The sequence below is a fragment of the Vidua macroura genome, chromosome 5 (assembly GCF_024509145.1).
Source record: "Vidua macroura isolate BioBank_ID:100142 chromosome 5, ASM2450914v1, whole genome shotgun sequence".
Taxonomy (NCBI): domain Eukaryota; kingdom Metazoa; phylum Chordata; class Aves; order Passeriformes; family Viduidae; genus Vidua; species Vidua macroura.
The window spans coordinates 48,950,418-49,094,596 of record NC_071575.1 but is presented as its reverse complement, the minus strand read 5'-3'; the positions used below and the strand labels follow the sequence as shown (position 1 = coordinate 49,094,596).

At 36.8% G+C, this 144,179-nt stretch overlaps 1 protein-coding gene and 1 long non-coding RNA gene across 2 annotated transcripts; both read left to right on the top strand.

The window, feature by feature from the left end:
* Positions 1-27,557: 27,557 nt before the first annotated feature.
* TFEC (transcription factor EC) lies at positions 27,558-117,911 on the top strand. Its single transcript, XM_053977665.1, has 8 exons — positions 27,558-27,758; positions 83,903-84,154; positions 86,119-86,214; positions 103,434-103,548; positions 104,398-104,454; positions 108,292-108,367; positions 116,348-116,495; positions 117,422-117,911. The coding sequence occupies exons 1-8, from the start codon at positions 27,558-27,560 to the stop codon at positions 117,800-117,802; spliced, it is 1,326 nt and encodes a 441-aa protein (XP_053833640.1). The 3' UTR covers positions 117,803-117,911.
* A 17,805-nt stretch (positions 117,912-135,716) lies between these two features.
* LOC128807590 (uncharacterized) lies at positions 135,717-144,021 on the top strand. The gene is made up of 4 exons (XR_008437204.1): positions 135,717-135,822; positions 137,638-137,777; positions 138,884-139,017; positions 141,665-144,021. It is a non-coding gene; the product is annotated as an uncharacterized LOC128807590 (long non-coding RNA).
* Positions 144,022-144,179: the final 158 nt, after the last annotated feature.

The window sequence follows — 144,179 nt, the reverse complement described above, 5'->3', positions numbered from 1 at the left end:
CTTTGTTGTTTTTCTCCATGAAGAGAAAGAAAACAACAGAAAGTTTTGAAAATACTTCTCTCCATTCTCTTTTACCCTACTTTTTACTGCTTGGTGTTTGCTTCTCTGAGTCTTGTAATACTGTTGTTTCACGATCTCTTGTTTTGGGAAAGTACTGATCATCAGGGCTACAGAGAAAAAAACTTTGAGAGGAACCACCCGCAAACTAGGCTCTTAATTGTCTTTCTTTCCAAAATCAAACCCTACACAAACACTGCAAGATTTCTGTCATAAAAAAAGAAAAAAAAAAGCCTCTCAGCAGCCTTCTCAGCCAACTCACCTTTAAGACTCCCATTTTTCCACTGTAAGATTTTTTTTCAAACCTTTTACACAAAAGAAAAAACAAAAAACCCCAAAGTCCCCTGGTAGCAAAGATTATTTGACTTGAGTTCTGAAAGTAACAATGTTACCTAACTAACTGTAACAAATGGATAGCAACAAGAGCACTGGGTTTTGTTTCACTGTTTTTTACATCTATTCATTGTTTGTATTGGCAAAATTATGCCTTTTATTGTCACTGTGAATCCCAGTGGCTCTGCTGATGAAACCACGGGAAGGTTTGGGCCCCTAGTCAGTGTTTATCATAATTCCTGGGAATGAGTGAGTTGCAGAGTACTTGCTTTGGGGTTTTTCTTTCTCTCTGGTACAGAAGCTGCTTTTGTAGACAGCACTAACATTTCAGCTGATCCCCTGAGAGTCAGAAACATGCTGCTAAATGGTTCTAGTTTAAGACCCCCTGTTGCCTTTTACAAATCCTTATTGCATCCCTCAAAATGAGAGGCACATCAGTCCTCTGCAGTGCTCTGCTGTAGCCGTGCTAACAGCTGAGGGGTTGCAAAGCCCGAAAGCCTTGCAGAGCTCGCTGCACGTCACAAAAGGCAAAATTAGTTCTAGCTCAGTTTACCTGTCTAAAAAGTCTAATATGAAAGTATTGTTTCCAACCTGCTAAATTTTGGGGAGGTGGGAAAGGCTTGAAATGATATTTATAGTCATTCCAGATTTTAGTCTCATTTTACTTTAAAGATCCATTAAAACTCAAATTAAGCAAGACTCCTGCTGTTAGCTCAGTCAGCTGTGAAGGGTTCTGCAAAACTCTGACACATCCTTTGAAAGTAACTGAGTAAGAGGGGAAAAAACCTGCTAAGGCTTCCCTTTTGATATAGAAGGATTTGTACAAGGATTTTAATTTGTTTTAAGACTTTGATTACTTAAATATTTTCAGAGAAGAAAGCATACATGATTCTTAATTTCTTCCTAAATTGGGAAACTGCTATATCTTAAGCAGAGAATTAAATTGTTGTGTTCTTCTTAAGGATCTGTGTCTTGCTAATCTTCCAGATAAAATGAACTCTAGAGTAAAAGTCATTAATCATGATATCTTAATAATATGCACTTCAAAGGAAATAGCTACCCTTTCAGATTACGAATATCCGATCAGTGGAAACGAACTGTACTGTGACTGGCTGGGGACATCTAGTGGAGAAAAAGTAAAATACTAAAAATGCTGTTGCCCTAAAATCAAAATCAGGACTTTCATGACTGAACAGAAACTCACTCTCTTTAAACCCTAAATTAAAAATTTCCGGACAAAATAAAATTGTTTCCTATTTGTAGAAGATTCAGTTGTGTCTTCGTAGTTGTCTTTAAATAATATGTTATAATTAATTTAATTTCATTGTGGATGTAGGAGTTTTTTTCCCCCCTATTGTTTAATTTATCCGGCAAGTAAATTACTTACATTTATTTCAGATTCCTTGCCTAACATAAAACAAAGATAATGTTTGCCAAATAATTGCCAGCTATTGTTGCCAACTATTTTATTAATTTTGAGATGCTGGGAGGGAAGATGTTATATGAAGTATGTACAGGTAGCTCAAACATTCCTTTCTTAAAATAGAATAATAGAATTTAGGCTTTTTAGAATTAAAGCATTCTATTAAGTGGATTTGTACTACTCATACCACCAATGTTATTACATTTCATCTTTGACATTTTTTATATGACATTACAACTCAACTTGGTTTTGGAACTGTACTGCCATACTAGCAAGAAAAATGCTTACTTCTACTACTTCAAACATAGATTCAGAATCCTGAGTCTTTCTCAGAGCAATTTTAAATCTCCAGGGGATATTGACTTGCAAAGTGGGATATTGACTTGCAAAGACATCAATGACAGCGGTGTTCCCTGAGACTGGCCAATTGAAGGAGCCTGCAGATTTTAGAAGCTACTTGGGAGTAGCATCAAAACAATTAGTGACATGCCATTATGATTATGGACAGGCCAAATAATATTTAAGAAACACAACAACCATACTCCCATCTATCTCACTACACTTATATACTCAATTCACTTAGAAAGAAACCCACACAGGTGTGTACAGATAGGCTTGTAATATGCTAAGTCACTTCTTATGGAAGCAGTCTGAGACTGATTTCAGGAGCCAAAGCCAAGGAAATCACCTAGTTCCAAGCAAAGTTTCAGACTAGAATATATGGGAGGGCAGGTGTTATGGTATGATCTTAGAATTCTGGAATAGCTTGGGTTGCAAGGGACCTTTAATGATCAGTTCCAACTCCCCTGCCATGTAGAAAACCACAATATGGGATGCAGCTAAACTGAGCCATACCAAGGACGTGTAGGGAAGTAGTACACCATCAGTATGTGTTGATTTACATTTCTGTTGGTGAAAGAGAGTTATATTTTTGGCCAATAGCAGCAGTAGTTTCAGACAGGGACACTTAGTAATGCCTCTGTAAAGAAGCATGGAAACACAGCTTGTGTAGCAACCACCTCAAGGAAGAACTGGGCTACTCTGAGTCTGAAATCTGAGAGAATCAGGAAACAGCAGCTCCTCAGAGGTAACATTCAAGCTATTCTACTCAGTCTATACTGTATTATTCTCAGTGCATCAAAAGATCTTTGGATAAAGGGAAAGATGCCACAGATTTTTAGTTTAACATAGAGTTTTTGAGGTCATTCTTCAGAATGGCAAAATTCTGAAGAGGAAAAGTCAAATAAATGTACATGAACCCTGAGCCTTAGCCATTGGGAGTTATCCTAAAAAGCAGTCTCTGAGAAGGCAGGTCGATTGAGGGAGTCCATAAGCAGGAGTAAAATTTACTCCCTTAGAATTAATTGTAGAAGAGTGTCCTTCCACTCTCCCACAAATTGAGTTACACTAACAAGGTTCTCAACAGTCCTGACTACTGTTTTCCAGAGACTAGTGAGAACTGTGTGTGGTCAGGCACTATTACTATGGAATTCTACTGTAAGATCAGTAAAAGAAGAGACTCAAATTTTTATGTATTGGAATCTATGGAATTGTGATGAATTGTTTCTTTATCTGCTATTTGTTTACAGGAATTGTTTTCTGCAATCTTTCCTTCTGCATTCTTCAGGTCCTGGGCGAATAGTAAAAGCCTCTTTGGAGGAAGAATCTGTACTGAAGGTCTAACAGTTATTTAAATTAGATTTTAAGACTAAGAGAAATGTAAGATTTGCCAAGATTCTGCATCATATAGCTAAATCATACACTACTGAAGTCCAACTCTTACTCCAGTGAGAACCAGTCCATTGGCATCACTAAGTAGCTAAATACTATGTTTTGGGCGTGTTTTTTTTTTGGATGTTTCACACTGAAAGAGTTTAATTTATAGCTTTGATGAAACTACATTTGAACCAGAAATAGTTTGGGCACGTGTGTGAGTGGATTAGAAAAGAAAAAATTCATCCTCCGTTAGACAAAATTGCACCAGAGATTTTTTCCTGGCTGTAAGCACAGTCCCTCTTGGATCAGTTGACCTCTTTAATAGAAGAGTCTGTCCTTCCATTAAATCAAAGGGAACAGAAGTCAGTCCTGTAAGCAGGTGGTTGTCTCTGGGTGATGTCCAAGGTCAGACTTGCTAACTCTTGTCTGAGTTACTGGGGAAACTGCCCATGAAATTGGAGACATTGTGAAGGTAGAGGCTAAACAAGCTGTTCACTCCCCTGCTAGTGTTACGGGGACACAAGACTAACGTGTCTTTGTGAAAACAGAAAGGCTTAAATTCTCACTCTCAGACTGATGAGATTTTAGACAAGCTGCACAGTGCATTCTTCCTTATGGAAAAAAGTTAATTAAGTGCTGCTGCCTTCTAGACTCAGTTTCAGCATTGGGTGAACCAGCTCATTGCAGAGAATGAAGGTATTTGCTCAATGATGCATCATCAGCATCTTATTTCTAGCAAGCAAAATAAAAATGTATTCCCTGGAGTAAGGGTGGCTTGGATCACATTCAAGATCAGGTGCTGATTGCAAAAGCTGAAAAACATTAAGTGAGGTTTTTTTGGACTGGTTTATTGAAGTGGCACACAATGATTCAAAGCCACACGTAGGATAGGTGGGATTTACTGAGGTGAGGTGCTTATCCCAGGGACGTGCCTATCCCCTTTTAAAACATTGAAATTGTACAGGAGATCTGTGCCCTTTTTAAAAATGGCTGGCTTAGAAAATAAAAAAAGACAACATTTTCTGAACTCGTTATTTTGAAAAGTTTTTACATGAAAATTAGAGTAGCAAATCATAAAAATCCAGGTGTTCTAAATTCAGATTTTGACTAAATTTCAAGATATTTCTCAGTCACAGATTTGTTGAAGTACTGTGCTGTGGCAGAGTGCTGTGAGGCAAAGGAGATAATCAATTGTGTAGTTGGAAAAATAAGAAAAATCTTGCTTGACAAGGAAGTTACTTGCAATTGTTGAAAAGAGGGCTCTGCAATTTTTAATTCTTAAAATATGGAAAGCCTGACTATATTTTTTTACCCTGTTCTGTTTAAAAGACTCACTTCTAGTATTCTAGCTAATTGGTCTGAAAAATCTGAGCATCGTTACTACAAATTTCTTCATGTTCCTCATGTCACAAAGTGTTTTTGGAGATGCTGCATAGATTTTTTTCAAGAATAAATGAAACAGCAGTCTAGTGAAATCTTGCTGTAATAAATCAAGGTAGAGTAATCAGTATAGGACAGTAGTGGGAAAACCAACCAGATAGTGTACTGGGGATTTTTCGACTCTGTCATTCTCTTTATCAAACCTACTCCTTAACTCCTCAAATTAATGTTTCCAAGTAGCCTGTTCAAATACTTGACCATCTTAAAATTTAAAATGTTCTTATTGAGAGCTAATCTTTTTAGCTTTTATCAAATCTGCAGAGGGCAAAAAGGACAGTAGGTTCCATACTAACTCTAAAGCCCTTTCACATACTGAAAGAATATTTCCATTTCCTCTAATTTTTATTTTTTAAAATAAAACAGAATATTTCTTTTAACAGATTAAAATATCACGTTCTTGGCTTAAATAAAATGTCTGATTCTTGGAGGTAATATTTTCTGTCTTTTATATTATTCCATTGGCCTGGTTCCCAAAGGAGAAGTAATCTCTGTATTACATTACAGTACCCAAAAATGAGCACTCCACTTAACTCCTTTTAACTTAATAATTTAACCATATAAAACAACTAAATCTCAAAAAAAATTTAAAAAAACATAATCCAAACATATTTTCTCCAAACCTCTATTATTTTAAGGTTCATCAACTATCACAAACCCTAAAATAACAATTCAGTATTATAGTACTTAATAATTATGTAATTTTGCATGTAATATTAATGATGTATTATCTAATTAGTTTTTAATTCTTAATAATTTCTTTACTATATACATTGTTTTACTCAATGTTTTCTCATATTTATAACAAAAATATTATCTTCCATTTCTTCATACAATTCTACAAAACAAATTAAAAAAACCCCCTCCAATCCCTATAAAAATTTAAACATATCCTAACCTTCTTCTTTTCTTCTTATCCTCCATATCTTACTATAATCATAACACTTTTCTATTAGTTTAAAATAAAAACACACTATCCAACATAAATATTAAATATTAATAATAAATTATAATCATAAAATACATAACTTTAAATATTAAAAAATAAACACTACCCAGAAAACCACACAAAATATTATAACCTCCTTACTAACCAAAACACAACAAATTAAAAAAAATATTAAAAAAAAACCCTTAAAAAAACAACTAAAAACATTCCAAAGTCCTTCTTCAACTACATTCAAACTAAAAAAACCAAAAACTCTTTTCAAATCTCTCTTTACTTAACACCGTCTAGGTGACGTCTCCTACACTAAACAATTCTTGTGTCTTGTATATGATGCTCATCAAAGTATGTCCTTTCCTTGAATATCTTTTTACAATGGTATCACATCCTTGGCTTAAATCAAATATCTGATTCACTGAAAGCCCAAAGCCTTTTTTCAGTATGGCTGAATAGTCAACTATTTCCCTATTGTATTTATCACTTGAATATTCCTTACTTAGCACTTTATTTAGCCATGAATTTTACCATGTTGATTTCAAGATGTGCCTTTTGTTTATTAACATTACCAAAAAAAAAAAAAAAAAAAAAAAAAAAAAAACCCAAGTTCTGCTGGACATTTGTAACCTGTTCTAGTTTGAACAGCTTTGCAAATGTGACAAGTATGTTGTCTAGTCAGTCGTCCAAGACAGTGAGGAAATCACTGAATGCAGTCTGCAATGGATGTCTGCAGCCTGTCACTTGATTTCTTCTCACAACTGAGCAGATAACTTTAATAGCTACTTTGTGAGTGCATTTTCTTGGGTAGTTACACACCTATTTACCAAAGTTTATCAATTTGTACTCTGTATTTCTGTATTTTGTGAGCAAGAATTGTATTTAAAACAGTGCCAATAGCATTACTAAGTGTACTGTCTACCAGTATCTGATCAAATCTCACCCTTTGTGAGTGCTGAAGCAAAGATTATATTAAATTTTCAGCCTTTACTATCTGCTGTTCTCTTTCTTTCCTTGTTAAGTACTAGGTGTTATTTTCTGTCTGTTCTCTCATTCCTAAACTGTTTTTCTTGTTGAATTTTATGTTTCTTGTTAGACGAAGTTCATGTTAATTTCATCTACACTGCATGTTATTCCTTTATAGTCTTTCATGTATGCTTGTAGGTCCTTGTTCCTGCTTGTGTATTTCTTATTATATTTTTGTTTCTATTTAGATTTTTTCCTTTCCTTTTTCTTTTCTAGTCTCTTAAAGAGCTTTTGATGGAGCCATATTGGTCTCTTACTGTGCTCCATGTTTCTTTTACATCATGAGAGTCTACCATTTTGTCTCTAATATAGTCCCTTTCAGTAACTGTGAACTCTGTTGCAGTCTTTTTTTTTCCCCCCTAGAATAACTTCCCAAGAGACCCCAAATTCCAGTTTCCTCAGTCTGATGAATTCTGTGTTGTTTTAATCTCCATTGTCCTTATTCAGCTGCTGTGATTCCTCCCTTTTTTAGATTTATGAACTCCCTAGTAACCAAGATTACTTTCTACCTCAAACTTCTCAACCAGATCCTCCCTACTAGTTAGAATCAGTTGTAAAACAGCTGCAAACTTGTTAGTACCTTCTTCCATCTTCCTAAAGGAGAGTTGTCCTCAATATGTTCTGAAAGCCTACTAGACTTTCCTCATCCCGACATTATTTTGCAGAACTTTTCTGTGTATGATTCAAGATTCCCCTAACAAGTAAGAGGGCACCCTTTTGATGCTTTTACTATTTGCAAAGAAAAAAAAAAGGCTAGCCCAAAAGTGTGGCTACCAAGCCACACTCTTCTAAGTCCTTCTGATTAGGTTATTTCTGGCATATCCCTATTTTTTTTCTCCACTTTAACCTTTCTCCTTAAGATGCTCAATGTACCTCTCACCTCTTCTGGCAGTTGAGGGAGGATCTACATTTTTGATGTACAGTGTGGCATCTACTTTTTTTTCCCTAGAGCCTGTCTTTCATAAACAAAGTGTACTCCTTTATCCCAGCAGTTAGAGGAAACAGCATGGAAACATAACCGTTACAGAGGAGTCACAGGCAGCTGCTTAGTCCAACTGGCACCATTTCTGTGTCACGTTCAATAGCTACCTCAAGAACTCTAGTAGTTCTAGTGAAAAAGAAGATTTCAGAAACTTCCTTGTGGCAAGCACATTTCTTTCTCTCTCAGGATTTTTTCATGGAGCAGCACAGAGGACAGAAAGAGAAAGCAATTTCTATTTCTGCTCCTTGTTTTTCTCATGTGGAATGTGTTTGGAGAATTGTTTACCTGGGGTGATGGCTTGATTGGATTCTGGTGAGGATTGTTTGAGCCTGATTGCCAATCAGATCCACCTGTGTCCAGACTCTTGCGAAGAGGGTCACGAGTTGTGAGTTATTTAGATATGGTAGATTGAACAAGTAGGTTTGTAGCTTTAGTATCTTCCTTTATATAGTATATTAATGTATTATAGTATAGTAATAATAAAGAAATCATTCAGCCTTCTGAACTAGAGTCAAGCATCATCATTCTTCCTACCGGGTTCACCTGCGTTTACAATACTTCCTCAGTTTTGTCATACACTTTTCCATGTTTTTTCATCAGAAGGAAAGGTTTCAACAAGCTTGAGGCTTAGTAAAGGTGTAAAATTAGTTTGTGGAGCAAAAAAACCCCTTTAATTATTTACACCATACACAATTGTGGTGAATATTCCATCCTTAAATCTAGACCTAACTGGTATGGATTTGGTCAAAAGATCTTATAATAAATGGGGATTGCATTATAAACACCAGATTTTAGGTGAGAAAGGCATGGGAATTTTCCAGCAGAGTGGGATTGATTTTTTCCTTTCAAAATTCCAGCCTGTATCTGCTGAAGTGTGCTCTCTTTAGCTGTGAGCAAATTTATTCCCAAAGCGACAGGAATCTTCAGAAATTTGGTGCATCTCTCTAACCTAGTAGGGGTTATTTGGATTGCTATGAACAAGCCACACCAATCCTGACATCATCCTTCCCAACACTGCAAGGGTTTTTTATAATTTTATGATGGAAAATACAACTTCTCCCTGTCTGGTAAATAGTTTTATTCCAAACAACTGGGGATGACAACTACAGAGCTTCCTTGGGATTATTGCATGATTATGGAAAAAAATTCAGAGCATTTATCACAGCGTCAGAAGTTGTTCATGGTATCTCTGCTTCACTTGCACTGAAAAAACACAGAATCACTGAATGGTTAATTTGAAGGACCTCTGGCAATCACCTAGTCCACCTTCCCTGCTCAGAGCAAGGTGAGCTAAAGCACACTGCCCATGGATATGTGCCCGTGGACTTTTGAATATCTCCAAGGATGGTCACTCCACAACCTCCTCAGGCAACCTGCTCCAGTGTTTGAACAGTAAAAAAAATGTTTTTTCTTATATTTAATTGGAATTTCCTATATTTTGATTTCTGCCTACTGTGTCTTGGGCCTGTCCCTGGGAAGTCTGGCTCTATTTTTTTACTTCCTGCCATCAGGGATTTAGACTTCTCTAGGCTGACTAGTCCCAGCCCTTTCAGTCTCTTCACCTATCTCATCATCTTCATGGTCTCCTGCCTTGCTACCTTCAGTAAGCCTGTGTATGTCTTGTTTTTCCCTGTGTCTTCCTTCTTGCCTCTTTGAGGTTGACATTTGCTTTCTTCTAGGAAAGATGATCAAGGGAGGCTTCACAAATTATGTGCTAAGTCACTTGCACCTATGTGTTTTAAATGTTCCCTAGTCTGATCCTCCTCCAACAAGGGCAAGTCTTGTTGCTCCAGAAAAATGCCATAAAAAGAGTATCCAGAGTGTGATGGGGAACCAGTCTTATGATATACAGCCCATTTTAGAGATGTGTTCACAAAACAGACTTTTTTGGCTAGGATTCACTTTAATGTAGGCCGTATTATTTATTTCAGCTTTACTTTTAAAAACCAAACAGAAATACCCCTTGATAAAATTCAGTCCAATGACATTTCTTTTATGAAAAAATAAGCCTATTCAAAGTAAAATGTATAAATTATATCCTCTAACAAAACATTATTGATATAAAGGTAGGAAAAGTCATATTATAATATGAAATTGTCTCGTGAGGAACATGCTAGAAAAACCTTAACTTTATTCAGAATAGTACTGAACAAAACATTATTCTTTCTGTAGAAATACTGGATAACATGTATCAGCAAGAGCATACTTGATGACAATTCACTGATCCATACATGCACACGGAATACATCCAAGTAAGTAGGGACATTGTAAATAAAACTCTGCCTACTTATTTGGACTTCTGAAAAATTTAATTGTTATTTGCTTGTCTGGTTCTCTTACAAAACAAGGTAGAAAGATTTCGTGTAAACTTCATATTATTTGGATTTGAAAAATTTACACCAAGGGTAACGCGAGAGTTGGCTGAGAACTGCTTTTGTTTGTTTTTGTTTGTTTTGTTAATGTGCCCTTTTGAGAAACTCCCTGCAGCCCAAGAAATCAAAATGAAATTCCAAAAATAATCTTTTAGATAAGAACATCGTCTCCTCAGAGCATGAATGTCCTTGCTTTGTAGAATACACAGCAGCAACCAGGAATGATTAGCTGGCTGTGGCTTCATTTTCTCCAGATGATGGAATGGTTCATACTTCAGGAAGATATCCAGTACAATATTAAATAAATGAGTGAAATACATGCTCATCCTCAGTTCTCCCACATGCTTCTGCAGGTGAATAGCCATGACTGGGAGCTATGGATACAGGGAGTGCTGCTTTGGTGTTATTACAATCTTTGCTATCATTCCCTAAAGCCCATGACTACCCTTAGTAGTTTGGACCACAAAGTTCTGGAATCAGATGGGATGGGAGAGCAAGAATGGTGATTTATGGTGGACTTTCCTCAAGAGGGGTGGATATCTTTCCAGATGCCAGGTTGCAGTCTCCAGCAGCAGCCTGCTGGCAGTCCCTGTGCACAGGGGGTCTGCTCAGGCATGGGGTGGGTCCTTGTGGACATCTGCCCACACAGGGCACCGGAGTGCAGGGGAAAGTTCTGGGCAAGGAATTTCCCATTTTGCAGCTATACCTGGGCTCATGAGTCAGAACACTGAGCTTTTCTGCCCTTAAAAGGCAAGATTTAGTACTTTCTCTCCAAGTGATTGCTGTCCTCTCTCCTTACTAAAAAACCTGAGAGGCTAAAAGCCTGTTTTCTTTATTTGAGCCAAAATCAAAGGAAGTAGAATGAGGCTCTCAGTGAGTTTAGATGGGTTTGGATTTACAAAAGACATACTTTGTACACCAAGTATACATTACTGATTAAAATGTACTGATTGAAAAGGAAATACAAGTAATAATTCCATAAGGTTTTATTCAGAAGCTGTCTGAAAAAACATCACTTGGTTGTAATGCAAATATGCCAACACATGCAGCCTTTCTTTCCAGGTATGTATTAAAAACTATTGCCCTTAGACACTCTAACAATTTGCATATACAGAATCCACTATGTAGAGCAAAAACGACTTGCATAATGAATTGCACATGCACAAAAAAGAAGGTGTGCAAAATAAACACATCAGCTAGCTGAATACTAATTACCTATATGCAAAATCTGGAGACACTCAATATGCAGAACCAATCAGTTATCACAGTGAACACCTATAACTAATTTCCTCCAGGAAGAAAATTTTCCATTAGCTTTAGTGAATTTATACCCATTATAGAAAGGTTGTAGCTAAATAAATATTATTTTAGTTTAATTGGATTAAAAATTAGAAATGCAAATTTGGGTGCACCATGTCTCTGAGTCCTTGTCTCCCTTTTTATGGTAATACCCTTCTAATGGTTTAAGCCTATGAAGAAAAAACACTGAAGATTTTAACTAGCAGCTTTGCAGGGGGGCAGAAAGGAGCAAAGAAGATTTAGTGGTGAAAAGAGCAAATAAATAGGTGCTCCAAGATTAAAAAGAGGGTAGAAGTGCATGCTGAGCTGTTGAAAGACCTCTCTGTGTTTAAAGAAAAATATTGTTTGGTTCTTTCACCAGTGCATGATCAAAATAAGAGGTACAAATTAGTTCATGGCTGCTGAAGCTACAAAACATCATGCAGAGAGCTGTCTTTGGGAACGTTTTAATGAGGAGAAGAGGTCATCAGACTGTGACATTGCTTTTCAGAATTCTTCAAGAACAACACAGACTTCCTGTTCCAAATGTGGTAAAGAATAAAACAACCTTAGTAGTAATCGTACAACTTTTGAACCGTGTTCCTTGGAAATACTGTACCGTGCTCATTTTGTAGCTTTAGTTAGCTATCTCAAAGGAACTCTTCCATATTTTCCATGTGCTCTTATTTCAAAAGTACAGTGAAATGATAGAGCTTCAACAAGGATTATATTTATAAAATAAAGTTTTATTCAGTCTTCTAAAGAGATTTTAATGTTTTCATTGCTCTAGGTGAAATGGTACACTGTGGCTCTGTTCATTAACATTTAGCATCAGTGCAAAAATCAAGGATTACCACATACAGTTTGAAAGGACATTCAAAATGACTTTGAAATTAAATTCACTACAATCTTAGTTTTGCAGCATTTTAAACATAATTTTAAAATGTATAAGTTAATGGCATTCCAGGTCAAATATTCCCAGGCCAATAATAAGTTCCACATAGAATGTAATTATTTAAATTTCTGGCATTCTGTATATGCTGACTGGGATTGAAGAAGTCCACTGTAAATTTAATAAATAAGATGTGTACTACCATGCATTTATTGTAAAAGAAGCTTCCTTAAGGATATTTAGAGAGACTGTTAGCAAAGAGAAGATACTGATAAATCAAATAATTATTCTAAGTTATGGGTATCTCACAACTGGAGGGGCCTCAAGATTGGCAATAACTATTGAAAAAAGGAAATAACTAGCAATTGACAAGAGTTTTTACTCCTGATAAACAATAAATGAAAAAGAATGTGAAAGAAATAGATATTAAAATAATGATTTCTAACCCTCCTTTTTAAAGGTTTCTAACGGTAAGAAAGCATACAAATACATATAAAATAAGGTTCATGAATCAGGTACTGTAGTTAATAATTTGGCTAAAAATTGACTTATCTATTCATTAAAACAGAAGAAGCTTTATGACAGGCCTTTCTATTTTTAGAATGATTGAAATAAAATTTCACTTGGAAAAGCATCAGCAACAATGATATAAGCTGGTGTGGATGGTATTGCATGTGGCATGGAAATTTTATTTTCATCCTTTTGTTGCAGGTCCTTTTAAATTATAGACACTATGGCAAGAGAGTTAAGGATAACATAAACCATAATGAACAACACCTGTCTTTTCTTTTCCCACTAAATAAAGGGGTAAAACAAATTTGGTAGCTGTCTTCTGTAGTCAGAAAAAAAAAAATTTCTATCATAGCAGATTCTCTCAGTTTTTTCCAGAGCACTTCTAAATGTCCACCACATGAAGTATGTCATTCTAATCTTCAGGTTAAAAGTCTAAAAAACCCCCATATATCTATTTGTTAACAAAGCTGTGCTGTCATTCAAAAATACATTTTAGTAATACATAATTATTTTTATGCCAATAATCTTAGAGCTTCAAATATTAATTATTGCCTACTCTGCACTCTGCAATATTCTCACATGAATCAGTTTTCTTAAGCATTGATTTTATATTCTGTGGTGTTGTTTCCTTGTCTTTTATGTGCGGGACTAAATAGGCAGCTGGAAATATTTTAGTTGTCCGTTTCATATCTAAAAAAATCCTGATGCAATTTTTCCCACAAAGGCTAACAAGTTTGTTGGTTTTCAGTTTAAACCTTTAATCCTGTTTGAATGGATTGATGTCTTTTTCCTTGATTTACCAGATACTTCTGTTAGTGATTAGGGCCTGGGAGTTTGGGTTAATCTGTGATTTCTCCTCTTTTTGTATGGTCATTCTAGTGCCCATTATTCTTGTATTTTTTTTTCCTTTCTAAGAATACCACTGTATTCTATTCAATAAGCATTGCTCATTGAAAGAAGATGTCTTAGATAGCCAATTAGCTGTTATGCATAGAGATTTTAACCAGCATGGTAGCAGTATTTGTTACAGGACTGTAAGCAAAGCATTGAAAAATAAATGTTTAAAAAGAGAGGGGAGGAAAAGGAGATTCTGAATTTCTGAATTCTGCTTTCAATTATCCCAAACTACATCTAGAGCAATAATGACAAGTGCAAGTTTTGCAAATCAACATGATAGGAGAAAAGACTCTTTGATTCAGTGAATAAGCTGTGATGTAGAAATCCTGCAGCAGTTTGACTAGTAAGTATGCTTTTATAATTAGAGTATCAATGATTCTCTGACTAAAGCAAAAGTGTTGTAGGGTTCTTTGACAGCAAATGTGGGCAGCTCTTGGAAACTTTCATATAACTGTCATAAAACAAGACTATTGAATGTTCCTAAACTGAATGGCATCAAATCCTATTATTAACTTCATTGACTGCAACAGATATCTAATGTCTTCTTGAGACATCAAGATGTAAGTTTTGAAAAAGCCCCCCACATTTAGAGAGAGTATAAAAATAAAGGGGTATAATCTAGGAAAAAATATAACTCTTACATATCTGTATATATCTTTTTTTTTGTAATCAGAGCTTAAACCACCAATCTTCTGTTAATATGGTTTGTCGGTAAAGAAAACAAGCCTTACATTTTTTTTTTGTTTACATAAAGTGATGTTCCTCATTAAATTGCAAATATATATCTTCAAAATGGAATTATCTGTAAGATTATAAAAGCATCATGGTATATATGAATAACATTATGTGACATTAGTTGAGTATTTATTTGTAGTTCTATTAGTGACTAAACATATAAGTTTATGGATTTCATGCATATATTTTATTGTTTTCATCAAAATGTATGAACAGTAGTTTGATTTGAGCATCTTCAAAGATATTTTATTTGCTTACATAAACATATTGTTTAAAAAACTTAGTAATATTTTATAAAATTAATATGTTTATATAATGTCTGAATATTTATCAAACATTAATTGTACAGAAAAAGAATTGATTGTTGTATCAAAATCATTTTTGTAACTTTATTTAATATAGTTTTGATTCTCAGTGTGAACTTTTTTTAGTAAACAATAGTCTGCAATATTTTTGAAGTGGACTTATGTGCTATTTTGGGCAAGGTACTACAGCAGATCTTGAAAAGGAGAGGTCAATCCCTATAAAACAGAAAAAGTTTCTCAGGACTTTTCTATTCTAGAACATGGTGTTTTAACACAGAATTTTCTATTAAGAAATTACTCTAAATGTCTACTGGTACTAAAGGAAATGTCTTTTGGTACTGAACTAGCTGCACCCACTTTTTAATATTTCTGGGTTAAATACAGTACATCTGAATGAACATTTTTCCTTAAAATGTTAATTCAGTGAAAACAGAACATTCTAGTGAGGTACACCTGATGGATCCTTGGCAAGAAGATGTATACATCTAGGTATCGTGCACTGCATTATTATGCTGTGTGTGCTTTGTGATCTCATCAGGACTGGAGAACTTTTTAAATGAGTGTGAGGCATACAGAGGGACAGTCTAGGTGCTGTACACCACTATGGAAATATTTAAATAAAACTATTAGCTGATTATGTAATAATGTACCTCTGTTGCCATAGGGAGCTGTGAGACATTTTACATTGCTGAGTTATTGTTTGAATGACAAAAACCCTAACATTGGGTTTCATTGCAATCACCACACATTCCATGATACTTTCAGCAGGATGAGGAATGCTGAACTATACCCTAACTGAATTCCAGATGAATTTGTTAGGTTCAACACATCCATGGGGTTTCTCACTCCATAACCTATTGCACAGTTCTGCTTTTATCTTTAAAAAGCTATCAGGTGTCACAGGTTGCAACCTTCTTAGAGGGGAATTCTTTGTACTTAAATGGGAGAGGCCATTTATGAATGTGTTTACGTGAAAAACACACTAGTAATGGGTACCTTGAGACAGTTGAACAGGGAGGATCCTAAGTCACTGGATTCTGAAAAAGGTAGCAGCTGTAATTAATATAGAAAAATCCTCAGGAACTCAGTAACTTATATTTCTTCCAGTGGTGTTTTTTATAAACATATATATATATATATGTTTTAACCCAGTTGTTTTTTTTTGTATGACAACAGTGTATATGTAATCAATCACTTAATTGGGTCAAAGGTTTCTAGAGTGCCAAGCCGGGAGCACTGATCTCTGGTTCTGTCAGCAGAGAATGGTTGGGATGGCATTTAGTCTTCCCTTGAGAGTAATTCTTCTTGTCCTCAGGGCCCTCCGTGCATTCCTTCCATGCAGCCCTACAGGTTCATGCTCAAAGACTGAAAGGTGAAAGAGGAGAGGAGAAAATCTTTCAGAAATTTCACAGAAGCAACCTAATAGACAGTCACAGTATAGTGAGGCAAGGGCAGCACATTGCTTGAGGGAGCCCTGATATGTGAAGGTAAATGGCCTTATCATTGAGATCCAGTAATTTAGGAGGCCAAACTTCCATTTCGTGGCAATCATGAGAAAAGAACTGTATCCCAGAAGAAGAACAAGAAGGGAACTGTCTGAGTAAAAAGTATTGGCCTGTTATCCCCACAAGTCCAGCACAGAAAAATATTACTCAGGGAGAATAAGTGAGAAGAGAGATACCCAGAGACAAAAAGAATGCACAAGAGTCTCATAACTGATATTATTAGCCTAATGCTGCCAATTTCTTACTCAAACTGTTAGCTTAAATGTAGTAACTATGCATCTGTGGTGGCATTTATTAAAGCTTAATTAAGGAGATTTAAAATCCTAATCTTAGGACTCAGGATCCATTTAAATATCATAACTATGGGTAGGCAGAAGCTTTGATCCTTTTCTGTAGCACTTTGGGTTTCACTTCATGATTGCTGATGAGTTGAGAGAAGTTCTACCATGTGCGTATCATATCAAATACCCAGTATGAGAAGTCAAGTGCCATTTGCTTATATTTCTTTCCAATCTACTGCAAGATATTTTTCCTACTTATATTATAAAAAAGGTTTCAGACACTTTTCTGTTTCTCTTTCTCTCAGACTTGCAGACACATATTCTAGTTTCACAATTGGGATATGTGCCTTGCATGTAAACTCTTGTTTTGAATATGAGTAATAAGAAATTATATGTGGAGTCCACAATCCCTTTCAGTTCCATGGAGATAGGCATTTCTATTCATATTCCATGAGTCTTCTGGAACTGAGAAGGCTAAAATAAAACCTGGCAAGGCAAAACTATCAGATTTTTCTCCCTCTAAAGCAGCTTTCTGTAGTTACAAAATGATAATTTATAATCTTGCCCAGGTTAAAGTTTGACAGTTTTTGCAGATATTATAACTATCTAGTGAGGAAGCTGCACAATGGCATATATAATTTTTACAACATCATAGATTGAAAGAGAATTATGAGAGATCAATTGTCCTGAGAAGTGAACTCTGAATGTAGGAAATATATATCAGCATTTACTTGATAACATAACTCAGCACTGAGACTATCCATCCGTGTTCCTCACCATACCAGCACCTACTATGAGGAGCAAGCCAGCAAGGCATAATAAGAAAATATATTTTTCAGTACAGGACACCCTGAAAGAGTGATGCTCAAAGACTGAAGTTACTGCATTAAGATGAAAATTATCTTGAAACCTGCAGGGGGGAATACTTGGGCTGCATTAAAAGATTTTTAAAAATATCTGTGTATTTTGGTGAACCTGACTGAAGTGTCTGTTGTTTAGACTGTCTAAACTTGTTAACCATATGATTGTTTCCGACCTATTGACTATTTTAGTTGAAATGTTCTCTTTCCTGGACACAGCCCGAGGCAAATTTTTGTGTGCATGTTTCTGTATAGAAAGCATGTCTGAGAGCAAGGTTATGGACAAAATACACCAGGCCAACATTCTTCAAAATACACCAGGCCAAAACTCTTCCAGTTTTCTATTGGAAAAACATTTGTACTACCATGAGGTAAAAAAAGGTACTTTACCTTTGCCCAGTAGGCTACTGAGGATCAGAAAAGGCTTATATATGTAAAACATAATAAAGATGATGATGATGATAGACATCATCATTATATCATATTATTAGATTCAATAGTTGTGGATTACATATAATTTCTTGGGATTAATTAAACTATAGCATCAAATCTCTTGTATTACTTTGAGCATTGCTGCAGCATATATTTGCATAGATTGAGAAAAAAATTTTGCACAGCTGATCTTTCGCCTGCTGAAGGTCACAAAAGGAAGGTCAGAGTGATGCTTCATCTTCATTTCCAGGACTCACCTTGGTACAGGGACAGGGAGATGGAGAAGAACACAAAAGCAGGAAAGTCTCCTATTGAAAAGTTGAGAAATATCAGGAACTTAAAACTGGCCAGCAGATATTCACACTCTCTGTGAGTACTTGTGTGTTCAGCCTGTTTGTGGAGGAATTTTTGTGCTCTTCATCTGATTTAATATGTAGCAACTGTGCTTCTGGTAACAGGCCTGCTGCACACATTTTTACAGACTTCTCAGAGAAAATGTAAGACTGACAGGATAATGCCTTGCTCTCAATTTGTGTGGGTGGCTGCTGCAAGGCTAGCCCAAGGTCTAGATCATGAAGACCTGGTATTTTTTTTCCTAAAGAAAGGTCACAGTTAATGTGTTTGAGTGCAAGCCTCCTTGGGACACCATGCCATAACTGTTCATGTCATAGGCAGCTTTTTTCAGCTGTATATAACCATTTATCAAATGTGTTTCTTTCTCTTCACTTCCTCCATCAATGCTTAGCTTAAAAAGTTTAATATATGGAGGAAAAACACAACCAGATGTATTCTTCTGATATGCAGCCCATAACAAGTAGTGTGATTGTTAGTGTGATCATACAATGAAGATATTTTTGTCAGTATTATGTGCTTTTTTCTTAATGTCTCACTCCCTCAAATTTTATGAATAAAATAGTGTCTCCTACATTGTGTCTTTCAAAAATAAAAGCTTCTGACTTTTCTGATACTAAAAAAAACCCTGAATAGTTAAGAAGCTTAAACCCAAGCAATGATTTTAAAAAAAATATTTCATGAAATAGCATGCTTTTTGTACATTATTGAACTCAATGGGTTCATAGCACTATTTTAGATGTACTTTGCATAAGGAGAGACTGTCAAACGTATCTGATCTGAATTTGCATTCCATACAGGATAGAATGTATTTTCATTAGAGGGTCCATGGAAATTGAATTTGTTCTTTGTTCATCTAAAAGACAAATATTCTATCAAAGGTCACAGAGAACATTGCGTTGTATTGCCTGGGAGGTACTATGGCTCTTAGTGGAGGGACACCAAAGGACTGCAGAAGGCCCAGTTTGGGTGAGGAAGCAGCCTGAGGTGGGTGCTGAAGTGTCTGGGTGGCAGTGGAAAGGAGTGTACCACAGTCATGCTTTTTGCCTGTAATGAGATGCCTCTGTGCTTGTGTCACTGTGCTGCCACATGCCTAGTTTTGATCAGGATGCCTGCAGACTGTCAGCAAAGTGGTGTACCTTGTGAGGTGAGCTCTGGGAATGAAGATGGACAGGGCTGTATGGAGTCTTCCACAGCATCTCTAGTCCATATACAGTCCAGGCATTTAATGTAAACTAATCCTGCTGCTTCACTGAGACAGGAACTTCACGATGTGATGGCACAAATGTGGTGTGACAGAGAGGTTACTTCCATCTATTTGGGGTGGACAGGATTCTTGTGTCTTGACAGTATAAAGTGTACCAATCAAAGGAGTTTGTGTTTATTTCTTTATTGCTGGTGGTGAAAAGTATTAATTTCTTTTATAGACTTACACAGTTCCTCAAGCATATATCCTTATAGGCTGTATTATAAATGTTCATGATTTTATCTTTTTTGAACACAATTAGTTGTATTGATTAGTGGGTCATCTAAATGGAACAAAACAACCCCACCTCAATTGCAAAGTTACATTGTTCATCTTGACTCCAGATTGCTGATGAAATTTGTTTCTCCCATCCATACATTAAGAGCCCTTTCCCCAGGGCCAAACTGCCCAGCACAGTGGGATCACCTGCTCCCAGAAGCCCTCACAAGGAAGAGTTGCCATTGTGCTGGTAATTATTACATCTGGTTTTGGCTCTGTGAGCTGGAAACCTATATCTCAGCATATAAACAGAGTTGTCCCAAGCTGAAAAATAACTTTTCAAATCAAACTACGCATTCTATGTCAGTATCCACACTGATCATTTATGGCAAATGTATTATTTTTAAAGAGATGCCTATACATAGTATTCATAGTCCCTAATGTTTTCATTAACAAAACTGACAGTACTAATCAGCATTTGAATATACTAATTGGCCACGTGCAGTTCTAATTTCCACTTTGAGTGCTGTAAGGCAATGTATTGCAGTCATGAACTGTGGATTGTTGCTAATCTGTAGGATGCCAGGGAGTAATTAATCAAATTATTGCAAAATTACCATACATGCAGATATACTACTGACAAAAAAATAGGAAAAAATAGCATTTTTTAGAAAAGAAAATATTGGCAATCTAATTTGTTTTTCAGGATAAGAAATTGAATGGTCTTTGATTCAAAAAACCAGAAAATACACCCTTTTTTTGGTAGTCTGGTGAATGGATTAATATTAAGGACCCTAGGACAAATACTGTAAGGAACACCTTCCAGACTGGAAAGTGCTGTGACAGCTGAGGGCATCTAGAGCTGATGATTCTAGGTTCTCTATTAATTGTATTATAGTATCTGATGTCTGTTATTGTGTTAAAATATTAATTTAATGAATTATTGGGATTTTATGTCCTGTATTCTTGAATCTGCCTTTGATGCTGAAGGCAGGAAGATGCACTGAAGAGGAATTTTCAAACCCCTTTGCTAACTGAAGAGCACGTGCCCTTCCAAAAGGCCACGGGACTTCTGTTACATAAACACTCCTTAGAATTACACCACAAGGATATATCAGCTAATAAAATTAGATTGTACATTGATGGTTGATGCATTGATGCTCTGATGCATTTTAGTTTAGGTAGAAAGTGTGCTCGTGCTTACATGAGTGTGCATGCACACATTCAAAAAAAATGCAGCCAAAAATTAAAACCAGTACTGTCATAGAATACAAGTGGGTACAGGCTATTTTTCATTAAGATAATGCTAAAATGGTGACAATATTTAGTTGTTATACATTGGAAAAGAGAAAAAGTAGGTGTTACCTTACAGAAGACTTTGTTACTTTATCCTATGTGGTCCTTTCCATGTTCTCTCCCCAGAGATGCTCCTCTCTGTTTCCTCATATGAATGCAATAAGTGACCTCAGATGAAGCTAACAGCAAATCACAGGGCTTTCTCTTCAGCTTCAGAAGGAGGCAAAATTGGGTGGCCACACGCACAGACACCCTCATTTCTGAGTGTCATTGGCTGGAGATTTACTGATGCTGCCCTTTCTCTGTCTTTTTACACTTGTGCACTAGGCTGGACACTCCTGCTGAAGTGGCACACAAGCCTTAATGGGGATGTAAGCAGTAATATTGAGCTGTCCCATTCACATGCTGTAAGCCAGACACCCAAGGCAGTTGAACACACTTCTGACCTAGAGTGGAGGTAGGAAGCCCTCAGGGAACTCCAGGGATGGTGCTCAGAGTCTGTGCTCACAACACACCCAGGCCACAACAGATCTTAATAACCAGTAGTTGCTATCGTGCGTCACCACCTCCACCTTTCATTACAAGAAACCCTAATTGTCACCAGGGCCATAAGGTTTTTCCTTAACATCCTCAAATGAAATAGCTTTCTTTGGTTCTAAGTTATTTCTCAAACATTATTTTTTAATACTTTTAAATGGTAAAGAAAAACTGGAAATAGCATAGATAGGCATCAATGAAACTATTGGTGGGAGCTTTTATTCAAAAACTTGTTTCTATGAGAATGGAAATCAGGAAAAAAAGTTTGTGCATGAAATCCTGCTACTTCCTTACCTTTGAGACTTGCATTTTCAAAAAGTTGATGGCAGGGGACTGCACATTTTCTTTGCTGCTACTCCACCTGTTCCCTCTGCATTTTGCTTTTTAATGTCTTAAAATTTAGTTTTCTGTGCAGTCATTCACACTGAACCCTGAAAAGGAGATACTTATATATTTATTACAATAAAAGAGAAAGAATTTCTTGACTTTTATAGGCTTCTGATATTTTATTAGCCAGTCTACCCTCACCCTCACCCTTACTGGTCTCCCTGTGGTAGCTCTAGCTCTGCTGATCTTGTAGACAAATGATGGAAGCATCTGACTTAGAGCCTTTTAGAATCAAAGAAGATTGAGAGGGAAAAGACCTGCTAGGTCATTTTGTCCATCCCCTGCCAATACAGGATCATGACCTACTGTACAATAACTTCACTAATGTTTTGCCAAGTCTCAATTTAAACAAATCAGGTGGTGGGGATTATATCACTTTTTTTTTTTCCTTGGGAACAATATATCCCTGTTTTTCCATATTTTCTATGAAGAATTGTTGTGATATTCTACTTAATATTCTTAATATCACTGTAATTACAAGAATAACTTATTTTCTTCTTGTAATAGTTGTTTCTTTCTCAACATGCATGTTTTGAAATATATATTTTAAAATATATAATATATATTATATATTTTATATATATATAATATTTTTTATTACATATCTAATATGTATGTTAAAAGCACATATATATGTTAGAATTATTTATTTTAATATATATGTTAGAAGTATTTATCATGTAATCATTTTCAGCTTTCTTCATAGGTCAGATCCTAAGTCCCTTATTAATACTTGCTCTTTACTTTCATTCAATTTCCATCCACTTCATTAATCTTTCTGGTATAGGCTGCTTAAAAAGTTATGTGTTGCTCATGAGATTATTCTAGGTGTGATTCTTAGGTGTTAGTGTTCTACGGCAGGGCTTTTGTCTGAGTCATAATGTGATGCATCAGGATTTGCATTTCCAAATCTCCCTAGAGTCCTCTCTTTTAACTTAATGCAGCTGTCTGACCAGTTCTCATTCCTGTCTTTTATTGCACCAATATGCCTTTTCCATATTTCTGAAATTCTGTTTTAGTGAATTATCTTTCCAATTCTCAAGAACACCAACTTCCTTATTATCTTCATCACTTAGTATTTGGACTCATCCTATTTATTTCCCTATGCCCTTTGTAGAGTGTAAAACTTCTTTTTTTCAGAATTTCTGCATCTTATATTTTACTCAAACTGGAAATTAAAAAAAAAACAAACTAGCAGCCAGACTTTGCATTATATAAAGTGTATTGTATTTTTAAGCATCGGTCTATTTTTACTGGAGTGGCAAGGACTAAACTGCTACCAACATAAATACGTGTTTATTGGTTACCATTGCTACAGATTGGAGTTAAGGATATAATGGATTATATTTGAATATTTCCAGACCAGTACATATTTACCTTGCACTTGAACCTTCATGCAAAATTCTGATTATACTTTTTACTTTGAAATAATTTATACATAGTTTTAATTTTAACAGAGCTTTCAATTTTTTTTTGTTTCAATTGGAATTCTCTGACTAGAAAATTTTGAAAGCCCAAAACTGTAAAAAATAAAAGAAAAAGATATTTCATGATTTAAAAAAAAAATTCCTGGTACTACTTAATTGCTTTTGAATAAAGCAAATTGTATTTGAAATTACTGTAGAAATTAATAGGATTTACTATTTACTTTGTGTGTCTACTTGTAAGATATTGTGCAAACCATGTAAGTTAGGTTGGATTTCAGTTTCAAAATATTATTTTAACTTCTAAAAATTTTTTTAAATTGTAAAATTGCTCAGATAAATACATATTTTATAAATGGAAGAATGTTTGAAGTTTCTGTATGTCTTTTATAATTAATGTTTGTAATGGTCCTCTTTCCCCAATAATGTAACTAAAAGATCATAAGTATGTATTCCTTAATAAACACATATTCCTTCACTGTCAAAAGTAGCTCCAGGCAAAAAGTAGGCAAGTAAAGAGTTAACAAAAAGGTCGATGAAATGTGAAGACGTCTGGTCCTCAATGTGTACAAAAATAATATTTGCGGCTTTTAGATGTCTTTTATGTTTCTATTGCACAAAAATAGATTTTTTTTTGATTGAACATTTTCAGCCTTCCATTGACTGAAATAGATGACTGCCTTAGGGCATTTTTGGAAGGGAAAACTAAAAGAAAAATTACTAAATTCCTTTGTTCAGAACTGCTGCTCTGCATAGCCAGTAAATTTTTTAATACAAAGACATATCAGTCAATGGGGACTTTAGTTTGCAAAAGGACTGCAGGATTAGGTTTTCAGTATGCAAGTGTGACCACCAAACAGGCATGATAAGACTGTGGTTACCAGGAAGGGGTAGGTACAGCCATCTTCTCATTTTTCATATTTCAGAACTTTACAGGTATTCCAGGTATTCACATTGAAGTAGTCTCTCCAAAATAGGAGAGAGGGCCAGGGAGGTAAGGAAGAGAAATGGTTCACATTGCAGAACAGATGGGAAGCAGCACCAGCTGGTCCCATGGTTAAGGGAGCCTGATGCTCTGACACAAGAGCAATGTGACTTTCTGGGCACATGTTGCTTTCTCTCAGGCTTCTGAAGGTCAGGGTGACCCCAAGAGATCATAAAGAGTCTGCTTCCCTAGCCCAAAGCCAAAGGAGGAGCCTGGAATGTGTCCAATTGCTTTTTCAAGGTTGTTTATTTCTTCTTATCTATAAACATTCTTTCTCTGACCTGCTGAGCTCTGGCTAGCAAGGAGGCCATGGCCATCTGCTCTCGAGCCTCAGGTGGCTCCCACCTTATATACTCAAAACTACGTGAACCATGTTTACAGTTCCCATACCAATACCTAAGGTCTATGTTGGACAGTGTGTCTCTACCTTAAGCCAACAGAAAAGTGTCAACATCACACCAAGACATGGAGGACAAGATGAAGGAGAAAAAGGCTAGGACATGCTGAAATTCCTCTATCTTGTACCCCCTTGAACCCCATCCTAAAAATCCCAAATTTCTACTTTTCCACCCTGTGTTAGTTCAAATATCACACTACTCAAACCCTTGTGGCTTGTAATTCCTCATACAAAATTGACAGCTTTTTCCACAGGCTAAAATCAAAGCCACAGATGTTTTTGACTTCATGCCAAGGTATCCGAGACCCCTGCCAGGGTCTCGAGACAGCCAGGGCAGCCAGAAGGATGTCCTGGACTCTGACAGGGACATAGGAAGTCTTCAGTTTTTGCTGAGCTTTAGTCTGGAGCTGACTATGCACATACCTGTAGAGCTGGTAGATAATACAGGCACAATGGATCAAAGCCTCTGTATGGCAGAACTATCTGTGGCCAAGGAATGACATCAGCCATTAGGAGACAGAGTACTTTATTTCATTTTATTTTTGAATCAGTACAGATGTGTTAGCTAGACAGTTCCTCAGCTTTTCCTCTTGCTTGTATCTATTAGAAGAGGCTGCTGTGAGAAGTGTTGCTGTAGTTTTTGTGATGTATGTAACATCAGAGCCTTAACTGAAGGTGCACTGAAAGACAAAGCCAGATCCTTGTTCTGTCTGTGGCTATCTGGGAAGCAGCTTTGCAGAGAAGGTCCTGGAGACTCTGGTGACCTATGAGCCCACAGCACATTCCTTCAACAGAAAGAAAGTCCAACAGCCTCTCCTTGCATGCATTAAGAAACCACACTGTATAACTGCATTTTTCCTCTCAGCAGTGGAGAGGCTACAGCTGGAGTGCTGGCTCCAGTTCTGAGCTGCCTAGTAGGAAAGGGACATGGATGTATTGGAGTCAGCAAGGGGCCACAAAGATGCTGAAGGGCTTGAAACTTGTGAGTTATGAGAGGCTAAGAGAGCTACCATTGTTCAGCCTGGAGAACAGAAGGCTCAGGATGACTTTCGTGTGTGTAAACACCTACTGGATGGGGAGCAAAAAGGTGGAGCTAAAAAAGGGTCTTAGTGGTGCTCGATGATAGGCCAAGAGGCAATACGCACAAACTGAAATGGGCGAAATTTCAATTCCCTAAGAAAATTAGTTTTTTAGTGTATACATGATCAAACACTGGAATACTTTGCTTGGAGAGGCTGTGTAATCTCTGTCCTTGATGATATTTGAAATTCAACACAGCCCTGAGCAACATACTGGCTGATCCTACTTTGAACAGGGCAGTCGGACTAGATGATCCCCAGAGGTCTTTCCAACCTCACCCATGAAGGGATTCTGTGGTTCATCATAATAAACTCTGCTGAGGTCATTAGAGATTTTAGAATACTTCTTAACTCCTTTTTTTTCTTTTTCTTTTCACCCCCAGGGAAAATCATGTCACCAATAAACAAAAGGCTGCTCACACTGTGGTGTACCACTTCCCTCATTTTTCTTTCTGTTTATCTAATAGTGCTTTCTGTCAGGGCCTGGGCCAAGGAAGATCTAATGTCTCATGCTGTTCATATTACGTAAAATGTTCACAGTGCAGTGAATTAGTGATTGTGTTCAAGTCTCATTGTGTTTCCTGGGGCAAAGGCAGTATATGCCACTATAAACGTGCTTTTATTTTGAAGAGTTGGAGGTTGATCCTACAATCACTTTCTAGTGTGAGCAATTCTGATATAAGGTTTTCTTCCCCAGAGCTACTCACTTTTGAAAGGGTGACTCTTTGCAGGAACCAACCGTTGTGTTGTATGTGGCAGTTTAAAACTGGACTGTGAAAATATTTCTTCTTCTAAACACACGATGATAATGTGGATGGTTGTTAGCAATGCAATTCCTCCAGCAAATGGGAATGGTTACTGCATACAAAATCAGTTTTTCTTTCATTATTTTTCAAGCAGTTACTTAAATATATATATAGTATCTGCTATAGAGCAAGTGGGAAACAGAATGGGGAAAAATGAAGGCTTCTCATTTCAATTGTGGTCCTTTTTTTTAACTGGCAGTTGTTCCTGTTTTCAAGTGTTTGTTTCTACTTTAATGAGGATACCAACTTTCATCCAGTGAGATGTGTGGGTCACTTTGTTAGCGCACTTGCACACACTAAGGCAACACACCAGCTGGAAATTTGGACTTTTAGCTGAATTATTTTTCTCTGGCAAATGGCTTTCCTTTTGACATATTTTAATGTACTTGCACACTGAGAGGAAGAGTGGGTGAACAGAAAACAGACTGTTTTATTAACCCAGCAGTCACCTTTGAGATTCATACGTGTCCACTTTTTTCTTGCCTTTGTACCTAATCCCAAGAGCCTGGTACCTGGCTTCCCTTGGAATAACAAAGTCAGTCACAAACCTCCAAACATGATTGTTAACTGAATGCCAACTGTTTCTTCTCATCTTTTTTTTTCCTTTTTTGTTTTTTTTTTTCTTTTTTTTTTTTCCAGTGCTATATTAGGGATTGTGTTCTTATGGGTGCCCCATAACCATAATATTAATTTGGATTTATACTGCAGTATTGTTTGTTTTGTTTTTTTTTTTTTAATAGTAGATGTACATTGTTCAAGGAATTAAATTGCTGCTTCTATTTTGTGTGTGTGTTTTATAGTGTTTTTTTTAGCTCTGCGAATAGTGGGAAGGGAAGAAATAAAGCAATGCTGCAGGCACTTACTGGACTACAGTTTCAGCTCAGAGGAAAGCTACAGGATCAAAAGTGGCCAGACAAGCACCCTCAAGAAGAAGCCCATGCACATTATTCACAGTGTCATATGCCAGTTTCACAGTATCCTGCGTTCAATGGATTTTTTCCAATGGGAACACACTTTTCAGCAAACAAAGCTCCAGCAATCTCAGAGGTACCTATATTACCAGTAGATATTTACAAAGCAGATTTCAGAATGCTATGTTATCTGCTGAAAGCTATTCTTAATTGTAACACATTTAGCTCATTTTGGAGTGCACCTAAATGAAATCAGGAGAGAGGTGAGGATGAAACTGCTGGAATTACAATGTTCTAAAAAATAAATAGGGCTCAAGCAAGCAAATACTAAGGTATTAAACTAAGTCTTGTCCCTGTGCTGGCTCAAATCACGTTCTTTAAATCATTAATCTTTGGATCAACTCTCTAATGGTCCAGGGCTGACAATTTGCACTCTATCTTCCTCTTGGATAGTGGAATGTCTCTGGAGTTTTCTTTCAATACCACAATGTATTTCCAGACAGCAGACAGGCTAAGATCCAGCCAGTGGGCAGTGAGAACAGAGTCCAGCAGCTCCATTTTTGCTTTCTTGCCCCTTGTCAGAGCAGGCAGCATCTCATGACAGAGGCAGAGAGGATGCGGCACCCTGGTAAATATGTGCCTGTCAGAAAAAGTTTTGGCACCAGGCATTTGGGAATGCACTTTCTACATGCGTTGTTGTTGACAGCCTGGGGCAGTTGTGGACAGTGGGCTGGTCCCTCATCTCCAAGAATGGGTGACGGGCAAGTGGTTTGGTACAGTGGCTACAGTGTCCACGACAATTTTGCACTGGCTATCTAATTCTTGGCCTTAGCAGAGTGTATGGAGGGGTGCAGAGCTGCTTCACAGCCACATCACCTCTTGTGAGCTGTGAGTTACCAAGTGGAGGCTAAAAACCTGGCACTGGACAGATTAGATGATGCCACCATATTTCTTTCTATTTTAAAGTAACTGTGGTATTTTAAATACCACATGGTGGCAGCTGTTGATAAAGGCTGGTACTAGTTTGTTTTTCATTTTTAAAACTGAGGAATTATAAATTTTCAGTAAATGGAGCAGCCAGGTTTCAGGCATTTCAGACATGTTACATCAGGAATGTTCTGATAACTTGGTATCTGATGCACCGAACCTTTCTTTCCTAGTTTGCAGTGGGACCGAAAATAAAAATATAAATAGAGATTCAAACTCTGAATCCAACAATGAATATTTTAAACCTTTCTTTGACTGCTAATAAACTTTCCTTCCAGTTCTCACCACTCCCTTTCTCTTCTGGGCTCTCTCCACTCTCCCGTTCCTCCCGTATTCTTCACTGTAGCCTGGGGAAAAGAAGTTTTAGAAAAATAATAAAGTTTTTATTTATTCCTTACAGCTTTTCTGCCCCTGTGGGCATTTGTCTGCCTGTCTGGCTAATGTGCTGTAATGAATCTGCTCTCTGCCATATACACACATATCATCCTATCAATCAGGGAGAGGAAATGCTGAGTATGGTGAGCACTAACAAGCACTCGAAGGGGTCAGTACACCAGTGCACTACAGTGGCATGCTACTTTCCCTACAGGCTGCTTTAATTGGGGGAACATGAATGAGGCAGCATGTGGCTGGCACCATATTTTCTTGCCAATCTCTCTGCTTTGGCAAACTGACCCTCTCTGCTTCACCTTTCAGGGCAACGCTAGCCCTCCTCTGGTTCCTGCTGCAGTGCAAGTCCCTCTCAACCTCATTGGACTCTCTGGGTTAACTGGAGCACTGGAACTGCTGGAGGAGCTTGCTTGCAGAGGCTAGAGGGTGATCAAAGGGTGCTGCAGAGCTTGTGAGGATAGCATTTCTTTGCAGGGAAATCATGATGCAAATAGAAGTGAGAAAAGATGGAGAAAAGGGGGCTGAGGAAATTTAAAGCAAGGGGGAATAGGAGAGAGAAATGGTGAAAGAAATAGAAGATAGGGAAACTGGAAGGGCTGAGGAAAAATGGTGAGAAAACAAATAAGAGGAGAGAAAAAGATAAAGAAGTAAAAGACAAAAAAGATGTGGAAAGTCATATATTACTGAAAGGCTCGAAGGAAAAAAAAATAGAAAACCAAAATATTCCGGTACCTAAATCAGGGCAGATAGGAAGCAACACCTCCAGAAGAACTCAAGATCAGGAAACCAGAGGTATTTTTCATGGCAGGTTTCAGGATTTAGACAAGAAATTGTGTCTAATCCATAATAAAGTAGTAGTGTTTTAAGTTATATACCTATAGATAGGTTGACTTCTAGACATGATTTCTTTTCACCTTTGTAGGATGCCAGCTCACTGTTAAGGACCCGCTGTCATTGCCTTGTAGCAAGACTTACTACTGAGTAAATTTTCTGCTGGAGGTTTCTCAGCAAAGTCTTTGTTGGCTATTTGGAAGGAGAAAGGGATTTGTTGAGATGAATGGAGGAGCTACAAATCTCTGCGGGGCAATAACACGTAAAGTGAGATCTTGGGGTTAACAGCATGTAAGGATGGAGACTTGTACCTTTTGGCAAGTCCGAAATTTTCTTTGCCCGGAAGTTCTTGTGTTCACAGATGTAGCATGTTTGCATGGCAGTCAGGTGATATCTTAAAGCAGTTTTTCATGGCCCAGAGTGAGCACTGATGGGGAATCCATTTTGAGTGATGATTTACTATAGAATGCCATTGAGAATGCTGTCTTTGTCATCAAGGGTTCGGGAAGTAGCAGGAAAGGGTGAGTTTGGTACTTTAAAAACAGTACCAAAGGCCCAAGAAAGAGTTTGAAGACTGAGACCTCTCTTTGTGACATAAAATCTTGAGTCAGATTAATTTCTGTGTTGATCAAGGGAAGTTACCTGTGTTCTCCAGGAAGCCAGGTTAACCTATAGAAATACCCAAGGAAGTAAAAGAGCCACCACATTTTCCCCTGCAATATTTGTAAGCTCTATAAAGTAAGAAGCTTTGGCTTTAGCAAACATCCTGATTGAAGATTTTGAAAAAAAATCCAGATGAAAGTAGGATGCCATTTGTAACTCAATAAGTGACTTCTGTTCTTGAACAAATGACTGATAAGGTGAAAAGCAATATGTTATGAGGAATGTCATGGCACTGGGCAAGGGTTTATACCCTGCTGCCTTTTCCTCAGGAGTGTTCCACTATGTTAGCGAAAGTTCACCTTAAATACTGAGTAGGACCACCCTTTGCAGGAAAATTTGTCTTCCCTAGGAGCAGTTTTTGTCCAAAATTAGTTTTGGTGGAACTTCTAGTATCTTTTTTTTCTTCAAGCAATCAGTTAAAACAAACTATCAAAAAAAACCCAATCAAATGGAATAGAATAGAACAGTTTAGGTTGGAAGAGACCTTTAAGAACATCAAGTCTACTGTTAACCTAACACTGCCAAGTCCACCACTAAACCCTGTGCCTAAGTGCCATACCTACACCTTTTCTACATACCTCTAGGAATGGTGACTTTGCCACTTCCCTGGGCAGTCTGTTCCAGTGCTTGACAGCACTTTCTGCAAAGAAAGTTGTCCTGATACACAATCTAAATCTCCCGCAGAGCAACTTTAGACCATTTCTTCTTGGGGTTCTTTATGCTGGAAACCTGTAACTGTCAAAGACATGAGTCAGAGACCTTGATCAATTGGAAACGATTAACATTGTAGCAAAATAATAAACAAAATTTCCATACAAAAATGTGTATAAATAAATAAATTAATTCAATTGGACTAGGAATATTGATTTAACTGTGTATTTGGGGCTGATCTGACCATTATTAGATGCTGTGTCAATTCATACCACAACAGATCCAGTAGGAAGCTGGTAGGAAGGTGTGGACTAGCCAGAGACCAGTAAATCATTAAAGTATAAAGAAGATCTAAATGAGCATGAAAGATTTTGGGAGCATTATCTGTTTAACTAGTGCAAAATGAAATTTAAAGGCAACCTGCAGAAAAATCCCTCAACAGCTAAGAGATACCAAAACATTGACAACATACTCTCCAATATACACAGCAAAGGTATGCTGCAGACAGAGATTGGAAGCTGATTTCAGGTACCTGAGTCATGAGTATAAACATAAGAGTAATGTTTTACTGCATATACTGGCAAAACTCCGCATAAGAGTCTGCCTGTTAACCACTCTACTATTATTTTCTCAGTGAGTGGCTAAGAAGGATAATATTGTTGCAGTGCCCTGGGGCACTAAGGAAGCCTGAAGACAAGCTTCTCACAAACATAACAACAAACACTGTCTATAAATGTCTATATTTATTTGGAAATAATTGTTTTAGGCAGCTGGGACTTAATTTTAATACTTTCTCTTTTGAAACCTTTCTGCTGGCCAATTTTATATTTAAAGACAGAACAGGTCCAGTCCAGACATTGCTAGGAGGGAAGTCATGGCTTTTTAAAAGTATTCTGAAAGTCACAAATATCTTTAATGTCCTGTGCTGCCTGTCTTATATCTCCCATGTAGGGAGTCTCATTTACCCAGTGTCTGCTACACTGGCATCTTTCCAGTTTCTTTTTTAGATGTGCTCTCTTGATTGCAGCAACTCCCACACTTCATACAATAATGCAAACCCTTTCTTAAGCTGGTATGTTTTTTTGGGGGATTGGCACATAATTGGAAGGATTTTTGACAGATTAGTAGACACTATGAAAGGGAGAACAGAACAGCAGTTTTTTACTTCTCCCACCAAAAATATCTAAAATTTAAAAGCCTGAAAATGCACTCTATGTCCAAGAAGAACCACTTCAGATCCATCTATATATCCTATCTGCCTCCACAGGCTCTCTAATACCATTATAGTGCTTTGCTCCAGGCCACAACTGCTGTGTAAATGACGTAGTAGCAGCACACAGAAACACAAGAATACTTAAAGTAGAATAGATCAACTGTCCATAAATCTTAATAATCTGTTTCAGAATACCTTCACTTGCCTATCTCTGAAACAGGTGTCTACATCTGAATTAGATGCCTTAGCAATCTTTGTAGCCAGTGGGGCAAATGGATCCATTTAAGATCCAATTTATCTGGCTTCTCTTAGGCATATACTTTGAAGTAAGATGGATTGTACCCTCCAAGTGATATTTTTCTCCCTGTTGACTGAAAAAAAATCTAGATAATCAGTAGGCATCTGCATTTTGTCATAAACACAGTCAAATACATTCCATGTCTATGTTTTTTTGCTTCAGAGAAAGTATAGAATTCTCAAAATTTCTTGATTCCACTTCAAATTAGCTTATGAGATGATGCTTGAGGGTTAAAATTTAATTTTATGTTAAATTACCACAGTATAGTAATTGAGGTTGTTATGTTTAAGTCTTCCTAGACTTTTTGCTGAAGCAGTTTGTAGCAGCAGGGCTGTCTGTCTCTGCAGATTGTTTCATGGCAGTCACTTAAATACTTTTTAGTTCTATGCACTATAATATTTTTTATTTTTTAAAATAATAGTTACATTTATTAAGAAAATACTTAGATTTTGCATTATTATTTCTATCATGAGAAGAAGTATATAGAAAAGAGGACGGGTGGAAAATTATGTGAAAGGGTTCATAAATAACAGGAGAAAAGCAATTGGGAAAAAGAGCAAAATACATTTTGGAAGATCTGGAAAGAGGAGGAGCATAATGGAGACTAAAAGAGATGAGTAAATGGGAAATAAATAGAGATCTGTGTAAGATCCTCAGGTTCACTCATTATTTTGTAGACTTTCATAATATCTCTTCTTTTTTTTCACACTTCACAGACTTCATCTTTTTAGCCTTACAGTGTCTAAAGTCCACAGTCTCTATTCTTTCTCCCATACACCTCATTTTTTTTTTCATTTTTTTCGATATTTTATTTTTGCTATGTCTATTCTTGCACACACCTCTACACATCTGAGCACAGCTGTTAACCTACTTTTGTGTGATAATTCCTGTGGTATGGAAATCACTGATGTCACTGCAGTTCAAAGAGTATGTTCAGCAGGTCCATTGCCTTTAGTAGTTGGAGAGAGCATTAATTCTGAATCAAAATTTGATTTTTGTCTCAAAATTAGAATTACAGGTAACAACCTTTTAAAGACTTGAAGCTGTCTGTTGTAAGGGTGGTTCTTTTTAAAGTCTGCTGTGATTCTTGATATGAAGGAGGCAAAGTGTGGAAGACAGATGTAAGAGAAGAACCAGTCATGGTTTAATCACAGGGTGTCCTGATTTCTTCCCATGTATACTCAGCTCAGAACCCCAAGCAGTAGTGAGCTGTCTAGCCACACTTGTACATTAACTATGTCTAGGACATGTCCAGGCAGTCCTACTGTTAGGAGAGTCCCTGGCACAATTTTAGCCTAAGAATGCTATGAATGCTGCCCCTCACTGAGGCTTGGAAGTTACATGGTCCTGGGACAATTCATAATCAGCATTTTGCAAACAGATATTCTTCTAGTTGCCAAAGGCTTTTATGACAGAAAATATGAACTCTTCTATGACTTCTGTCCACCACCATTCCTAAGTGTATCAATTTTATAAATGAAATTATAACTTGAAAGGGTACTGTAAAACTTTCCTTTTGACAGCCATGTGCTGCTCAGTGGGTGGTGCAAATAGGGGAGGAACCTATTTGCAAGAGATAAGCTTTTTTTCTTCTTTCCATGAAGAATATGAACAGGTCCCAAACAAAATTAACAAAGGCTTTGCAATTGTAAAGTAGAGAACAATGGAGCAAACACTGCTATCTCTACCTTGAGGTTGTTCAGACTTTTCCAGTGTTAATGAAAGGAGACTCAGTTTCTTGTCAGCTGCAGCAAAGAGAAGCTCCACAAACTTGCAAAGAGATCAGCATTTTTTGAAATGCTGGCCCAGATTAAAAGCATATCAGGATTCCCAGCTTCCTATTGATTTCAGTGGAAAGGTGAGGATCATGTTGGGAGTTAGGATTCCAATATAAACCTACACTTGACTTGACAGTCATACTATTCCTGAACTGACAAATGGCAGCCAAGGATGAAGTAGTCAAGCTGAAGGGTCACTAGGGAAAAAAAGGAGCTTTAAAAGAGCAGTGCTAGTCTCTATGACAAGAGCTATAGTAATTGAATTTTGAAGAGACCTGACTGAGATATTAAGTATTATACACTGCATTAGTAATTGCATAACAGATAATGATACTTGTATAAGTGTTTGTTAAACCAGTAATTCAGATTTAATGAATAACCCATGGCGTTTTTTATAAGAGGGAATCCCATGCTTAATTTCTGAGATTAATCTTATTTAAAGCAAAAATTCTCTGTCTGAATAACAGGTAGTGTTCAGCTTAAATTAGCATCTGCTGAAGTGAGTAGTTGAGCTTCATCTGACATTTATTAGGACCAGTGCATAAAAGCTGTACTGTGGCAATACTATTTAATTGTCAAGGCAATTAGTTGCCACTTTGGATATCAGAATTGTCACTGAGTTAAAAAATAAGGGAAGAAGACATGGCAGAAAAAGTTTTCTTTCTAACTGGAAATTGTGTCTGAATTTTATATTAGTCATAGAAGTGAGAACTGATGGTATAGATCAGACCTGGACATAACAGGGGAAAAGTTATAATTTTAACAACAGTTATAAAAAAATTATTAAAAATTATGTAAATTTATATTAAAAATTATAAAAAACTATGTAAATCACTGGATGCTAGGCTAAAATTCCCTGTAATGTATATGGTTCCCTTACCTCCCTAGAAAAATCAGGATTATTTGTTTTTTTTCCAAGAATATGAAGATATTTAAAATAAAAAAACCCTCATGCACTATTCTGTGAGCCTTACATTTACTCTGAAACATGTATAGATCTTCTTAAGCAAATTATATGTGTGTGACTCTTACCTTTTACTATAAGAGTTTTCTTAGTTTGAAAAGGATTCATATAGTTATATTCTTTCAATATATGCAAGTAAACTGGCCACTGGCCGCATGAGAGAGTCCTCTTCAACTGTGCTCATTGTTCTTTCTCAAATGCTTTCTAGAGAAATTTAAAGTCAGTTTTGCTTATCTGCCATGTAATGTTAACAGAGTAAAGCCAGAAAAATACAGTGTAGAAATGGGAGTTCATTTTGCTCAAGGCTCTGATCAAAAGTGCAGTGTCTGGAAGTCTATACCCTGGCAGCTTGTACATCGGCTGGCGTTTGGATTAATGTAGGAATGCAAAGCTACAAGTCCTTAATCTTCACGAAGAATGACAACCATCTCTAAATGGCTAGAGCCTGCATGTTCATCCCATCCTTCTCTGCTCCGTACCAAAGTGAAGTTTATTGGTTTCAATCCTGTCCAGATCAACTTCTACAGTCCATATTTTTCATATGTTGGCAATTTCTGTATTCTGGAGACATCAGAAAAAGTTATTAGGTGATTCTCTGCTTTATAAAGGGTAAATTAGGGAAATTTTAAATCAAACTCTAAGAAGAATTAAGTGAGATTGGCTATGCTGGATATCTCTGGGCTATGTTGTGATCCATCTGTGTAGAGGGATAGTTTTGCTTATCTCAGCTGCCATTAACTAGCCCTGCAACACTGGCAATGCATCTCATCTATTCTTTAAAGACTATTTCCGACCATCTCCCAAAGTTCAGTGTGTTTTTATCATGAGGCAGATGATCCTGTCTATTTTCTGAGAAGCACCAAATAATATTAGGTTAATTAATAGCTATATTATAATTGAATTGGCTTCCATAAATTATTTCTTTTTAAGCAAAAGTCTAGAACTTGTGGATATCAGCACTTCAAAACTTGGGAAAGTAATATTCTTTTTGAAGGCAGGATATTAAAAGTTTGAGTTACAAATTGAATCCTTGAAATATATAGAGCAATTGATTTTGGGTTAACTTTTTTTGTTGGCGTGAGAGACAAACATATTGAAATGAATGGAAGCTCCAGATAGCCTCTACAGGTAGTTGCAATCAAACTGAAATATGATATTATGATTTATCTGTGGTTACCGGCCAGTCCAGCAAAACAAGAGAGGCTGACACCAATAGGATTTAAGAGATCTCACACTTTTCCCATCATGGTGTTTCTCCTCCTTTTATTCTAAACACTTGTTGATTTCTGTTGTGATCTTGACTACAGTCTTTCCTCATAATATTTGCTGCTATATTGACTCCCAGGAAATTTTTTTCTTAGTTACCTTAAGTATGAAGCGAACCTCCTTGGTGATCAACATTACCCGGGAAGGTACTACTCTTACTTTTCTTTTTTTTTTTTTGTTATCAGTCATGATTCTAGGGCCAGACTTTTGAAATATGCAACAATTCATGCTCATTTCAAATCTCTGTAGCATCTTCCTGTACTATTTTGAAAAGGGGCCCTTAGTAATTCTCTGGTATTTCCTGAAGTGCATTTTTCCAGAAATGAAGTACATGGTTATTGTGAACAGAAACTTGTGGTCAACCTTGGTCTTGATTTCTCCACTTGTTGGAAGGAAACAAAAAACTAAACTTGTCACTTCCATCTGTCCTGACTCACAGCTTTGGTCTAGTTAGACTTCAGATGTTCTGCTGTATGAGCTTTGATCAGTAAAACATGATTAGGTATTGCATATTTTCCTCTGAGAAAAGAATATAAAGGGCTCTTTATAACTGACGTCAGCATTTTTTAATTAGACAGGGAATTTTAGGATATTACAATTTTTTTCAGAAGTCAAATGTACACCTTAAACCAGTAATTTTCAGTTTGGGCCATTGTATCATACAATGTAGAGGTAGTTACTCAAAATGCAGGGAGAATGAAGTCAATCATTGCCTATGAAATGCAAATACAAAGTAAACCACAAACAATTCAACATGAGTAAAGAAACCCAAAAATTATGTTCCGTAAATTCAGTTGCCTACTCTTCATTCTGTAGTATAGAAAAAACTTTTGTCCATCTAACACTCTTCACCTAATATTTTATCCTTTCTCAGGAGACAGCTATTTGAATGCAATAATTTCAATCTGTGAGGCTGCTTAAAACTCACAAAGCTGAGAACCATAAAAAGTGGTAATGGAGAAAAGTCTAATAAACAGAATTAGCTTTGGTGCTCTACAAAGGAGATTACCTGTTGTGAATTGCAGCAACTTTCTAGTGGCCATGAACATAAGGAAGAAAAGGTACTGTTATTTTACAGCCATGATAGTTTTCAAAGCAATGCTACCTGCAGAGGTTGTCAAGAGAGCAGAAAAACCACAATAACCTCCACATCTCTAGCATTCCACATTCCACTTATTTCACCCAAGGCTGCATATTTATTTTGAGATTAATTTGGTACATGTAGTGTACATTTGCCAAGTTTTTTTTTTTTTTTTTTGCTATTTAAATCTTCAATTCCAAAGCTATGTATTAATCCTATTACTGCTAATTGAGAGAAGTCTGCAGTCTTTTTGAGTTAGGTGAAGTTCAAGTTGTAATTGGTATTAAAGAAAAGCACAGAGTAAGAACTGAATATTAATATTTAACTCTTGCCATTTTATTATTTCCACTTGAAAATCACAGCAGTGGTTAAAAGACCTTTTTATGAGTTCATGAGGGTAGTGAATTGGAGACTATGGGATGAGATTTTTCATTCATGCAGCAAGATTGACAAAAATTGCTTTGTAAGAAATGTAAATGAAATATTATACTGGGGCCCAGTAGTACTGGTTATAGCCACAGGTTTCTCAGTATTCCCATTATGAAATTTTCCTTGTAGGTTAAGTACCTGAGCTGTAAAATTTTGCTCAAGGTTAATACAGCGTACAAGATTCTAACCCAGGAGCTATTTTGTTCCAAATCTTCCATTTGGCCTTTTACAGATAACTGTAGTTTTGGATGATGTTTTGAATTTGAGTACTTTTTAAATGACTGTGCTTTTAAGGCAGAACATTGCATAAGATATGCACACAATGGTGGATTAATTGCTTATGATGGAAAATAAGGACAAAGACCACCCAGGACAAAGATGATCCCTTTGATATCAGATACCTGATCAAGTACATTTATTTGTACATTTGTTCAAAGACACAAGTGGTGAATTTTTTCAAAGGTCAAAAAAATTAAAAGAAAAATGGCCATTAACTTGGTGGCTTTGGAAATAATTTCTACTCCTGACTAAACAGTATTTGGAACACCAGTTAACAAAGTATTTCTCCAAGTTTTATTTTGTCTATTTTTTGGAATTTTATAGATTGTGAATTACAGGCTCTGTCTTTAATCATCCCCATAGAGCATATTCACTATGATACCCTTGGGACTGCTATGATCAATCATTTGAGATCAAACTGGATGGAGACCAGAATGCAGGAATCACTTCAGAAGTGTATCTTGTTGAAATATCACAAAAACCATGGGAAAAGGTTTTAGAGAGGAAGAAAAAATGATAAGAGGTAATGTTGGAAGTCAGAGTAAATAAGCAAAGAGATCAAAACATGGAAAGAAAGCAAAAAAAGAGAATGAAAATTAGGGAGAACAACACCAAAAACAGCAGGGCAAAAAAGAGAAAAAGAAAAAAAACCTGGACACGGCTTGAAATACTGCATTTCTACCACTCACTTAACATTAGAGATGACAAATTGTGATAACAATTGATTATTTTCTGTTGAAAGTGTTTTCCATCATATGAATGTTGAAGATAGTCTAAACTGGTCATTTGACCAAAATGTATAAATAGCAAAGGTAGCAAATCTGGTTCCAAATTGAGGTACTTGATTCTAAACACTTGCTCTGTGTACTATGATTTCAGACAAATGCACAGATAATATTTTTTTTATTTATTTGCAAATTTTCTTTATTATTACTTTATATTAATTTACTTCAGAGTATGTTACATTCAAATACCTTGCAAGTTCAGACCAAAAGTGGCTCCATGAAGGCCTGGTAACTTTGTGAGGTGCCTTGACACAACTGTAGTTGCCATCAATTCTTTATGCAGAAGAAAGCTCAATTGCACTCTAAAGCAAACAAAAGGGGTGGGGGTTTTTTTGGTGTTTTGTTTTTTTTGGTGTTTTTTTTTTGTTTTTTTTTTTTTTTTTTTTTTTTTTTTTTGGTTTTTTGCTTTTTTGCTTTTTTTTTTTTTTCCCTCTGGCAAAAGATTATGAAACTAATACTGGATCAGAACTACATGATAAATATAAGCTTACAACTTTCATTAGTACTGTTACAAATCATAGATATATTTCTAAAGAACAAACTCAAATTTTTGTTTATATCTGGACCATTAATAATTGAACTGTGTCCTGCCTTTTAATATTGAAAGAGGCAGACTATAGTCACAGAATAAAGGGTGTGAATAATTAAAAAATAGATTGCATTATGTCTTGAGATAAGCTATGGTATCTAACACATAAAGAATGAAAAAAATATTACTACTACAACCTCCAACTGACTTAGTGAGTATTCTGCCTTGCAAAATTCAATGGAACTGAATACAAATAAGCAATGTCATCCACTCTGTACTACTGAAAATGTGGATTTGGTGGCTTAAGTGATAATATTGATAGTTAAAATATATTTCATACGTAGTGCTTGAAGAATCATCTAGTTCATTCAAACTCCAAGATTACTTCCCTCTCTAGATTTTTTCTTCAGTTAGTAAAAATGTCAACGAGATTTGAATACTAGCATTCAGTTCATACCTTTTGGGGGTTGGGGGTCTTTGATTCCAGTATCCTTTTCTATATATTTATGTTAAGAAATTTTCTGTCCTCCACTGACATTTTGACAATATCATATAAATTGTAATGTTTCACCCCACACAGTCCAACTGTGAGGAAGGTGTCCTATCATGCAGGTAAAAATTTAAGTTGCAGAGACACAAGTTCGTTTCCTCATAGTATAAGGTTTAGCTTCCATAAATGCCTACATGGATCCAGCTTTTTAGTCATGTAAATAGTAGGTATCCAATTAAAGTTCATTGCCCAAATCTCCTTCTGTGATGAACCATAAGAGAGAAGCATGTCCAGAGGAATGAAAAAAAAAAAAAAAAATTCCTGCTTTTATATGAAGTCTCCCAGGGGTATCTGAAAGTGATTCACTTTCTGGAGATCCTTTCTCTTGCTATCATCCAAAAGACAGACTTTTCATAATGTAGACTAGAAAAATGCCTCTTAGAGATGAATGTCACTTGTGCTCAAAATTATCCAGGGACTCAAGTTCAGGTAGGAAATTGCACCTGAGTCTTTAATGTCTTTGTGTAACAGGTAACCACAGAACTATTCTTCTTGCAACCCAGACGATCTTTCTCTAAAGACTGAGTCCGCTTCTCTTATAGCCAAGTGAAGCATGAAGTCTTTTCTCCCCTTCAAGTCACTAATGTGCATTTAATTCTTTCATGGCAGGATTACAGCAAATACTGCCCTACAAATGACTGTGAGATTCCAAAGCATCTTTTAGGATAGTGCTATAGACAGCTTTATGATCTGCCTGACAGTGCGCTCATCTTATACTGACCAGTGGTAGAAGTATGACAAGATGAATTGGTAATGTGATGTCTTCTGATATCAAACACAAAATATTTCATATTAGATGTTGTGTGTTAACTATCTGGAGTATCCACAACGTAAAAATTTTCTACAGTAGTTCTGCAGTAAAACAAATATCACTTCTCTGCAGGCTGGCTAAGGATTGCCACCTGTAACCTGAAATACCTAGGACCAATTTCAAAACCCACTGATGGCTTTTTGACTTTATTGAGCTTTACTTCCAGTCTACAAATGTCACCAGATGACACAAGGAAAAACAACGCACCACAGCTTTGGTCACGATGAAGAGACTAATTTATTTTTTCTGACTCCAATCTTTTATAGTTCTCAAAAGATGCCAGTGGATTGGAGGGTGAACGTGCCACCTCTCCAACGACACTGGACAAACTACCTGCACATCAAATTTCTCCGCCTCTGTGAAAGAATGCAAAACAATAGGTTGTTTACAGAAAGTTGTGTGGGAAAGTTTTCTACAAGAATGTAAACTCAGAAGGCTTTAGAAAACTCTTGATAATCAGGGCGACATCTCACCCTTTTCAGTTTAAACAAAAGAAAAAGGAAAAGAAAAATGAACAATGTTCAGCGTCCATTCATGGAGGACTCATCAGAGTGATCACTCGTGTTGTCTGCATCTGAGTCATCACTCAACGATTCACCCACTTGATGCCTTTCAGGTTGGTCACGGGCTCCATGTTGCCCTTCGGCCGGATTCTGTCTCTGCGGTTGCAGGTCAGGGCGAACACACTTCGAAGGTACCCAGCGTGTCCCAGTATCTGTGGACACACAAGCATACCCACGCCCCGAAGCGATAAGGTCATAGGGACCTTCCCACTGTTTGGTGACTAAATTTCGCACTCGAACCTTCGCTCGAGGCTGATGTGCCTCATCCGCAGCCTGCAACGAGAAACGATGATTCAAAATGACAGGGTTATTTGAGTTCTGCTGCACTGTAAGATGATTGATGGTGTACAAAGCCTTTTCCAACCGACTGTGTGGGGTTTCACCCTGCATTCCCCGTTTTTGTTTTTGAAGAACCCGCTTCAGAGTACCATGAGCACGTTCTACAATAGCTTGACATTTCGGGGAATGAGGGATACCAAACTTGCGTGACACACCCCACAGCTGCAGGAACTGCCGCACCTTTTGTGATGCGTAAGCAGAACCATTGTCGGTTTTCACGGCAGAAGGTACACCCAGAACGGCAAAGGCCTGCCTCCAGTGGGCAATGACATCGCGGGCCTTCTCTCCAGTGTAAGCAGAAGCCCACATCGCGGAGGAGAATGTGTCCACCATGACATGCACATACTTGAGCCGGCCAAACTCGGCAATCTGAGTGACATCGGTCTGCCAAAGCTCCAAGGCCCTAAGGCCTCTGGGGTTTACCCCTGCTGGTAAAGGTGGAGCAAGCGCGTGGCAGTCGTCGCAAGACTCGACAATGTCACGAGCCTCAGCTGGCGTCAGCTGAAACTGCTTCTGCAAAGTATGTGCGTTCTGATGGAAGAACCCATGTGATGCCTTGGCCTGTGTGAGTGTATCAGGCTGAGGTGCTACCCACGCCGGGTTAGCCAACCTGTCAGCCCTCGCGTTACCTTCTGCCACAAACCCTGGAAAATTGGTGTGGCTCCTCACATGCAAAATGTAAAATGAATGAACCCGGGCCTGAATGGCACACCACAAGGTCTTCAGTAAATGAAACAAGGCAAGATTACTGACCTCCTTCAAGACCGAATGACCCAATCGCTGTGCAATGTCAGCCACATAGGCGGAATCCGTGACCAAATTGAAAGGTTCCTGGGAAAATCTCTCAAATGCCATGACAGCAGCCCTCAATTCAACCAATTGGGCTGACCCATCCTGATGACCTTCCAGAACCTGCCTCTCAGATCCATCCTTCCAAGTAGCAATGGCCTTTCCTGTCTTCCCTGAACCATCAGTAAAGACGGTGGGCCTTTGCACGGGTTCCTGACTATTTTTGGGCTGCAAAGAAATTTGTGTGGATTTCGCCACCTGCAGTAGCTTGTGGCTGGGCAGATGATAAGTGATCTGCCCTGTGAAATTTTCCAGAGCACATTGCAGGGACACACTGTGTGCAAAGCTCCAGTCAAAATCCTCCCAGCATACCGGGAGTATGATCTTTGCGGGATCCACACCCATCAATTGCAAACACTGTTGCCGGCATTTGATTATCAAACGAGCAAGCAACTCAGCCAATTCAGTCGTCGTCTTCTGTGGCTGATGGGGCAGGAAAACCCATTCCAAGATGTGCAAGGGATCGGACCATTTGTCACTCCATTGGCCAATGATACCTGTGGGATGCGAATCTGGAGTGGTAATGAACACAGTGACATCAACGGAGAGGTCAATGCGATAAACTTGGTGGGCAGAAACAGCCTGCTGAACCTCCTCCAGCACCTGACGCGCCTCAGGGGTCAATGCGCGAGGCGACTTTAGATCAGAGTCTCCTTTCAACAAATCATACAGAGGAGACAGCTGTGCGTCGGTTAGTCCCAGGTACGGACGTAACCAAGTGATGACACCCATCAATTTCTGGGCATCATTCAGTGTCTTCACCAAATGCACAAATTGCACCTCCTGGTGTCGGATTGTCCGTTCCAGGATTTTGACCCCCAAATACTTCCAAGGAGGCTGTTGGACCTTTTCTGGAGCGACCTGCAGTCCATGCACATGCAAAGCATCGAGCAACCGAGGCGGAATCCTCAGCAGCTCATCCTGGGTGGAAGCAGCCACCAAAATGTCGTCCATATAATGATACAGACGTGCACCAGGAAACTGCTTGCGAACTCCAGACAAGGCACGAGACACCTACCATTGGCATATGGCCGGGGAATTGCGCATCCCCTGGGGCAAAACTCTCCATTGATATCGCTGTGCAGGTTCAGCATTGTCAATTGCTGGCACCGAGAAGGCAAATTTTGGTCTGTCATTGGGATGCAAAGGAATTGTAAAGAAACAATCCTTCAAATCCACGATGAAGATCGGCCTATCTGCAGGAAGCATGGTAGGCGATGGCATGCCCGCCTGCAATGTTCCCATGCTTTCCATCACGGCATTGACCTTTCGGAGGTCTTGTAACAACCTCCATTTCCCAGACTTCTTCTTGATGCAGAAGACAGGAGTGTTCCAGGGACTGGTAGAAGGCTCCAGATGACCCTGGTCCAACTGCTCCTGCACTAAATCTTGAAGGGTGCTCAATTTATCTTGAGGTAGGGGCCACTGGTTCTCCCAAACAGGTGTGTCCACCAGCCACCGTATAGGAGGCGTAGGACACTCTGCGCCCTTCGTCGCAGTGGCCTCCATCAAAAACCCGTCCCGATGCGCACCTATGAAAGAATGCAAAACAATAGGTTGTTTACAGAAAGTTGTGTGGGAAAGTTCTCTACAAGAATGTAAACTCAGAAGGCTTTAGAAAACTCTTGATAATCAGGGTGACATATAAAACCACAATTTTTAGGGTTACATGATGAATTATTCTGTGTTCAGATAGAAAAATAGCTTGAAAACATTTTTAAAGCATTCTAGCCAGTGATACTTTCAAGTGACTTGGTCTGACTAGACACTCCACTGATTTGTATTTAAAATATTATTAAAAAAACGTGCTATGGAAGGTATTATTTTGGATCATAGGCAATAAAACTTAAGGGGAATCCAGCTCTTTAGAGCCCTCTGTCTTTTTGAATAAAATTGAACACACTTAAAACGAAAAACCTCCGAACAAAACCATGAACCTTTTCTGTGCTCTTATTTGAAATCTTTATATCAAGTCAGGTCTCAGTGTGTACAGGGTTATTTTAAGCACAGTTTCTACCAAAAGAACTGCTGATGACATTTCAGAAGTGATTCCCTCACTGCTGTGCTCCAGTTAATGGGCCACTCTTGTGATAGCAGCAGTATTGCATCTAAAAATGTGATGATCTGCTGCAGATAGAAACATCTTTTTCTGCATTATGCCTGTTGATTAAAAAAACCATGCTAAAACCTTATCCATGGAACACAGACCTAGAGGAAATGAAGCTTAATTGGACTTTATTCTCAAAAATAATAAGAGAATCTACTAGAAGGACTAGGCTCTTATCAACTCTTTATTCCCTGCTAATTTGGTATACTTAATATATAAATATATCTATGCTCCCTGTAAGCATAGATATACGCTTAAAAGACATTCTACATGTATGTGTGGATGTATATAAAGGTCAAAAGCTGTGAGAAGTGGTCCATTGTCACTTCACTAAATATGACACCATAAATATGCATATGAGCACTGAACTAGTGCTCCCAAATGCCTGCTTCCTAAGCGTCTAACCTCTTCTTATTCATAATGTTTCATTACAGAAATAAGCACCTGGTAATCAAACAGACAAGCAGCCTATGACTGCTGTTGAGGTAGCTGTGATACACTAATACATTTGCACTAGGTCAGGTGCTTAGATGAGGCACATCAAGCTGATATTCCCAAAAATGCCTTTATCACTAGGAAATGCAGTCTCTGTGATTTCAGTTAATGAGTGCTGGATTATATAGCAAACAGGTGAATGTATAATTTTTGCTTTTCAGCTGTAATACCTAAGCTCTCCAAAGTGTCAACAACATTAATCTACTTAATCTGAAGTACACTACCAATTATTTTTTTTACAATTACTTTTTTCACAGTTGGAAGATGAATGTGGATTTTCTTTATAGATTCACGGTGTTCCTCCAAATATAAGTATATTCTTTTATGCAGCTTCCTTGCTGCCAATGTTGGCTCTATGCAGTGATTCAGTTCACTGGATTACTTTGTGACTCTTTAGTTCATAATGTCTTTTAGCTCTTGCAGGAATTATTTCTGAAATACTCCCTGAAAAGGGAATATGCCCAGGTGAAATATTAAATGGTGCTTTTCAAGACTTCCACAAATACAACATACATTTTTATTTCAATGTCTTTCAGTATGCAAGTCACTGCAATTTCAGTTGTTAGATATTAGTCAGAAACTAGATCATACAAGACACTGATGGTATAATTTGAGAAAATCCTAAGACTTCAGAAACTTAAAAAAAATTATTGAGGCTTCTGTTTGCCTGCTTGAAATCCACTTTAGTGTAGACTGATTCAGGTCTGACTTTCAAAAGATTTTATACTTTTTTCCCCTGCAGTATTTTTAATATCAGTTTTACTGCATCAGATTTTTTCTCCTTGCTACCCATTTTCTCCTACATGCCATTGCTTAAATCCTTTTCTACCTTTGACACGTGCTATTTACTACATATTAGATCCTATGAAGTTATATTCCCTATCATACCTATTTTCTACCTTTCAATCAATATTAAAATTGGAGAGGTGTTTCACAAGATTTCTTCACATTATGAGAAAGTACAATATTTTAAAAAAATAATATTTGTTGAAAGAGCAAGAGCATTATTCCTTCTGTATTTTCTCATCTTCATATTGTGGTAGATGTGAGGTCTTGTAGTTTTTCTGGGATCCATTGTGACTTTCTAACTTCTCTGAAATCAGTTGAAAGTTTTGGATTAAAGTTCCTAAAATTCCTGCAAACTCAGAATCAATAAATATATTTTATTTTTGTTTTAATAAGGGGGAATACTGTAGAAATCTAGATTTTCTTATTATCTCCTATAGGGTGAGTGCTTCCTTAGGTTGTTCTGTATTCAATAAATAAAATTTTTGGATATGCCTCAGAGTGAAGCAGTATTCCAGGAAGTTCAGTTTCAAAGTGACATCTATCGCTTTCCCAAGGCATGAATATCTGATAATTTTTAGCATAGTTTCCTAGAGAAATGTGGCATGTTTTGATGGCTGTTGCCATCTGTTTGCTTCTCATAAACCTTTCTTTCCTTCCACCTCAATGTTTCTGCTCCTGCAGTCCAGTTTCAATAGAACTGCCTTGAGGTATCGTGGAAATCTGCAGGCAGATAGGGAAAAAAAGCATAAACTGTAGAATGGAAAAAGATAGCTCTTAATGAATCTGCAGAGTAATAAGCAAGGGCAGTAGATGAGTGGGGATGTTTGGGTTTATGTGGGTTCAGGAGCCTGTGTGCTGAAAGCTCTGGCAGGATGTGTGATCACATCTGAGTGAAGTGACCATGGAAAACAATAAAGAACTGGTTAACTTGGAGTCTTGGGAGAGAAAGCTTTAAGAGAAATATAACAGAAATCTACAGGAAACAGCAGTTTATTGGCTTCACTATTTATGGAAGACCTTGTTCATATGGAACACTCAAATTATACTGTGTAAATGTAAATTTCTCATGATAAGAGACACTACTGCAATATTTTATTTATCATACTTCAGCTCACACTCATTTTGAGGCTGATCCTCTGTGTCTATTTCTGCACCACAGGTTTTTAGGGTAGTGTAGCAAATCAATGCTTTTGACTGGTGTGTTGAATTTTGAACCAGGTTTTGTATTTTTTTTGCAAAGCTTACAGCGTTCCAATAGATACCCTTTTCATCTGAACACTTGAAGTCCCTTATCTTCTTCAGTGAAGTCCTGTTCAGTGCAGAAAAGTTCACGGAAAATGTATAATATTGATGATGATGATGATGATTATCATCATCGTCGTCATCATTCCTGTACTTATTATTCAGGCAAAGCTCCTAAATAATTTAAACTGAGAACAATAGACTTCTTCTACTGTTTAAAAAGGTTATCCTGCTTACTGGAAAAGAGAGAGGATCTAAAATAAGATGCAATTCCCAGGAAAAAGCACAATTTCTGAATTGTGTTACTGAAAGTAGAAAGACAAATGAATGTGACTAATTTCAGAATCAATCTTGCTGTATTTAACACATGGCTGGTCTTCGACTGCAGCATTTTAAATGAATGAAGAAATAGTTTGATAGAGGCCTTTATGTATTTTATTTATCACATTACTGACAAAAGATCTAACGTGTTACCACTTTGGAAAAACAGGTATTTTTTAGCTTAATGATGTTCAGTTCTTACAGGGTTCAGATGCTCAGGTTTTAGTCTGCCAGGGCAACATATTTTACATACAGGTAAGAATCTAACTGAGAATAGCTACTTTTTCTCTAAGAAGTTTTGCTGATGTTTGTGCTCTTTTTCGTGCTCAAATCAATTGTTCTTGTAAGCAATCAACTCCTATTTCTGTTCCCTGCTGTATTCCAAATCTAGTGCAAGTTCACTTATGTCGTGGTTCTTGCTGGCCTTTTATTAGTGTTCTGATGTTGAAGTTGAATATTAGTCTGTAAGCTATAATAATATGAGTTCCTGTTCCTCCTGATTACTCAGGAAGAAAATAATTTACATGTCATACAGGTTTGGACATAGAGACAAGAATCTAGAAGACTTCCAAACTTGGCTACCACACGTGATATGGCACTTCTGACAGACCTTTGCACTGGGCTGTTCCTGGGGAACTTGTAAGGAGCTGATATTGACTTCAGCAACAGAGCATTTTCAGAAGCCTCTACTGTGACTGAAATAGGTTGTAGTCAGAAGTTATTGGATAATTCTGATTTGTTCCACCAGATCAGTGCCCCAGTGTGCAAAACATAGACATAGTGAACTACTTCCTTAAGGGCCTTACAGCTTTAAAAGACTTTACTGACAGAAACCACATCTTAAACTTTAAGAGTTTCAATGTCAAATCCAGCAATATAGAAAAAAAGTAAGGTTAGCAGTAATCATTCATTGCAGATACTAAAGCTGTGTGTTTGTTAAAATACTTTTGCTGATATTTTACTTTTCTGCATTAAAAAAATAGATTGTGCTGTATCTGAAACTGAAATAAAGAGCCATTCTTGGCTCTGGGGATCACTTCAATGAGTGGGGTTGGGGGTTCTGGAAAATCCTAAAATATTCCTGTAAAAATGAAATCTACCTGAAAAATTAGGACTCTGTACAAAGTAAATTTAATTGGCTTCTTCAGTGTAGAAAAACAATACATAGGAATTTAGGCATATAGAACTTGTGCACAGAAACTGTAAATTCTCCACTGTCTTGCCCAGAATGGATTATTTAATCTCTGCTTTAAATGCTGTGATGTGTTCCAGCTGAGTGAGGTGTCAACTTGTGTGGTCAGATGCCCCTGAAAATATTGCCTCAATTTAAAAGCATTGTAAGCAATCATAGCAGATAAGTTTTTCAAGTGAGAGAGGAGAAACCACTGGGAGAGAGCAGCCACATGCTGGAATGTGTCTAGTCTTCTGTGAGCAGCATCATGAGGTAAGACCCCAGAGGACCAGAGGTCTTCCTACCCTCCTCTGCCTGGTGAAAATGCTCCTCAGCACAGCTCCTGATAACAATATATGGTGGCTCCTCATTTATGTGATATACTCAGCATTATGAAGGGATTCACAATTTGGAGGATGGATTTTACAGAACCAGTTTTGATGGTTTATGGATTTAGCATAAACCTCTCTTTTAAGGAATGGGTATTTGGGATTGTTTTAGCCTAATTTTTGACTATAGTATCACAAGCCCAGCTCTGCACCATTGATGTAAAGTACTCTGCTGCTTTGGAGTTAGATAGCATTCTCTAATTTCTATAAACTATATTAATTTTCAGATGTTAAAAATTACAGGTCTTTCAAGAGAAATGACTTTATACCTGATTTATCTAAATTACATATTAATGAGACAAAACCTTATGTTCAGGCTATATTTAATGAGGAAAAAGTCAATCCATGGTGTGCAAAAGTTCCATATTTTCTGCATGGACACAACTATGAAAAGTAAATTACTTTACAACCTCTCTGGTTTTTGGTTTTGATGCTAAAAGAACTAATGAAAACCAAGTTTAAATGGAACACTTAATAAGTCTGAATTCATGGACGATGAGGTTTGCATTAGTCCAATCAACAGGTCAGTCTATGGAGCGTGGTCGGAGATTGTATTTTGTTTAGACTAACAGAAATATTTTGCACATTGTTCACCTGAAGATGGAGCTTGAGTGGTTCCGAATACATATGCAAAATATAACTTGTCACACAGAACTGTGGTTAATAACTTTCTCTTTGGACTTTGTACAGGGGAAGAAGCACCATCTTAAGCTTTTTTAGATTCTTGTGGCAGAAAAATGTAATCTATAAACAAACTTTCTTTCTTTAATCTTCCTCAACTAACCTATGCTCCTGGGTGTTTTACAGATTCTAATGTAAGACTCCTGTAATTATTGAACTGTTCTTTTGACCTGGTTGCTTGAAGGATATTGGATTTCTCTTATCTGTAAATGGAGATTAGCAGTCAGATCACCTGAAGTGCTAAAACACTGCTATTTTTTTTTTTTTTAACAGATTTATTACAAAACCTTATTTTTCCTTCCTACCTTGAACTTCAGCATTCACATTTCACTCACTGTATTATCTGTTCAGAGTAATTTGAGGATGACATTCCTGGGATAAATTTTTAGTATGCTCTTTAAGGTCTCCAGTGCAATTTTATTAGCTAACTGGTGTCTCTGGAAAAGAATAATTGCATAGTTGGATAATTACTTAGGTACTGCTAATAATAATTTAAAATAATTAGAGGGTGTTCTCTGTGGCTGCTGTTTCCTGATTGTTTTGGTGACTGCTTTCTTAAAGGACTTCTTGCCTGTGCATACTTCAGCTCACAGTATTCTCTGAGGACCTCTTTTCTTTACATTCCAACTTTTCAGGTAAAGCTATTGATTACGCAGTTCCCAGACACATGGAAGTGTCTATGAGGACCTGAAATTGCCTGCAGTGTAACTACCTAAAAAATAGGGTATATCTAATTGTGATTAGGCTTGGTCCTAATTCTGTCCCTTCTGATTTGTGCCCCCTAACTATAGTCCCAATACACTAATTTTATAGGGTTGTAGGAGCAGGAATGTGGTGGATATGTGTGGCAGGAGAATAACAAACATATAATGAGTGACCAAACCAAGGAAATGGATATATTCTTTCCCATTTTGAGTGAAAACAAAGAGTCCTAAGTTGTGTTTTCTGAAATTTGAAGCCCATCAAGAGTTCTGAGTTTATGAACAGGAGCTTTGACCTCACAGAACAGAAGCTTTTATTTCCATTTTCTGTATTCTCATTATTAAAATTAATTCCTTCTTTGTTACAAATTTTTTTACATGGAAATATTCCTAGCACTAAGATGAACAAAGAAATGAGGTATTTTCCTTTTGTTAACTAGGAGACCATTCTCCTAAGTGCGAAGTGATATCTACCTCTCAATTTAACAAAGATCACTTCTGACAAAATTGAAGAGTGGGTGAGGGCAAGGAAAAAGTGAAAATGAAATATTGTAAAATAGTTCTTATTTCTACAAATGCAAGAAGAGTACTAGACACCATGCTTGTAAATAGAGACAGGCATACGAGGAGGAAAGCAGGGTCACCAGTGACCAAGAATGAACAAGACAGTTGTAAACATTATCTGTCCAGTTCACAAACCTTCTTCAGTCTCTGTTTACAAGCCTCAGAAAAACATTTTAGGCAAAGCTTTAAAAGAACCTGGAGGACTGTACAAAAATGCCAAGAATTGGATTAATTGGCATAATGCAAGGTGGCTGGGCACAGCTGGGGAAAGTGTCAGTGTAGGGAGAATCCCCACCAAGTAAGACTGTCTGTGCAATTAGCTATCTGAACTCTAACCCTTCCAGAATAATTAATGAATAACAGAGGGGATCAAGACAAAGACACAAAGTGATTTGGTGGGTGCTAGCAAGTAATACATCAAAGAATGCTGGTAATTGGCCCTGTGGCTTTCATTCTTTGCCCTATTTCTTTCAATTCATTGACTCAAAATAATGGGTTCAGGTTCATTATCAACAGGTTTTAGCTGCAAGAGCACAACACTTCAACAAAGCTATGATTGTAGCAGTGCTGGTGGCTAAGCAAAAGTTGTAGAGTGTAGCACACTCCCTTGAAAGGGAAAGTAGCAGCACAGTCATAGGCTTTGTCTTACATGAAGCAGTTGGTATTCACAAATTTGCTCTGAGTTTTCTAAGACTTGGTGTTCGCTGAGGTTACGATGCTGGAATACAGTTGGTATGGGCAGGTATGTATAACTCTGCTTCAAACGCTATTACAGTAGCAACATCTGTATTCTGTTCCTTCAGCTGTAAGAAATGAAATAGAATTCCTGACATCATGTGTCACATGCACATGACATTATTTGCATACTAATAGAGACAGTTTAGAGACTTTCCCTGTTTTGGTGACATTGCAGTAAAGGGAAAATTTATTATTTTGAATCTGTAAAAATATCTTTCTGATCTGCAAAATTTTACTTGAGGGGTTGAGTTTGTTTGTTTGTTTGTTTGGGTATTTTTTCTTAAATCAGAAATGGAATCTCCACTGTTTGTTTCTAGTGCAAGTGCTGTTGTTAAAGGTTGATATAACTGTTGAGTACTTAGTTAATTAGTATGGCCTTTGATAAAGAACAGAAGAAGAAGAAGCAGGATATTAGAGCAGTCATCTTCAAAGAGTGAATGATATATATTTTTTTTCTGCTGTCATTTTATGGTGGTCATTTCGCCCTAGTAAATATTGTTATTTTCTAACCATTGTAGTAAATACAATTGCATTTACGGTTAAAATCTCTATGGCACCATAGCTAAAAACTGTCCTCTTGGTTTAGTATTTGAGAAATTTGAAAAGTGGTTTAAATTTTTAAGCTTACTTATAAGCACAAATGGCTGTAAAATTATTTTTCTTCTTGGTTAATGATGTTATTCTGAATTTAGGCTCATAGCAAATACACAAAATGGGGTAAATGTTTTAAATAGCAAACAGTGTTCCTTATTCTCATACACAGTAACATAAAAACTTCCCATTTTCTTTGACAGTCTGTGAGGAGATAGTCTGCAACTATTTTCTGTCTAAGTCTTACAGATTAGATTCTGATCTCCATTATACCACTGTTGATCTGAAAGAGTTTGAGTGAACTTTATGCAGAATTTCATTTCAAGTGGACTATGTTTTATGATTGTGAAATCATACAGTAGAATACTGAGTAATAATAAAGTTAGATAAAGAGTTTCTGATACAACTTGTGACATTTCATTTTCATTTTAGTAATATTTCAGAGAATATTAATTATGTATCAAATATTCAAATACACATGTGAATTACCAGTACATAAATGTAGCTATAAATGCAACAATGCATGACCAACAGCCACAACCCTTTAAGTGCAGCCATACTGTTTGAAATAATGATGTCACTGATCTGTGCATAGTTGTTCTTTGTTGTTGTCTTCTATTACGCAGGTTCCTCCATTAGAACATGAGCCTTATCAATAGCTTTGCTTGTACTATAAGCAAAAGCACTGCAGTTCAGGAAAGGCTTTATTAGTGTGTTTTCTAAATGGAATAGTTATCTTTTGATAAATTCTAAGCAACACTTCTTAGAATTTAAAAAAAAAAATTAAATGTTTGTTTTATAACACTGCTTTGCACTGTGAACAACGCTCCAAGCCTAGTGTGACAAAGCTGTTAGTCGGAATGTTTGCTCTCTGCTCTTTGTGATTCCAAGTGGTTTTGGCAGAGATTTCTTGTAAAAATCTCAGCATGATTGAGATGATACATGAAACACTTTGAGAGTATTTCAGAATTGTTAAGTTCAAAATGTAGTTCTTTCTGAGGCTTTTCATAGCACCGAAGAAGTCTTTTCCATCTGTTCACACTAGGACATGAATGCCATGAAAATATATATATATGTATATATGTATATATATATATATATATATATATATATATATATATTCACAATAATAACTTTTAAGGATGGCAAAGAAAGTATAAACTGTGATTTTTTAGTCTTGCCACTGTTATATGTTGTTAAAATAAATATTTAAAAACTACTTTTATTGTGAAAAACCGTGCTCCAAGTGCCTTCTGTCACACATATATTTCAAGTTCCTGAGTCGACAAAATGCTGATTGATCTTGTCTCAGAGGTTCTTACACTTTTTCAGAAAGTTGCTCCTCTTTTTGTATAATTTTGCCTTCAAGTGAATAACAAGACTTTGGGGGAGAAGGAAAATCGTTATTAAAAATACACCCAGACTTGATCAAAATAACTTTGATGGCTAGAATGATGAGTACAGTCATTCTCTTCCTTTGACAGATTTTTTTTTGTCTGAGATTTGAGAGCACCAATATTGATTTAGAAAGCTCAGTCACTCAATTTTAAATGAATTGGGAAACTTTTCCACTTTCTCACCTATCAGCCTCCATTAAAAAAGGAGATTCTCTTGCAGGGAAAAGTGCTATTCTCACTTTGGATATCACAATGTGTTTATGATGTGGGCTTAACTAAACAGTTCCTGTTTATGTGACTAGGAAAGAAAGACTGTCTTTATTTAGGGTTGGAGTTTTGACTGTAGCAGCTGGATACAAGTCTGGATCCTAGGCTGCCTGTGGGACCTGGACCCCCTCAAGGGCATTCTTTCCATCAGGTACCCCCTGCTTTTCTTCTCTCTGATAAAAGCGACAACAGTATAAGCCTGTTCCCTGCTCTCCCTCTCCTGGGAATTGCTGCACCCCAGGGAAATGGCAGAAAGCTGCATGTGACTGTGCAGCAGCCTGGATCCTTTTGGACCACAGAAATTTTCCCTGAAATGCACAGGGAGCTGATACTTTCTACTTATGATTATCAAAATTACTCTTATGCACTAAAAATGGACTTGGTTTGGTAGCAGAACTAACTGTAAATGGGAAGGCAGAGGAAGAGGAGCTGAGGGACAGTTGTGTCTCTCAAACATGCTCAGTTCCTGTCTTTTAGTGAGAACAGGAACAAGTCCAGACTTTTAAGGACATTTAGCATATGAGAATGATAATATAACTCATTGCATTGCTTTCTAATAGAGAGTGCACAAAGCCTGCAAAAGAGAAGGGAGTCTTGGTTGCTGAAGGTCAGTTCGTGTTTCAAAGGCTGACCTCTTTTGTAAAGGGTCTCTCTGCCTAGTGTTCCCACAGGAAAGGACCCAGGGGCTGGATTCATGCTGGCCTGCGGACAGGGAAGGGCTGAGCTTCCGTTCAAATCACTGTTCCCTGAAAGAAAAGGCATTTCAGTGCAACCTTAGTTGTCTTTGACTAAGATCCAGATACTTTCTGAAGCAAGGTCTTCATTTGGCTGATATTTTGTGCTTGAAAATCTCAAAGGCTGTAAATTTTGCAAAATCCAGATTCGTCTTTGCTGTAATTTTTTTATCTTAACTTGGTGTGGTTTATTTGGCCTGATATCCACTGAACGACACCTTATAGGAACTATTAGCAATATATGGGCTGAATTGGTCTGGGAGAGAAAATAGTATTTTTTTCTCAAATCTTTAGATGCCATAAAGGGAAAAACATAGGATCGCAGTAACTAGACTCAGGGAATACAATCTGTGTTTCTAAGCTTTATTCCTGAACTTCCTTAGACCAAATTTATTACCAAGTCTTCCAAAGACAACAATATTCACCATGACAAAGCCCTCTGAGATTATTAGGTAAAAAGTTTATATAGCAGGAAGATATTACTATAATGGCATTTAAATTTAATTATTTCTCTAACAGTTATTAAAGGAAATGTTTTTAGCTTTGGAAAGGAACTGACCCCTGTAATCAATAATGTTCTTACCTCCTTGCAAAGTGTGTTGCTTATACAAAAGAATAAGAAATCATATTTGGATCTCAGAGAAAAGGATGGCAGGATGTGGAAGGGCACAAGGATGCTGAGAAAAGAATCCTGACCAGCCAATTCTCATGGAAATTACTGAGGTAGAAGACAGAAACAGGGAACAGTTGAGGAGAATATTTTAGATATTAGATCTGCTAATTGTGCCTTGCCCAACCAAGAAGAGTGTGGTTAACCCATCTCTCCCTTCTCCCCTAGGGCCAGGCCTTCAATTTTTTGTGCCCTTTGCCTCCTGATCTCTTCCATTATGATTTTTATATCACTTGCCAGCATTTTTTCTGGCTGGGGGATCAAATGAGTTTTCTCATGAAAAAAAAAATATAAACTTCTGTGAATGTTGTCTTATTTGTAGACCTTTGAATCCACCTAAGATTTTCAAGTGCCCTGTGGGGAGCTAGGCTGTCCCTGTCAAGAGTAGAGGTCAGGGGAAGGCAAGTGCATGTCCTATTATCTCTTTTCAAGTTTTCCAATGCTGTGAGGATAGCAATGACATCTTCAGCACTTAAGAAGGCAGCTCTGTTTCAGTGTCCAAGTGTTATGTCTGTCTGAAGTTTTTGTCCCTGAACAACTTTTGGTATTGGATCTCTTCCCTGCTTGGTGATATCAGAAGCCCTATTGACTTCTCCCAGAGTTGTTGCTAAAAATTATGAACTGTTTGAACCTCAGCCTCCTTGCAGTTGGTTTTGTGCAATGCAATAAAAACTTGTTTGTGAGAACTTTCACAGTATTTTTGTAGCTTTCAAGTAAAGAACAATTAAACCAGGAAAATGCCATGCTAATTGTACCTCATTTTTTATTACTGGTGTCCTCCAATCCTTGCCTCTCATGAAGTGTTAAATGGGTCCTTTAATATTACACAGAGAATAATACAGTGCAAGAGAAAATGCATGTTCCCCAAACAGGACTTGTGGATGCAACTCCCACATTTGAAAGGATTTGAATGTGAAGAATCACATATGCCCATAGCACTTACAACAGTGTTAAAACTAGGCTTTCAAGAGGCAAAAGTGCCTCCCTTAAGGCTTTAGTATATAACTACTACTGTAAGAATTAAAAAAAAAAAAAAAAAAAAAAGCTTAAGGGTCTTAGCGTGATTTCTAGTTATTCCTAATTTGGAGGAATTAATTGCATTATATGAGCCTATCCTGATCACAGAATTTTTTAATCACAATCTGAGGAAAATGTGTCTTCAACACCATATAAACCACAGTTTCCCTATAAAATACAGAAAGCCTTCATCCATTTTCAAGTTCTTTTCTTGAGTCTCCCTACTGTGATGAAAGTGTCATCTCATCTTCTATTAATTTTGTCTAGATATGTATATATTATGAATATTATTATGGTATAGCTTCTGAGGCAGGTTTTCTCATATATTTTTAAGAATTTTAAACTGTTAGAGTTATAGCTAAAACTTCCACCTCACTTCAAAAAAACATGTTTGTTTGTGAGAAGAAGGTGGTATTACGCAAACTTTGCCCTGTAACAGCCTATGAAAGTCAAATACAGAAGCAAATTTCTAGTAGTTCCTTAAGAAGCAAACTTTTTCCCCACCCTTCATGGGAAGGGAAGCAGTAGCTGTGAAACCCCTGTGCTTGCTTCTCTTGGCATTACTGACCTCCAGCTGTATGGTCATATCTGCCTCTCGTGCTATGGCTGAGGAGCTAGGGTGAGTACTGGGAGAGGCAACTACCTGCTTGTAGGGATTATTCTATTTCTTGGTGTTGGGAACAACCAGCTGGCAGGAACTAACCTGGGTTCAGGGACTGCAGGAGAGGATGGAGGACCTCGCAGTGGTGGTGGCAGCTCTGGGGAGAGCCCAAGAATCCCTCCAAGCCTGGCAGGCAGCACCCACCTGTTGAGCAAGTGTGTGTGAGAGCAGCAACTGCACAACAGGGCTCAACTGTGTAGTCATTAACAATCAGTTTTAGTGCTTGTATCTTAACTGCCATTGACGCTGCAGTGTATTTCTGTGGCAGGAATTGCTTGGTTAAAAAGATATTTCGATGCCTTCTGCATTTGGATCACATTAGAATTAAAATATTGAACTTCTGTAGCCACAGTGTTGTACCATAGCTAATGGGTTTAAGTTAGACCATTGACTTAATAGACTGCTTTCTGAGGAGACAAGAAGATTTGATTTCACTGTTCTATAAAATTAAACTTGTTTTACTACAGAAAAGAGTACACGATTTTTACTGCTTATTTACATAGAGATTCTGCGTAGTTCAGTGGAAATTGTGACAATTAATTCAGAGCAAGACTCTATTCAAATAATATTCACATGACAGCACACTTTTTCATTGTGCAGTTTACTTCTTTCACTGATCCATTTTATATTTAATTATTAAATAACTTTTTGGAGCTATAGTGACTTTAACGATTGTATGTACAGATGTTAAGTCCATGTTTATGGATGTATAGACAGCTATATTCATTCGCAACTAAACTCTCCACTATGAAAACTTGATTTTAAATATAGGCAATTTGTCCCCAAGGGAAAGAAAAATAATACCTACTGATTAAAAAAACCCCAACCCTAATAATGCCCCTTTGTCTCCCTAACTTATAATTACAATTTAGTATTTAAAGAATTAATGATACTTGATCTTTTTACCTCCACAGCCATGGAAAAATCTCTCAAATTTGGATGTCCAAAATTTAAATGAATTTTCAAAGCCTAAGAGTGGTTTAAGAGCATGGTCTACAATAAGATCAGTAGAGACTGGCATTCTTTAGTCACTTTTGTGGTTCTCACAAGTATATTCTGAATGTATATTTTCACATCAAAGTCAGTATGTCCCCTGAAATGCTGAGCAGAACAACTATTGGAGAGCTATGCATAAATGTATTGGAGAGCTATACATAAATGTATTGGAGAGCTGTACATTGAAGAACTATACATAAATGTATTGGAGTGATAAATGACTATTGGAGAGCTATACATAAATGTATTCTCGCACTACTGTGGCAACTGACAGGACGGGGTACTAATTTAGATGCTTATTTTTAAGTCAAGATCAACTTAAAAATTCCACAGTTATTTATCTCAAATAATATAATAAAGCTGCTTCTGGTTAGCTCATCTAATCTGTGTCATTCTAATAGACTGACCTGTGGGCTAAGCCAGTTGTCGTTGTGGACAAGCAAGATCTAACACAGAGAAATTCACCTGCCTATTTTAGACATAATCAGGACAGAACTCCCTAATTTATTTTAAAATCCAAAACTTGCATTCTGGAACTGACTTGAATTTGTATGAAAGAAACATAGCAGAAAAATTGAAATAAAAAAAGTGGTAAAAATGTTATATTTGAAGCTATTATTTTCTCTTCATGTTGACCTGCTATGTGTTCCCCAAGGTCAGGAATGCCCAACAACTCTACTGAGTTGGAGATGACAAATGTGACCTGGAGCTGTGAGGAATAACATGTGCTTACTAGAAACAGACTTCTGTATTCTCTCCAGGGTAATTGTTCATGTTGGGTGAATGCAGGTATGAGGGTGTGCATAATTGTAAATGTAATGTATTTAAGAAAACGAAGGTGTAAATCAGAAGTTTCTAAACCAGGTTGGTAAAAGGCAAAGTCTCCCTTGAGCTGTGTGTTGTCCTGGTGTATTCTGTTTTGATCTGCCACTCTAAGCTGCTTCATATTGATAGATTTGTATTATCAGTACATGAGACAGTGAGCTTTCCCAGGCAGTTGTTTTCCCTGCACCAAAAGCTACAGAATCACTGTAAGGATCCTTTGGCAAAAAGGCATAGGAGGGTCGTGCTGTGAAGCTACCTCGAAGCAGTAAGTGAGGGGCAAGTGAGCAAGGGGACAGGATTTTTTCATAGTCACTCTTTTACATTGGGGGGCTTCTTGGAACTGTACCAGTATGTTGCCCATCTAGATGATGGGTAAGCAGGGCTGGTCAATATTCTGGTTACATCTGCCTGTCACTGGCCTTGTACCAATGGGACAGATTCTGCTGAGCTGTGAAAGCACAGGGCTGCAGGCTGTTGTCAGCACAAGGCTGAGAACTGAACAAACACTTTTCTGCAAGCGATAATTATACCACGGTTCAGTAAAGGAGCACTTGCAGAGCCCAGCAGAGTGAAGCACAAAATAACCTTGCTGATCAAGCAGCCATACCCATTGGGATCTATTAACTTTTCATCTGGGCAGAGATTATATAGATGTGTTCAAAATCTGTTGGTTTGATGTTTATTTCAGGAAAAATTAAGTTAGGATAGGGAAAGCTGCTTCTCAAGTCTCAGGCTAGACATCTTGCAGGAAGTACTTTTTGTTTTCCTCAGTTTAATATAATGTTTCGAAGCCTCGCTTCTTCAGAGGGTGTTCAATCCAACTGTTTGCCTTTACACAAGTGGGATGTCCCTCTTCAACTCCCTGCAATGACTGCATGTCCTACAAAGTCTTTAGGGGATGAAATGATATATTGCAGTGCAAAATAATTTTCCCCTTTTTTGGGTATTTAATGAATTGTGATTTTGAAATGAAGAGTAATTCTGTTCAATTAAAGTAAGTCCAACCAAACTCAGATAAAATTTTACTGAGATTTATTAAGTCTAAATGGCTACACAAGCTGTGTTGGAGGCACTTTATCTGCCAGCAGGATCCAGTCCCTCAGTCATTGCATGGGAATACACACTCACTGTCCTAAGATAATGTTCTTCACCATGTATCTTGGATCGATTTTAATCGAGTGTGTGTTATTGATTTTGTCATACTGCTCTGAACTTCCTTGTTAAGTCACAGTCTTAAGCAATAGCTGAAAGTTTGGGATGGGGCAGGGGAGAACAAAGCATGAGACGACACTTGTCAGACTTCTCAGCCTATTCTGGAAAAGGAAGTGTGGGACATTTTGCAAGATAATCAGGCCTTAAAAAAATTTCAGTGTGTTTTACAACAAATTTCAGAGACTGTTTAAGGGAAGTAGTGAGCCAAACACAATTCTACGGTGAACCAGTTCAGCAACAGATTTTACTACATATGCTTTCACTTGTACTGATTTGAAAATGGCAAAATAAACAGGAAAATTTGTTTTTTTCTGAATGTTATATGAACTGATGATGACAGTGCTCTAAGTGGAAATGCAGAATCTCTACCACATAGTTTATGGATTGAAAATATGGAAATACCTTTGATAGATATCACTTAGCACATTTTCTTTTCATAACTTCCATTCTGTTGACAACATAACTTCCATTTCTCTTCACAAATTCCATAAATGTAATCAATGTCTGAGAACCATGAAGTATTCTTTTATAATTTCTGCTGGTTTTTGCAGAACTGCAATTGCTTTAGCAGCATCATAAATGGTATGCAAATGTAAATACAATCCGTCAGTGTACTATACTGACAGCATTCAACATGAGATGTGTTTCACATGGGGGGGGGGGGGGGGAAAGGACAGAATGCAGAAATAATATGAGAATGGTTACAAACCAGGCAGTTCACCCCCTGACAGAAACATGAATGAGATGGCAGACTCAAAATATGAGGACTAGGAATGATGTGGCAAATGAAATATAAAACAAAGATGTTAATAAAATTTAAAAACATCTGTAGTCCAGATGTTTACTTACATAAAATTTAACCTGTGAATCAAGTACATGTTTCCTCCCTGTTCTAAAGTGAATCTTCTAATAAAAGAAGTCAATCTTCTTTTTCATCTCAACGTTCCTAAATCTTCAGTCTCTGGGCTTGACATCTACTTTTAAAAAAGGATTAAAAATAAGAAAGTGAAGTATAATGACTTTGAGCAATAATGGCATGACTCATATTACTTTTTCTTAGTCCACTGTTAACTCAAGCTAAGGATGAACTCTGTTCAGTTTTAGTTTCTAATACTAAGGCTATTTTTCTGGCAGAACTTCGGTAAAGACAGCTGAAATCTTTGTTGTATAAATTATGATGCCATAGAAACTTTAATTAAAGAGGTCCAGATACTCAGCTACTATATCTCAGTATTTAATGAAATGAGTTATAATAAGTCATGATCTCAGACATTGTGACCAGCATACAAAATAAATATGGTAATTTACCTTACTCATATGTAATAACTTCAGAGCATCTGTAGCTCAACAGCATTAATATATTGAATGATGACAAAACAAAACCTTTCCACTGCAGTGTGAGAAAATTTCAAGTTCTGTTTCCAGAAATGTTTCAGGACCTTTGGGATAACATAATTCCTGCTGGTGCTGCTGTTATCTGGCTGCTTAAGACCCCCTCAAGTAGTAATGTCTTGAGGTGGATCAAGCTGGTACACAAGTAAGAGTTTCCTGCTTTCTTTAGGGAACTGCAGGCAACTGAGATTGACTCTGCCACATGCCTGTCTAATGTCTCTTCTGCTCCTCCTCAGAGTGGATGATCTGGTTGCTGCTCAGGGCACCCATGAGCTGTTTAACAGCTGGAAAGAAAGTTACTCTTTCTGCAAATAAGCCCTGAGAAAAGACAGAACCAAAATACTGTCTTTCTCCTCCCAGGAGTAAATAATTTTGAGAGTGCCTGGGCTCCCAGAGGTAAAGGGAGGGTATGAGTTACCTTAGTGCCTACAGATGTTTGATCAGGTCTGCAGCTTCTCTTGCTTTTTAGTGAAATCTTTGAAAAAAGACGTCCAACCAGTTATAAACACCGATAAGAATTTAGCTTACCTTTATAGTTACTAACATGATAGCACATTAAAATATGTCTACTTATTAACCAAACTGAATTAATCAAAATGATCTTTTTCTTTGATGAACATGAATCCTGTTCATTCTGCAAAATGCTCAAAGGGTTAAATTAAAGATGAAATAGAACACAGGAACATGCAGGAGAACCTCCCCCTCCTTCAAATCATATTTAAATGATAAAAAGGCTTTCTACAGGGTTAAAGTCAAAGTGTAGATTTCCTGTTATATTTAATAATGTAACTTCTTCATACATAATGATAAACATTTATTCTTGTAAATTCAATTTCTGGAATTACCATAATTAATTATGTCAGAAAATAATGGAAACTATTTATTTTCTGTTTGTTTGAATCTTGTTTAAGCTGACTATCTTTTATGCACAAACATTTTTCTATCAGCTTTTTTCAAAGGACTTTACGTTTAAAGATCTTTCAAGTCAATTCCATTAGTTCATTATTTTTCTCCACATTGCTATTTCTGATTCATACCATTTTAATTAGATTTTATTTTAAGCTATGTTACATTTTTATGTCAGCAAACTGTGCCTGAAACTGCCAAAAAAAACCCCCTGTGTGTCACTGAGGACAGTAATGATTTCATATCTGTAAAATTTCAACAAATTTATTAGATGAAATTCAATAAGATAGCTTCAAATATATACATATTTAGCAGCTACTTAAAGTCTGGGTGCACAATTGTTGTTTTTTGCACCTTATTGTTGTTTGTACCTCATTTTTGTCAAACAGTACAAAGAAAAGCATCAAGGAAATAAAAATATTATATAAATATTGTTTTTCAAGTTTTTTGAGCTTCACTTAATATGCCTAAAGATGTGCACAATTCGTGCAAGTGAGAAATATTCATAACTGAACATTATGGAACATTAAAGTAAAATGAGTTCAGAGAACTCTTATTTAGAACTTCCTATTTTACCACTACTAACTTTCAGTTAGAATAAAAAATTTAAATGAAATATTTGAATGCTCTAAATGTCTGTCTGTCTTTGCTCTGTGCTCAGGGACAGAGCTCTCATTTGGAAGGGAGGATGGTGAGGGGAAAGGAGTAACCGATGTCTTCAAGTTAGGCACTGCCTGATCAGCTGTAAGTCAACTGCATACATTTATGTATGCAAATTCAGAATTCCCTCATCTAATAATGAAAATAACTCTTTGCAGGGAAAGTAGGACTTCTGGAGACAGCTTTTTTTCCATAAACAGCAGCTTATCCACTCTTTTTTCTAGAAGATAGGAAGCCGCATTTAAATAGGAATCCTTGTGTTCTTTGTGTGTTTATCGTACCTCTTAGATACATTTAGAAACCGCAAACTTGTTGATACACTTGTTCTGGGAGTGTAAAACTTTGCATAAAATTTTGAATCTAAACTAGCCCATAATGGACAGTGTTAGTTTTTTTTTTTTTAGTCTCAACCTTATTGAGTACTGTCATTTCAACATTCCTGCATTGAAAGATGCAGGTCTACAAACGTGCTGTAGTTTTTAAAAATTGTCTACCTATGTTAACCATTATTCACATAATCCTACTGTGCAAAGCTGCATAAGGTTGTGTGGATTGTAGAGGTCAGCCCTGGTAATTGAATAACTGGTGCTCCAGGTGGAGCCTGAGGTGGGATGCAAGTGTTGTGGTGTCTGTCTGACCTCTTCCCACATCTGTCTCACTTTCATGAGCAAAACAATTTGCACACAATTATTTTTATCTCTTAGAAAATTTGAACAGTTGGTGTCAGACTACATAATGCCTGGCTATTATAATGCCTCTTTCTTTTTTTATTAACAAAAGAGCTCTGAATATTCTTAAAAAGTTGACATTATTTCATTAGCTGTTGCCCATCTATGAGTAAGTCTGCTGAAAAGAATATCATGTTCTCTGCTGGATATCTCCATGAATGTTTCTAAAACATGACTTCCCACGAGCACAGAGGACCATAAAAGGGCAATTAACAAAAGCAGGGCAATTAACAGGCATGGAATGTGTATTCCCAGACTGTTTCTGTTCTCTTGTTAGTTCAGAGTTGTATTTATTATTGCATCTTTCATAAATGTGTAATGTCCCAGTCAAGCACTCCAAAAGACAGAAATGGGTGTTTGTTAAATTTCTCATCCCTTTTGAGTTCCTCAGTTTTAAGAAAGAGGTTTTTATATACTGGATTTTTACCAGCATTACAGAAACAAATTTCAGAATTTATTCCAAAATCAGAATTTTGCTATAGGAGTGGCAAATATTCCAGCACATTCAAAAAAGCAGGAAATCTGACATGTTGTATTACCACCACATGGTGGTTATAACTATTGGTTGATTATGCCTCCTTACCAACCTGTGATGTGGGACAGAGCCTGATATTCTCTTCCAAGTTTGCAAAATGTACAATGTGAAGGGTTTCTGACATATCACAAGGTTTTAGGAGTAGCATGGCTACTGAGGGCTACAGCTGTATGGATCAAGGTGGTGGCAGGTACTGGCCTGCCAAGATGCCTGAAAGTAGGTGTAAGTGGTGTGATGGGTTGGAACCACATTTTGTTCCTTTCATGTGCTCCACTACTGCTTTATGCTGCTATAAGGCAATACACAAATATAAGCTCTAATGGACAGATTTTGCCTGCTGATATTGTGAATTAGTATAAATTGGTAGAGAACTTATGATGAGTTATGATGTGCAAAAAATCATCTTGTATTGGGCTCACAGAAGAAGTATGAGAAAGTAAGGTCCATAAATCCCTGCTGTTGTGAGCATTCATCAGTCTGGATATCTGATGCATATAAGCAAATATCCTGATTTTCCCATGAACTTCAGTTATGCTTTCAAGAAAAATAACTAATTCCTGAATTTTAGCCTCTTACCCCAGAAAAATCTTCTGGTATCTGGCTATACAGGTACTGCTGCCAGCCTCAAATACACCCTAACTCTGTTACATCCTATAAAGAAAAAGAGAGTGCCCTTATTAAAAGAAAATAAAAACAACAGTGAAGATGAGTCATCAGATTGTTTTTTTAATTCTATACTTTCCAGTAAAACTCCAGCAACTCAGGTTTGTGATTTCCAAGTCCCTATGCTAATTTTAATCCACTGCTTTTCACCTCCACGTGGACTAGAATCTGCCTTTGAACTTTCAGCCTACAGATCCATAGAATATGTTGTAAGAGCTGCAAATAAATAGAAATCAACTGCTTAGCATCCCTACAGCACCTTACCCAGAGCAACACATTCATAGCACATCAGTGGGGAGTCAAGCAGACATGCAGAGGGAGTTTAGTGATGCTGAACATTAGTTAGCTATTCCTGGTTCTTCCTGGCTGGGGTTCAAGGATCCTAGAAAACATAACTGTGGTAATGATGATCCAGCAGGAACAATTTGCCAGAACTAGATCTATAATATTGTTTTACATGGACATAACCTAAATGGAAAAATATCTTATTAAGGAAAATATTTGTTCTCATGCCTCCCTATGTATTGTCTTGCTGTTATTGCTGCTATGACGGGCAGGCTTACTCCTAAACTCTTGACACTCATACATTCATACACAGATACATACATACATACATACATACATACATACATACATACATATATATGTATATATATATGTATATATATATGTATATATGTATGTATGTATGTATGGGTGTATGATGCACACACGCACACAGAACTAGGCTTTAATCTTAACTGTATCTGAAGTAGCTGTGTAAGAACTCTTAGTTATTTTAGTTGTAACACTTGTGAAGGTTTATTATCCATCAATGCACTAAGAATTTTTGCATAGAAAAGAAAGTGGCAGCATCAGTGAAATATTAGGAGCATTTGATGCGCTTGCTGGGACCAAAAGTTGTGGTGTTAGGTGCTGGGCTTATCTGGGACTTGAAGCTGACCACTACTGCAAGGACTGGGAGCAGACCTATGTCTTCCTGGGGTAGATTCATAACCTATATTTTTTCCTGCAGTAGGCTGCAAGCACATGAATTTGAACACATGAGGCAGCTGTGCTCCACACAGAGATTAAGGGTCAAGGAGAGGCTATAATTTAATTGGGTAATTTATCATGTGGTGGTGCTGCTTGTATAAACAAAACTTTTAAATTTAAGTTTTAGGGTAAAAAAGGAAAAAAAAGATCAACATTTCCCTAATAAGTGAAACCAATTTAGAGACTCTTGAAACAGTTTTTGGGAAACAATTGACAGAAAGGTATTTTGTGGACATGCTCCACCATTTCATAACAGACTTGTTCTGAGTTACTAGAACTATCTACACTTCTTATTCCTTAGGCCAAGTCCCAGTAGTTTCTTACACAGCTCTCATATAGGTACAAAAGTGAGAGGGAATAAAAAGCCCAAAATACATTTTGTGTGTGTGTTGGAGACACAGACTTTGAAAAATATAAAAAGTGTAACTTGTCATCAGGTGTAAGTGGGCTTGGCTGCCTGTGGCTCCACTGCAGCTGCATTAGATGACACAACCTATAAGACCCACGTATAAATATTTTTTTCTCTCATAGTTTTGAAAGCAAAACCAATGATAAGCTCTTTCTTTTAAAACAAAGAATGTAAAAATGTGTCCTCTATATTCATCAGACATACTGTTGAATTTGATAGACCTATCATTTGTACGCTACATATATTGTTGCTTTAATGCATTCCCTCACTACTTTGATAAGAGCCTTAAGATGTTGCCACTAGTCCTTTGATGTTTCCTTCTGATGTTACAGTACCTTTTTTTTCTTCTCTTCCGAAAAATCTGTTTTGCATAAACATGAGCTGAGAAGACATTTCTAGTTAAGGATAGAAACATCATGTTCTATCAATAAAAGGACAAAATGAAAAGGTATATCTAGAGTTTTATATAGTCTTTTGAAGCTCTTATAGATGAAAATATTGTAAATATTTTAGAGAAAACATGATAATGTTTCATTAGTTAAAAACAAAAAAAAATCTTGGCTGCTGTGAATTTTCTTGTGACATAACAATTAATTTTCTAATAAACTGGAAGAATAAATCTTACAATAACAAGAAAGTATTTGCCTGTCTATTATTGTCTATAAACTACCAATTTCTTAACAGGGATTTATTGGTTATTATGCAAGAGAAAAGACTGAATTTTTATATTTAGTCTCAAAGTCTCACATGGTATTTTGAAAAATAAAGTTGCTTAATCTGTTTTTTGGTTTTTTTTCTGCAAATAAATGAGGCATTATTATTATTATTGGTGGTAGTAGTAGTAATAGTTGTAGAAGAATAAGAAAGGTTTCAACTCAAGATCCCAGTGAAAAGGTGGTGACATTGTCCCAAGGGAACTGGAATAATTGTTGCCCTCAAAATTTTCCAAGATAAAAAAGATATACTAATAGTGATAAATAGATACAGTTATTCAGATTTGTCAAGGAAAATAGATTCAAAGTTTTGCTCAAGGCCATATAGGGAAAACGTAGCAAGGGCAGGGAATACACAGTGCTCTTGAGTGCCAATCCACTATAACTGAAATTGCTGGCAAGTATTGTGGAAAGAGTGATTTTCCTGTGAATGGCGTGACTGTTTTGCTGCATTCAAGAAGAACCTAGTGTAGTGGAGCCACATCATGGTCTGTTGATTAAAAAATGTTAACTTAAGCCAAGAAATGCCAGTTGTTTTACTTCTTCCAAGACATACATATTCTTTGGCTATTCAAGGTTTCATAATCAATTCTCAGCAATCTAAATAGGGATAGAATATTACTTTTTCACACAACTGAAGCATGGTACCCTTCTTGAAGATTTTTTTCATAGCTCACTAATGCAGGATGCTCTGGACAATTACTGATTAAAGCTTCAGTCCTACCAGCAATTGTTCATAAGACTATTTTCCCTGAAATCAGTGAAAGCCCTTCACAGGATACAATGGAAAACTCTAGGTAGTTGTAGGGCCTAGAAAAGTATTAGCAAGGATAAGGACATCTTGTACCTATAAGCAATGACAAAACCGAAACCAACGCTTTCACTATCCCACCTCCAATGAGATCAATGAAGATAAAGTAAGCTGCTACTTAACAGGGAAATTTGGGAATTGGAAATAAGTAGGCAAAAAACCCTTCCTATTTATCTGTGGAATCAAGAACTGTGTAATTATAAAAAGTTCTAGAGGAACAGAAAAATTGAAGGAATAATTGGGAATTAATATTTATTAAATACATTTATTTCTTACCCTTCTACAAATCACTTACTGCGTTTGTGTCCACCTTCTGTGTTCTCTGTGTTGCTAAAGCTATTGAGTTCAGACATCAGAGGAAGGAGACATGGCCTGAAGACTTCAACATCTGTTGATCAGTAGTAGAGAACCTCTAGACCCACCCCCCCATTTTTCATCTGCAATACTCTATATGCCGTTTTTTTAATACAGATTGATTTTACTGTTCAGCTATAATACAGAACATGTAATTTGTGTCATTGATCAGGCTGTAAACAATCTCTACATGTGATGGGTTATATGTAGACTTCTATTTCCTGTGGCTGGGCAGGACACTTCTTGCCACAATTCTCTTTCTACCAGCCTTTCTCTTTTGCTTACCCTCCACACATTATCTTCAGAGACAGTGTCCATGTCTGAAGCTACATTAAAATTACTTAGAATTTTACTGTACAGCAGCCACAGGCACCATGAATAATTTTCACTCGTCTTGCTGCTGTGCAGACTTTTTTTTTCTTTATCTGTCATATCTCTGTCATATCTCTATCTGTCACATCCCAGAATGTCTTATATCAGACCTCCCAAATGGTGGATTTTAAAGGTAGATTTAGGAAATTAATATCCATGGTCACCTCTCTTCTAACACATACTTCTCTTTATTGTAGTCTAAATCCTAGGACTACTGGACACCCCATACACTGAAATTGGGATTTGTAAACAGGAATCAAGATTAAAAATGTTAACTGGAATTTTTCTGTGACCCTTAACGAGTCCTCAGCCAAAAAATAAAATTTCCCAGGTCCCTTACTGATCAGTATTTGAAGAATAGTTAGTAAAAAAATAGTTGCTGCCCAGGACTTCTCTTCCATGAGACACTATTCCCCTCCAATCCACAGTAGTTTTTACACAGTGGACACACACCTGTCATACTTTGACATAAAATCTGTTTCAAATAAGTTTCTGTGCGCATCCTCTTAACAGTGAAGCCATGCTGCTGGTACTGTCTTGTTTGTGAGATAGATAAGCTGAAATTAGCCTTAATGAAGCAATAAAAGCTTAAAATTATTTGCCTGCCCATCCTCTGTCTGGCCAAAATTTATCACCTTGAAGAAAACCTTAGCAACAAAACAACTACATTGTTTGGATCTATAAGATGATCAAAACCCCTACTGGGAGTATGACTGTTTCTTGTTTTGCTGGTAGTCTTTTGTATGATTCCCAGCTCATGCTGGCAAAGAACTTTCTGGCTGATATACTCCTGTGGTGTCTTGAGCTTCATGTCTAACATCAGGACCCTTTGTTCTGTACAAATACACAGAAGTCTTCTCTTCTTCAGTTTTCCTTTTATTCTGTTAAGGCTGTTTAGTTTTCATTATGATGACAGACTAATCTTTCTTTTCCTTTACAGTTGCTGTGGTTTAACCCCAGCAGGCAACTAAATACCACATAGCTGCTTGCTCACTTCCCCTTCTCCTGCCACCCAGTGATGGGAAGGGGAGGAAAATCAGAAAGGAAAGAAAAGAAAATACAACTCATGGGTTGACATAAAGAAAGTTTATTAATTAAAGAAAATAAAAGATAATGACCACAACAAGAACAACAAGAACAACAATACTAATACTACTTCTAATAATTGTAATAGAAAGGAGAGGGAGAGAGGGAGATAAAACCTAAGACAAATGATGCACAATACAGTTGCTCACCACCTGCTGAATGATGCTGTCTCTGAGCCACAACTGGCTCTCTCCTGCAGGTAAATCTCCTCAGTTTGTATACTAGGCCTGGTGTTTTGTGGTGTGGAATATTCTTTTGTCCATTTCATGTCAGCTGTCCTGGCCATACTCCCTCCCAGCTTTTTGTGCAGCTCTTCACTGGCAGAGCACAAGTCACTGAAAAGTCCTTGACTTAGAGTAACTACTACTTAGCAACAACTAAAACATCTGTGTATTATCAACATTATTCTCATATTTAATCCAAAACACAGCACTGTACCAGCTACTGAGAAGACATTTATCTCAGCTGTAACCAGGATGTTAGTTTTATTCCACTTTCTTTTCAAGGGCTTTATTTTTGCCCTAAAATATTATGGTTAGGAATAGAGGGGGATCCAAAACACCTTCTAAGTAGAAAGTGATCTTAATATTTTTTTCTGTTGCTTTGTATTCTGATAGCTTTTTATGAAAGACAATTTTTCCCTGCTTTCAATATCAGCTTAATCTAGATGGTCTAAATTTTCCATTTTTAATTGGTCATTGTGTTTTCCTCTTTCGTAATTGTATTAAACCCAGCTGTTGTTTTGTGGCTACTCATCCTGAGTCAGCATATCCTCCTCTTCTAGCTACTTTGAACATTGCCTCAAAGCTTTCCAGTAAATAGGAGGATAATGCCATCTGAAAATCTCAGGTGACTTGAGTATTCTTCGTTGATACTACTATGCTTAGTTTCTCATTCAAGATTTACAGTGACCTTACAGGGGAAAAGGGGTTTGCTGACATAACTGAAAAGAACCTTTTCATTTACCTTGTTTAATGTAAAGTTCCACTGAACTGCACTATAAATGCTTTTGAAGAGAGAAAATAAACACTAATTTAAAATATATTTTGGAAGTGAATATGAAACTTTAGTAGACTACATGAAAATCATTGAAAATGTATGTTAAATTACCTGGGCTAGAGACTCATGGATTAATGTGACAAGCCAAATTCTTCTGCTGGAAATCCAGCCGTGAGGAAGGACAGCAGCAATTTTGCACTTCAAGTAGTGGGATTTTGTAATCTTTAGAGAGGGATACTCCTGCCTAGTAAAGAGATCATCCTGACTAATTGTGGGCTGTGCACTCATGCATATGTGGTCAAAGAAGCAATACAAAGGAAAGAAAATCTCAGAGATCAGCACAGCTATAGTCTGAAGCCATGTTTACCTATGCTGTACTTTGTGTTACTTTTCTGTAAGAAAGCCTTCCTCACTATGACAAGCACTTATCCATCTCTTAATTCAGTGGGATGGTCCCGAGGGCCACTAATGTAAGGATAAAATCTGGACATGAGTGAGAAAAATAATAATGTTACCTAAATCTAACTGTCTTAGGTATGTGCTGTGCACCCAGCTAATGAAAATGTGATGAGCCTGGGTAAGTCTCAGTGATTTCTGTTGTTAAACTACTTTGAGATAGTGCTGAATAAACTGTGATTGTGAACTGGGTTGAGAATAACTCTAGTGTTTGTAGTGTTTGATGTTGAAGATCATTATCTCATTCCAGATTACAATGATAACAAAAGACTATGATAGTAAGAGTTCTGTGTCACAAAGCATTTAGGCTTTATGGGCTTTTGAATGGCAACAGTGATGACAGAATGACAGAAAAGATTGAAGGAAACTACTAATACGGCCATACTGTTATGCTATTGATTTATTCTAGTGCATATTCTTCAGCTACCAACACATTTAAGATACAGATAGGAAGTTTCTTTCCTTTAATGTTCTGTATTGTTTCTTGTTCTTTAACTGAAATTTCAGCCAGAGTTAAGGAAATGCCCTTATGAAACATTTCTCCTTTCTTCCCCTCAAACCGTCTGGATATACATAGACATCCATTATTCATGGCCAGATTTGTACTAGTCTTTTCTTGTTTGCTGTTCTGTGTTTGGGTACCCAGGCTCTGGGGTGATGCTGTTGTGTAGAAGTGATAAAACTGATAGAAGTCCAGGCACTGCAGGTAGGTGATGATGCTGGCCAATCAATATTTCTGTACTTTTAGCTTCCTGATAAAAATCAGGCTAATTGACTTATACTTTATTTTGGGCATATGATGGAATCACAGTTTTATCTGCCATCTTCTTAAGCCAGACCACAGAGACTAGCATTTGCCTTCTCTCTGTAACATACTGATTATGCTGCAAAATGCTAATTAACTCACTTGATAATTAAATAAATTTTTTAATACTAATAAACTCAGTTACTAAATCTTAGCATTAACATTCATAGCACACCATTTTGTTACTGTGCAAACATAGTGACATATTCCTGCTGAAAGTTCTGTGGCAAAATACTAAGGACTCTTTATAATTGCTATTGCTATTAAATATTCTTTCTTTCAACTAAAAATATTTCACACAGATACATAGATATCACAATAATTTTTCTAGGCAACTCTAACAATTTTTCAAGTTGTACATTCCTTTCCACATTAGGATCACTTAATTTGAAAGACTTGTTCTGTACAATACAGCTTATAAATAATGCTCTTAATAATGGCTTACCAGTAGTAAGTTTTAATTCCATATTCACACAGAACTCTTATTTAAACTAAGTGGGAGTTTCTCTTAATTAATCGCAGTAAAATCAATCATCTTTTGTTAATTAACGTTTTTATTTAGTGGCTGTTAGTAGGAAACTGTTAAGTAGTTTGAGCTTAGCCTAATATCTTTCCTCCAACTCCTATTCTATAGTGTCTACTGAGTGCAAAAAGGTTTGTTGTAGCTAAATTGAGATGGAAATACTGTAGAGTACAACTCTGACACTGAAGCACATGTGATTGTTTCTGCTTGGCTGACTTTTGATTCTATTTATGGTGTTTTTACAGCAGTTCTGGTTCTAAGTATTTTTTAAAGGCTGATTTCAGAATGTAAAGGCTGAATTTTGATCTGTTGCATATTAGAAATGGTATTAACATTTTATCTTTTTTTTAACTAATTGAGTTAGTGCTGAATGGAACATATTGTGAACTAAGATTAGTTTAAATACACATCAAAAGGCAAGACTGCTTTCTCACTTCAGTACTGAAAGTACCAATTATGCTATTTTTGTGAGCTTTCCTGTCAACTGCAGAGTACAGCAAACTTAAGTGTTTGGAGCTTTGCATACTGTAAGTGCTCCCTGAATAAATTTTTTGCTTGCCTTGTCTTCAGCAGATGCTCATCAGTGTTAGTCTGAAATGCATGTTTTCTGACCGAAACATACAAAATTGTGGTTCAGAAAATATTCCTCAAAATCAATTACAAATTTTTAAGCAAACATATATATTCATGATAATTTCTGGTAATATTAGGTGTTTTTTCACTTAAAGCTAGGCTCTTTATTTAACTCTTATTTTTAAGAATAGTGACAAACACAAATTCTTTGAAGTTATCAAAATATTTCAAGGACCACGTGCTTAATGCATTGTAAATCCACTGCTACTACTCTCAGTCCATAAGTGGAAGTGTATTGCCAAAAGGGTACACAGATTTCTGGCTGATGTTCAGGTACTGAAGGTAATATTTGCTATCCCCATTAACAGCATGTCAGCAGCATCCTTGGGGCATGAACGCGCTCAGACTCATTGCAACTTACAGCCAGAAAATGTATTTAGACACAAAATAGGCCAGGTAGATTTTAAAAAAGTTCTTTTACCAACTCATAAGGATTTTTTTTTTAAACTTTTTTGTCATATAGTTATCCTTGAAATGCCATTCCTGTTTTAGACGGAAACATCACCTACTGCTGTTAGCTCACCCAATCTGCTCACTTTGTATGAAAGCACACTCTGTGGCCAGATCCTAAGCTGGCTCAAAATGATGTTGCTGCCTTGACTTCACAAAAATCGTGTTGTGAAGCTGAACCTAAGATGCCTACTTTGAAAGTTTCCCCCCTTGCCCTCTTTATCATTCTGAGGCTGAGGAAATAGAAATAGAAGGCACATTTCTCAGACTGAAGCTAGTTTTGTCTGTGCCTTTACAGAAGCTATAACCCTTCACAGGCTTAAAATATCTTGTCCAACAGATCAGCCTCCCTGATGTGACTATCTCACCAAACCGCCTTATGGCACTGGCCTTTATTTCCTCTGCTCTTGCAGTGCATAGACTGGGGGGGTGCATATTTCTTTACAGTTTGTTGTCAAAATGAGAGAGGACTGAAACACACAAAAAAGGGGTAGTAATAAGCAGTGCTGTCATCTGGTGGTGAAATTGTTACCACTTTTAACAAACTGACCATGCTTTTCAACCAATAGCTTCTTTTTTTTCTTTGAGGATGTTGATGTAGTCCCCTTGGTATACATTCATGAGTCTTTCATATTAGAAACAGGCAAATCCAGTGATGTTATTCAAAATGGCTAAAACTTTATTTTTGTTGAAGAATAGCACACCAGAGGTAGGTTTGCTGTGTTCAGGCTTTGAAATTTTCTTCAGCTCGCACTGCCAAAACAACGGAGTCCAAAAGAATGAGGAAGTAAGGGCAAAAAGATATACTCCTCCCTCAGACACATACTCAAAAGTGAAAGTACTGTTTTCTGCTCTTACAGTTTTACCATCAGTACTTTTCTGCCACATTATAGTTGATGTCCATATCTTTACATACCAGGAAACCTTTTAGATCTAGCTTCAAGGACTGTTTTACTGGATGTAACTGAAGAAGAGGGATATTACTGCTATCACTTAATCTCAAATGATACAGTCTGCTCACCTGGGGAGCCAGAAAAAGTGTACAGCAAACAATGACAAAATTGTTACTTCATGATCTCTCCTCATACTTTTTAAGGCTGACTCCTTTCTGAGTTCTCCTAACCTTTAACGTGAGACAAAATTGAAAAAAAATTATAGCTGCCACAAGAAAAAAAATAGAAATCAAAGAACAAACCAAAATATTTTGAAATTATTGTTACACATAAATTTAGTACGCATACCAAATGCATTTCTCCAATGTCAGACCTATATTACAAACTTTACAGATGGATAACAAAATAGACTATATACGTGTTCATAATACAGTCATCTTTTGCCTTCCCTGAATGATTTCATTGGAAGTTAAATGGCTAAAAATGCTGAAATTAAAATATAAGCTTTTGTGTCTGCAAGAATTTTCCTTATTGTCTATTAGCCTGTGTTATATGAGTCCTGTATTTTGGAGTTGATTTTTTTATGTATGACACTTACCAGAAAATCTTGAACTGCTGAATAAAATACATCATTCTGGTTACAGATTTCCCATGCTGCTATAACTGTAATTTCTATGGGTCTGTGCTAGTCATTGGAGTTGACAAATACAGAACTTTTAATGTTGCTATTTTGTTTCTCCTGCAAGGACTGAACAATCCACACTGTTGGAAATTCACAGACACTAACATTTTTTTAATTGAAAAGGAAATGATTGTGCTTTCTATAATCAAAACTGATTTTCCTTGAATCTGGTTGTCATATGCTCTTCTCCATTTAATAGCAACTTAATAACTGACTTAATTTGAATAACTCCTGGAGACAGAGACAAGTAGTTAAATAAAGGTATCAGGACCTAGCTCTTTAAATGTAGCTAGCCATACAAAAAGTTTCTTCACATTCTTGAAATGCAGTAGTCATATTCACTGTCCTGTAATAATACCAACAATAAAGAGGAACTGGAACAGTAAAGATTTATTATATTCACAGATTTCATGAATCAGTGAGAGCATGAACAGGGTCACCGTGCGGAGTCAAAGTAAGGATATTAGCTGGGGTTTCTTAATTTGATTGTGAGCCGTTGTTATGCTTGTGTGGCCCATTACCTGTAGTGGCTGATTTTATTCACAGTTTAGATTTTCAGCCTAAATTCCAAGTTAAATCAAAGGGATGGTTTTGTAAAAATACTTCCTGTAGTTTGCTTTGCTTAACTTTATAAGATGTTTTTATAGTGCAATGTTAAAAACTTGATTCTTTTCTACCAGTGAAGACCACAAAGTCATTGAGACTCATTGTTACTTTAAAGCATGACAAGCTGGCCTTAAGACCTTAGGGATCCTTTCTTCAGAAGTCAAGCTGGTGATGGATAAGGAGCCATCAGAGCTGTGTGTATCTTAACTGCAGGAGTTCAATTAAGAAGCCAAGAGTGTCTCAGGTACACGGGTGCAAATGGAAGTGCTCTCTTTGATAACGTCTCTGTAGTTGCTCAGTGCAGGTAGTTGGCTTCCCCCAACTCATTTCTGATTGCACAAGGAGGTTAGCACAGAGGAATACCTGAAAGAACTGAGCTCCATCAATGTTCAGTGAGTGCTAGAGAATGCCACAATGGGGAAATGTTATCAAAATCCCGGTGCCTGCATGGGGATTTGTCAGGAAATGGTTAGCTGTAAGATCTAGCTTCTATTAGCCACAGCCCTGAGAGCTCTGCTGCCTTTCTCCTCCTGAGAGAAACACTGTTCTGCTGCCTATGCTGTGCAAAGAAAGTTTTCTTACCCAGCACTGATTTCTGAAAAGTCTGTTTTGCAGTTGTTTTGCTCCCATATTCTTCTTTCTTTTCATAATACTTGGAAGTGTGATGGAGAATTTCCAATTACTCCCACCCTACCTCACATTCATCTGCTATTTTTAGATGCTGAGATACCAAAATACTCAAAAAGTAGTCATTGTTGAAGACATGGTCTTTGTCAATGACCTCTTAAATGTTTCTTCTTCAGTCCCTTCACCCTTGAAAGAACATTCACAAGTTCCTGATGAATATGACATCAAATGTTAAGTAAAATGAAAAATAGTGCATTAGAGTCACATGAGAATTTTTTCTTAACTTGAAACCTGCTGTAAGGCATCAACAAAACACAGCTGTAAGTTTCCATGTCTTTTGTATTCTTTCTTCATGCATATTAATGGGAAGGTCTCATCTAGTCAGATCAAAGTTCCTATAGGAAAAATATTCACATTTAAAAATTAATTACTGTGTTTAGCTTAAGTAATTAATTGGCATAATCATACATGCTTTTATAAACTAAACATTAAAGTGAACAGCCACAGTATTTGGTGATAGTGTTTGGGATAGAACAGAAGTGTGTAATTCCTAAGTTAAATTGAATTTTCATTTTATTATTAAATAATTTTACAAATAGTCTTTCCTCAAAAAGTTTAATAAAGAGAGCAGGAGAAACAAACAACTGATATTCATTTGTAATAGATGTTAAAAAGGATTATTTCATAACTAAAAATGATTTTTTTTCCCCTGACCCTTAAAATACATTTGAAAGTCCTAAGATACAGAGCAAAAATAGTCTGTGTTGTGACTGTGTTTCTTATCTTAAAATGGAATTAAAATTTCTGGATACTTACAGAACATTTTAATAATTAAGAAGGGATAATTAAATGCTTATTTTCTACTACAGTGGCTGAAAAGAACATGAAGTCCCATCACTCATCTGCAGAGAGGTGTTGTGATCAGGATTGATGATAAATGATGCAATCCTATCAGGGTGAAAAATTTTTCTTCAAAAGCTATTAAAAACACTGAAACAAATTAATATCCAGCGCAAATGGCAAACTTTATTGAAGTCTGCTGAGTTCTGTCCCCTATACTATGATCATCTTTAAGCATATTATTTTGTAGCAGATATTTAAGCATTTATTAAATTCAGAGTTAATTTACCTCAAAGGTTGCCATTAAAATAGCCAGCTCTCAGGTCCAAAACCCCATAAAATCTAAACACAGCAAGAGTTATTAGACCACTCATTCTAATTCCTCTAAAATCATGGACTTTTGTATTGCATTCAATTATTACCTTAGTAATCAGCTTTGAGTTCAAGAATATGTTTGATAAAAGTATACCTTGGATTTGGATACTCTATCTCTCCCAGAAAGTCATTGATGGTTTGTTTGAAGAAAACAGTAGTTAGAGCACTTCCTTTTGAGTACTTCACTGTTTATGCACACAATTTCTGCTATGTCTCATTTCAGTTTGTGGCTAGTGGCTCTTAACACACTTTTTGTGCTAGCTTTTACATTCAGCATGTCCCAGGAATTTCACAAATTTTTTTCACACACTGACAACAAGAACATAACTGAGCTTCTTTAAACTTTCATTGAAATACCTTTTTCTCAGTCTTCAATTACTTTCACAGTTCTTTTCTACATACTTTGTACTTTTCAACAGTGTTTCAAAAATATTTAAGGTAGAAATATTTTTAGGCTTCCATTATTTATCTCTTCTGCGCCATAAAAAAAAGCAGAGTACAGCCAGGCTCCTATTCACTACCTTCTATATGCCATTTTTTTCTTTCTTCCTACAGCATCAGTGGGACACTCCTGCTGAGTTGCTGGCTTCTTATGACCCCAAATTCTTTACAGACTCATTGCTTGAGGTGTTTACTTCATTGTTGCATCCTGTATTTTTTTCTCCAGTATATGCAGATTTGTATTACTTTGACTGGGAACACTAGCCTAAAAAGATTTATGCTTTTTAGTTTGTTTTATTTTCATTAGTCCCAAATCACTGAGGGTAAAATTGAGTAATACAAGACTGAACAGCCCCTCTTTCTGATGCCAAGCCTTTGCTGATCACTCTCTTATGCGTGTTCGTCATCCGACGCTTAATCCAGTTAAAACACGCTTTATTGATACAGTGCAGTGCTATATTTTTAATTAGAATATTGAGTGATACTAAGTCAAAAGGCACACAAAAGTTGAAGTGTATTATACCTACATCGTTATCTTTGGCAACCTAACTTAAAATCTCATCAAAGAGCAGAAGTAGATTTGTTTGACGAGGCTTATTTTGCACAGAACTATGTTGACTAGCATTAATTATATTCCTATATTTTAATAATTTATTAATTGAATCTCTTTTCAGTTTTCCTATTATTTCTCTCGGGAATGATGTTGGGCTAAGCAGCCTGGGAATACAGATGTCACCTGCTTGCTCTTAGTGGAACACCAAGAAAGATGTAGCACTGCTGCTTAATGGAATATCAGTGGCATTGTTCATTCCTTCTTTAGGCCACCTAAATAGGTATTTTTTCTTAATTTTGACATGCTATATTTTCTTTTACTAGCAGAAGAAAAATTGTGAAGTAAAACCGCTTATGTAAATAAACTACTGAAAGTCTAGGTATGCCATTGCTGTACAATATATTAGAATTGAAAGCAAACTTAGTGTGAATATGGGAAAAGATATTACACAATTGTACTGCAGTGTACCATATGATGGTGCGTGCTCAAATTAGGAAGAGCAATTGAAGAAGTCTGAATATGCATCTGTAATTCTGAAAGGCTGTTATGTTCTTGTTCCCAGAACTGGCTTGTCAGTGAGATATAAAATAGAAGTAGGTACAGTCAATTTCCCATGCATTGGAATCTTTTTCCGGATTACAAAATCCATCTCAAAGTTTTGATTTCTGTTTTGGCTTTGTGGAACTGGTGGAGTTATAATATTTGCATTGGTGTTGGATGCTTTTGATTCCCTTCATGCTTGAAGTTTCTGGTTCTGAGTAGACTTTAAATTCACTGTGTTTAGGAAAGCCAGATACTAAACAAAAGCAGTGCCTAGAAGGAAGTGCCTAATCTATTAACTGTTAGATTTTATGCTGTCCTTCATTCCTCAAATAATCTGGGATAATTAGTATTTAAAGTACATGGCTACAGCTGCTGCAAGACAATGTCTGGGAGGAGAACCAGCACTTCATCTGCACAAATTTATCACCTTGTTACACTTTGCAGATGTGATATCAGGAGCACTTTGCAGGAAGGGCCGGGTAAGCGACTATACTATGGGCTAGAGCAGATGTACCAGTAGAACAACACTAAGTCCCAGGCTGTATCTGAGGTTTGTCTGAGCCAGGGTCTGGATCATTAGGTGGTCACTGAGGGCCTACTTTTTGCTAGATATTAATAGAAATCAGGTATACCAACAAGCAAGGCCATCCATCTCACAAAACAATAGGATAGCAGAAAGGCATTTAATAGAAAATGGTCTTCTGAGAGCTAGAAGATGTGCTTTATCAAATCACACTGCTTAATTTTTGTCAGAGATGTGAATCCAGGTTTCACAGATGTGCCAGATTATTGGATGCACTGTCCTGAAAATCATTTCAGGGTCTTCCTTCATGCTTTTCTGCTTTAAACAGAGAATTAAATATTCATTGACCCACAGAGACAAAAAAAAGAAGGTAACCCTATATCCAGACTGTTGTGGCAGTAAAAGGTACATCAACACCGGAATCTTAAAATTCCACGTAGGCTCTGGTAAAATATTGTCACAGATTATGGGAATTCCTCAAAAGATTCTGAATTGAAAAATTATGGAGGTTTTTCAATTTCTGGAGGTTTTTCAATAACCTCCACTGCTGGAGGTTACCACATTAGGATTATTAGGAAAAAAATTCTTCTATTCTGGAATATCTTTTTTTCACCCTTTTGTTTTTTTTTTTCTGAGAAAAATTGTATTTTGTGGATCTAAAACATGCCCATGATTCAGGTCTCTAAGCAGCTAAGTCCATGTTGGTCTTGGTTATTTTACTTGTGAGATTACTTTATGTGGAACTGATATTTCAGTCTTTTGCTTTTTTGCATTTATTTCACTGAACTTCTCACCTGACACCATCCTTTTTTCACCAGACTTGATAATAGTTATTCAGAGTTTCTGTATGTAGATTATCAATTTAAATTTACATGTTTTTAGATTTCTTTTGCTTCTTCAGGTTCTCAGGGCCTTTTCCAGAAAAGCGTTGAAAATCTCCAAGGATGGAGACTTCACAGCCTCTTGGGGCAACCTGTGCCGGTGCTTAACTGCTCTTTGTGCATCATTAAAATGAAACTCAAAATCAAGTTAAAGTTTAACATCTGCAATTTTTTGCAATACTTACTTAAAAGAGTTAAAGTCATCTGCAATATTCAGAAAATCTAAGTTGAAACTTACCTTCATATCACTGATAAAAGATAACAGAAATCATGCAACATCCCAATGGAGAATAAATCAGTCATGCTTGGAATAAGACACTGGACTATCTGGTTTTATAAAATTATGCGGATTTGAGGTTTTACTCCTACTTCACACATATTACATGCACAGTTTTAAAAATAAGTTCTACGTTTAGAGAGCTTGACTTGCAATCTCAATATTACTTTCTCATAGTATGAATTTCCCCTCCCCCCACTCCACTTTTATTGTACATTAACAAAATGATTATAGTTTTCCCATTCTGCTTTGTCTTTATATTGTGGTTTGATTTTAAAAAGTGCTTTACTTTAGCAGTAGACTTATTTAGAATATATAAAGATGAAAATCAGGGCATAGATCTATTTTTAACCTCAAAGATTCTGCTTTGTAATGACTGTAACTGGCGCAGTAAAGGGGTGGAGAGGTTTGCAAAACCACAGCAACATAGATCGTGTCAGCAAAGCTTTAATTCTTTTTCTGCCTGTGTAAGATCAGGACAGGATATAATCACTGAAAGATTATCATACTAAATAAGCACTTCTGATGAACTGTTTTTTACCTAATGTGCAGTTAGCTCAATGTCTTACACAGAACTTCCCTTTGCCCAGTGGGATGGCCCTGTGGTGGTTTACTAAGAAAACAGGATGCACAGAGATTTTGGTCTGCCACTAGCAATCTGGGGCCCAGATGGAAAAAAAAGACCAAGCCATTGACTTTTCAGCAGTTTTCTTGTAGCAGACCTATAAAAATTCCTTATTAAAAACACATTTAAAACAAGGTAGTATAGATCTTGGAAACTGTAATTTTCTTATGTTTCCCATTTAATTTGAAAGTATATGATATTCTTGATTTTATGCTTCAGGTAGGCCTGTAGAAGTTCTAAGGCAGAAATTAATTGCTCGTTACAAAGGGTTCATCAGCTTCATTAAAGATAAAAAATTAGTAGGGGCAAAATGCAGTAAATGCAGTTGTCACCTGTGTGTTAATCCAACTTTCATTTACGCCACATAAAGAATCTGTGTTTTCAAAGCTGTTGATTGCAGAGTTCTGCACTGCTGGAAAGAGATCTTCATCAGTTTAAGTACTGCAAGGCTCTGGGTAGTGTCACTCTGGGTGGATTCAGTCCGTGAGTGCAGAGTCCAGCACAATCATGAATTGTCCATGGATGCTTCTAAAAGAGCAGCAGACAGTGAAGATACACAGAGAAACCTTGCTCCAGCCATCCAATGGGATATATTTGTTTTCCCTTAACACATTTGACTTTGTCCAAAGATAATAACATGGTTAAACTAGCATGTGATAGATTTAATTGGAATATCATTTAAGAAAATGCTTGAGTATCTTATTTTCAATATGAGCTTAAGTATGAAGGACTAAAAAGACACATAAGTATCTGAATTATTTATGATTTTACATGTATCCTTACACATGATAAATCAGAGCTTAAACTAACTGTGCATTATGCATTTTTTAAAACTATCACAAAAGTCTAAGTTAAGACAAATAATGATGTAAGTAAATCCCAAATATACATGAAATTTTTGCAACCTTATATATTATACATACCTTCTTAACATAAATCAGGGGAAAATCCAAACAGTGTATTTAAGATTTTATACCAATATTTTAATGGAATATTATTTAATAACTTTAGGGTTTACATCAAAATAATTAATCTCATATTCATTACTGCATGGCTTAGTCTTTTTTATATGAATGGAAAATTAGTTTAAAGAAGCATAATTAAAATCATACTATAATGATTAAAAATAAAGTAGGTACTGCAATATGTACGAAAATATGACTTCAAATGAAAACTGCTTTTATGGCTATCTATCTCTGCCTTTGTATTTTAGGGGAATCAAAAAGAAGTTTGCTTAAATGACTAAATATTTTTCAGAAAAAAGTCTTTAAAGTTTTCAAAGCAACTCTTGCTCTTATTTAACAAATATTAATCATGCTTACAGAGGCCACTCGAGAAAAATTTATTACAAGACATTTGTTACCAGTCATGCCATAGGAACAGAAGAGAGCCACAGGGCTGAAATGACAGTAAGGTTTGTGTATGCAGTGCTCCTCTGGTAGTTAAATTGCAGGAATGTGACATTGATCTGAAATGGGAGCTGTTTGAAGTAGCAACTGTCAATCTCTACAATCAAAGGATGGCCCAAAGTCTTATTCAATCAGCCATTTTGGCAGGACCACTGAGTTTATGAAGCCCAATCCACTAAAAAAGTGATCTGTCCTCAAGAGGCACTTCAAGAAGTCCACACAGCTTGTGGATAGTGAGCAGTCATTCAGAACTACAGCTTGGACTCTATTGCCTAAGTACAGCAATGCCTCATTTTAGTGACTGTACTTATTACAAGGTGAGACAATTGTGGATTGAGGTGTGAATGAATTTCTACTGCTGTTATTATTTAAAATTGGTTGGATGATATTTCTCTGTGCATTTATTTACTCTTTCATGTACAAAAGGGTGAATATTAATTTTAGAGTTCATATATGCATGTGGATTTGATTGAAGTGATCTCAAGAGAGATCACTTTTAATTGAGAAAAATGCGTAGCATATTTCTGGTCTTTTCTCAGGAACATAGTTATCTTTTCTAATTCTGTTTTTGAAATATTTTTAAGTGAGCATATATATAAATACTGATACTAGCAACTTGAAACTTCAGTAATTATTTCTATTCCTTCCCAGGTACAAACACACTTGGAAAATCAGTCTAGATACCACATACATCAGAGCCAGAGGCACCAGGTGAAGCAGTACCTGACCCTCGATACCAAGCTGTCCAGCCAGACGCTCTCACTGTCCCACTCTCATACAATCCAGCCCGTGGGAGTGACCTCCATTCTCCGGAACGGACACATGCCTCCAGTGAGCAGCGCTGGCACTCCGGAAAGCCCTGTCACCAAACTGCTGGCCCTTGGGGGCGAACACGAAAATGCGGTAGGGTGGAGCTGGGTAAAGAAAGGGGAACTGGGCTCTGTCTACTTCTACAAAAATATTACATCACCCACCTTGCACTAGAAGTGGGCGAGACATGACTTTCTTAACTTTCAAGGGGTTATGGCATTTGCTTTCTGTATCCTTTTGAATTATGTGGGTTGCTCCCTCGTGTGCCTGTGAATAGCTTACTACAGGATCAAGCTTTTAGACTGCTTCCAGATAAAATGTACTGTTGCAATCTTTTTACGTATACGTCATATGTTGCTGTACATTTTCTGAATATGCACTTTGCAAAGAAAAACATCCTTTTTTCAGATGGGAATTGTTTCTGTCTAAAGGTATTAACCTAGCTGCATAAAAAAATGTTAAATACAGACTACCTTCAATATGTAACTGAAAAAATCACTCATTCATTTTTCAGTTAGCTGCTATATTTTTATGTGGGTTATCTTGAGTAAATTGGCAAAGATGTGCCAACTTTAGTGCCACCATTGATTTTAATAGAGGTTCAGCTATAATACAATATCAGATTCTTAGCCAGTGTGAGATGTAGGTCATTACGGCTTTTAATACTTCAATAGATTTCAAAAGAGACTGTCTATTAGGTAAAAGGGGAATTCCTACAGAAATGAGAAATGAAGATGCTGTAGCATGTCTTGAACTTTAATAGAACAGAAGAATCTTACAAATACACCATGACTCATTCGAGCATTTGGCAGTAATGTAGCTAAGCATGAGGGAGCCCATAAAGCTTCCTGGAGAGTTCATCTGGGGCATCTCCATTCCTTCTGCATTGACAACTGACATTTTAAGTCAGATTTATGGATTGCTCGAGCTACTTTAAAATGCTATTTTAAATGGTCTTTGTGGACACCTATGTGACCACCTCCATGGTGGCAAAGTGCAGTGTGCTGAAACTGTTCTCAGGTCTTTTGGGTCTCTGATCAGAAGCCTGCCCTGTACCACTCTCTGTACTGGTGCGCAAGAGAGCGCCTGGTGAAGACTGGGAGAGTGATACCTGGCACTGGCAAGATCCTGGCAGCTTTGCAATGATTTGGATAATCTCATCTCAGACTCAAGGGGATGACTGTCATCATGTAATTTCTTAATGTGGGTGTGCCCTGTGGTTGAGAATAGGCTTTAGATATATTAGTAAATAATATAGACCAAACACCCAGGTTGGTGCAATAAACTGCACTCCTTCATATTATTTAATTGCCAGCATTTCTTGGTATCATTTTGGCCCTGATGGTGCTTTCCTAGATAAGTCTGGGCACAAATACTGGCACAGTAGTTCTGTATTCTCTGGTTTTAGAGAGGGAGAGGAATGAATGTATGAGCTATGCTGGGCCATGTCCAAATCTATATGTATCTATAGGTCTTCAAAGTACTCATTGTTTCATACCAAGTAATTATTGAGTTATTCCATCTGTCTCAGTAGTTTTTGGCTCAGATTAGATCAAAAGTGAGACTTAGATCAAAAGCTGTCTGTAAAAGTATCCAGTGTTCTGCTAAAAAAAGAAACCTCTACCTGCTGAAGAGAGCAGCATGTAACATCAAATCTTGAGTGATTCATAGAGTTGCAGAACCACAGGCTCCTTTCAGACTTCCTGCACCAATGCAGCAATGCACTGTGGATATGATACATTTGATCAAGATGACAGGTCACAGTTACAGCTTAACAATGCACTCCTGCCATCTGATCGTGGTGCTGCAATAAGGTGTTAAAATAGGGGCGTGGGCTGATGTTTAAGAGAAAGATGTGTCTTGCTAAACCACAACTGTTTTCACAAGAAGTAAAAAATGTGAATATTGTATAGAAGTGTTTGAATAGTAAGATATAAAGTTCTGAAATTCAGTTTTACTGCTGATATAGATATTCAAGATTAATTCCTCTGTATTTTAAAAATAACTTTTTTCCATTATTATTTGTAGTGATTTCTCTTAAAATATTATTTTATCAGATGGAAGAAGTTATTGAAGACATAATCAATATGGAATCAAATTTTAATGATGAAGGGATAGGTTGTTCTGAAACTCCTTTATTAATGCAAAGAACTGTAAGTATTTTGTTGAATTTCATCTTGCTTTTTATACTAGAAAGCTTCTTTGAGTGGTTCAAGCACATCACAATTCAGAAACTAAGGAATAGTATCAGTGGACTGTTCTCCTTTCTCTTCAGCTGATTGCCTTTTTGTCAATAATTATTAAAGAGAAGGGCACCAGTGTGGTGAGACATAGCTGTTTTAAATGGTCTGAATAGCATGTGGGGTTCTAGCCCAGCAAAACGCTTGTTTCATAACCCATTGGAGGTACTGATGTCTGTGCAGTGCTAAAAATAATAAGGATAAAAAGTCTCTGGACCCTAGAAGGCCTTTTAAAGCCTTGCTTAAAGATCCTTCTACCTCAACTAAAAAAAAAGGTCAAAACATCCCCATGTAACAGTTTCTATGGTACAGTGGTTTCTCCAGTGTCTTATCCTGAAGCAAAGCTCTAGTTCTGGATTTTCATTCAGACAAATTGCATTTAGTTGAATAATTTCAAGGACAAATAAGAGGAATGTTACTTCTTCACAAGAATTAATATAACAAACGTCAATTTTATGGTGTCTCTTTGTGAATAAATGTGAAAGGACTAACAAAGGCTAGTTATGTTTCCATATATCTTACATATTTGAAGAGGAAGGATGGAGCTTTTCTGGACACAAAAACACACAGAGTGTTATTATTTATGAAAGTAATACACATCAGTACTTATAATGCACTTTACAGAAGGATATATGTTGTCCTCTCTACCCTAGCTGATGTCCAGAACTGTTTGTCCTCAGGGCTTTAAACTGTACACCCATGAAGGGGAACTTGAGCCTGATGAAGGCAGGAGGATTTTCACAGGCTTTGACAATCCATCAAGTTCGTGTCAAAATATAGTCAGGTGCTTGCTCTTTATCGCCCTCTGGAGAAACATCTTTTTCCGACTTAAAGAACTTCACTGGCTCCAGAAATACCTTAGGAGACATGATCTCTACTCCTCTGTGTTGTCCACTATACAGTCCAGCATTAATGCCAATTAACATTTCCATGAACACCTGATATTTGCATGCCAACTACAGAACTAATGCAACTGGACTGATTTATACATATCTCTGTACAGAATATAGCAAAGAAATGGTCCCTGAGGAGTGAATTAATATTTTGGCTCAAATTAATGTGAGGTGGGGGAGGATAATTTCAGGTATGATAGCGTGGGATGGTGATGAGAGGCATGAATTCTGGATTTTGAGCTGAAGTCATACTCCCTCATAACCTTTTCAAATTGGATGATATTAATCTGTCCTAATTCCAGGTTCATTAGCCTTTATCTTTAGCCTTGAAGGACATTGGTCTCTAAAACTTATTAAATACCCTACTCTCAATGAGGAAGGAAATATGCAATATCTTTTAGACTTGATAATACTGTACTTGCAAAGATTTGGGACTCTTGAAGTGCCTCTGGGACAAGTAATCGTATTTGGATTTTCATTTGTGCTGAGGAAATCAGCAGGCTGATAGGGAAGCCAGGGAGTAGCACACATTTCCAAATAGCTCTGTTCAATACTGTGGCAAAATAAAGCCTGTCTTCAACAAGGCAGGCAAACTGCATCGGAGTGAGGAAACTGAGCAGTGTCTGCTTCTGCTGTCTTCTCTTTTAGCACTGTGCACTTTAAAAATATACAAAAGAATTAGGCACATGGAGATGATCTCAAGCATTTAGCTCATGCCACTGGGTTTTATGCCATCTTTCAGGCAACATCCTAAATCTGCCAGCAAAATTTTGGTCATAAGCTGTGCAATAGAGAAAGATAGAGACACAGGTAGAAAATATTTTTTTATATCCAGTTTTTCATTATCACATTAAACATAATGAAATTTCTTTATCTGAGCCAAACATATATGTATTACTAGAGTATTGGACTAGGAGGCATGATCAAGAATGAGAGAACATTTAATTTAATTTCCCTGAGATGTGCTGGGTTTGTGCTGTACTTCAGCAAGGACCCATAGTAGCTCTGACATGTGCACAAGGTACCTTGCTGTGGTGGCCGACATAAACATAGAGTAAGTGAGATTACATGTGAGACTAAGTTGTCTCCATATCTGGCTGATTTTGGTTTTCTCTTTAAAATTCTCCAGCATAATTCCTAAGTATTCCTAGAAGTTCTTTTTTAGATTTTGCTGACTCAGGATTGTCTTGATTTTGCAAACTGTGCAGAGTAATCTCTGAAATTCTGAAATGGACTGACTTGGTTTTCAGAATGTGATAAAAGGCTCAAATGTTTTTTCAGCAAAATCTTTTCTTGAAAAAGATAAATTCATGATGCCATTTTTCTATCTCAGTGCTCTCAATGGCTTACTCAATGGCTGAATAATCTTCCCACTTTTTACGATGCAACCTGTTGTGTGTTGCAGTGAACTAATGTTTACTTTAGTTAAATGCACCCATGTACCATTTTAATGGCACGTTAAATGAAGACATTGAATTCTGTGAGACCACTCATGTGAATAATTGCTCAAAGGCTCATTGTCTGACCCTGAATTAATGAATTACAGTTATGCATTAGTAGAATCAGAGTGGTGAAAATAAGAACATTCCTCCATCTCTCATTAAAATAATTACAGCTTCTGAGGAGTGGATTATCTGGCTTGTGTTTGCACCCAAATTTATAATTTCATGAAACTGTCTGGTTTTGGGTGATCACTTAAGAATTACTTAAACTAGGGAATTTTCTGGCTGTGTTTCTATTGCTTTTCAGAGTACCCTAATGGCAGAAGCCTACTTTTTATAACAATCTTTTAGAAGTTCAGTTAAAATGTATGACTAGGTCCTTCCTACATACAAGAGGTCTAGATTCCTCTGAAAGAATTTGTAAACCAAATTATATCTTTGTTCATAAAGCATAACTTAAAAAAAATCATAGCTACTCTTATGAACTGTCATTTAATGACAACTATTTGTTCATTATGGAGAAGGTAAGATTTAATAAAAAAAAGACAGCACCAATCTAAAATAATTTTTTCTTGTAGTAATAATTTAGTTTTATGAAATTTTAATTAACAGACAGCAGGGTATTTATTCATTATAAGAAAATATTTTTTCTTTAAGTATCACATTAAGAGCAGCAGGTTTGTTCCTGACCGTATAAGAATCATTAAAAAAAATGAAACAAGTAATATATGAGTGAGTTGTAGAAGTGAACTACTGTCACATAGGTCAGATACGGTGACAGACATTTGAAAAGTAAATACTTTTCATTTTTATCAGAAGTTCATTCTTATTCAAAATCCTTACAGCCTATGTAACATTATGTAGGGAATTCAAACTATATTAGTACTTCCAAATGTTCAGAACACAGGAAGTGTAGATGTTTAGGTCTGTTGAAACAAAGCATATATTACACCATCATTAATAGTTTAGGGCAGGTAGTAAAAAGCTCTGCTCTACATTGCTTTTAATATCAGCAAGGAGAAAAATTTAAGAAACATATTAAAGTAGATGTTGAGAGCATTAGAGCATTAGTGAAGAAAAAGCAGAGTTAAAAATAGGTTCTCTGTGCTTTTCAAGGTGTGATTTAACAGTGTGTGATCTTTTGAATCACTTCTTTGTTCCTAATGTTGTTTTGTTTTGATAATGTACATATGCAGCCCTAGGACTCATGAGTAAACCCAGTAATCTAGCAACCACAGTGGAGATCTGTATGAAAACAGTCAGCAATTTACCAGTACTTTAATTCAGAAATAACTGCTGCAGTCCAAATAATCACTGTACAACTGGCATAATGCTCTCTACTTGACATGCAGTCCACTAAAACTTATGTCAAAAGCATTAGGAGATTGACTGGCTTGGAATGAGAATGAAGTGAGAGGAATTTAATGTTCTGTAATGGCACAGGCCTCTCTTGCACAGACCTGGGTGGGACCAGCAAGAAAAATAATTTAATCTTGTGAATATTTTCAAGGATTCTAAGTTGGTTTTTTTCTGGTGCACAAGAAAACATGAGCTTTCAGCACTATTTTTGAAGAAACCTGGGGAGAGAGGCTCTGTAGCAGTTAGATGGCTGGCAATGAGAGCTAAGAAATAGTTGCACAGCAATGCTTCAGGCAGAGCACTACCATGAAATTGGATTTCAAAAAGTCACCAGGAGAGACCCAGCAGCTGGTATATTGAATCAGTTCAGCTCCATGTTGCTGGAGTAGTCAATACTGAATGCCTGAACTAAATGGAGCAGTTCCTTTCAGATTGGAAGAAACTTGAAAGCTACTTCATGGAAAATATTATCATTGAATTTTTTTCCACGTCCAGTACCAAATAAAGCCAAGAAAAAAATGTTTCCATGTTGATGCAGAAAGAAATTATTTACTGTGAGAGTGGTGAGACATTGGAACAGGTTGCCCAGGGAAGTTGTGAATGCCCCAACCCCAGCAGTGTTCAAGGCCAGGCTTGATTAAGGCCTTGAGCAACCTGGTTTGGTGGCTCTGCCCATGGCAGGGAGGGTTGGGACTAGATGGTCTTTAAAGTCCATACTAACCCATTAACATTCTATGATATTATGATTTATTTGTAATATTTAAGAAATGTTTTCTTTAAGCATCCCTTTGAATGACCTTAGCAGAAAGAATGTTGGGAAAAGAAGAATTAAACCAACCAGAGAAGGGAAGCCAAAGCACCTGGGCATGCTGGAAGTCAGGGGTTGTGCCAGCTGTGAGCTGGGGAAACAGGTGGGCAGGGGAACAGCGGCAAACTCTGTAAAGGTGGTGCCTTGCAATGGGTCACCTCTTCAGGGATCTTCTGAGGCTTCACTGCTTCACTTTCATTTCATATACTCATAATTCAGTATTTTACCAAGATTGGGAGCCACTGTTTATTTCCATTCTGCTTGGGAGTCAAGTCAGTGGGATGGCTTCACTTCTGCCACTCCTGCATGAAAAAAGCTTGTGGAGAAAATCCTCAGTGGCTGCATGGCTAGCTTGCATTTGTTTTGCTCCTTTGGCATTTGGAATAAATGAAAAAAACCAACTTGTGTTGTACAAGTATCGTGTAGAAGTTACATCAGGATAGGACAGATAGATGTTTTCCTTTAATTTTTATGATTCTATTGACTGCAGCTGGTATAAAGTTCTGATTAAATCAGTTAACTCTGCATTTGATTTTAGGGAGACACTATTTATTAGTAAAAGCATAGTTCATTCTGGCAAAATCTCACTGCTATTACAAGGTCTTTGAGGTCACAGTTTCTCATCATGACATTAATAATTTGTATTTGTATTAATTATTTGTTAAATATTGATGATGACCATCTGGATGGATTGCAAAAGCTGCTGTCTGTCCCATTCTCAGGAATCAGAAGGAAGAAATTCAAGTAGCATTCTCCAAAGTATTTTATTCAACAAGTGCTCTAATTATTCAGTCATGAAGTAAAGCCAGCTTTCCACTAGAGGTGCATATAGCATTGCTGATCTAGGCAGCCCCCTACTGAACAATCACGAGTACTTTTTATTTAATGAATACTGATGTAATTTGGCAACCCTTATAAGTTGATAAAATCTGCTAAAGTTCAAAACCATTTTAGAGAAAGGGCCAGCGTAAACATTAACAACCTCATTTGCTTAGGTTGGCTAACTTGAAAAGGCTGCATAACATCAATGAAAATGCTTTGTCAATCACATTCTACACTAGATTAGTCTTAAAGTCCAAGGAAGAATCAAAGTTCACCTAGGTATATAAACTTCTGTCGAGCACTCTCTGGTATCATTTACAAGTTTAACGAAAAAGAGAAATGAAGGAGAAGAAACAGTCAGTAGCTATTGAGGAAATAATAGACGCCTCAAAAATAAAACTGGTGAGCAAATATTTTCTTTGTCTTCCTTCAATACTATAAAAGTGTTAGGAAGGAAATTGTGTCTTTCAGTTGCTTCAGCTGCAAAAAAACTAACTATGAAAAGCACAATTTCAGAACTCCTCAGGCCTGTTTGGTGCAGCTGGAAGTATCTTTTGTTATCACTGCCACTGCTGTTTTGAATGTCATACAAATGTCAGATGAAGGTTTGCTTTTGGTATTTCAGACAATTTAGTAGTTTAAGGTGGAAATGGGCAGTGTACAGCTCTCTTGCCTGCACAATTTACCTCATGCTGTAGAAATGGTCTTCATAGAACACAGCATGCATTACTTTGGGTCAGGAGAAGAACTGTGATCTACTTTTACTCAGCTGCAGCATTCAAGAGCTGTGCAAAATGACCAAAAAGTTCAGCTCTGTCTCTGGCACAGTAACAGACCAATGTTTACTAATCCTTCTCTATTTCAGAAGTAGAACTCTGGCTAAAGGGAACCAAAATACTTCATGCAACTGTAGTAAAGTTTACATAACTCTGAAATTAAGGGAAAATGTCTTTTTTCCTCTCTGGTTTCCTCTTTCTAAAAGGTAAACAGACAGAAATGAAAGTATTATTCAAAAATATACAGTTGTTTGTATGCAAGTACCTTTTACAAACACGGTCTTTATGTCAGACCTTAACATTTTTTTAACAGAAGTAAGAGAAAAGGATAATTAAAACAGGTTTCTAATTCTCCCAATATTAATTCCTTATTAATTCCAAGCCCCTGTGCAGCAGGATCTGCCAGAAAATTCCTGCTGTTTGTGGCCACCAAGAAGATTTTGTTTTATCCCAAAACCTCTGCTGCATCTTGTATTGTTCTCTGTATACAGCAATGCAAGACTTGAAGACCTTAGGATGTGGCAGGCCATAAAGAAGATTATATTTAGCTCACTGCTGTGTGCAGCATACAGGTTATGATGCCTTCTGGAGAGAAACTGTACGAGTTACCCTCAATGGCATTTACATAGGTTGAATAAAAGACTTGTGAGCTCAGAGGCAACAATAGTGGCCACTTTGTTCTCCAGGCGCTGTCAAGCTTTTTACTACAAGAGAAAACTAGGTTGTGGAAAACAAGGATTTCTTGAAGTCCATTTTGATAAATACACTTTCAAAAGTACAACTGGTCATCTTAGCACTTTTCTATCAGCCTAGGCCCTCGATGACCTTTAATATATGTGTAAAGTAGTTTATTAAGTAGCTGACTATTTACACTATATTTAAATTTATATTTATACATATTTATACTTACACTAGAAATATGCATTTGTGAATTTATCTGAAATCAAACACTACAGAAAGGATTTTCAACCAAAATTAAATTCTGCATGGTACAACCATGTGAACACACTAGAACACAGAAACCTTACTGTAATATGTTCAGAGACTTAGGTGTTAGATGACATCTCAGAGGACATAATATAAAGCATAAAATATATAGAGTATACGATATAAATAAATCTGTTTTTCACTTCTCCCTCAGCCTCAATTTTTCCACTTTTTTGTGCTTTTCATTGTTTTTAGAGGAAGAATTTAAATGATTTGATATATGCATTTGCATGCTGTATCCAACAAAATTGAAGTAAGGTGGAACCAGGAATTAGTGCATTAGCTGGTGTTACTTGTGAAATAGTAAAATAGCTAACAGATCTATCATTTAATTGGCATCTTTTGTTTTCAGAACCTGAGGTTTAGTGGGATGTACTCTTATGAATTGATATCCATCTGCAAGTTGAATGATGACATTATCACAGCATCACTTAACTTCTGGACTGTGTCTGTTAATTTTGTGATCAGAAAAGTAAAAAAGAGCTAAAAACATACAGTTAAAAGGTAGTAATTGAAAGAGCATATACGTCATGCAAAGGGTTGATACTCCACAAAATTCCTTTGCTTGGTCATATTTGATCAGACATTTATCTAGACAATGGACTTCTAAGTATATGATCAGGGCAGAAATGTACTATGACTGGAATATGAAGAGAGTTCATTTTTCTCTGATGAATAATGAACCATCTTGATGATCATTATTGGACGATAAAAAATGAACCAGTTTTCATGCATAATATATAATATCTGATATAATATATCTGAACATTAAGTCCCTGGTTGAGGATTGTATAATTATGAAACATGTTAAAGACAAATATAGAAGGGGATACAATTTGTTCAGATGAAAACAAATCTGAGAAGGATAGTATTTTCTGCTAGTCTCTTTGCATAATAAAATGAGAAACCGGAACATTTTTTAATCGTTATTGCTGAAGACCATTTGTACTCAAATATAAGTATTTTATATTGCAATTGGAAAAGGACCAAGAAAATTTAGCTGTAAATAGGATCTTCTAGATTCTGAGAAAAGTATATTACAACTTCTTTGGCAATTAATAGTGCAAACACATCCTTACAAATAAAAAGGATTACACAGCTTGTGTTCAACTTTCTTCAAGCAGCACAGCAATTGAGAAAGAAAGCTGAACCCTAGTCTTTCCAGCACAGTACTTGTATTGACAAGATTATGCATCCTGTCTGCAATAAATTTGGAAAGATGAAAAGTCACAATTTATTAAAACACACATTGAAGATACAAGAACTGCCCCAGTTTTCCCTTTGTCAAAACCTGCAAACACCCATTATACCAGGTATTGTTATTTAGAAAATGGATTTGTTAATATGTATTAATGTACATTTATTGATCAATTCACTATTTGGCCAAATTCAGTGTACATTTTGAGGTCAATCTGTGAACTTGAGAGACTGAGAAAAGGTTTTGTTTACCTGTCATGAATAAATTGTAAAGGCATGACAAGCAATCAACTGTTTTGTTATGTTTGGTACCTCAGTAACACAAACACAAACTATTATGTCATATGTGAAATAAACTGTGGACACAATTCCATATTAAGATTTTTGTATTTGGGATACATGAATGGGATAATAATGTAAGCATTGTGCAAAATTCCTACTTTTGTGGGTTTTTTTCTTTAATTAAAATGATTAAGCAAGAAACACATTGAAATAGATGGGTGCTAGTTTTTTTGTGGCTAAGAAGAAGTAGCCTCATTTTACAAAACTGTTCCTTGAAGTGTTGCTACCAATTAAGTTCATGAAAACATGATTTAAGTGGGGTATATTTAGGGGTGGAAAATTATAAAATATTGCACTAATCTTTTGTTTTAGATGCAGTCTGAACAAATACCAATTTTTGCCAAGAACCAAAACAAATTTTCTCTTGCAGATATGGTACTCAACCTTTCAGTTTAGGCAGCTACAAGTCTCTCTCTTCTTGTGACAAGTAAAGCTCCATGTGTTCTGGTTCCCTGTGAAGTTTGCCAAGTCTGCAGGTGCAGTACAGGCCATCTGACCATGTGTAATAGGGTCAGCGATCCTCAGAATGGTCTGCACAGCACAGCAGCTGCTGTGGAAACATCACACACACTGTTACTGCAGGAAACAGGCACACTTGGTGGGTTGTTTGTTGCAGCTATTAACCCTGGAAAAAAGGGTAGCAAAGGAAGTTCCTGCTAGCAGGTCTATTCCTGCAACTTCCTTCCCACTTGCCTCTTTTCATGAGCACTTCTGATCCAGGTAGAATGAAGATGTGTGGTAGAGGTAGTCTGGTCAAGAGCCCTGTCTTCTCTGGGGACATCCTGACCTTTCTAATCACACTTGGGCTTTGTGAGTGCGACCGTGAGGAAGTGAGCCCCTTGGAGAAATGGCAGCTGGATAACAGGACAGTCTATCCTGTTGTCTGTTTGCAGGCTCCTCAAGGGAAAGCAGGCTAGCTGATGAACTGTTTTGACCTGTCAGGACAGTCCAGATACCTTTGATGAAGAGCTCTTGATATCCTAGGGTTTAGGTATTTTAGACAACTAGAACATGTCAGGCGTCTGCTTTTTAAAGATATACACACCCTCCATCATCCTTCAGTAGTGACATCCTTTGGGTGTCCTAAGCTGTTTCTTACTGGAATTAATCTTTTTTAGATAGTCCTGCATACCCAAGGTTTGCTGTTGACAACCTTGTGTATGAACACATTTTAGTAAAATGCAGTACAGGTTATTTAGAAAGTAACTGAACAGAATTCCTTTCAGGCTAAGGAGCAAGCAAAAGAGATGATAAAGTTTTTCTATTTAAAATAAAAAGATATTAATGAAGTGCACCAATAACCAATCCTTGATCTCAGTTTACTTAATATTTTCATTAGTGATCTTGAAAAAAAAAATACTGATGAAATTTACTGAGGCAGCAAAAGTAAAAATATTGCCAATACAAAGAAGAATGAGGATATCATAGGGGAAGAATTATATGTCGGTGATGACAGAATGGTCTAAATGGAAGGAATGTAATAGTACTGAGTGGAAGGTCATTCATTTAAATACTAATAACTGGAATGTCTGCAGTAAGCTGAGAACTCATTAACTGGAGATGACAGAAAAAGATCTGGTTACATTAGTTGTTCAGGGGATAACTATAAGCCATCAAAATGATGGGACTGCATAAAGGAGATAAATATGATCTTAGTACCCATCATGAGACTGATTTCCAAGAGACATGAGGAAATATCCAGTATGGGATTCACTGGGCATGAAACTCTTTGAATACTATAAGCAAAATAAGATTCCCACCCTTCAGAAAAACTAATTCAAAGCAGAAAAGGCACAGAGAGGTTCTTGTTGGAACATATCATTGCACGGGAAGTCTGTCTGAAGAATCATGGCCTGTCCAAATTAGCAAAGCAAAGTCTCAAGGGAGCTATATTCACTCCCAGTAGTCACCTGGGGATGTTAAAAAATGACAAATGTCTTAAAGGAACACAAAACAAAATAAAATTTGTCTACAAATGGAAATAAAAGATAAGCTTTTTGACAATAATTTGTGATCATTCAACTTTTTTAACATACTCCAAATAAAAATTAGTAAAACCTAATTGATTTTAGACTGAGCATTATTGGCTCATGAACTAGATTATGTAATGATATGTTAAATGAACTCATTGTCTAGGAAATGCTTTCTAGTCCAGACTGGGCATTACCATTTTCAGCAGAATTGTCAAATTAAGAAAATTCTAGCTTTGGAAAATGGTTGGATCATTGTGCAACACTGATTGTGATGCAATCATGATCCTTACAGACTTGAATTTTACTCTAAGGCAAACACATCATGCAAAGATTAGCCAAAATGGAGAAATTCTTAAATACTATGTGATTGTGCAAGTGAACACTGTTGTGGCATAGACCTGTTTAGGGACTGCAAATGCACAGACAATCTGTATTCATACATTTTATTACTGCATTCAGAATCCTTCTCTTGGAAGATATGGAAATGCTATTAGTTTAAGTCTTCCTTAAAACAACATGATATTTACCAACAGCTATCATGCTATAAGATTTGGAATACCACATAATTTCCTTTCATAAGGCAATGTCTTTTATGTTATGTTTTCCTTTATGAAATCCCCCAAACTTGGCATTAGAGACTGCAAATTGTGATCAAAGCTGTCCACTTCCAGTCATCCATGCTGTTAATAAACCCTTAGTATCTGCTGCACAACCCTGCCCGCACAGCAGTTCAGACCCAAGTATTGAATATAGCAATCTTCTCTCAATGAGACCTCCATAGTACTTCCCTTGGACACTGTCAGCAAGCACAAGGTCACAGGCGCCTGTGAGGTGTATTCACTCAGGTAGTCCAGCTGAAGTTTGCTTTTATAATTGGTCTAAGCTTCAAAGTTGAGTATCTTTCGGGACTGAGCCTCATGAATGGAAATTCTCATGTTCCAGTCCTTGCACACAGGCATTGAAGATCCCATGACACTTTATACAAAAGGAAGAATGTTAACCCCAGTGTCCTTGCCAAATGCTAACTTTGTTAATTACAGACTGCTTTCTTCAATGCTCCTTGCAGTTTTAATTAGAAATTGTATTATTCTCTTCCTGTACTACATTGTCACTGGTTATTCCCAGTTAACCATTTGCTGTGCTAAAGGTTGTTGATCTTTTGTCCAAAGCTGGCTGTTATTTCAGAAGTAGGAAAGATAGTGTATTATATTCTGCTATTTTTAATATTTTTGTTCTCATTCCTTATGAGCCGCTTGAATTTAAATTCCTAGATACATATACATAAATACAAGTATCATGAATGCAAAGTTTGGAAATTATGTGACTTACAAGGACTTCTCAGAACAACACAGGTGTAAACCAATATGACACCTGCAAGATAAATGATTTGCTGGCACCTAAGAATTTTCATACCCAAATGTCTGTGTTTCCACATCTAAATTGAAAACAAGAACATGCTTTTCATATGGTGGAATCAACTGGATTTTTAAATAATTTTGGGATTCATCAAGTTTCACAGTGCTATAGAATTGTAAGAACATCATTGTATACATATTGTATAATTGTGCCGTTTTATGTGATTTGTACCTTTAGTAACATTGAGTTGAATTTTTCTGAAATTATATGTGTGTGTGTGTGTGTATATATACTTATCTTTTAATGTAGGCCTGGAAGCTATTTGAAGCCTCAGTATTGCAAAAACTTTCCCTGCTTAATTGACATTATAAGAAATAAATTGCATTACGATGTATGGAGTTTTGGTACACATCCAAACAGCTAAATGTATTTTGACTCACAGTTTCTATAACATATAGTGCTATATATTTTGATTTTATAATTTGAAAATTAGTTGCTTACAGATGTTTACATTTCTAAAAGAACTTGCTGTATTTTTCCTCATGTTGTATCAAAATCAGCCAATTTCTACTATAAGATTACTCTCAGTGTTCAGCAACATTAGCAAAGAAATTCATTGGAATTTTCTATGCTTGATACCAATGCAGAGAAAATTCAGACAGACAATTTCAACAAAATACTTTGACACATTTTTTGACTGCATATTACAAAAGTCTCTGGTAATCAGAAAAAAACAATTAATTTTAAACTATGTCTTTCTCATGTAATTTTTGAAGTAAGAGTTTATTTGTAAATTTTCACATTAGGAACCCAGTGAGATTTCCTGAGAAGGTACACATGGGAAGCCTGCAACATTCACCCCAAACTTTCTTCATAGTCAAGAATAAGAGACATAGATCATTCAGTTCATTTGGACACATTCAGGTGTCCAAAACAGGTCACATTAATCACTCTCTATTTCTTCTCCTGATCCTCAATCCTGACATTGAGAATTATTCCTTGCACTCTTATACATAGCAGATTTTTTGTGCTAACTGTGAATGAAGACAGTGTGTCAAACGGAGACCACCAGTGGCTATATCCACAAAGCCACTTATCTGTCATAGTGGCCATTGCAATATAATTGAGATTTCTACTAAATTCACAGAAGAAAGAGACAGAAGAGATAGTGCAATTGACATTAACTTTCCATAACATTTCCCGTCACCTGCGTCAAGATGACAGGCCTGTAGTTCCTCCATCTTCCTTCTGGCCCACCTTTTAGATGGTCCACATTTATTCCAGTAACTGTGACCTTGCAAACTGTGGCTCAGTTTGTCAGGACTTCTGATAAATGACTCAAGCTGGTTCCCTCAGGGCCCTCAGGTGCATCCTGTCTGGCCTCATGAACCTGTGTGTGTCTAAGTGGTATAGCAGGTCACTGACCATTTCCCTTGGATCGCGAGCTCTCCATTCTGCTCTGTCTCCCAGGTCAGGTGGCTGGGTACCCAAGTAGTACTACTCTTAAAGACTGAGGTAAAGAAGGCATTAAGTACTTCAGCCTTTTCCTCATCTTTTGTCACTGTATTTTCTCCCACATCCAATACAAACAGGGATATTCTCCTTACCCCTCTTTTTGTTGCTGATGTGTTTATAGAAACATTTTTCATTGTCTTTTACAGCAGTGGCCAGATTAAGTTCTAGTTAGGTTTTGGGCTTTCTAAATTTCTCCCTGCATAATCTCACAACACCGTTGCTGTCTTCTTGAGTTGCCTGCCTCTTCTTCCACTGTGCTTTTTTTCCCTCAGTTCCAGCCAAAGCTGTAACTTCAGCCAGGCCAGGCTAGTCTTCCTCACTGGCTCATCTTTTCACACATGAAGATGTCTTGATCCTGGTCCTTTAGCATTTCCTTCATGGTCCAGCATTCCTGGACTCCTTTCCCCTTCAGGACTGCCTCCCAAAGGAGTTTCTTAACCAATCTCCTAAAGAGGCCAAAGTCTACCTTCTGAAAGTCCAAGTCTTGTTGACCCCTCTCCTCACTTCCCCAAGACCCAAAAACTTTATTTTTTCATGATTGCTGTGCCCAAGGTGGCCTCCAAATGTCACATCTGTACAAGTGCTTGTCTTTCCACGAACAGCAGATCCATTGGTCACCTTCCCTAGCTGCTTTGCTCACCAGCTGTGTCAGGAAGTTAGCTGTCACACACTCCAGGGATCTTCTGCACTGTTTCCTCTAGGCTGTTGTATTTCCAGACAACCTCTGGTAAGTTGAAGTCCCCCTCGAGAACAAGGGCCAGCAATCGCAAGACTTCCCTCAGCTGCTTATAGAATATTTCAGTTTCCTCTTCATCCTGGTTGGGTGGTCTATAACAAAGTCCAGCTAGGAAAACTGCCTTGTTGGCCTTCCCCCTGATTCTTACCCGTAAACATTCAACCTTATTATCCCCATCATTAAGCTCTAGACAATCAAAACACTCCCTAAAATACAGAGCTACCCCACTGTGTCTTCTTCCCTGCCCATCCCTTCTGGAGTAATGCTCATGTGACTCCTTTTAATTAGTGAGATGATGAGATTTTAGTCATCAGGAGTTGAGTGACTTGGGTTTGGGCTTCATTTTTATCATCTCCATATGGAGTGGTGATTCTGTTTTCCTAATGGCTGGTAAAAATTGTGAAAATACAAGGGGAAGAATGCTGGAAAGCATCTGCATGAAACAAAGGTGGTATAGTACGTTTGGCAGAGACACTCTGCAAAGAGAGACAAATTGGAGGGCTGGACAGTCACTGAACGAAGTTTAACAAAGACAAGTCTTGGATTCTGCACCTGGGATGGGGCAACCCTGCATGTATGTACAAAGTGAGGAATGAGATGGTGGAAAGCAGTGCCACAGAAAGGGGCCTGAGGGTTCTGGTCGATGGCAAGTTCAACTTGAGTCAACAGTGCCCTGGCAGCCAGGAGGGCCACCTGTGTCCTGGGGTGCATCAGGCACAGCATCTCCAGCCAGGCAAGGGAGGGGATTGTTCAGCAGTTGTAGGGAATTGCCATCACCAACAGTGTAATTGAATTCAGCTGAAATGTCTGCCTGTGGTTTTAAGTTGAATTTACCCATGCTCTTTTGAACCATCACCAATTTTGAACCAAAGTTCAAAAGAGGTGTGCTGACATTATTTTTTCCTTGCCAGCTAAACTGGCCAGTCACGAACTTTTCTCTTGGATTTGGACATTGTCATTTAAATTCACACCTTTGTGAATGGACTTTAGAAATTTAACTATCTTTCAAGGATAAATTTGAATTTCTGCCTGAAAATTAGAACTAATCAATTAAGTATCTCATGTTTGTGTCAAGCTGTGGTTTAGAAGCCTGTTTTTTTTTCATTAATGGCATTGATAATCTACTAGATTGAAGATTGCCACCAGTGTTATGCAAATTATTGAACTTATGTACACAGCTGTGTGAACTGTGTAAAGAATGACAGATATGTATTTCTCTTTTGTTAGATTATATTAGATCATATTATTTTCAGTGCTTATGATTTCCTAGCATTTCACAAAAAGAGTAGTTTATGTTATAAATCATATAACAGCCTTGCCAACATCCTCTGGAACCTGGAGCTGTAGCAGTGTAGGAGTCACATTGACTCTCAATTTTTTATGTCATTCTATTTTCTTATCATTTGGATAAACCAAATTCATTTACATGAATGTAGGAAGTAATTAAATATGACGAGAGCTAATATGAGTTCACTCTTGTAATGTAGTTATCCTATCACTGCAACAAAGAAAATGCAAAGGTAAAACTGCAGTGAATTCTGTAATACTTGTCAGTTTACCCCTTGAATGAAACAAAGGTACATAATGTGAGAATGCTCTTAGCATTCAAATCCTGCATATTAAACATAGCTTGTTCTGAGTAATACTCATCTGAATTCCAAACATTTTTTATAACAGTATTTTCATTGAGAGATCAAATGTATAAGCAGATTTTCAAAACTGTCTTGATGCTGTTATTTCTAATGGTATTCAAGAATTTTCAGTTTTCAAGTAATAAAGCTCTAGTTTAAAAATGAGTATGTTACTTATGGATGTTCAATAAGAATTCTGACTGCTTCATTTCATAGTATGTAATAGAACTGGGAGAATTTAACTCAAACAGGGTTCTCAGATGATCTAATAAAGTTATTAGTTAATTTAAAAAAATCATTATTTAAAAATAAATCTAATTTAAAATTTCAGTTTTAACATAAAATACAGGGAGCACTGCTATGGAACAGCTTCACACTGAGCAAGTAATTGGGAAAATTGTCTCCATTCAAAGTAACTTGTGATGAAGCTCACAGTCTCTACAAAAAGAAAAATTACAAGAGTCTGAAAAAAGCTTGTTCCCAGCAAACCTATGGCTGGTGTCTCGATGACCTGCCTGGAAAATTCTAGGCTGTTTCAAGATCCATAGCTGATGGGCAAATCTGTAACAACACATTTTCTTGTCTATGAAAGACAATTTTCTTAAGTAACTCCTAATTTCCTTTCATGCTTTACTATCTCAAGTCAGTGGTTGTATGCACATTTTTTTTGAACCACTTTTTAATCCTCTTTGGGTTTTTGGTGTTTTTCTTTTGTTTACTTTTGAATTTATTTTCTGTTATCTTAGCCATGTGGACCCAAACTCAGTTTCTAAGTCCTTGAGTGTTGACCACAAAAAAACCTCAACTACAATATATAACTAGATCCCTGAATATATTGCTAGGCCAGGCCCTGTATGAAGTACCAATTCAGAGTTTAAAGTTGTGGTTAAATCTTACTAGGGAGCATGGTCAAAATCAGCATGGTAAAGTTGACTTACAACCTAGTGCATATTTGGCATGGCATGGCAACACTGGATTTAGAAAATACAGTTTGGAAGCAATTGAAAAACAGACACTGTGGCTCATATCTTGCCATCACTATAGAACTGAAGCCCACAAAAATGGCACCTGTAGAAAAATGGCAGACAGTGACTCTTTACTTTCAATTTTAGTTAATATTGGGTAACAGGAAACCTTTCCTTTAGATATATGTACATATACTCATTCTAAAGAAAACCAGACTCATATCCAAAGATATTTACTTCTTGAATGCATGTGTTTTTTTAAAAATCTTTTAAGTCCTCTACTTATTTTAATTTGTTTTCTTATTCTTCTTTGCTTCCCTACCTCTCAAGCTATCTAGCAGCATTTTGGATATATATAACAGTGACCAGGGAATGGCACCAGCTAATATGGGTCTCACAAATGCTTCTTGCCCAGCTAATCTACCAGTAAAAAGGGAACTTACAGGTAAAAGAACACTGACATTTTAGTATATAACTGCATAAGTGATGGTGTGTGTCTTAAAAGTTGAATTTATCCATTAAAAAGATATCCATAATTAAATTCCTGAAAATTTTTAGTTTGTGGTTTCATTTAAGGAAAAGAACAAAGATTAAGGAGAAATGTTTTCTTTCTGTTCCTCTCTTTAGAAATTCAGAAACCATGTTTGCCTCCTGCTTTTATGACCATCATGCTTCTAAAAACCTTAATATTTTAGAAAACAGTATATTCTTCCGCATGTTGGCTTCTGACTAATGATATAAATAAATTATCATCCATTAAATTTGTTCCAGGGTAGAACAAATAGTACTTTTAAAACTTTACAATAAGGCTATTCAAGGTAAAGCTATATTAGTGGATTAAGAACTTTAAAAGTTATATTCAATTAATCCAAAGAATGCTAAAAATAATGTACAGCTTATTAATGTCACTCAGAGGAAACAGTGAGTTTATTCAATATTTTAGAAATCGGATTAACTCTTGAATTATGGTATATAGAAAATCCATATACACCTTAGTGTATTGTAAGTTGAATCCTGATGTAAAATACAGGAAATTGGAGAAAAATACCCCTCCACAGCATTTCTATATTCTTAAATTTAAAAAAAAATGCCACAAAAAATTTTATGCAACCTTGCTCAAAATTTAGTACTGGTAGAATAAAGATTTGTCTATGATCTGTTTTAATAATAAAAAAGGAATGCAGTAAAAGGACTAGAAGTCTGGTCTTTGTGACAAGAAGCCATTTTCAAAAGATGAAAGAAGTACTGGAATTGCATCTTAAGGACTATTTTAATAAATGTTACTTTCTGTCAGAAGCAGATACAAGAGCAATGGCAAAGGAGAGACAAAAAAAGGATAACCACAATCTCAGTAAGTATATGTTCATCTTCCATCTCATTGAATGGAATGTATGGAGAATGCAAAACCATTATACATTAGCTATCACTCTCTGCTCTTCTAGACCAGCCTCTCAGCAGGCTTATCAAACTGAACTCAGACTGCAAAAACAACTGACCATAAATCTTTATTTCTTGAAATTAATTTCTATCTCTGAGTTTTGCCTCTTAGAATACTTTGCATATTTCAATTAATTTATTTCCATATAATCTCCATATAATATGTACAGATGCTAGGAATGTTGGTTTTAGAGGAACAGTCTTAGAACAGTGAAATTCATGGTTCAGTATTTAAATATTAGAAGTACAAAAATAAAAAACAGTTTATATAGAATAGAAAAAACACCCCATCCACTTAATTACTGGGAGATTGCCTATAAAATGACACAATTTTTCCCTCTAAAGCAGAATTTGAAACAAAAAGGCTGCAGGATTCTTTTTGGAAAGTGTTGAATAAAGCAGTTAAAATTTTCAAGTTCTCCTTTCCATTTCTTCCAACAGAAATAGTATGGGAGTTGTATTCAATGATCCTTATGAATCACTTCCAACTTGAGATATTCTATGATTCTATGAATTTAAACCTAAATCAGTAATTAGTTAATAGACACTATTTATATATTTACTCTCTTACTTCTGTCTTGTTTCTCTGGCTATTTGATTTCCAGTAATCAAAGAAGGATTTATGGCTTTACTTGCATGAAATGACATACCTGAAAGTATACATCCACTGGCACAATGTGCTAGCAATCACTGTGGACAATATTCTGCTACTTAAAATTTCCAGAAGGCATCCTTATATTGGTCTGCAATTTTTTTGTGGGTTACAGGCAGACCAAGAAGATTTTTAGATGTATTGTTAGCATGTAATCTCTGAAATGCCAAAGGAGCTGCTGTCTGTCTCGTTAGGGCAGAAATGGGGAGTTTTGCTGGACTAAGAAAGGGGGTGGGTAAGAGTTATCTGGAGCTACAAGGGGAAAGGCTCATCATAGATACATCAGGGATGCCAGGCCTTACTATTGCCTCCACTGTTTGCTTTGGCTTATCATAGTCCTTTCTGATCACAGAAGAAATGTCTGAGAACTTTCCCTCACCACTGGCAACTAAACTGAAGGCCACTGCAGACAGGCAGCACCTGTTTTGGCTTGGCTCCAGGTGTATACTGCAGAGCTCAAAGGCTCTCTGGACATAGCTCTACTATCTAAAGGCTTGGACATAATAATGGATTGCATATAAAGGCTTTATCAGTGTGATTTACTCTTTTATGGGGATCAGGTTTCTTAGTGATGGTCTGAAAAATCAATTTTTGAAAATTGATTTGAATTATACAAACTTTCAATTTTCAGATTGAATTAAGGCCCACATTTCACAGAAACGTTCTTGTACACTCTCATAACAAGGAGTAATAAAGGCACCGGAAAAAAGTTCCTTTTGAAAGACTGTATATTGCATGAAACCATGAAAAGGGATTTTGATTTATGAAGTGGAACCCCTTTATGCAACAGACAGAGTTTAAAACTTCACTTAATGTTTCTTAACTTTGGGGGTTTTTGCTTCCAAACAAAGAATGTTATATTATAATCCTGTCCATATAGTTTGAAAAATAATTTTCTGATTTGGCTTATGTATAATTTGATTCTTGAAATATTAACTCAGGATATCTCTGGAAAGGTTACAGACACACATCAGGAAAGTTCTATTGTAACATGTTTCCAAGCTTAAAAACCTCCCTTCTAACTCATTGACACAACCACTGGAAGTTTCTTTTCTGGAAAAAATGCAAAAATATGAAGAAAAAGTAATTCTGCAAGTTCACTTGTAAGGATATTTTTTCTTTGCCTTGTTTTACAGCTAATGCTTAGTTGACTACTTTTTGATTAATATCTTACAGTTTTCCACAGTGTAAATATTAATTAAACAGCAGCTATTGCTCCTTAGGACAGTATGTATAGTATAGTTAAAGCACATTCTTCAATTTTTTTTGCCATACTATTATTTTGCCAACACAACTGAAATATATCTTTTAAATTTTTCAGTTGCTCTGTGTTTTTGTACACTGGGCTCTCCTACAAGATCCAGCACATTCATTTCAATGTGATGCAGGAGTTCACTAAACAGTACACTCAGGAGGATTATAACCCTGTCTTCTGAATATGTGAATCATCACCAAAAAACCTGAGATGATTTAATTTGTTAAGTGAAATTCCTGTTTCACTATAGAAAGCAAGACAAGATAATGCATCCCACCAAGGTAGAGTACTTCATCAAAGGAAATAATAACACTCAGGTTGTTCCTGGAGCTTGAATCTGCTAGGGAGGAAATACCTGACTGCTGCACAAACCTAGGAGCCTCACACAGACAGGAAGCAACCTTTTTATATACAGGAAGAAGAGGACTAAAAGTGATCCAGGTGGTGGGGCTGAGACTGAAAGTGACATGCTGATACAACTACAAGAAGATTGAAGTCAGCCTTGGAAGACCCACTAGGATGCCCTTGGCTGAGCACTTATAACTTAGCTCTACTGGGCTTTTTGGATTTATATTCAAAATTGGGCCATTAGACTTTAAGTGCACATCTCCAAACATGGAGCATGTATCCATTCTGCCCATGTTCTAGGCTGGCCGGCTGGTCGGACAGAGTACAGTGGCATTGGCATATTGAGCCCAAAGTAAGGTCTTCCAAGATGCAAAGGACAGGAGAAAGAACTCAGTGTGATGTTAGTGATAGAGAAAAGCTGAATCCTGCTTATTTAGTGAGATTTGGATTGAGTTAAAGTGGAGGCAGTGGACAAAAGTGTGAGCTCATACCAGTAGAACTGCAGTAGAGACTGCTGGTCTCTGACACCCAGCAGTACCATAATGGCACTACATCCTCACTGAATACACTTTCTGTGTCAAAATTATATACAAGTAATTCCCCAAAGCAATGACATGTTCTCTGGACCTATCCACTAGAAAAATTGAAGTTTCTGAAGGAAAAACCAGCCTGGATACCAGTACAATGCTGGTAAAGTGAACTGAGAGCACGCAGAGGGGGTACTAATTTTAAGAGATTTATTTTCTCCTTTTTCTTCTAAATAAACTACAAAGTGAACCAAGATACCCTACATAGCTTGTCTTAGGAGAAGCATAAATTTAAATCAAAAAAATATAGTTAATAATCTAAACCATGGTGGGTTTTTTTTTTTATTTTCTCTATGTTTTAAAAATTACCATAAATATTTTTTGTGCTATCCATCACCAAAGGAAACAGATGTACAGGGGTGAAGTACTTTTGGGACATAATCTTGCTCTGTTTCAGTGAGGGGATATGGTTGTAGTTACTCTCTGTGGGTTTAGATGCTGGTAATTGTAAATAGGGATAGTGAAGCTGTTACCTTGTGATTTGTAACAGGAGTTCTGCCAAAATATCAATTGCTGGGTGAATTGTCTTGTATCCCCGTTGGAGTCAAAAGCAAGACTCCACTAAGCTGAAATCTTTGTTCTGTGGGAGCTTGGTGGAGAAAGAATATACAAATGTCAGGAAAAAAGAAATGTTAGCTCACATTTAGACAATATGTGACTATTTCATTCTCTAGAAATCTAATTGTTAATGGGGGAAAACCCTGTAGTTAAGGTAAGATACAGATGGTACTAATGATAGAGTTTTTCTTGAGAGTAAGTCAGACAGGTAGGAGCTCATGCTGGGACTGCTATTTGAGGAAGATTTTTTCTGTATATTGACTAACATGTTTTTAACTAATTAAAATGTTTTATGTGTAATTTCTCCAAAAATATTTCACCATAAAAATAGTACATGTTTCTTTTTAACAGTTGAGAGAAGAAGAAGGTATAATATTAATTACCGAATCAAGGAGCTTGGCACACTCATCCCCAAGTCTAATGATCCGTGAGTTCAACTGTCTTTCCTATAATAATGTTTATAGTATTAATACAGGAGAAAAGAGACAGTTGTGTATACTGGCTACAGGATTGAGAAATGGGATACAACATCTTCCATACCAGGTCACTGGTTCAGATCAGGCTGTTGAAGTAACAAACTTTTAACAGATTTTTTGTGCCTGTTGAAAAACTTATGTGAAAGCATAATAATATGAAAGCAATTTCAGGGCGTTTAAGAGAAACTGCCACTTAAAGGGAAAACAAACAAACAAACAAACAAACAAAAAGCCAAACCACAGAAAGTCCATCTCTCTGTCCTGAGCACAATTTTGTTGTGTCTCTGGAAAAGGAAGTAGTGGCGCTTTCAGCTCTTGCCATGGCCCTCTAGTGGGATAACACAAAATTTATGTTGTGACTGTCTGCCCTCTGACTAAGAGAAAAAAAAAAAATCAATTTGAGAGTCTATAGACTGAGCATTTTTCAAAAGTCCTCAACTCAGTGCAGGGAAAGCACCAGTCCTAAAATGCAAGGATAAAAGTAATAATTGCTATAATTGCTATAATAATATAATTTTATACTAATGCATATACTTACAGAAACACAAAATGCATATTGCTTGAACTATATGTGCATTCCCTTAAAGCTTATATTTGTCAGCAACAGGAAAAAAGCTGTCTTGGAGAAAAGCCCATTGCAGGATTAACAATAACAATTCAGAGTGATTTTTAATGCAGAACTTTAGCCTTAGATTTCTCTTGTTGCTCAGGGAAGACTTAAGACAATGCACCAGCATGATTGCATAAAATTGATTATACAGATTTTGTCTTTATCATTTGCATGTCAATACAGATGTGCATGATACTTCAAATGAAAACATCTATTGATATTTCAGCTTTTATAACATTAGGACTGAGAAACTTTTGATTACATTAAGGATTTCTGCAACAATACAAAGCTGTGTGAGACTTACACAAGTAGAAGGTTGGCTTTATTTGAAATGAAGCCACCAGAGAGAAAGTTAACATACTGCATCCATTTTAGAGAATTCACAAACTCAGCTCCTTCTGTAGCATCCACAAAAGATTGGATAAATAGGTATGGTTTTTTATTACTAATATGGAATTAGGTGTTAAAGCTGAATTAAAGTAAAAGGCACTTTAAGTACCTAAATAAGGTTTTGGACATGTGATCCACTGCAAGCAGAAACTGATAGAAGTGTTTTAATTTTGGTGGTGCATCTTTCAGTATTCAATACCATTTGGGCAAGTAATTGAAAGATTTCTCAGAAAAACAGTGGATGGCACTGTTGGTTTGCAGCTATAAAGCCAAAATAGAAACTGGTTATATTGCAATTAGAGATGGGCATGGGGTACAAATTCCAGTTCCACTTTTTGATTGCCTATAAAGGTGTTTCACTTACATGTTTTGGTCTGGATTCAGGCTGACTTTGTGAACTTAATCAAAACATTAATACCTAGAGTAATCATTTAAGCTATTCTTAAAATTATTTACCTGGACCTGTAGTTTTGCTCCAGTAAGTGGATGATGGACTTCGCCCTCAGTTTTTGGTGTTGTTGCCTGATGAAAAAGTTTCAGGTATATATTCTGAAATCATTGCCTTATCTTGTTTTACTTTGCAAACCCATGACTGAGTTCAGCAGTGTGACCAGACCCAGAGTGGTTTATGTTTACAAAAGCACAAGGTGAACTGAAGTATCTCACATTCTGAAGACTGCTGTCTTCAAAAGGCTGATAATCAGTACTCCTTTGGAAAGCAGGACTACTGAAAAGCTTTTAAGTTGGTGCTAAGAAGAAAAAGGCATCAAAATTTACAGGGCTTTTGAAAAACCAGTTTGCAACACAATTTTGCTATAGCTTAGTGCAAGGATAAATTAATTCAAAGAAGTGTAAGCACTTTTTTTTGTATTTGTATTTTTAGGCAGAAATATATTAATTTGAATATGTTTTTTTGGCTGAGCAGATCAAAATTATTATTACCTTTTGGTATGGTCTTGTTTTGCCAAATCATAACTCAGCATCCTTATTCTCTCTTTCAGTTCTCGCTTTTTACTTCATAACACTTTACTGTGCCCCCAGTCTGCCCCCTCTTCTTTGAAAGAAAGAGATTTATCATGGCTTACAATACTTTATCTGTAACATTTTATCACACATAACATTTTTGCCTCATATTGATTTTAGAAGATTCTTGTAGTGGAAACCTAGTTGTAAAAGGAGGAAGCTTACTGATGCTTAGACTAATGACAGTGAAGAAAATCAGCCTCTGCATTGAAGAGCAAATACTACTATAAATAAGCCATTGTGGTTAGCATGCCTGTCCCAGATGGCTTGCTTCAAGAAGATTACATTCAGAATCAGAAACAGAAAAGGACATTTTTTTTTTGCCATTTGGAAACCTTTTGTAATTTATATTTCTTAGAAGTGCTGTGTGGGGTTTTTATTTCACTTTTGTTTTGTTGGTTATATAGTGAACTTTTTTGGCTCCTGCAGAGCTTCTGCAGGGACTTTCTTTTGACTGGATTAGAGCCCTATTCTTTTCACTTTTTTCTTTTTTTTCCTAATTTAATGATGAAAAGTGTGGATTACATTACATAAATGAATGGGTATTTTAAGTTCACTTCATCAGCATTAGAAAATGAAGATAAGTGTAAGTTACAAAGAACTATGACTCTTTTGTTTAACTTTCAATGCTTAGATATCTAAGTGCTAGATGATTCAGAAATGCAAATCATTTTTAAAGAACAAAATTCAAAAATAGAATTTAAAAATGCCAGAAATACTCAGTCATATTTTCCTGGAAAACTGCTCCTTTACTTATACCTGCCTTTCTATTTGTGTTCAACTTTCAGAATCCAACTTTTAAGTGGTAAACAGGATTCCTTATTGTGATGGAGTCTGGCAATGCTCACACAAGAACAGTTCAATGGCAGATGTGAATTGCCAGAAAGCTAAATGAGAAAAAAGAATTCTAGTAATGTTACAGAACTGGAATGTTAAGAGAACTGCTGAGGATTTGGGCAGAAGCAGTGGGTTGCTCTCACTCTTTCCTTTCTGTTCTCTGCATCTACCTGTACCTGACCTCTGTGATGTCTGTGGACAGACCCTCTAGCAGCCAGCACAGACACTTTTCTTGCAAAGGAAAAGCCTGTGTATACTCATGCTGTTATAAAGTGGAAACTTGCTGCCTCTTTCAGAATAAAACACTTCACAATTGTGCAAGTCCTCAAAATAAGTACAAAGTCCTTCCAAGTACTTCTTTGAGCAAATTTCTTTAGTTTAAAGCTAATTTCTCAGAAACAGGGAAAGAAATGTTTTGCAAACACAGTTTCAACTTTGCAAATGTACTTGTTATTAGTAACTGGCCTGTGTCTGGCAAACTCTGTAACTATCACACTGACTCGAACACTGATTTTATTAATTAGTTCTAATCTTAGATGACCAAATGCTCCCATCCTTCCTACAGGAGTTCAGCTTCTGTAAACTAGTGAAGCTCCTTTGACTTCAAGAAAGTTAAATTAATGGAAATGAGCTGAAGATCAGTCTCTTTTCCATGTTTCGTTTCTCCAATATAGGAAACTCTACTTGGTGAGAGTTACATATTTTGTTCTGGCATTTGAGTTTTGCAGAGAGATTCAGATGATAAGAGGAGACAGGATTCAGAGACTAATAAAACATGTGTTTTTACTTTTTTAAATTCTCCATAAAAATCCTGTTATTTTTGGTAAGCCTCTGTTAATTAAACTCACTAACACATCTGTGAATTGCTAAAAACTTCAAATTACTCTACCACATGGACACACAGGAACAAAGAAGCAATCCTCCTTTGCAGAGGCCATTTCTAATGACCAAAACATCTTACTGCTCTCAAATGATTTGGCTTGGATGTAAAATTTCCCATGTATTTCAGTATTTATGGGATGGTGCCATGCATGCATTTAATAAAAATCACGTCTAAGAAAAACAAATGCCAAAAAAAACCCCAAAAAAACCCCAAAAACCAAAAAAGCCCAGACCAAAGCAAATTAATAGAACTGAAAGATCAAAATGAAGAAAAGAATTCCTGCCATATCTGAAGATCAGTAAGTCTATAGCTAAGTTTTTAGAATCAAAACAGTTAAGAATGTAAGTATTTTGTCTGTTTTTATACAGAAACTTCCAATTAAATGAGTAAAAACTGCTAACGATTCCTCAATTTTTAAAGGTTCTAAAAATGTGTTTGTAGGACTTTTTTTCTCTAAGTGCAATCTACAAATCTGTAAAAAGCAAATTTCCTAGTGGCATTTTTATAACTTTTCAGGTAGTTTTATTTACACCCAGTTTAGAATTCATTGTTTTCAGAGAAATAACAGAAACCAAATAACTGATCAGAAAACTTCTGAATTCTTCTTCTGCACTTCTTGTGCTTTGAGTTAGTCCATTTTCAAATGTTCAGTTGTTTTTTCTTCCCATCATAGACGAATCTGCTTGCCTGCCTGGTATGTAGAGTAGATGCACTTCAGACTATTGGTATTCAGGAATCTCACCTTTACCAGCCCAAATTTGCCTTCATCCTCACCAGTTGCATTGTTGCTTTTCCAGCCCTGCACATCTGCATAGAGCCTCTGCTGCTCTGCAGCTCTGTCCTGTGACTGCTGTGTGGTGTTCTGGGCTACAATGAATGAAGAGTGCCTGTGATAAAGAATCAGCACAGACACCTTCAGGATTTTCCTTAGATCCTGGTAAAGAGGCACATGAACTGAAATTCACATTGACTTCTAAGGTCACCAGCTGTTTCTTTGCTGTGTTGCCTTCAGACACTGGAAGGTTCAACTTCAATATTCTTCATTTAATAAGACACCAACCAGTATATGTACATATGAGAAGTGGTGTAGAACCATATGTGGGGTATGCACACATGCACAGACACATACACACGTGTGCACAGGTTAAAGAACAGTCTCTTAAATAACAATAGTAACCACTGCATTTTTGTCCTATCTCCATTACAGTTTTGCCTCTCAGATCTGTAAATATTACCACAAGAGATATATATCCATATGTATCTCATGCAAAAGTTGACCAGGTCCATCTCTCTGGCAATTTGAATCTATTAGTCTTTCAGTGAAGATTTATTTAAAACTATGAAAAAAAATTACCGTAGAAATAAAAACTAAAACTATTGAGGAAACATGAACTAAAAGTAAGCCATATCACAAGATGATATTAAGTGTAACAGGAATGAATTACATCAAAAAAATATTCCAAATACAGTCATGAATATATGACTTATTCATATGTCAATCAGAAAAGTCAACCAAAAATATTTTTTTCTGTTTTTTGAATTAATAAAATTTTATAACTGACATGATATTTTTTTTTGTGAAAACACTATTAAATATTTTCTAAATATGTGATATATTCAAAGTTTTCTGCTGCTGTTACATTTCCTTAATTATTTCCATTTTTCCAGCTATGGATTTATTTCTAACTTCATAGTACTGTATCTTAGGTTCAGGCCATCAGTTCAAACCTGTCTTAGTTTTGTTTTTAGCACTTAGTAGAGACTAACCTCCTTGTTGAGGCAGATTGTGTCCCTCCATATAGCATATATAGCTAGATATATAATAAACTTTATTTATTTTATTTATCTTCTTTATTCATGAGTGGTCTGGCATAGACAGACAGACAGTTTACTGCCTTTCAAACTCCACTGCAATTTAGTCATAAACAAGGACCTCTCAGTATTTTACCTAACTTTCCAAAGAGCTGTGAAGAAAATGAAACTGTGACATGGTGATGGCAGTCAAAGATTGTCCAGAAAATATGCATACTAAAAGCTTCCTTAACCTTTACAGTTTGAACATGGGTAAGCCATTTGAGAGGAGAAAGTCTTCTCCTAGGAGGGAGCCCATGGAATGTTGGCAAGAAATTATGTCCTCCTACCTGCTCAACAGGGGCAGGGACAGGAAGGAGAAGGCAGAGGAATTGCCAAGAGATGATTCAGCCATCATGGGGGAGAGGTATTCTGCTCTTGGCTCCCAGTCTTACCTCTACTCTAGCTTTTTTGACCAGGCAATGTCTAAATCAGAATACATACCCAATTTTGGCTTTGTAGACAGTAGGGTTGTAGACAAATTTTCTCTATGACCTCCTCACCTTCCAATCGCAAAAGCTGTGCATTTCTGGCCTGCAGCACTGAGAGGATAGGAGATCCCTGTATACAGGAGCCTCACAGTTTGTGTGTTGTCCAGAGATAAATTAACATTTAAATTTGAGCACTCTTGGATCAAAAAAAATGTTACTCCCAAATCTTTAGCAAATTACCTGAATTCTATGGCACAGTTAACACTGCAATATTTTATCACAAATAATTTTGTGTATTCTTAATATCTTAAAGTTACCAGCTCCGTAAGGTTTTATCTGTGGTAAAGCATCTGGAAAATCTGAGTGGTCTGGGCCCCTAAATCCTGTACCTGCCTGGCTTTTGCACTATATATTCAGAAGAAAAATAACTGCAGAAATCTCTAAGGGTTCTTAGCCTCATGAGGGGAAATGGAGGGGCAAGTACCAATCTCTTCACTCTGATGAGCAGTAACGGGACTCAAGGAAATGACATGAGGCTAAGTCAGGGGAGGTTTAGGTTGAATATCAGGAAAAGGGTTTCACCCAGTGGGTAGTTGAGCACTGGAAACAGGTTCTCCAGGGAAGTGGTCATAGCACCACGCGTGGCAGAGTTCAAGAAGTGTTTGAACAATGCTCTCAGGCACATCATGTGACTCTTGAGGTGTCCTGTGCCAGGCCAGGAGTTGGACTCACTAATCCTGATGGGTGCTTTCCAACTCAGCATATTCTATGATTCTATAAATAAGGGAAAGTGATAATAGCTGGGCATATAATTTATATTTTTTTTTCACTCCATAAATGACAGCATGTAAATGTATGTCTTTGCAATAGCTATTGAAAAAATGCTTGTCCCTCCCAACATCAGATTCTTACTTGTTTTAACGGCTTGTCTTTCTCATAGTTGTGTTTGGGACCAGAAGCTTAGCCAACCTTCTGTTCAGCCTAAGTAATTTTGCAGTGAAGTAGATAGTTTGGATAAAGCCCATATATCTGCATATTTAATGACATCGTGTATCATAAAATACCAAAATTTATTAGAAATTAAACATTTTCAGCAAAAGTCATTCATTCTTGTTCCAAGACCTTACTTAAAATTTGATAAATGGGTACATGAAAGTCTTTGGACAGTTTCATTTGAACAAGTTTTGTTGCTAGTGAGGCTGCTTGTAAGCTGGAAGACAAACTGCATTTCCTGAATGATGGGCAGGTTTAATCTAATTTTTTTGCCAAGCTTTTATTTTGAATTGGGGACTGCATGTAGCTGTAGATTTTAACTTGGTTTTTATATTGTTTCAAGATTTTTGAACATGATTTTTGTCATTCCCTAGTCATTATGGTTATGAAAGTGTGATTTTTCTGGTCTGTCATCAATGAGGAGTGGCGTTCAGCACAGATCATTTTTTTCTCTACAAGCATAAAAGCAACCTCATTAGTAAGTCAGGTAAAAGGAGTAGTATATTCAAAATGATCTTTAAAAATTTAGGCTTAAGTCCTCAGTAATGTATATTTCCTAGTTCATTAATGCAGAAATACTGCACATAGATTTTAATCTCAGAGTTAATAATAAAAGCAATTTTCACTAAAAATATAAAAACTGTAATGGTAGAATCATGATATTGCATTTAGCTCTCCCACAAAAAGTCACTTTATTACTTTCTTTTGACACTTATTTTCATTCTGGGATTAATTTTACTATATAAGGGCTTCTTAACTATTCTATTAAAATTTCCATTCAGAAGCAATAATATCTAAGAGTGAATAATAGTCATGTAAATCATTATTTCATATTAATGTAAAAGATTTTGTAAGTTCTTATGAATTCTGCTGACATGCACAATTGTGAAAAGGTTATCTCTACATTCTGCAGTGATATGCGCTGGAACAAAGGAACTATTTTAAAAGCATCGGTAGAGTACATCAAGTGGCTACAAAAAGAACAACAGAGAGCCAGAGAATTAGAACACAGACAGAAGAAATTAGAGCATGCTAACAGAAGACTTCTGCTCCGAATTCAGGTTTGTATAAGCGTTGCCACGAACTAAAAAGCTTTCTCAGTACTTATCTCCCATTAAATTTTGTTAATCTATATAATTTTTCCTCAAATTATGTTTATTAAAAATAAATTGACTTTGCCTTTTTATTTCTGTGTATATTGGGGAGGGGGTATTCTTTAGATTTCTAGGAAATTTCTTTGATAATTATACCTTACATAAAGTAACTAGTGGAAAATTAATAAAGTATTTGTACAAACAGTTTCATTATGCATGTGTTAGAAACAAAGACAAAAAAAAAAAAAAGAAATAGGTATACTCCTGCAGCCAAAAATCAATACTGGTCACAAAGTTCCCTTCAGTGTTTTAATTTTCCCTTTTAAACTGTTTAATGCATTGTGCTCCCTGGTAAGACTGTCTTATGTTATATCTGCTTTTGACATGAAGAGGTAGAGTATAACCCTTCGTGGCTTGAAAACCAAGATTCTAATATAGGCACACACCTATGGAAATGGGAGGGATAGATAGGTAGATAGACATAAAATCGATCATCTTACATATGTTGATTTGTTTATATATCTGTATAATGTAAACATTATAAAGTAAATAATCTTCTTTTTCTCTGGATAACAATTTTATAATGAACTATCAAGTTGCAACATTTTTCTGCTATCTTCATTGGAATCAGTATGCAAATGGTTTTAGAGAGGTTGTCCTACCTCTCTAAAATTCTGTTCCTGTAGAATAGTTGCTTAATAAGAGAAAGAGATATAAAAAGACTTATCAAATTTTCTTAGATAAAAAATTTAATATTTTAAAATTTAATCTCACAACTGAGCAACAGGTATAATAAATTTTTATGCATGCTTTGTATATTTTCTGCAGTTGTTCTTAAGAGACTGTTTTCTCTTTTAAAACTGTTGCCTAATTATTTTTGTTTGAAATGTTAGGAACTGGAGATCCAGGCACGTGCACATGGCCTTCCAGTCGTGTCTTCACTCAGTGCTGTTGATTTAGCTGCACAAGTCATCAAGCAACAGTCTTATCCAGAGGAGAACTCTGTAGACTACTCTCAACAAATGACTCTGGTACATGGACAAAATTCTGATGTCTGCGATGGATCTACAGCCTTTTCTGATCCACTTTCACACTTCACAGATTTGTCTTTCAGCGCAGCTTTAAAAGAAGAACAACGACTAGAGGAAATTTTATTGGACGACACAGTGTCACCATTTGGAACAGACCCACTCTTGTCTTCCACATCTCCAGCTGCATCAAAAGAGAGCAGCAGGAGAAGCAGCTTTAGCACAGATGATGGAGATGATTTATAAAAGCAGAAAGGGTCTCATACTTCTCTAAACACTTGTTAAAAGACTGAGTTGAACATAAGCATGGTGTTTGCTCTTGTATTAAATACCTATAAGGACAGACACTATAAAAACCAATTATTACATGATAAGTGTTTCAATCAGCCCTTACTTCACAAGAAAATAAGATGAACATGAATCCATATCATTCTGCACCAAATTCACCCTCTGTTCACAGCCAACATTGGCATAAAGCTCTCTTCACTGGGAATATTTTTACTATCACTTCATGACTTTTTTCAGTCCTATGAAAATGGTTGCCACAAAAGGAATACCTGTGTTGCAAAACTGTATTCAAGCTCTTTTCAGTCTGCTTACACTTTTCTCTGCTACAAATATGAGATTTAGTCATTTGCTCATTTCTTTATTTTTTTTATAACTAAAAATTCTACAAAATGTGAAACAACAGAGGACTATTTTAGCTGGGAACTGTAGATACGTTACAAGTTTTAAAATCTAAAAAACATCAGATGGTAATGCTTTCACACAAGCATGAAGTTTAAACTGTGCAGGTTTCTCTTTAAAAGGAGAAAATCCATTAAGCTTTCCATAGAATGCCTTTAGTTTTTTTAAATTTCATTTGTAGAAAAAGAACACTCTTTTAAGTATCTATTTTAATGACACAGAAGAAAAATGGAAACTAACAAAATGACAGTGATTCAAATAAACTCAGACAGAAAAAGACACAGCATTGCAGCAGAAAGACTGTGTGGATATACAAGACAGCACAGACACTCCATGTTACACTTAGCACAATTTAAAACAAGCACTACTTGTGACAGTGCTATGTCAGCTACTTATTCCAAGAATATTCAAACTGTGTCCTTTTTTACATGGTAGAAATTGGAATTCAGATACAATACTGGGCTGCTGGATGACACTTTCAGTGTCCTTTGACTGCACAGTGAGGTTTTTCCAAAGGGACTCTATCTGTACATGTGCTTTTGATCCATTTGGAAGCAGAGGGAAATAACAAGATTCCCATTGCATGCACTATAAACAACAAGAATTTAATTTCATATTTGGCTTTGGCCTCCCTGCAGAAAAGCTTGAAAGGAAGACTTGTCAAACTGAAGATAATATTCAGAAACACTGATGAAATGCACTACCTCTCATAACCAGCTTGCTGGTAGGTGCATTCAGAAAACTCACTTCTATGCACAGTGAAATTCTGGAGAGTGATGTATGTTCCTGAAGAACATGAAGTGCAATCATTCCAATTGTAATATTAAAACATGGGAAAATAAACTGGAACAGGTTCTTCATAGCTCTTCCTCAATCAAAGCCAAAAGATCACATTAGGGAGTAGTTTAACCCCAGGCGGCAACAAAGCCTCACACAGCCACTTGGTCACTGCCTGGCCAGAGTGACTGGGGAGAGAATTGGAAGGGTAAAATCTGGAAGGGTCTTAGGTTGAGATAAAGACAGTTTAATAGGGAAAGCACAAGCTGTACACACAAGTGAAGCAAAACAGGGAATTAAGTCACTGCTTCCTATGGGCAGGCAGCTGTTCGGCCATCTCTAGGAGAACAGAGCCCCATCACATGTAATGGTGACTCGGGATGTCAAATGCCATCATTCCAAACGTCCCCCTTTCCTCTTTCTTCCCCTGCTTTATGTACAGAGTATGATTTGATGTGGTGTGGAATATCCCTTGGTCAGTTAGGGTCGCCTGCTCTGGCTGCATCTCCTCCCAGCCTCCCATGCACCCCCAACTTCCTTGCCAGTGTGCCAGTATGAAAAGCAGAAAAGGCCTTGGCTCTGTGTAAGCCCTGATCAGCAGCAGCACAAACATCTCTGTCCAGCACAAATCCAAAATACAGCCCTATACTAGTCACTGTGAGGAAAATTAACTCTACCCCAGCTGAAACCACCACAGGAGTTCTGTAATGATTCAAAATATGTTTCTAGAGTGTGCATTAATTTTGCTGTCACTGAGCCTGCCTCACTCCAGAAGTGTCACAGGTTTGGAAATAGTAAGAAGAGATTAAAGTGGATTACTTTTTGCATGAACACTTTAAGTTTTTAAAAACATACTATCCAAAACCAGAGCAATTGTTTCTTACTATTGCCTTTTTTGATATTGGTACCCAGGCCCTCCTTACAGTCATTGTGAGGGGGTTTGTGTTCCTGCCAGGCCGTAGCACATGCCTGACCAACCCTGGCAGTGTCACAATAGTTTCATAATTAGAAAATTAGCAGCTGGATAATAAATCACACTCAGATGGCTATGAAAGACAATGGTATGTCCAATTTCACAAGAATATTTATAATTTTAGGAATCTCAAGGTTTTCTATGAGTTTGTGCAAACTACTTGGTTGTAAGGTGAGCTGTAAGCACAGACCTGACCATTAGAAGAGGCTTTGATACATTCACACTTCATGGATAAAAAAATCAACGACAGACAGCATTCTGGTAATTTTCTTTTGGTTTGGTTTGGTGTTTTTGTTTGTCTTTTTATATGTTTGGGATTTTTTGGTTTAGCTTTTTAATTTTGGTTTTTTGGGGTTTTTATTGTTTGGGTGGGTTTTTTTAATTGTTTTTTTTTTGTGCTTTTTTTTTTTTTTTTTTTTGTTGTTTTATTTTTATAGCATATCAGAAAGACAAACAAGCATTAACCAAAGATAACTGGATATAGGACTGACCGCCATTTTAATTGGATTAATTAAAAGAGGAACCACTTTGTCATAGTTTTGTCAAAGACAATTGCTAATATTGACTTCTGAATACAAAACATGATGAATTAAAAGTAATCTTTATGCCCATATTATGTCTAGCCTAGTATGAGTATTGTCCATTTCAGCAGATGAAAGGAAGGGTTATTTGGTTAATATCAAATGCCATTTGTCCTTGTACTGCAGTTTCTACTACATTAGTTTTAAATACACCAGTGTGGATTGCTCATAATGGAGAAAAAGAAATTAAATATGAATGCATTACATGATTTTCCCATTGAACTTTTACATGTGAGTTAGACCATACTTCTGAACTATACTGACTTTAAATAACATCCTCAATTTCATCACTTTTATAAGCACTGTTCTAAAAAAACATTATAGTGCATCCATTAAATTTTTTAAAGTTGATTTTCATTCTTCTGACAATTGCTTTAGTCTAAAGCACCAGAATTTTTCTCTCTCTCCTTGCATGAGAAACTTAAGATAGTCAATGCTCTTTTTGCAAGGCACTGTATTGCATCTATCATTAAACATATTCAGGCTGTCTTCTTTCACACAAAACCCCCAGCTCCCTTGCCCAAAACAACAAATACATCAATCCTAGGCGTTTACTGTTGCAATGGTATTTCACCAAAATTGCATTTTTTTTTCTAGTAGGAAGTCATCATAATTAGTATTTCAGCTAATAATTATAACCTGGATTACAGGTTCACCCTTGAAATTCAGTGGTGGTGCAGACTGCAAAACCAGATTAGGACATTCTGGGAATTAATAGATGCTACTGAAGGTATTTAGGAGATGCATGTCCTAGTAGTCACATCCCAGACTTTCTGTAATAAACACTCCCTCTTCCACCACAGGCTTGGAAATGGTGCTGTGAAGCTGAGAGGACTTCGAGGGCAGAGTCAAGCCCAGTCCTACCAGCTTCTGCAGAGGAAAGGGATTTCATAACTACAGGGACAGATCCTGACATTTTCTGTCAAGCAGAATTTTTTTTTCTGTCCATGCAAGTTTTATTGGGCTGAGTTGTGATAAAAGAAAAATACAATTTTTAGTTATTTCCAGCAGAGATCTGTTTAGTGAAATCTCATGAAAGAGATGCATAATATGCCCATGGCTCTGGGCCTAGAAAAGAATTTGAAGTCTTACAGATCTTGACCTCAAGCAGGCCAGGGGGTAGAAGAACTGGCTATTTGTGTCAAGATATATTAAATGAGGAGTTATTGCTTGTTTTCAGTAGCAGCTGTTCAAAGCTGGTGGACATATTCCTACAGAATCCACAAAAAAACAGACTGATAATTACATAAAAGGAAAGGGAGTTTAAATATTAACATCCTGCTTAATTCATGACATGGATATAGATGCTATACTAAAAAAAGCAAAATAAATTATTCCATTGTGCATAGCATGGATAGTGTGAAAAGGTACAGTAAGTGCAAACAGTTTGAACAAACAGAAACACAGTTGCTTTATATAATAAAATTACTAAATATAATTCAGTTGATTAATCTTAATAAGAACATTGATATTATAATGCTTTCTGAATTTAATAGAACTGTATATATGAACGGAGGATGTAAAATGATTGTAATTTAAAATTATGGTAAGTCTCTTAGATAAGTAAAGGCATTTACATTGCTATTATGAGACTGTAGAATATTTTTATAATAATTGCTATTTTTCATTGTTAACCATATAGTATCTTGTTTTCTAAGTCATTGTATGCAGACAGAATATGCTTTATTATGCACTATATATGCAATCTTTTTACAATTACATTTTATACTTGCTGGCCTTTTATGTTTATTGTATGAATATAATTAAAGGACTGAAATGAAAACATCTTTTTATATGTCCCTTGTGAAACTTTGCTGCCCAGACCCTCAAAAATGCCACCAAAAGGCAATCTAGTAACACCCACTAAGAACATCTGAGATACCTAACAGACAAAATACTTCACAACTGCTAAACATTTAGTCCATTATGATACATCATGATCCAGTAGCATCCCATTAATAAAAATAATTGATACATTCTTTAATATGGTCTCCTGCCATCTGCTTATTCCTGCTGCTAAGGCTTTGATTTATGGAAAGTGTTTTCAGAATGTTGCAAAATTGCTAGCAGGCATGATGATATCAGTTAAATCACTAAGAAGCTGTACAAAAACCTTTTAATGTACTAGATGTTCCCCAGACAATCTAGGATAAACAGAAGATTGTATTTTAAGATGTAAAACATTTTTAAAGCTGATAATTAGGTAGCATTTGGCACTAAAAGATACTCACTTAAGGAAGTTAGTAAGGATTCGGATTTAATTTTGAATTCCTAATATCAAAAGTGCTGCCTTCTTTAGAAGATATTTGGGGCTTTCTGCGCATGAAACGATGTAAAAGTTGTTGAGTAGTAATACAAATTTCAACTAGTTTTGTAATAGTTTATCATTTAATTTAAAATAGTGCTCATTGTTTGCATATATCAGATTTTATTTGTACTAAAGATTTCTTCAGTCTCTTTATTTTGTGAAATCATTAAGACACCCCTATCAGTATTAAAATTGAATATTATTATAAATATTATTTAAAGTTCAGTGATTATCTATGGAAAGAAGCTTTGCTTTTTTACATATTTATTATGTACTTAGGATTTGACCATAAAAGGTACTCAGCTCCTTTGTGAAAGGACTGAAAACCCCCACTTTGCTTTGTAGAAAGCCAATGCTTATCCTATTTAGGACTCAGACACTTAATGATTAAATAAACAACATCAGAAAATAAAATCAGAAGTTATTTCAGAGATTATAAAAGCTCTACGTTACACTGCTTGATTAAAAGTAGTGACATTTGCAACTGACAGACAAACAGATTTAATGTCAGCATCATTTCTGGTGACAGCCAATGGGAGATTAGAGGAAAATCTATGAAGTTGTGATAATAATCAGATCAAAAGTCTAATTATAAAGGAGACTGCAACAGTGAAGTATGCCAAGGCTTATTGGTTAAATCACTGGTACCCATCAAGTTAAATATATACCAGTTTCATTAATTGGCAACCACAAGACAAGTGCTCTATATTCAGGGTGCTGATGATTTTGATATAATCCACCACATTGTGGTTAAGTATATGATTCATGTAATAAGAAGAAGGTGCCTCAAGGCTATTGTTCCTACCATGGATTAAAATTTACATATTGCTTCTCCTTATGTCAAAACATCTGGTGCCTGCAAATGCTAACATTTCGTTGAAAAGTTTCACAAGATAGGAAAAGTGGATTGGAAACATTGCATGTGAATCATTCAGGCATTATAATGGAATAAGAAGCTGAGTTATGAACAGGCAGATTAAACAGTAGTATAGTCAAAGAGATTCATATGCTTATGAGTTCAAGACAACACTTTGTATAAGAAGGGGAAATCATAGGAAAAAAACAGTGAGTTTTTTTCAAATGTCACTGAGATATAAAATCTCGGTCTCTCCAAACTGCATTTTCCTGCCCAAATAAGCTCCCTGTATCGAAGCATATGCACTAAAGTGCTAAGATTGTGTTTAATACATTCATTTAATTAATGCACTTTAAGATGTTGGCATCCTTACCTGCCTTGAAGTTTCCTCAGAAAATTTTGTGACTCTTATATTTACTCTCCTATTTTACAGCAGCATATATCAGGGATGAATCTCAAAAGATTTCACTGGCAAATTATCTTAATTGTCTTGCCTCCTTGGAAAACCTATCAGTCCTTGCATTAGCACCTAGACCTAGACTTGAGACCTTTTCCCTTTGATTTCCAGGAGGGATTTAAAATGTTAATTTTCAGTTATTGAAATTTTGAGGGTGGTGTTTTGTTGTTGTTGTTGTTGTTGTTGTTGTTGTTGTTGTTTTTGATACTAGGTTGTCAAGAAAGCTACACATCACATATTGCTGTAATTAGCAGATACATTACTGTTGGAAACTTTCCTCTGCGTGAAAGGAGGCAATAAACAGTGCTTTCTGTGAAGGGACTTAATTCAAGTGATATCATTTTTATTAATTTTATGGAATCAATGCATAATTATTTCTAGATGGATGTTTTGCTTGCAAAAGAGGAACCATTCAAAAAATAGTGGTTCTTCAAAGTACTTTTGAATTTTTAAAACATACTCCTTGGATTAGAAATTTACTTTCAGGCTTCTGTAATTCTAGAATGTAACATTTATGTGCCCTGAGTCACCACCTAATGATATCCCTGAGACGTCTCAGGGACACGTATCTGTGAAAGAGGCAGCAGGGACAGCATTTGGTCCATTCTGCAACCAGTCCCGCTGTCAGAAGATTCAAATGAAACAAGCCTCTGGTGGTGGGCTCCATCGTCCTATCTCTCCAGGGAAGGTCACCTCTTCACAGTCTCACTTTCCATCCGTATTTCTTCTTCAGATGGCTGGTCACAGGGCTCCTAATCATCCTGCCTCAAATCCAGAGCTGGGTCACTTTTCAATCATACTGACATCCCACAGGTTCAAACTCTGTAAGTATAATACTGACATTACACAGTCTGGTATTGGCCCATGATACAAGCCAGGATTTGGCAACATACTTGAGCTCTTCTGCAGACCTCCCAGACTTCTGAGCCCAAGGAGATTTGAACAAGTGGGCAGCCAAAATCTCAGACCAAGAGCACTACCTCCTACAAACCCGCTGAGTACATTAATTTTGCTAATGGTGGGTAACAGGAGTTTTGGTTGGTTTTTATTTTTAAGCATTTTACCAAAAAACACATTTGTACATTGTATTTACTTCTAATGAACCTGTCTTCAGTTCCTAAAGATTCAAAACTGCTTAAGTTTAATTCTCAGAATTTGACAAAAATGTGTTAGCTAAACTATTTTACATACTATTCCAGGGGTAGGTTGCGTTAAAGAAAATGTTTATTTTTAAAACATAACGTGACAACATTAAAAGTTCTTAACATCTTTTTATCAATTAGTTTTTCTGTGACATGGGCACCTCGTGCTATCATTAGGGAGAGGAACCTCAAAAAAAAAAAAGTATTTCTACAGAGCCACTTGGAAAATAAATGCAATAACGAAACTAATTTCAGAAATACCATTCCATCATTTCCTCTGGAAAATAGTTTCTACTGTAGAACAGTTAATATACAGAGCTAACTTGCTATAAAAACAAACTGACAAAAAGCAATTTAGTCTTGCTGCAAAGTAAAGTAAGCATGGTCAATTTTAAGCATGGACCAGAGAACTGGCTCCTGCAATAAGCACCCAAGGGGCAGCGTCTCCACTTGGAAGTTTACACTCCAAATTACGTTAAATTTGACTTGCTTTTTTGCAGTGCGCAGAGAATCCTTTGGGCAAGTAAAAGCAAAACATGAGAAAACTGAAGTTAAGGAGCATAGAAAACAAAAGAAGGTACATTCTTGATCCCAAAATGTCACAAATGGGATTTGGTACACCCAGAGGAAGATCTTTCTGCTCAAGGGTAAATATCATCCTGAGAAGCAGGCAGAGGAGTACTAGGCTGGGCTCTGGCAGAACCTGTCCCTTCCCAAAGGAAAAGAAGCGAGCTTATTTCAGGATATTTGAAGCTTTCAGTAGAGCAAGTTATGAGTACCCCTTCTTGCCCACCTCTCACATTATTCTCTCCTTCCTCAAACTGTGCCTCATTCTGAAAGATAAAAAATAAATTCTCTCCTCCCTTCACTGTTCTTCCTCTCTAAGAGGCTGGTGGAAGTGTGAGGAGCATCTGCTCCTCCTGTTTCTCAGGGAGGAGCTGCAGCTCCAGGTGAGCCTGCCAGACCAGTCAGTGGTTTAACATGTTGGTAGCTCTGAAAGAATGTGAATACATTACTGGTGACAAGTATTTATGTGATTATTTCAAAAGGCCAGATTGGGTTTTTATATATCTTGATCTTAAAAGTTACCAAGCATGGGAATAAAATAAACATATTTGCCCTTTAAGCCTTGTTGCTTCAGAAGAGCTAATTTAGTTTTGATTCTCAGTGTACTGAAATCCAGTAAGAAATAGATATTTGCTTCCCTCAGACCCCTGAAATCCCAAACTGGGTGGTTGTTGGCTTCAGGCACTCTTATTGTTGCTAGGAGATGCACATGGCCTGTTGATAACCTTGCTGGTGGGACCAGATTTTGCATCAAGAGCATGTTGGCTTAACTGAGGTTTTCCTTCTAAATAAGGGTTCATGCTTGCACTTTCAAAATTATTTTTTGGATAGTTAAGAAAAATATAGTTATTACTGCAACCATCAGCCTCATGTCATATTTTGAACAGTGAAGTAATGTAGAGAATTACATAAATTACACACTAAAATATTTGCAAAAATGTGTCTATTTGGACTTACCCCTTCAAAGCTCATTTCCTGAAGCAGATGTCTGAAGTTTGAATGCAGGCTATGAATTATTTCATATTGGAGAACTAAGTTCTTAAGCAAACTGAGATCAAGTGATTCGGGACTATTCATAGATGTTTCAGTGAGATGGTAGCTTTTAAATTTTCTTTCTTTCTTTGCTTAACTGTATTGTAAAAGTGTTTTTGCTAGATGCCAGTAGCAGCCAAATTATTTAAAAGTAGAAACAGTTATGTGCTTTACAGCCAAATCAGACTACTGTAATATATGGAAAAATACGGACACAGATTTTGTGTGCAGAAAAAATTAAGGTCCTGAGTGTCCCCCTCAAATTCAATCTGCTGGTATGTGGAGTTAAGATGTTACTCAGAAAGCAGCATGAGGAACTGGCCTTATAAAAAGCATTGCAGCAGTATCACACTTTCCAAGACTTGTTTCTTTCCTCCTTTATGAAGTAACTTCATAAAGTAACATTACTTTTCTATTCCATTATTAGAGCACATCTGCTATCAAGAAGGCTGTGGAAGCCTTGTTCCTATTTAGTGCAAGGCCCTGCATTATCTCCTTGTCTATAAAATGCAGGGATACTTAGATCCGTATTATAAATAATAATACATGTATGCAATGGATGATTCTAATGATGTAGTTCAGTTTCAGGTTTTTACTGCCATTCATAAACTGCTTCAGCAGACTTGTTGTAATTTATGATATCAATAGAGCCCCTTAAATTACATCCTAGATTCTGCCATGTATTGCCCTATGAAAGAAAATGGCTTTGTATCCAATATCAGTGTAAGAGAAGTGCTAAAGGGAGACTGAACCAAAAGTCAAGTGCCCTTTATTGAGAGCGAAAATTGCCTTCATGGTGTGCAATATGTGAGAACTGAACACTTGAAAACAACTGCTGTAATCCTCAACTTAATTGTTTGCTTTTTAACTGTGTGGAGCTCCCTAACACTGGTTTGAGAAAAGCTTGTCAGAGTCACAAGAAAGGTGAATGCATCTTTCACTGTGCTGTACTTTTTGGACTCACAGCTTTTAGCTCTGAGATTGTCAGGGTCAAAATACCTGCTGAACGTTTTTGAGTTGTCCAGTCTGATCCAGGATCTTCTGTGTCTTGCTGGGACTGTCTACCATGCCACAGCCTGCTGGGGGGAAGCAGAGCTCCCAGGCTGAAAATATTAATCTTGAAGCCCATGCTGCCCAGAGTAGTGATGGCCCTTGTAAAAGAGCCAAATATTCTTGGCTGTAGCATGAATCTGCACTGACAGTTTTGAGTGTTTCCAGTCTTGACCCACGTACAAGTTGTCCTGCTGCCTTTGTTAGGCAAGGGGATAAATCCCAATGCGCCCATTAGAAGAAGGATAACAGCATGGTAGGCTATTGCCTCCACAGGTTTTTTTTCCCTTTATTCGTCCTCCTCCTGTAAACCCTCTAAGGAGGTCAAGAACTGCAGGTGGTGAGGGGACTCTTCAAAACTAGCAGAGAGAACTGGCCAATTTAGTACTGAGTTATTTTAATTCAGGTGCTTTCTTCTTCTGCAATGTGTAAACCTTCCTTGAGCAGAGGACTCCTGGGGGTTGTGGCTGGAGGGGATCCATTACTTTCTTGGCTCCATCAAAGCTCTTCTGGGGACAGGGAGGTGACATGGAGGCACTGAATCTTGCTGGGGGATAGCTCATGTGCTTCCCCACCACATGAATGCTTTTATTTCTGTCTAAGGAATTATATTCTAATGCTAAAAATCAACAGAAAATGAAGTTTTACAGAAGCTATGCTTACAGAACCAGACAAGCTTCTGATTTCAGAACTGCAAGCACATTTAATTGTTTGTGTTTCAAAAGCCATTTCTATAAGATATTAAAGCTGGATTCAGAAGAAACAATATAGCCAGGATACTGGCCAAAATATTGAAATGCTAATATGATTTTTTGTGGGCTTTTTTACTATTTGCATGTACTTTTAATTTTTCAAAAATATTTAAATGGAGTTTACCTTGATTGTTACCTCTGAGGAAAGGCAACTTTAGAGATGTTCTTTTGCACAAGGTGCAAAACACAGCCTTAGCAGATTTTATATATGGAGGGAAAATCTTGTCATTTTCAAGGGTATTAAGCTGATATTGGAGGGGGAATAATCAGATTTATTTTGTCTAAACAACAAAGGAGACACGAAGAAAAGACTTGTTCTGAACATTGCATGTAAGTTTGAAAATACTTTATTTTGGTATAAACTTTGAATATTAAATATACTGACACCTTGAGATCAAAATGCAGCAGAAGCAAACAAGACATGGCATGTGAAAAATTCTTGGCTTTTTAGATAGTACTTTAATCCTATTGTACCTAAAAATTTATATAGCAGAACATATCAACTCACAGGAATGTTATCTAGACTACTTTTTATTGCTTTTGTTGTTTTATTTCTTTTTTTTTCCAGTGCAACTTAATTCTAGTGGCACTTCATAATTTTCATCAACAAAAGAAATTAAGTGTATACAGTAGAAAATGGATCCTGTTTTAAAATGCTCCAATCTGTCAGATGCCCATTAATCTATATATATTCCATGTAGGAAGTAGAAAGCAATATGAGTTTTCACATTCTTTGTGTTTAATATTTACCTGTGGGCATGTATAAAAAAAATTCTAATAAATCCACAGCTACTTACAATTTACAGAATGGGACTAATGCTGGTAGTTGATCCTAAACTGACACAAACCAGATATTCTCTTAATGTTACTCTGAGGAATTTTAAACTGACTCTGTTAAAGCCAAGGTTATTTGCCTTGGGGATGCCTAATGGAAGGGTTATTATAACACTGTCCACAAATAGGTGTCTTGAGAGAGCCAGGGCCATAATACTTCATTGACAGCTAATAGATTGTGCTATTGCTGTATCATAGTCATCTTTAAGGTCAAAGGTCACACCTCTTCCTTAATATTTAAATAAAGATACTTGACTGGAGCAGAAAACAGCTTATTGCCAGTGATGGCTGCTGCTCAATTTACAAGAACCTTTACAAAGTCATGCTAATTCCTGGCCTCCTTAGAATGCACGATAACCTTTCATAAATCCATCTTTTCCAGATGTCCTTGGAAATGACAGTTATAAAACTACAAATGATTTGTAATGCAAAATGGGACTGACAGACTTGGAGATTAGTTCTTAGTGTACTAAAATGACTAAAGACTATAGCTAACAGAAGACTTAAACTGCATCAATAAGTATCTGCCAAAACAGCTCATGAGTATCTTCAACATGTTCAGTAAAAGCTGGAAAATAAAGACTACTCATGATTGTAATATGACAAGTGGCAAATTTCCCTCTAAGGGTCTCAGAGCAGAACTTTGTGTTTGTGGGTCAGTCTGGAAGGCAGATTTTGAATGCTTCCAATTCATCATTTCATTTGTCTGTATCTTCTCACTCATGAACAGGACTTTTCATGAACCAAATACAGTTTTTTATGAGATGAAATTCTATTTACATTTGCATACATCACAGTTCAAATTGATTATTGAGTGTATTTAAATTTAGAAAATGCTGCTGAAAATACATTTTGTTAAAAAACAAATACTCATTCCACCTTTAGGGAGAATATCCTTTTCAAAGTTTTGAAAGTATATATATAACTAAGGTTTCTGAGTTTCATTAAAATACACTATAGTTTATATTTATGAATAATTTTGTTTTCTGTTACTACAGGGGAAGTTTTATAATACAGGAAATAAAAAATATACCAGTATAAAGATCCATGAATTTTTCAATAATTCCAGATGTCTACAGAAATCAACAGAAATAACAGTCGTTGTCAGGGTTGTCTAGAAATGCAGTATTCTAGCTAAAGCTAAAAATTGGGAGGAGACACACCCAAGTCAGATAAAGCATTAGGGTGACAGCAACAGCTCATGGAACCAGCTGTAGGAGAACAACCTGCATTATGGCTCCTATTCATGACCCTTTGATTCTCTCTTAATTTCAATGTACGTGCTCATTTTTGTTCTCAGATTCTTTGTCTAAAAAACTCTAACCCTGGGAAGTACTAATTTTTTGGAACTTGGAAGCATTCATTGAGTTAATGAAGTATTAGAAGAAGTAAATAAGAAATGTTACCCATCAGGTTAAGCATGTATGTTATTATGAAAGTAAGTTTGTTCATCTTTTCATATTGTTAAATCTACCTGGGAAAATAATAATATATATTAGAACAAATCACTTAGATTAATTGGTCACAAAAGTGTTCCTAGCTTTTGTTAATTTGGGAATTAGTTCACAGTCCTGGTTTCTACAGTGGTATTTGTAATTCCCAAGTTTTATATGGATTATCAAAACATATTTGAGCCAATTGTCTGTTCCCACATGTTTTACCTCACCTGTACAGTTTTTCTTTCATGCCAACAATTGTTTGCCAAGACATAATGATTCCTGCTCCCAAACTGAATTAGTGAAAATTATTAATAAGTCACTCTGTAGTTTATGAAGAAAAACCTATTAATATAGATATTAAGGAGTGGCATTAATAAAGAAATACACTTGAAAATATATATATTCAACTTTCTATCTATTGTTTGTGAGCCATGATCTCCTTTTTCTCCTAGCTCTATTTTTTTTATTTTATAAAAAATTCTGATTTTGCATTCTGAAGCTCAGACATCATCTCTGTGATCACCTGTTATGATGAGTCAGGGAGATAAGGGAATAAATTCTGGGCAGTAATGACTGCCCCATTCCTTTTATGGTTTGTGGTGTGACTCTTGGGGATGTCATGCGGTGGGCCATGAGTTGGTTTCGATGATCATTGTGGGTCCCTTCCAACTCAGCTTTTTCAGTGGTTCTGTGATTCTGCTGATCCAGCTAGGAGGTCTTTTCTCAGCTGTCACTACTTGTTAATTCTCACTGCATGTCCTTTCCCTTCTTCTCTGGGACCTTCCAGCTTGCCTCTCCACATAACTTATTGCCAACCATAGCTAAACCAACAATGCCAGGAGGAGGAGAACATGGATTTTGACAAGTGCTCTGAGTGTCTGAGGTCCACTATGAATTTGGTGGTAGGTATGTAGGTATGTGCATGCTCATGAAAAGGAAACAGTGTGTGTTGGCATAACCTTGTTTGCAAAATAGCTACAGGAATTTGAGGTGAAGCCACACTTCATACATTGGTAGTCATTCTTCAGGCTTAATAGCAGGAAATCCAATAGTGGACTCAAGTGCAAGGAAAAACAGGTTCACTTGAGTGAAGCTCTGTGGAGGCCATAGGGAAGGTGAACAGCAATAGCCTCAGAAACAGCTGCACCTTGCAAGCAAATGTCTCACTTCTATGGTGCAAGCATGTGAAGCATGTACAGACCAGAGAGACAGAGGAGCAGAGGTTTGGGAATGCCACAAAATGTTGCCCAGATGTTTAAAGATATTTTTAGGGGCGCAATAACAATATAAATTTAATATATTAATAATATATTTTTATAAATTTAATTATTACTGAGGCATTCTTTCATGTTTACACTGGAATATTTGTGCCTCGCGGTTTTAATAGTGATAAAAAGGATAAAAATATTTTCTAGGTATTTTCCTTGGCAATTCAAGCAATGATGATGTACACAGTTAACCTATTTCCCCAAAAAGTATACTCCATCGCATATTCCTCTTATTTGAGGGATGTAAGAACAGAGTGTTTGCCTTTACAGATGTTTCAGAAAAATATACTCAAAAAGTAAGCAAAATAATTCTCTGTTTTTAAGTTTACAAAGTTCTATCTGTTTGTATTATCAGATAATGAAAAATAAAAGTGTGAAAAAACTAGCACAGTTAGAGAATCCTTTGGTTTGGGATTCCTAAACTCCAGAAAACATTCTCTGAACTTGCCACATGTACTTGGAGATTAAAAAGAAAGGGATGGAGTATTGGATGGCTACATATGAAATGGTTTTACTCTGCCAACCTGTTCTAAACCAGTAATTCAATTTCAGTAAGAAAATTGAAACCATGTGTCTCTTTGTTGGAATGATTGGTAAATTACACTTGGTTAACCATTTTCTTCCTGCTCGTCCCCAATATGGTATCTTTCCTCAATTTTTAAACATTTTTGCAGGACTAGCAATGAATCTTTTCATGTTTAAAAGATCAGCACATATTTTATGCACAAAGATTGCAGTGCCAAATAAATTTCTGCAGTAGACCACCTCCAGCAATACTCTAAATAATATTTAGAGAGGAGTCCACCTACAGGGGAAAAGTAGCCCAGACACCTATCTGATCAGAAATGATGAGGCAAAGATGATGAAGTTATTCACTAAAGTAGACTCTGTAATTCTTCTGCCATAAGCAATATATTCAAGAAACTGATTGATAAGACTTGTTTTCATGCAATAAACATTTGAAGGATGAAAAATGAAAATTGTAGATATACCATATAAGAGTAAATGTGATCAGAACACAAAACCAGGTGTCTGAGAGGAGATAATACAGCATATAAACTATACCATGAACTTGTCCTTTGTCTTCCAAAAGGAAAGAGAAAACAGAAAGTTTAAAAAAACCTGAGGTTTTACTCCATTTTTAGTGTCCTTGCTAACCCAAACCACTATGTACTTGTTTCCTTGGTGATGTACTATTGTCACCTAGAAAACAAACCTATATGACTAAACTTTATGTTATTACAATGGAATCTATTGAAAAAGATAAATGCTCTAATTGCAAATTCCAAAGTGCCAGCTGTCCGATTCAGGGCTTGCTGAAATACCTACACACAAGTAACAAGTGGGTTATCTCGGCAAATTGCTGAGAACTGATGGTAAAATTCATGAAAGAACTGTGAATAACCTGTGTGATGAATGGGGTCGAGAAATCACATCATCTTCATATACCTGAGGACAGCTTAATTAATTCAAATGAAGAAATTAAAGGTGTATGAAGGGGATTAAGGCAAAAGCTGAAAATAAAAATAGATCTGCAAAATGTTAGATCTCTCCTAGCCTCAAAAGAGATCAATTAAATCTTTTCAAGAGAAAAGGCACTAAAGAGGTCTCCTGTGAAGGCAGCAAAAACATGAAATGTAGTATTTTGGAAATACCATAAATTAGGGAGAATACAATGTGTTATTTTTATATGCTGCAGAACTCCACAGTTCCACCTCCTTTTCCTGTTAAAAATGCTACCCAAATAGCTTAATACTCAAAACTCTTTGACACAGTGTCCTGGATTTTAACACTTTCTGCCTATTGCATTTTCCATGTCTGCAGCAGTTCCAGAAATCAGTCCCTTCAGTGTCATTATTCTCCATAATCAGAGAGGAGTGATTGATTCCTTTATAAAATCTGTGTACCACATGGCAGACTGGCTGGTAAACACTGTGATAGTAAACAGGCCTTCTCTTTATACCTTTATTTTTGAGAACCCTGCACAAAGAGTTTAAATTTCTGATTAACTGCTTGCTCCTTCTCTAATTAGCATTAACACTAAAAACACTATTCACTCTTCATATTTGCTCATCTCCTTATCTTAGATTAACCACTGTTTAATATGTGGTTAAAATTATTCTGCACATCATCAACTGATCTATGTGAAACAGCACAGAGAACAAAAGAAGCTTAATCTTCCATGAAGCTTCAGTCAAGTGAAACTGTACATAATCCAGAGACAAGTTTCTTTTTGATAACCTGCACTTAATACACAGTGCATGTCCCCTCTCTCTCTGCCCTTGCATTATTTTGAATCTGCTTATTAAAACAAAAAAATAGCTCTGATTAATATTATTAACATTTTGCTAGATTTCACTCATTTTGGGCCTAATTGTGCCAACTCTTTGTATTGGGCATGACAGCTGAGCTGTCCCATGGACACAACATCATGCTTACAGACATAGCAGCAGCAGGATCAGTACATCCAGAAGAAAGAAGACTTTGTGAGACTAGACTTTCAATAGTGACTGTAGCTAGAGATGCCTTGAGACAAATAGTTGTCCTTTGGGCTCCTAAGACGAAAAAGAAGTTGAAGAAATAAACAAGATACCTCCCATAAACAAGTAAAGCAACAGGACATAAATATACGGAATTACTAAGGTGTGACAGCACCTTCTTATTGGGGAGAACCTAAGTTGCATCACCAGTACTTTTCCAAATTCCTCACTTAAGTAGGTCAGGGGTCTCAAGAAACAGGAGCAGTAAAACCACTCAAATTTTCTCTGACTTGAAATATTTTATATTTAAAAAAAATCAGATAGGATTTATAGCAGCTTTAGTTTCTAATGTCATGCCCCGCAGTGCACTGCTGCATAACGCGGTAACTTAAAGCCTGAAACGGAGAGAAAGGCACTTTTGTCCCTTTAGCCTGTGGCAGCAGCGGGATGCCGGTGGCCATTCCCACAGAGGACCGCAGCCCCTTGCCCGGCAGCCTGCTCTCCGCACGGGGGAGAGCTCGCGGGGTGCGGCAGGCGCGGTGCGGTGCGCGGACCACGCGGTTCCGGTTCGGGGCAGGGCGGTGATTTGCACGGGGTGTTGCGGAGTCCGGAGTTCGGTGCGGTTGGGAGGGGAGAGGTGCGGTGCGGGGCAGTGGGGAACAGTGCGGTTGGTGCGTGCGGTGCGGTGCGGTGCAGTTCGGTGCGGGGCGGTGCGGTTCGCACCGGTGCGATAGGGTGCGTGCGGAGCGGAGCGGTGCGGTTCGGTTCGCAGCGGTGCGCTGCGGTGCGGGGCGGGGCGGTGCGGTTCGGTTCGCAGCGGTGAGGTGCGGGGCGGTGCAGTAAGCTGCGTGCGGTGCGGTTCGGTTCGCAGCGGTGCGGGGCGGTGCGGTGCGGTTCGGTTCGCAGCGGTGCGGTGCGGTGCGGTGCGGTTCGGTTCGCAGCGGTGCGGTGCGGGGCGGTGCGTGCAGAGCAGAGCGGCGCGGAGCAGGAGGCGGCCCGGGCCGGCGCGGCGCTGCCGCCGCTAGAGGTCTCTCTCGTCACAGCTTTGCCGCCCCTGCGCCCGGTAATTATTTCACTCAAAGGAACAGTTCTGCCTTTTCGATCGGAATGCCTCATTTTAAGCGGTGTGCTGGAGAAAGATATAGTGCCTCCTTAGCTTGTTCTCCTGCTGATGAGTAGATGTTGGGTTGACTGAATGAATCATCCTGGATATTTTAATACACAATGGATGTACTTTAGCAGAGAAGTTTGAGCTTTCACCTTGGCTTCCAAAAGGTTGAAAATTTGACCAGATAAGACAATATGCCCCAGTAAAAAAAGGCCTTACTATTGAGAGAAAGGTAGCATGAAGCGTCAGACTCTCTTGAGGACACCTAGGATCTGGTATACACTTAGATTCCGTAATTGCAAATGTGAAGCCTTTTACAGTCATTTCTATTCCTTTTTTTAGGGGGAAAAAATATTTTTCCCTATAAGTTGACAGTAAAGTTCTAGTGTATACTTTCAATTTTGCATTTATTTTTCTTATAATAAAAACTGGGATATTACTATGGTAGACATCTTTTTTACTGTAACATTATTATGAAAAAAAGCCCTATCAAACTTCTTTGTTTACCCTGTTCTTACTGTTTTCAGTACTTGCATTGAGTTGCTTTCCTTACACTTGCTACACAGATAAGGCACAACACTATCCAACTCACATAATGTTATGTTAATAAAAGCAAAGGCTGTGAAGCAAACTGAACAAAGTGCAAACACAACCCCATCCCCTTGATCGAGGCAAATCATATTTGAAGAAAGCATAGCAAAGCAAGTTGATGTCAGCTATAAGGGAATATAAAGATCCATGGGATAGAAAGAATTTTCTGATTTCCAAGTAGAGAAAGACAGGTGGAGGAATCTTCTTAGCACAAGGTGGGGAATGTGGGAGGTAAAGAAGAACATACTGCAACAAATCATTGACAGAAATATGCAGAAGGAAGTCAAAATAAGGGAGGAGATTCCTGTTAAAAAGAGAAGGAGACACTGTGCAATGGTGGGGGGGAAACAAAAAAGGGTTTGAATTAGCAGTAGTATGATGATACAAAATGGTCAAAATTGGGAGACAAAAAGAAGCCAGAATACTGTATAAAAATATACTGTGAACTGAGCAAGAAAGCACTGTAAGGAAATGTTATGGGGCCAAAATCATACCATCCAGGCTATGATGAAAGAATTCAAGGTGAGGTCTATTTCCTACTAACAAACTGATAAGTGGAGTTACGGTGTGATTACATACTCCCCACAATATCTTACTGGAATTGTCAAACCGTTAATGTAGGTCTGGATTCTGATTTCACCTATACTACTTCCACTGTAGTGCAGCTGGAAATCTCACTGGGGTTACTACTTATTTACAGTCCTGTGAGATCACACTCAGGATTTTAAAAAGCAAAGAGGTTCTCAGTATTCCTTTTATGATTCCAAATTTCTTGTTCAGTGACCAAAAACATCTTTCTCTCAAAGATTTTAAAGAGTCTTATTTTCAATTTCCAGAGAGAGTGTAGAATACTTTCTGCCCAATATTGCCTTGTGGCATTCTGTTTGCCTAAGCACATAAAACTGTGCAGGTGCTAAGCAGTAGAAAATCATGCACTCATAATTCTTAGGATACTTGTGGTGTTCAGATCTTTAATAGACCAAAACCTGGACCGTGATCCTCCTACTGCAAGGCTTTTGTAGAGCCAGACACCCTGACCAGGCTCTGGTAAGCTGATACGTATTGTGAGGCTGTTGGCCTACTTTATGGAAGCTGCTGGCTCCTGGTGAGACACTGTTGTTTCATCACTACAGAGGTGAACTGAATTATGCAGCCATCAACTTGTGTGTTTAAATTTAGGTGTTCAAGTGAAGAAAGAAGTAGATTTTTGAAATCAGAGAAGACAATGCTGAGAGTAAAACTACTAGCTTGTAGAAGAGCATGACCACTAAACCTGGAGCTTTCCTGCAGTGAGAGTCTTCTTGACTCAATGTGGAGAAGTAAATCTCTCCCTGACTAATGGAAATCCTGTGAGACTGAGAAGTTTGCATAGTTCTCTGAGCCTAGTGGCTGCAAGTGTCTTTTTGTAGGAGGAAGGTGGTGTTAAGAAACCTTCTTCATCTTCTCCTTCTGCATGATGAGGTCATTTTTGTTTTGAAATCCTGGTAGACATTCAATGCAGTTAATTTCACCATCATTTACAGTAGTTCCACATGGATCATTGTAGCCTGAGGGCTATCATTACTGCTAGGGCTTACAGAAGGGGAAAGGAAGACCAGATTCATTATTCATTTGTACTGAAGGGAGAGGGAATGAATCCAGGGAGACAGAGTGGTCATACACAGAATCCAGTTTTCCCCATTCACAGTGTGTTCACTGGGCTGTGCTGCCTTTGGTGTGCATCAGGGATAAGAAATACATTAAGTACAAGTGTCTGCCCAATAGGCTGTGTAGCTCTGGCCCGTCTCCTGCGGCACAGTAGACCTGCTACTGCTTTGGAGCAGGGACTGCAAAGTGACGGCAGAGGCCAAGAGCCCACTCCTTCCCTGTCTGGGGAAACATCCCAGCCTAGTAAATGATGGGGAAGGGCTGACACATCTTCAGCTGGAGCTGGACACAGCTGCCATGCTGACACATAGAGCAGCATTTTCTTCAGCTCATGACCCAGAGTATGTGCCTCTTATTTTGTCTCATAAATCCATTGCTGTTAACTGCTGCATTAAATAGACCCATGACCTCAATATTTTTAGTTCATCTTTTCCTGGACTCTGGCTTGGCTATTACTATAAATTAAGAGAATAAGAAAGGATTGTATTATCTCTGGAAGTGTCCTTGTTCTGTAGACCCCTCACCTGCTCTTAGTAGTAGCTACAGCTTCCAATGAGCCTGAATCTGTGATTTCCAAGGTTTTGGGTTTGGGGTTCTTTGGGGTTTAGGTTTTCTTTTACATTCATGTAGGGCAAAACATACCTAGTCAGCATGGTAGGTTTATAGATGATGTTCTTTAACAGCAGTGCTGACCAAACTGTTATCCTATGTTACCTTTTTTGGGAAGATATTTCTCTACATGTTGGTCCCCACAAGGGCTTCTATGTTGCTTCTTCAGGAGGATGTTGGAATGTTAGACCCCACAATGGCTTTGATGGAGATTTCTGGGAAAGACCTGTAACTGCCAATGTTCAAGGATGGCTTCTGAGAAGAAGGCCATCATGTATAAGTTCACTTTGCCCAGAGTAAAAGGTAGGACTTCTCTCAAGTTGCTGTGGAGAACATGTTTGGTCTGGAGACATGTCTGCATTTTGTAAAATAAAAAAAAAAGGAGAGAGAAGTTTGCAAATCAAAAAGCTCAAATGAGAATGGTACTGGGTAGGGAAAAACATACTTGTATTTTGGCAGGATCAGGTCAGGTGTTCATCAGTGACTTATTGAAGTATGGGTTAAGTTTTACAACTACCAGCCTAGAGAAGAGAAAAGTCTATATGTATAGAAACTTCTTTGCCTGGGAAATACTAGATGTAATAGGCCATGTGTAACCACCAAAGATCCAGGATCCAACACCTACAGAGAGCTTGAGACAGAGTCCACCTTCATCCCATTTGCTGAAAGTATTACGAATTTTTGCACTAAAAAAAAAATAAATTTTGTCATTGACATTGCTTGTAAGTGGAAGTTCTGCCTCTGCAAAGCAGAATATTGCCTGGTCACACAGTTAGGATTTTACAGCAGATTAGAAGGATTTTGAACTTTGTAACTCTGCTTCACAAGGGTCTTAACAACAACTATCAGTCAGTTTATGTATAGGTCTGAAGAGGTAGTAAGAGAATAATATTACAGCTGAGATCCACTGTGAATATGAGGAAACAAAATTCTCATGATTCTGACTTAAAGAAAGTATTTGGAGATGGCTTATTTCCCTGTATGAATTGTACTATGGAGACTCCTTACCCATCACATTTGTATTGTTTTCATGTTTGGGATATTATCAGCCTGGCATTACATTTCTATTTAAAGATAAATTTAAGAAGGAAAGAGAATCAGACAAAATGAACTGCTGAATTGCTATAGAAACATCTCTCTTCAGTTTCATTTTAATCCAAAAATGTACAAAGAATGCCAGAATACTTATTTAAACTGTAGATATATGTCTGCACATTTCTTGGCACTGAGTTTTCAAAAAAACTCTTTGTCAGTAGCCATCTGATACATAAATGGCTTTGTTTACAGCAAAATGCTGGCATAAATAAATTAGAATATTGAACCAGAACAACTGCCTTTAGCAGCCAGTGCTGTAAATCATACACAAGCTGTCATCATGACTTGAAACACGTCTGCATACTTAGTACCATGTTTAGCTTGCTTAATCAGAACAATATGTAAACTGTTAGTGCATGAGAGCTTGCCAAGACAAAAATTATTTACAAGTTGCATTTTGTGTTTCTGGAAATTTTTAACAGAGGAGAGGAGAGGAGAGGAGAGGAGAGGAGAGGAGAGGAGAGGAGAGGAGAGGAGAGGAGAGGAGAGGAGAGGAGAGGAGAGGAGAGGAGAGGAGAGGAGAGGAGAGGAGAGGAGAGGAGAGGAGAGGAGAGGAGAGGAGAGGAGAGGAGAGGAGAAGGAAAGGAAAGGAAAGGAAAGGAAAGGAAAGGAAAGGAAAGGAAAGGAAAGGAAAGGAAAGGAAAGGAAAGGAAAGGAAAGGAAAGGAAAGGAAAGGAAAGGAAAGGAAAGGAAGGAAAGGAAAGGAAAGGAAAGGAAGGAAAGGAAAGGAAAGGAAAGGAAAGGAAAGGAAAGGAAAGGAAAGGAAAGGAAAGGAAAGGAAAGGAAAGGAAAGGAAAGGAAAGGAAAGGAAAGGAAAGGAAAGGAAAGGAAAGGAAAGGAAAGGAAAGGAAAGGAAAGGAAAGGAAAGGAATTTGTTTTCATATTATAAAAAATGCATTTGGTATAGTAATCAAGCAAACAGAAAATGTTTTACTTAACAATGCAATAGTATGGACCAGACCCCCAGCTGATGTAAATCAGAAGAGTCAGTGAAGCTGTACAGATCTATACCAGCTATAATTCTGCCTGTTAAGTTTTTACTTTCACTTAAATTCAGAGGAATATAAACAAATGGTTAAAAGCCACATGCATTTTTCAGCTTGATTCCATTCATCAGACTATGGTGCCTTAATGAAATATATTCTGACCCTAACAGTCCTTTAACCTGTGGGTGGCTATAGCTTTTAAAGAATATGTACACTGGAGCAGATTCTCAGCTTTATAGACTGGATGTTTGATTTCAATTGCTGTTACTTTAGTTTGTATTCCCAAGTCTTTGTTTACAAGAAACACTAAAATCCTTTTATTTAACCGAGAGTAATAGGAAGCATGGGCTGCCCGTTTTCTTCTCTGTACAGCCCTCTGATGTCACCTTAAACACTGTCTCTGATTAGAGGATTAGTGGTGTATGGATTTTCCTGGAAATCCTTGTGTTGCTGTTGATGGGAACACTTAATAGGGAAATACCTCCAGTGGTATAAGATTGTGTCTTTAGCATTGTTGGGGGATGGTGATAAGTACTAAGTGTGCTATTAGCAGCAATGCATGAGACAAAGTGTGCCTACAGAAGTTTCTGATTGCCCTTCAGAGTCTGTGTTAAAGGCTTAATTTGCTGCCAGAATAATATGGCCCTTGTTTCAGGCAGGGCTTGTTCTCCCGATAGATGCAGCAATGCTGCAGCCAGGCCTGCCACTTGGTAAAGCTCTGCAGATAAAAATGGACAGGAGACATCCATTGTGCATGTTCTGGCTGTGATCAGCTGCTGAAGAGGGACAGCCAAGATCATCACATTTAGGGATGACAGGATATGTCCTAGATCAGCCTTTGGAAAAGTAACATCTATTCCTCTGCACAGCCATCCAGGTCAACCAGAGGAAAGCAGCATTTAAGCTTCAGATTGGTTTGCCTGGTGTTGGAGCTTGGAGAGAAGCAGGAAGAAACAAAATGAAACTGTCCTGGTATCATCAGCTGCACAAGGACCAGGAATTCATCACTAGACAAAATACTATGATCAAGAATGTAATTTCCACTGCTGTGTGACCTGAAGAAAATTTCAATAACCACTCTTATTTTCACATGATAATTCTTCATCTCTTTTTATGGACTATAAAGAGACAGAACTTCAGCACGGATTCCTACCTCAAGTATTTGCTGTTTACAAATCAGATTTTCTTTTGTTTCTGAGCATGCTGCTCCAGCAGAGAATCCTTTGTAAATCTCTAATTGCTGTAGGCCACACACTATCTGATCCTGGTGGTCTATGAAGAACAATAAAAGTAGACTTACAATAGCCTTCTTTTAAATAACGCTTGGCACTTGACCATGAACATGCATGCATTCTGAGGTTTCCATTTATTAAAAATCTAGCACTTTTTATTGAGAAAATTAATGGTTCAAAATCACAATGAAATACCACTATTACAGCTGATCTTACCTAGAAAAATATGGCACTAAACCTAATGAGAATGAATTGTTCTCTCTCCATTTTGCATACACTGCTGACATCCATATGTGGTGTTACAAAAACTGTCTTTGGCCTTTTTAGAAAAATCTTAATGTGTATTTAAATGAAAACATAAGTGAGTTACAATCCTCTGAAGTACTTTATTCAGTTAACTCTTTTTCCTTCCTCAGTAGGAAGATTTGAAATATATTGTTTTGCTCCCTGAAAATATCTAGTGTGATTACCATGATGATGCCATTTGTGCCACTCTGGGTACATTTATGTCATATTTTTCATTTATAACTCCTTGTTTCGGATTTTTATGATTAAACCATTATGAGTCCAGTCCTGTAAAAAAGACTTAGACCTGAGTACTGGAAAAAAACATATACATGTGCTTAACTTGACTGCTCAGCATTGTCCTTATAGTAAAGTTAAGCATGAATGCGATGCTATGACCTTCTCTGTTTTATTAGACAGGCTAACTGCAATGGGACAACTTGGTTCATGGAATTAAGGTTGGGTGTATTGTATAAGTCTAAAGCTAGAGTTTTCTCTTGGATGCAACTACAGGATCTAAAGTTCAAATGCAGCAGATCTAAAAAAAATGGAAGCAAATTGTTTCAGTTGCTTTGATTTCGCATAAATGAAATATATGGGTATGGTGTTATATTAGATGCTTTTTTAGTTTATGAAACAAAAAAAATTAAAATTAAATTTTGCAGGTCATTAGTCTTTTAAAAACATAGAAGTTTTAAGACCTATTGTGAAAATGCCAGATAACTCATATTTTTTTTCAACTGGTCATTTATACACAGATACACCCACAACCTAATTTTAAAAATAATATATTTCATAACTGCTCACAGATTGTTCTGTATGTACAGGAGCCAAATAGACATGAAATTCTGAAAGTGATTTAATGGAGCAGTTGTAGTCTATTGGGGTTAAAAATCTGTCTGCAGGAATATAAATATGCATTTAAATAATAACCCATAGTAATTCAAAGAACTCCTATGCTGTACAGAAGAAATAGAATAGTTACTAATAGGAAGTCAGCTAAGTTGTCATAAAGATATTTGAAAAGCCCCATGGCATATGGGTTCATAGGTTGGGGAACAATGCCATGGAAAACCACAGCTCGCTCCTACCTGGGCTGTCCGCTTGGCTTGCAAAGAGGAGATTCAACAGCCAGATTTTTAGCCTCCTGCTCACATTCCTCTGTGATTATTCATTCACACAATGAGTCCTATTAAAACCAAAGGGACTCCTTGGGAGAATAGCATTACTTGCCTGTGGGTAATGGGTTCTTGATTTGACTCCAAGAAAGTAAGATTAAGCAACATTGTGCTGCCCAGCTGTGGTAAAGTGTTTTGGCAAATTGACTTACAGTCTTGGCAAATGAGACATGCTGAAAGGCATTTACACTGCTTCCAAATTAGCACATGCTTGATCATCTCTGTTTACCAAAGAGAGTGTCTTCAGTGGGGCAAATATACCAAACAGAAGGTTATAGTCTTTGACAGCATTTGCGGATGCAGTTTTCATAGATTAATATTCAGTTTCCTCCTGTTTTCTCCTTCTTGATGTATTACATAATTTAATGGCATCTCTGAGCTTCTGTGTAATTTCTGTTCGCATCCATTGAAGTCCCGAGCTTGCTAATAAACAGTCACACAAACATCTTACTGATTACAAAGACACTAGGCACAACAGTAAATTTATTTGTAAGTTTAAACCTATGAAGAACTGTGCCTCTAGGATTAGTGCCTTAATTTAATTTTTTTGTTGTTTGTTTAATATTTAAAATTGATTTAAGTAGTTTTTGTCATTATGATTGAACACAGGTGAAGAGAAGCATTTTTGGATGCTTATCTTCCTTTCATCTTTATTAAAGTTTTTCTTTTATTGAACTGGAAAAATATTA

Coding starts and splice junctions, on each gene's coding strand:
- TFEC (XM_053977665.1), top strand. CDS start 27,558: ATGCTGCAGGCACTTACTGGACTACAGTTTCAGCTCAGAGGAAAGCTA. Junction 103,549..104,397: donor AGTAAAAAGGGAACTTACAG/GTAAAAGAACAC, acceptor ACTTTCTGTCAG/AAGCAGATACAAGAGCAATG. Junction 108,368..116,347: donor ATCCCCAAGTCTAATGATCC/GTGAGTTCAACT, acceptor TACATTCTGCAG/TGATATGCGCTGGAACAAAG.